Here is a 140,050-nt window from a genome sequence, read left to right on the forward strand (position 1 = left end):
TAAGGCTGATAGGAATTAAAAGCGGCATTCACTAATTTAGCCGGACTCCCGGCCGAAGGATGGGTCTATGCCTCCATGGAGACGGAGAGCCCCAGCCTGACTATGATTCTTATCGATCGGCCCTTAGGACTAGACCAAAAGAGAAGTTGACTTCGGATATAGCTGCTGCCGATGCTGCTGCTTCTGCTCTTGGCCATTGGCTGTTGCCGGTTGCCAATTTCCAATCGCGGCCAGCAATCGCGCCACGCTAACGAGACGACGACAACAACGTGCTGCAGGCACTGCCAGCGAGGGGAGATACAGAAATTTGAACTACCCATCATCGAATAATGCAAATAATATAAAAATATTATATTTTCTATTACTTGACTTGGTATCAGTAATCGCGACTTGACTTATCTATCTATCCGTTCGATTGAAGTTCAAGATTTAATAAACTATCCATCATATTTCCGCCACAGGAAATCGTAAAGAATAACCCATTCAAATGTTTACACACATAACAACCAGCAAACGCATTTAACTATTATTTTTAATACACGGTGCTCGATGAGTGAAGATAAATCTCGGGAACTGCAAGAGTCAGATATAGGACAACTCTTTGCACTTTTGAGATGGCCAAGCACATGGCTGTAATGTAGAGCAAAAGAGATTTCATGGCTACATGTTCCTGTCTTAAAAAAGAAACATTTATTACGACATATATTAAATTTTCTGGCCACCAAATCGAACTAGTAGAAAGTTCGACCGCGTTTCAGAAGCGTACAACCGTATTGGGTCATGAGACCAACTACTGCACAGGCATATAATCCTTTTTAATTGCTCTTAATAAAGATGTGACCATGGGGAGGACTCTTTGACCCACCCACGTCCATGGGGCGAATCAGGAACGCAAACTGAACCTGAGACGCGCCTTGCAGTGGTTGCCGCTGCATAAGCATCTGTAACTTTTCGCGCTTATCTAAGCCATAAATCTCCGATGGCGGTAGGCAAGTCCAAAAAGCTCCTAGTCCACAGCCAAAGCCAAAGCCAAGTCCAAGTCCAAGTCCAAGAGCAAGTCAAGTACGAGTCGAAGTCGTGCGGGCGTTGGCTCTGGCAATCGGCCTCGTCTTTTTGGCCCTGGCCACTTGATGGCAAGTGACTAAGTTCGAGACTGGCGAACTGAAACCGAGACTGACTGGCAATCATGGCGATGCGCGATGCGCGATCCTCGATCCCAGATTCGAAGATTCCCAGCTCCCGATTCCCGATGCTCCATCATCGTCCGCCGTCTCTAATGGGCTAACGTCACACTTCTTATCTAACAATAAGCCTCGGCTCAGTGGAAAGACCGCCAGTAATAAATGCGACCCACATACGCGACCAGTTGCCCTGGCCAAAAATAAACAGAAAAGCAGCAGCACCATTCTTTTGCATTGCCCTGCCCTGGCCTGGCCCCAAATCTTGGCAATCCGACGGAGGCGGTGGTGGAGGTGGGGGGAGGCCAAAGACCAAAGACCAAAGAACGCAGACGGGATTTCCAGTGGCTCAGTGGCAATAAATTTCAATTTGCTGGCTGCTCGCAGCCAGCTGAACTCCAACTCCAGTTCCAACACAGCCCCGCTCAAAACTGCAGGCCAAGAGTTGCCTGGCAACAATGCAATGCGGAGGTAAAATGATAAAAATTCGATTACATTCAGGTGTGAAACTCACATGTACTGCAGCGATTTACTTGTTTTTGTACTCTACAATCTGGTAATTGAGTCCCTGGGCTAGAGGTGCAGAGATAGATTTCGATCTGGCATAATAAATATTTCCGTTGCAAATTCGGTGTGTGGAATCATTTCAAGTAGGTGACTAGGCTCAGGATTATTCAAAGGAAAGTAGTTTCGTTATCTTCTGGTTCCTAGCACTTAAACTACATATACATTTTACGACTTTACACCTCATTACTATTTTAAATAAAAATCTCTCAGCGCGGAAAACCTCGAGCTCACCATTTTCCGAAGTAGCTCATGGCTGGATTGGCTTACATTTCGCTGAATTTCTTCCGTTTTTTCTTGGCCCAAGACTGTGCCAATTGCCAGCTCGGAGCTGAGGCTAAAGTCCCGGGCTAAGCCAGGCTGGGAGCCACAGCTCTTTTGCCATCCTTATTCTACTGCTGGATTCTTAACAACTTTGGTCTAAGGCCCTTGTTGGTCATTAATCATGCACTGTGAACGACAAGCGTATAAGTTACTAGCCGATTGGCCCCAAAAAAGGCCATCGGAATTGGGCTCAGCGAGGGCCTAGAGCCACGAGGACAAGGAATGGCTTGGAAGAAAGCCTTCGCCCGGGCCTTCGTCTAATTGGATGCAGATGGGCATAACGGACCCGACCCCAAAGACCCGAACAAGAGATGCGGACAACGGCAAGTTTGGGTGATTCTGCGCGATTCTCGCTGTGATTGGCTGTAAGGCGATTGTTGATGGTTATGATCAGCTTCAGTAGCCAAGGCGTTGTTGTTCAGTTCTTTGTCCTGATACTGCTGTACACTGCTGGGACCTCTATAAAAGGTGCTGGCAAAAGAAATACTCCACGGCTAGGTGAAGATTTTTTAACCAAATTACAAAACGTAAAACAAAATGTGTCCCTTTTTTATCGGTGTTAGCATTGGACATTACCTTTTATGTTCTGGCTATCCGGTTTTAGCTCAATTTTAAGTAGTAACATAACTTTCCTAAGCTTTGTTGTAAAAGCCAAAAAAGACAGGCCAGATGACACAATTTTCAAGCATTGTGACGGATATTTTAGAAATATTAAATTGTTAGTAGTCGCTTACCTTTCTAAATATATTTTAAAATTCATATATAACCCGCTTAATAAATTTCACTAATAAGTTACAATTCGATTTCGCTTTTTCCAAAAACATTCTGCAATCCCGCATACCTGCGGAAAGTTGGCCACGATTGCGCTTCGGTGGTTTTGGGATATTTAATGCTGATTTTGAGCTGGCTTGGCATGCGATGGATTTGTGTCATAATTGAATTGCTCTGCTTGGAGATTGGCACGCGATCTTCACCGCCGAAGTGGCGGAGTAATTAAAACTGGTTTTCACTTTTCGCCTGAAGGAAATCGCTTGCATCGCAATGCAGAAGAGTGGAAAACTAATTTGGCCGCGGCGCGCTCAGCTTCATTTTCCAGGCAGATGGAAACCCTTTCTGGCATACGTTGGCCGAGGAATGTTCCTTCGGGGCAACACCCACAATGGCCGGCAAAAGCCGTCAACAGCCATTAGCACTTTGGCACATAATTGATACGTGGCTGGACCATAAAGCAAAATGCATAGACATCTACCTCGACAGACACGGGCCCACAGACTCAACTCGCCGCACACAAAATGACGTTGTAGGAAAAGCGAGTAAAAAGGAATTCCTGGCGTCGCGTCGTTTCCCGCCATGTTCTTCAGATTTTCCCGCACAACACCTTCGGGGGCGTTGTGCCATATGACACCATCACCATACCAAAAGAACCCACTCCACACCACAGCACACGGCTCTTCACACAGAATCTGACGAACCAGAAGGGCAGTCTTTGGGCTGGAGTCTGGGACGGGCTCGTTCTTTTCGGTTCCGTTCCGTTCCGGAACGTAACTAACAATTTATTTAATACGCTGTACGTGCGCTTTAATAAAAGGCTCAATCAATCTGGGAACCTAAGAACCAACCCAAAGACGTCTTTCCGCCCGAAATGTGACCGAATTGGGTGTGCACTTATCGACATTGATATTATTTAATATTTTATACTATTCATCTTGATGCTTAAAGAAAAAAAAGACATCATTGACTTTACAAGCTGTTTTTATTAGGAAAAGATAATTTCATTAAGAATTTAGTTATTAAGCTTATTAGATTAAATTTGTTCATAGATTTTAATTGGCCTAATATCAAAAGGATCAGTAAAATAAGATATGATTACCAAAGTTTTTTATCTTTTTCTATATCCGCTATATTATTTTGCAGATTTTGTGTTGGCTTATGATTAAAGAACCGTAAAAATATAAATATTAAACAAACACTGTTTGCTTTAAATATTAAACCCGGCAATGGTTAGCATTCTTCTCCACAAAGCTAAAGTCCACTGCTGGCTTTCAGAACCGAATCGAAGCGACCCGAACTGAACCTCTTTGAAGTGTGCATACAAAGTCTCAAGTGCTCAGGGCCTCCAGAATGAGGCCCGACTGTCCGGAGTGACAGATACATAGACAACGGCTGCGGCAGTCTTGAGAATGACGCCTGACGACTATGTCGATGCCGATCCTTTTGGCGCTGCTGCAGACAGCGTGTCGAATGGTCTTTTCCTTCGGTAAGGGGAAGGTGAAGCGGAAAAGGGTACCGAGAGGGCTCTCGCTAATGAAGCTATAAAGATATGTATTATTCCATAAATTTAACAAAGCCTGCCTTTGACACCCACACACGGAGTACGAGAGTACGAGAGTGGGAGAGCTGGAGGGACCTTAACTCTAGTCTCAGGTCTCCAAGGGCTGACGTCCCGATAATCTGGCCCAAGTTTATGCATTTGACGACGGGAAATGCATTTAATTTTAACCACAATTAGCCACGCAAAAGGGCGAATGTGAATTATAGGAAGGTGCGATCGGAGGGCGTTCCCCGTGGAGATTATGGCCAAGAAGAGTTCTTTTCCTTATTGCTGCCCCCCGGCCATCGCCCGGCACCGGCTGTCTCTCAAACGCCTAACAAGGTGTCAATATCTTAAAAATTTTATCTTTCTGCACATAAAACTCAAGCGGATCATAGTAAATCAGCCTTTGGTCAGGCAGACGACTGCGGTGCCCGCTCTTAGAGTCAAGTTAGCCACCATCTAGAGGCCTTTATGCCTTTCTTGCCCAGTCCCGACCGATCCAAGCCCAAGTTCGCGATCGCGGCTGACCCCTCCGCACCCCACAGCACAATGGACTGCCCAGTTCCCCCTGATTCCTCCTGATTCCTGACCAATGGGGCGAGCTATGTGCCTTTTATACGCCGGATTTACGAGCAAGCTCTCCACGTCGTCATCGCCGTCGGAGCGTCGTGGCCAAAGAAATATTCGATGGCCAGGCAACGATTAAAACGGACGCTTCACGCATGCGCGCTCACACACAACGGCAGCCCGGGCAACACTCTCGTACTAACGCTGATACTTGCACTTACATTTATATGCATTCTGCATAATGGACCTAAACATATAGGGGGAAGCACAGCGGAGGACATCGCCTTAGGATTAGCCATTGAAATTGATTCCTCACCTCACTCAGCAACAACGATCGGCAGGGTCCCATTAGGCGAGCATAGGAAATAGTTCTGCCCGTCCTCTGCCGCACACTTAATGAGTATCAATGAGCTACCCCGTGCTAATAACTCACACAAGTATAAAACAAAATGCCATTATATCGTGTTCCTCTAAAACCCTAAGAAATTGAAACATTTTGTTATTAATATCCTTCCGAATTTGTTGACGTTAGTGTGGGGCTTTAACAATAAGATATTTACATATGAAGTTTCTTAAAATAGTAATATTATTTTACTTCCACATTATGACTTTATGAGATGACTATGAAGTTGGGAAACTATTTAAATAGTTTTCTGCCCATTTCAACTATTTTTACTGTTTTTAAGTCGAACAAGAGAGAACGCTATAGTCGGGTTGCTGTCCCGACTATCTAATACCCGTCACTCAGCTAAAGGGAGTGCGAACGCTGTACTCCGGTTGGTGTCCCGACTAATAATCGTAACTCAGCTAAAGGGAGTGCGAGGGAGATAGATATATAATTTTTGATTGCGTATAACTTTTTAATGAATGGTCCGATTTGAAAAATGTCTTCTACATTTCGATAGGTATACATATACACAACAAAATTGCATTTATACTTCTCGGAAATCTTTAAATATGTGGGCGCAGGACCCATTTTAAAATCGTTAGTGGGCGATTGTGGGCGTTAGAGGGGGCGTGGCGCTCGGCTAAAATAAACTTGCGCTGCGTAGGAAGCCAAAGAATATGTGTGGGAAATCTCAACCTTCTAGCTTTTGTAGTTTCTGAGATCTCAGCGTTCATACAGACGGACAGACGGACATGGCTAGATCGACTCGGCTAGTGCCCCTGATCAAGAATATATATACTTTATGGGGTCGGAAACGCTTCCTTCTAGCTGTTACATACTTTTGCACGAATCTAATATACCCTTTTACTCTACGAGTAACGGGTATAAAAATGTCAGGTACTGACTCCCTGTTCACAAAATATATTCCATATAAATTTGGGTTTAACGCGTCACATTTAGGTTGGTTTGGTTTTTAACCCATAAGAAGAATGAAAATATAACATACTGCAGCACATTACGAATAAGATATTAAGAGGGCCGCATCCGCTGTATCTAAATATGTGCGCAGCACTGTGAGTTGTAAAAGAGCGAACTCCTCTGTTGAGCAATGTTCACTGGCAGCATTTGCAACACCAGCAACAGCCAAAGCCAGAGCGGCATCCCAGCATCGTCAAGAGCATCGGAGGGGTCGGGATCGCTTTTGGGATCGGATGGGATCGGGGGACTTTGGGGGCGCAAGCATGGGGGATTCGGATTGGGGCGCATCATCATGTGCGCATTGCACGCACGTGATTAAAGCGCAGCCCCGTCGCGAAGGAGGGGAACTGGTATGGGGGGATGGGGAGGAGGACGAGGGACTGGCCAAGAGCCCGCTTATAAATCAGAATTCGCTCTTTTGGGGACGACAATGAACTCGGCTCGAATGGTGGCGAAAAAAGGGAGGGAAAGGGTGACGAGCCGCACTACATATTGATAAATAAATAAGATCGCCAAGAGGCTTTGTCTCTGGATATTCGGTATCCGAGTCCTGCTCACTCCGATGGGTGTAGGTTCAATGCACTTGACCAACTGGTTTCAATTTAAATTTCAAAATGCATCCCCGAAGATTTACGTTCAACATTGTTCGTTTGGTCCACAGAAATACTCAAATCGAAATGCCCGAAAATTAATTGGCCCCATAGAATTATGATCGGGAACATTCGCAAATCGTCGGCGGTTTGACACTTGACCCAGACGGCGCCGTCTTGTCTTGTGGCAAATAAATTAAGGCGCTTAAAATAGAGCCGCAAGCAACGGTCCGGCTCGATTATCCGACACATTTCGTTACTCAAGCCAACTGTCGGCACTTCTTTAGGTTCTAATCCGAGTCCAGGGTCCCGGTTCCAGATCCGAGGCCCAGGTCTTAGGCCAGACATTCAAATCACCCGGAATCAATCAACTTCGGCCAGGATTCGGAGTCTTGGCGCCGTCGCTTTATTCGGCCACAGTAATATTAGCCCATCCGACCGATGAGGTCAGAGCCAGTTCGGTTAGTTCTCCTTACGAAAATCGTGAAAATCTTCTAGGCCCAGCGAAAAGGCAAGCAGTCAAATTTGAATAATTTTTACCCATAAAGAAAGTTGATACACAGGTCGAGTAATGAGAGCGCTACAGCCAATAGAAAATATTACTAAGCAATGTCAAGATCTGTAGGATATACAATTTTTAACAATTTCTTTAAGATTGAAATAATTAAATATAATAAATTAAAAAATAATAATATTTTCAACAAACATTGAAATAACAACAAGATTGAAATAATTAAAGATAATAAATTAAAAAATAATACTAATTTTAACAAACATAAAAAAATAATTTTAATGATAATTCTATCAGGTCTATTAAAAAGAATTCAGGAATAGTTTTCTACCATTTCTAAGCTTGGATTAACAAGAATACATGGCTTAGTCACCAGCTACCAAAACTATTGGTCCAACAGTCAAGTTCTCAAGATTAAAACTGGGTTAAGTGAAATGGACCAACTTTTTGCCCAAGGTGTGGCCAATTGACTTTTGGCCTGCGCACGAGCCACAGGGTTGCCTTGATCTTGTGCTCAGTCAGGGGTTATTAACGCAATGTGTCTCGGGTATGTCGTGAAACCCAATCCGGCGGTCGGGAGAAAGGCGAAACGTAATATTAGAATGCCTTTTAATTAGCTAAGATTGCTCTAAGCCCGCAGGATTACATAAAGCACTGTTACCAGGGGGAACTAGCAGCTTGGCAAGGCCAACAGGCAACAGGCAGCTTTAATTAAACCGATAATGGGGATGGACAACGAAGGCATGCCGAATAATCGCCAGCTTAGCTAAAACAGGGATTAGGCACAACGTGAGCAGAATTTAATTTCCCAGCGACAAGTTCTAATTGAAAAGTTCACAAATTGCGCTGCATCATCATCCCTGCTCGATTCGTATTAAGAAATCCGCCTGAAAGTCTCACTCAGATTAAATCTACAAGGCGAACAGGTACAGCGAAGCAGGTACGAATGTACGTAAGTACGTATCGCTCAAGATCATGATCACAGCAGAAGCCGGAGCTTGAGTTATGGTCGGTTATGGCGGATCACAAATTTGACTACGCGCTCATTTATGCGAAATGTTCTTTCCGACTCTGTTTTCGGGGCATGCCGAAAGGTTATTTACCCGCCTCCATGTCAATACAGAGCGGCCGGACCCCGCAGATCGTCACTAACGATACCGTAAGTTGGCCAGTCGGGGGGCGGTGGGAAGTTGGCCTGAAGTTGGTCTGCGATTCAATGGGGGGTTCAAAGGGGGCTCAGTTACCGTCGACACGATCTACATAACATTTGTTGCGGCTAATGGCTGCGCATTGCGAGCCGCGCCAAATATGGAGATGAATGCGGAATGTCCGGTGGCCAATAAGGTTCACTTGGGCCGGAGGACCGCTCACACTCGACTTGAGGTATTACCTCAGGAACATTTCTGAATGTAGCTCGAAATCAATAAATATTTTTAAAATTGCGGCGTTTTTTATTACAGATTTATTGCTGGTAGTGACTAATATTTAATGTGTTTTTGTTTTTGAGAAGAATATAATTTAAAATTCATAAAAATCGATTTTATTTAGGTCATCTAGTCAACTGCAGGGAATCCCTAAAGACAATGTGTGATATAAGGCCACCACAAAGTCGAGTTTATGCAATACAATTTCCAATACGATTCTTTTTTGCCCACTCATTCAGGTGATCTGAATCTGAACAGGGCTTAGTTCTAACTGTGGTTCGCTGAAAGCGCGCGCCGAACACAATAATACTTAAGGAATCGGAGCGCTGCCGTTGCCGAGTTCCTATTGCCGTTTCTAACGCTATTGGCGATGCCTTTCCCACCTCAACACTTTGTATATCGATATATCATTAGCGCTCTTTTGATTTACAATCGCCTTTTGTGCTCGGATTTCGCTATTCCGCCTTTTGTTGACCGTTTTCGAGGAGAGTGGCTCTGTGGGGAGACCGCAAAAGCGGTTGGCTAATAGCTAATAGCTTATAGCACTTTCCTGCCAGCCAAGTCGAGCAGCGGAGTGATATTCCGCATATGCAGAACGAATGAAAGTGTTCTTTGCGATGGGATCGGTTTGAACGTGGATCGTGAGCTAGGTCTGTGGACTGCGTTTGCAGATGGTTGCAACCATTTCTGCATTGAAATGTTTTTTTGGAAAACCTTAGTTAGCCCCGACCAGAAGCTGTTTATGTAGAACTTATACAGTTAATAAGATTATTATATTTTCGTGATTGCCTAATAAAGCATCCTTACAAAAAAAAAACGGATCTTAAAAAACTTCTAACTACTGCATTGGCTAGCCCTTCCTATAACATATTTCGATTATTAGAGAGATCGAGATTGACAAATTTGAAAAACATATATCCTTCTCGTATATTATACTAGAGCTTTTGTACTTCGTAGTTAGCCACACTGCTGTTAGCCGAGTTAGCAAACGCACCTCGCATCGAACTCGAACAAGTGTTAGTTCGACGTGGCCGCCGTCAAACTGGGTCTCAAACGACTAAGCCGGGCCAAAGCCCGACTTGCAGAGCCGCCAGTCAGTTGCAGTTGGTCGATCGGAGCGAGCGGACGTTTTAGCGCGAGAATCGAGATTCGAGAAGAAATAGACCGCAGAATTGTTGATCGAGGGCCAGCGAAGACTGAAGAAGCGAAGAATCTACGAAGCAATCGATCGCGATCGCGTGTGAGGGTTTTGTGCGCGAGTTCGCGAGAGATGTGCCGCATTTGATCGGCGAAAGGTTTAGGGTTTAGGCACCACGAAGGGTCAGGTCACCGCATCCAATGGCCGGCAGACGCCACCTGCTGCTGATCCTGCTGCTGGTCCTGCAGCTGATCGCCACCACGCCGGCGTCGCGCAGCCTCAGCGTGAATGGCAACAACATTTGGCGGCGGGTGCGACTGGTGACCAGCCAGGAGACCGATCGCAATGCCTACCAGGTGCTCAAGCCGAGCAGCCGGAATGCCACCAGTACCACTACCAGTACAAGCACCACCACCTCCACCACCACAACCACCACTCCGGCAGCTCCTCAGTCCCAGCGGTCTGCCAAGCAATTGGATCTCAACTTTCCGGGCGGAAATGTCTCGAGTGCCGCCCGCCTGGAAATGTCCACGGAATTCTTTGTGGTGCCCACGCTATCAGCCAGTAGTTCCAGCAGCACCACGTCCACCACCACAACAGCCACGCCGCGGCGGAGTTTGGGGGCCAAGGCGCGAGCAGCGGGCACCACCACCACCGGCCGGGTGGCTCCGGGGGGAGGCTCCAACAGCACCCCGCCCAGCATAGTGTCCACCCACCTGCCCTTCGCGGGACTGCGCAAGGAGCCGTGGGTGGTGCCGGTGCTGGTCCTGGCCACCCTCACCATGCTCATGATGGCCGCCTTCGAGATCTTCGTGCTCTTCAAAGCCTGGCGCACGTCGCCCTCGCGCAGGCACCTCTTCCTGGGCCAGATGCTGCTCCTGGGCCTGTTCGCCTGCGCCAGCTTGGGGGCCATCATCACGGCCCAGCCCACGCTGCTCAGCTGTGGGGCAATCCGCTTCGGGGTGGGCGTGTCCTACGCCCTCGTCTTCGCCGCCCTGCTGGTCAAGTGCGTCTTCCTGATCAGCCTGAACGGAGGCGTCTACCTGCCGGCCCCCTACCAGGGACTGCTGCTCCTCTTCGCGCTGCTCATCCAGGTGGCCATCGGGGGCCAGTGGCTGCTCACCCAGCCGCCGGAGGTCTACACCACCAGTGTGCCCGTGATGGGCAGCGGCTTCCTCAGCACCACCGTGGCCTCGCAGACCAACTACTCGGCGCTCTTCTACCCCACGTCCTACACCACGCTGGACGGGACTCCGGAGATCTACACCCGGATAGCGGCGGTCAGCACCGTGCTGATCCCGCTCTGCAAGACGCAGTTCTCGGAGCTGCTCTTCTCGCTGATCTACATCGTCTTCCTGATCGTCTTCATCGCCGTGCTGGCCATCAAGTCGCGCGGCATCCGGGACAACTACAGGGAGGCCACCTACATCGGCCTGGCCATCGGAGGAGCCATCCCCATCTGGCTGGGCTGGATGCTGTGCGGACTGGCCGTGGCCGAGAGGCACAAGGATGCCTGCGTGGCCTTCGGCCTGGTGGCCACCTCCGCCACCGTCTTCCTGGTGATGTTCATGCCCAAGGGCAGGCAGCTGGCGGCCATGGGCAAGGAGGGGCTCTACGTGGAGGACCGCGAGGAGCAGTTCAGCTCCCTGAGCCGCGCCGGATCCGGCTACTCGCCCTCGTTCTTCCACTTCAAGCCCATCAAGTACGGCGTGATGAGTGGCTGCGGCCTGCCCAACTCGGCCTCCAATACGGGCCAGGGACTCAGCTCCAAGCACTGCTCCAGTGCCAACAACGGAGGTGGTAAGTCCCGCTCCAACAACCCATTCCACAGCCACAGAATTCGTCACAATTTCTGCAGAGCAATCAGACCCAACTCTAGCCACATACAGTTCCATTTCGACCTCATACCTTCTGCCCTTGTCAGCTGTCAGCCTCTGTTAATTTTGTAATAACTTTCTTTTCTTGCCTCATGTGCGCACGGGGGGCGGGGCTGGCAACCTCTTGAACTTTTGTTTATCCATTTGCTCGCTCTTTCTAAAAGCAAAAACAAAGTCGGGGGGAAGAAAAAGCAAAAGTCTTAACTTTCAAAGACTGTGAGCTCCAGCAGACGGTAGCCAAAGCACAGTGGTTTCAATGGAAGCTAAATTGTATCTATCTTGAAGCCTTTAGCAAATACTTATTAGCAAGAGTTTTGTTTAAAACAAGAGAGAATGCTACAGTCGAGTATTTCAACTATCAGATACCCGTTACTCAGATAAAGGATGTGCGAGGGAGATGGAGGTGTGCAATTGTAAAAAAAAATGGCTCCATCTAGCGGCCATTTCTGATTTTGCTCATAACTTTTTAATGAATTGTCCGATTTTAAAATTTTCTTCTAATTCTAATTCTTCTAATTCTATTTTCTTATTTTGATTTATAAACCAAATTTCCAATTATTCCAATCCATGCAATCCGATTCTAATTACTCTGCTACTGTACTTTTGTATGCAGTTTCATTGCCAATGTCAAATAAATAATTATACAGTTTCCCAAACCGCGCCCTGTCATTATTTTCTTTCCATTTCTTATGCATTTCTTTTGCAATTAGTATGTATGCCAATTTTCCTTTTGCTCCGCTTCATTTGCTTGTATGCAAATTTGTGCGCTTTCATTTCTCGTCCAATCGCAATTGTAGGCAATTTTTCGCGGCGAATTCGCGAGGCTCCCGACCACTGTGCGACGGCATTAACTGGGCTTAAAATTGTTTTGCCGGGCCGTGTAATTGTTTGGCATATTAATTTTCCCAACGCCGCAGTCGTCGTGTAAGCCAAGTGTAAAAAGAGCACACACTCGGCGATCCGTCCATCTGTCTTCCAGCTTTCGTTTTCATTTTCATTTTCGCGGTGAGAACGTCCAGGTTCGTGGGTTAGGTTTTTGATTAAGTTTTCGCTGCTGCGGCTTAAATCATTTCGGAAATAGCGATTCCAATAAAGCCAAGTTGACACCGCTAGGAACGTATTATTTGAAATTTCACATCTGCCCATTAGTCGGTGCTAAATGTCATTGTCAGGCGGTGTCGAAGTGGTCACGACCTGTCCTCAAACGGAATTCGCCTGGCTCATTGTCAGAGGGCAAGTGAAACGAGTCAAAGCCAAATCTCAGAAAGCCCACAATAAGAGCTGACTGTGCAATTTTCGGCAATTTATGAGCCGCCTGACAAGAAACAATATTTATGGAATTTGTATTTCTTGGGGTTATTAGTTTTTGTGTTTCTTCTTTCTAAACAATAACAAGCCATAAAAGGCTTTAAACTATTTCAGCTTTCTAATGAAAGCATAAGCGGAGTTTATGTGGTTTATGTGTGTGGCAAACTGGAAAGAAATGGGGAAACTCGGGGAGGAAGGGCACCCAGTGGGGGTACTCCAAAATGTGCGTGCCCAGGCCATGTAACACTTTACGTAATTTAATTAAAGTAAATACATCACAAATGTATGATTACAGTCAGCGAAAACATTTCAAATGGAAATGGGAGAGGAAAACTCGAGGTAATTCAAGTGGAAAACGCAGCAGAAATGCTCTGCGAAAAAGGTTAGGCAATTGGGGAAATTAATTACGGCAATTGGAAGCGAAGGAAAATCATCCAGTATATGAATTATTTTTCAGATCTTATAAGACACATATTTTCCTAATCTCTATTGCCAGTCAAACCAAATCCAGTTACCTGATAATTCGGATAGTGCACAAGAGGGGCAATAGCTTGCCAAATTATAACAATGCGCTGGTAGGGCAAAGTAGGAAGCGTTTTACATGGCAGCTACTTGACGACGACTCCAAATCCACAGCCACATCCAAGTCCAAGAAGGCAAACTCAGGCAGGACAAAAGCCGAGGTGCAGCTGGAACTTTGGGTGAAGTGGAGTTGGAGCCGAATCTGGAGTTGAAGCCGCGGCCCACAAGCCAAAGTGCCTGTGGGCAGCCTGGGCTCAGACTGAGCCGCAGATTCCGATTTCAATTCCAATTCCACTTCCAATTCCAATTCCGACTCGGGCTGAAGAAAGCCAGCAAGTAAGGCAGCCAGCGACAGTCGAAATATAGGTAGGTTCGTACATAGATAGATAAATGAGAGATATAGTGCTGTGGCCCCGGCTACACATATATACGTCAAACTGTCTGCAATTGAAAGTGCATTTGAGGGGTAACAGAAATCAACGACGAAAGAAAAACTAGGCAGCAGGCAGAAACCTTAAGAGCAAAAGACAAATGTCTGGAGACACACGGAGCACAGCGAAATCAAAGTAGGCACAGAGCTTAACAAGCAGAAGGAGCCAGCATCAGCCGAGAGCTGCAATCGCTGCCATTATCGTACCCAGACCCAGACCCATACTCAGGCCCAAGCCATGCCGTACTTCAGCCCATAACCAAACCCGATCCAATCGGATCCGATCCAGAAACATGTGTGTGGGTTGTGTAGTTGTCTCGCTAACTCCCCGACTTCGACTGCGACTCCGATCCGACTTCGATTTAAACTTGAGCCAGGCTGAGTGAAGTGAGCCAAAGGCAGCGACAGCAAGGGTTCCGGCTTGATTAAGGGCACAGAAAGAAAAAAACTGGAGCTGCATGTGCATGTGGGCAGCAGCTGAAAATTTACATAAGGCGATGAGGCAAGAAAAAATCAAAAGTTTTTCCCTTTTTCGTGCCATTGCTCTGGCGGATTGAAGAGCAAATGATTTGGGCAACGAACTTGATTTGGCTGGGGAGTTGACAGCTTAAGGAGAGGCAAATTATTGGATGTCTTGCCTCTGAAGGAAGATGCAATCTATTGCTAGGGTTCTTGAGCATGTGTAAGTCACTTCCCGATTGAGAAACCAATGACTCGCATAAAGCCATTACGTTAAATGCATTTCAAACTGTAAAAGAAAGAAGCAAAGATACTAAAATCATTTACTACTCAAACAAAAAAAAATTCAAAGATTTTAAGGACTTAAATGAATTGTTAATTAACTTGCGAGGTTTATTTGTTCAACAATGAGTAGTAAGTAGGTAGCTAGAAACGATATTGGATCCAACTCAGATTTCACCTCTAATGTATAAATGCATAAAAGTCTCAATGAAATTGATTGACAATAAATCATAAATTTATGTGCTCCAAATTAGGAGTCTCACAATCGGTAAGCTGAAACTGCAGGGAGGAACGAAAGATATTTCCAATAAATTCATAATATCAAATTTCCTGCCAAGCCTTCGAATATACATACTCACGGGCACTTGTGTGTGTGGTCGTTGGCAGTAAGCAGTTCGGCACATAATTCACTGAACAATTTGCAACAATAAACTAAACGACAGCTAACGGCGTTGACGCAAAGGAATGAACCGGGCCAAAAGATTCCAGGGCAAGATCAGGGGCAGGGACAGGCGAGGGGGCAGAGGCGGATCAGTGGACCGGGGGAAAGGGCGCAGTCAGAGGCCAGCAGCTCTCGATGATTGCCGCCATGAAGTCAAAGTCGAAGGCGAGGAATGAACGCAGATTGACAGCTCCAGCTTGGGTCTTTCTTGCACACAAAGAAATTTAGATCCTTTTTAAATGAAAATTCACAACCAGTTAGCTTTGGTCAAAGAAAGCCTACTTATATTATGAGAAGTGGATACTTATAGAAATGTAGTCATTTAGTTGCTCAAAAGTATTTGAAAATAAACGTTCGTTCCCTCAGTTTTTTGTTTAATCTAAAAGTAATTGGAAAATTTGAAGTGGTGTATTTATAATAAGGAAACCAATTAGACATATATTTATTAAACCATAAAAAAAAATAAAGCCACACCCCTGAAAGTAGAACGCACTAAAAAGTTCGTTGCCTCAGTCTTTGGTTTTCTATACGAAAATATTTTATATTCCAAGAAGTACATAATTGTACTTTAAAATGTAATGTAATAAGTTCGAAGAAAGTGGATTAGTCTTAGACCCATCTTTCTTATGAATGTGGTATATTATGCAATGCTGATATGTGAAATATTTAGTTTGCAATCTAATTAATTTACAAGCTAAAATTTTTTGAGTTGGTACAACTTAAATTGATTATTATTTAATAGGAGTTTTTTCCTGTGTGTGTGCCTGGTTTGGCTTGATGTGGTTAAAAGGATGTCGTGGGGCCCCGCCGATTTGAGCAACCCGTTGCCGCTGATTGAACGAGAGTTCAAGGTTGCCCGGGCTGCTTTAATTGAAGTCGCATTGTTGTAAGCGCTTCGGGCAGCTGTCGACAACGAGCGGCGCGATGACAGGCGGAGTCACAAAAATAGATACTCGTACATACTTCCGTTGCCGCTGCGTGATGTTATCATTATACCCTAACCCCTGGGGCCCCACCGCTTGGTGGGGAAACTGCAACTGGAATCTGTGCGCAGAAACCTCCCGAGACGATCCAGTGACCTTATCAGTGAGCAGGGTGTCCCATCTTCGACTTGGCCATGCCGGCACTTGGCCAGTTGGTCAGTAAGACGGGCCCATCAATCTGGGCATCTGCCAGCGGTCTTTGTTCTCCGGCGACGTCGCATTTTTTTGTAATTTTATTGAGTGACTTTATGCCAGGCAGCCACATACATAAAATCAATCATTCATGCCCGTGGAGCCGGGCAGATCCGAGCCGATCCGACGATGCGACGATCCGAGCAGACCTTGGAAGGTTAAAGCTTGTCGCTACACTCCCGAGACCCGTGCGGAAGTTTTTGTCTATTTGTCTTGCATGTTTATCGATCGATGGGGATTTGTCAATAAAGAGCCCTGGGAGGCCGCATAGTCATTTAACTGTGAACAGTCCAGAGATTGGTTTTGTATCTGCTATTTTTTCCATTTTCTGCACACTTGAGGACCTGAAGCTTAGCTCGAGCCGAGGTTTCGCGTGTTATTGATGGATACTTCCAAAAGGTTGCTTCATTGTCATAAACCAGTTGGCCAAATGGTGCTTAGCTTAAAGAAAGCTCATTTATGTTATGAGAAGTGAATAAATTATGGCCATGATTATTATAGATTCCTTTTTAGGAATTATTTCTTGCACACAAAAGTAATTGGAAAGTATTAGGTTTCTGCCTGGGAAAACAAATCAAAGTTCGTTGCCTGAGTCTTTTGTTTGACGTAGAAACCCATTTTTAAAATTAGTTTTGCTAATATATGAAATAGTAGGTACCAATTGATAATTGTTCATAATATTAATATTTAAGCAAACAAGAAAGGTTTAAATACGTTTTTTAAGATTTAAGTTTTCAACTTTCGGCCACAGAGTACAATAAATAAATAATTTAGAACATTATAAAAAAACAATTTAGCATCGCAAATATAATATTTGCAACGCTTTTTCTTACTCCAACTAATGCTATATTATTGATATTGAAAACCATTTTTGATTGTTATCTTGAAGTTATCCAAGGTAGAACAAACATTGGGCTTCAAATTGTTCTGTTTGATTGCTTAAGCTGTCAATTATTAGACCCAAATTTAAAGCAATCTGGAAAGAACATCAAACAACAATTTCAATCAAATGATTTCTGTTAACCTGGCTTTGTTTAGAACCCAGCTTTGCCTTGGGGCACCCATTGAAACGGTTCGACCAGCATCAGCTGTCGAAAATATGACATAAAAAAGATTCGATTAGCCTCAATTGTTCTGAGACCACTACCAGCAGAGGCAACGAACTTGAAATTGAAAAGCCGAGAGCAAAAACAAAAGAACAGAACCAAAGCAAGCCAAGCAGCGCGGAGCAGAAAACTTGACAACGATGATGGGCAAGATGATGATCATGATGATGACGATGGCGTAATGTACAAATCTGTGAAGTACGTGTTGTTGAGTATCGTATCCAACTTCAGTTTGCAGTCCGCGGCAGCGCCTGTGTATGGGACTTAATATATGAGTTGGGTAAATGCTGCCAGCACGTGCTTGAAACGAGCGTCACTGTATATTACCACAAAATTATAGCGGTTTGCAATAAGAGCCGCAGCCTCGGCGATCGGAGAGCCAGGCTGGATGCTGTGGAGCGATGATATTTAGTTTTGCCTAGAAGTGCCAGCAGCCGGCCAGCAACGTAATCGATAACCAGTTCCGAATTGCGGCAATGAAACCGAAAGCGGAAAAGCCAACTCAGGTCTTGGTACCAGCTCTTAGCCCGGCTCAAAGCGGTTCAGGCCAACCGATCGGGGGGAGTGGAGGGCCGAGCAGGCCGAGGGAGCCAATGAGCCGTGTGCCAACTGCACATGCTGAAATTATTACGCTAAATTGGCCAGGAGATCGCCTCGGTCTTACGGTATCTTCGTCTGCTTGCGGTTGCCGCCCAGGGATGCAAACCAAGGGGCAATCGAAAATGTGCGATATGGTTAGGCTCCAAAAGCATGATTGATATAAGGTCTTAGGCCCTCTGAGCCTCGAACTTAATAGTAAATTATTCAGTCTCGGAAGCTTCTTAAATGAGCGTGTTAAATATTTATTGTTTAATTATGAAGGCACAAAAATAAATTATATTTTAAATGCAATTGTTAGATTTGGTTTCTCTAATTCCTATTCATTATTACATCCCAGAAGAAAAGAAAATTAATCCGAGGGTCTGATCAAAGTTTTCCCCATTCATTTCCACGCAACTCCAACTGAAGCACACATTTAAAAGAAATGTAAATTGAATTGTAGCAATTCGAAGGTCATACGCCCTTAGCCAAAATATGCAAATTGCCGACCGTTGCGGCCATGTGAAAAATGTTTTTCTTCCGCCTGTAAATGGGAGGGAAAAACCTCCGCAGCGCAGTTCATGACAATGAACTCTGGCTAGAGGATAGGGGGATGGGGAAGCGGAGGGGATGGCTTAGAACGAACGTGGCCAATTAGTTATAATGCTGCTTCGTGATATCACAACATCTGGCAACTCACTCTCAAAGGCCCAGACAACGGCCAAGGCAAAAGCAACAACCTTTGGCGCTGCAGCCAGAGGCAGAAAGAAAGAGTCAACGCCGAAGCCAATGAGGAAAAGGCTGAAAGGCAAAGAGGCAGCGCTCGGCGAAGAAATTACTCAAGTCTGCAAAGTATGTAGCAACTAACAACAGCAACAGAAATAGCAAAAGCAACAGCAACAGCAACAAAAAGCGAACTCAACTGTGGCAAGAACAACAGCAGCAAAAGGCAACTGAGCCTACAACAAAGGCGAACAATGACAATCTGCACGTAGCAATCAGTCAACGTGCGGCAGTTGGTTTAACTTTAACTTGTTGCCAGCCAGATAGAAGATACTGGGCTGAGGGTAAGGAAGCAGATGCACTTGGGGCGGGGGCAAGCCGACAAACTGCAAACTGCAAAATGCAAAACGTGGCTCGGTCTCCGCTCTAGAGATGGGCAATTTTAATGAATTTTCCCCAGCCGGTGAAAGAGGCAGAAATAATTAAATGCAAGTGAGGAAAAGTAAAAACTGCGGAGTCGAAGTCGAGCACACGGGAAGAGGAATTAAAAGTGAGGAAATAATGGAGATGGAATAAATCGCCGCAGTTTAAAGGGGGAATAATTCATAAAAAGAATTTCTACGGTAGCCGGGAAATCATGCTTTGGGCACATGTTTCTAATGGGGTAGAACCGCATAACTTACGTTAGATAAAGACTAGGAAACAAATATTTTCGTATGTGTAGAGCTCCGCATTTCTTTTAGCTTTTTATGAACGCACATTTAGAATTAAAGTTGAAAATCATTAAAATTTTACATTTTTCTTTATCGTTCCATATTATTTTGTACTTAATATTCTTGGTCTTATATGAAGAGACTACTAAGAGAAGATTTATAAGGGGATCTCCGTAAATACGTTTCTCTTTATTTCCTGTATTACGACAATTAGAATTCGGGGTCACGTACCGCTGTCATCTCTAGGCAAATAGAATTTTTAAGGCCTTTGGCCGCCCTCACACCTGGATACGTAGTGCACAACACGTGCACACGGACGCCAATCCCGAGACTGGCCATACATATTTGCACTTAATTAGCGTTTTTCGTTACATTTCGTCTCGTTTCGTTAAGTTGGCTGTCGGCTGCGAGCTAAAGTAACATATTTAATGCTGGCGCACATAATTCATAATGGCCAAATGAGCTGACAGACGGCGCAAATCGGAGAGAAAGATTTTCTAGCTGGTCTCGGGCAAAACGGAATTAAGCCAAATTTGCCGCTTCAGCTGGCGGCTGCTGTAGGAAAACTAGTTTCTTTTTCAACGCGAAATGCAAAAGCCTGCCCACCGCAGATACAGATACAGATATATCTGGAGATACAGGTAAGGGTACAGATACAGATACAGGTACAGATTCAGATTCTGGCGCACACATGCATTTCATTTTCTGACACATAATTCCACATTCGAGGCAGGGGAAGCAGAACAGAAGTCACAGAAAAACAAGCGGGCTTAATTGCAGTATTTGTTCTAAGTTAATTAGAAACCCAAGAAAGTGCCCGGGAAAAGAGGTTGGCATGTGTGTAACTGCTGCATTTAGCACTGTCAAGAGTTCAGATCCCTGATTTCCCAGCCTCTCTTTTCGGCCCGGTTTTCTGGTCTTTTTTGTCAGTTTTCATGTCATTAACACAGTTTGCCCCACTCGTTTCATTCGGTTGGCCCACAGAGCTGTTGAAAATATAGTAATAATCGTAAGTTATTACCCCCGGCTGCTGCCGGTTGACTTGGCTCACATCTTTTAGGCTTTGCCCGTCTTAACTGAATTTTGACCAGAGATCCAGGGCTCGGAAAGCAAAGCTTTGGCCAGGACAACTGGCTGCTAATTATGACAAGTGTACGAAAGATATAAATAGCCGAACAATTAGGGCTGGTTCTTATCTAAAAGGGAAACTGGATTCCGAGGAATCGGAGGCGAAACAAAAAATATGCATAAACTTGAACTGGTTTGGTTATTATTATTAAGTCGGACAAGAGGGAAAAAATTGCTCGGGCTAAACGTATTGCAACTGCAACCGTGGCGCGTATTTTTTATTGGGTGCGATAAAAAAATTGGATGTGCTTCAGGCCCCTGGGAATTTCTCCACATGGGTTTTACTAACCCCTAAAGTTAATCAAGGCCACAGCCCTGCAAATGGGATAAACGAGAGCAAAAACTGTTTTCTCAGTCCAACACAAACCTATTAAGATTCCGATGAAAATAGCTTGAGGTTTTTGCCCAATACCCGTAAAACAAAAATAAATGCATACCACCGAGACTTTCTCTATGGCTTGAGGGTGTAGAGTTAACCCATTGACATGAAATCGTTTGACATCATTAGGTCCGCCATAAATTGGCCGGCAAAAGTGTGAAATATGGCAAGGTAATTTCCACGAATTGGGAACATCTGTGTCTGGGCTCGGGCTCTGGGTCAGGCCAATTATGGCTGACCATGGGCAGAAGTTGTGACATCTTCTGTGATTTATCTACGAACATATGGCTAAAACTTGGTTGCACTCAAAGCACATGAAAACAATATAAATACCTAAATATTTATTATTATTTTATCTGTTTGTTTACTTTTTATTTGTCTTGTTATGCATACATATCTCATCAAACACCACCGCCAACCAACACGACACTCATCTACAACATCAACAACGAACTCGAAACAAAAATATCATCATCCTCATCGCAACGACAACATTTATCTTCTCCCTATCGAACTTCTCCTCCGTCATCACCCTCACATTTTGTCAAATGTAATCAAAAAATTCTCGACACGCTCACGACTCGCACACTTGCATATGTCATTTCATAATCCATTCGTGTTGTTTCTGTAATTTTTTCATTACTATTATGTTCATCAATCACTTGGAACCTTTTTTCATTATTGGTTGACTCTTTTGGTTTTGTTTCCGGTATCTTTACCTTTTCGAAACTTAATTGAATTTACATTTATTGTCAAAAACCAATAATTACTGTACATATATGTTTATCCTATACGTAATATTACCCATACGCGTGTGTGGGTCACGACTGGTTTTGTTAATGGTTTGGTAACTTTACTCACGGCTCTGGGATCTGGGCACTGGGACTCCCAACCACACACGCACCCACTCCTCCACCACCACCGCACCGCACCACCAATCCCTGCAATCCGCCGACAGATCGGGTTGCTTTGGTCACCGCCGCACCGCCGAGCTATACGCGTATGTATCACTATTTTCCAGCACACCTGAGTCCGCACCCGTTCTGCTATTATCCTCCCGCACCACCTCCACCACTGCCACCGCAACCACCGCCACCACAGCAAGCCGCACCGCCCACGCTCACGCCGTTGACCCTCAAACAGTTGGGCAACTCGCTAACCTCCATGACACAAGCGGCGCAATTGGCCAAAACGTTGCGCTATGCGCCAGGTAATACTCACCGATTGCTAACAGTCCCCTAGGTATATTGGGGTTTGTCTGCAGGGGAGGCATCCAAAGGGTAATACTCACAAAGCTACACATTTGTATCTTTAAAAGCTAGTGTCACTCAATGGGCATTATGTACCTCGCTTAACCCAATATTACTACTCTAATATATTAGTAAAAAACACTCCATGTTTTTTTCGCACGGCTGGATAAAGTTATTTAATCATATTGAGAATTGATAAAGATCGTTAATAATAGCTCAAATATATGTACTCTGACGGCCAAAAGTCCTAGCAACTATAGCCGATTTTTTTCCTGTACCCTAATTTTAAACTTTTGGCTACAGTGTACAATAAATAAGAACAAAATGTACTCTAAAAAAAATCCAGTATTCGTATATACACTGGCGGAAAAAATAATAGAAACGTTTATGTATGGGGAAGCCACTGTATTATACATTTTAATTAATTACAAAAACGTAATATTTAGGGGAGTGGTCTGTAGGTTAGGACACTGCTTATTTTTGATCTACCTTTTGGTAATTAACACTTGTAGAAATCGAAAGCTTTAAAATCAACAAAGAAACTAATTTTTTCCTTAGGGAAAACTAAAAAATATATTATTTTTTAGGTTTAGAAATTGATATTTTGAAAAAGATGTCTAGAAGTTGGGAAACTTTTGAAAGTCAATAAAACTCAGTCCAAAAGTACTGATCTATCTATTTATTTATCTTAATTTTAAACATTTTGGTTTAGTTTTAGATAATTTATATCAAAAACAAATATTACCAAACGAGTAGCAGGGGAAAAAAATAAAACTTTTTTTTAGGAGTTTGATATTCTAACTTCTAAAGTTTTTTCTAAAAGTTTTGTTACGTCACTAAAAAAACCTGAAAATAAAAAAATTGTAGTGGAAAAGTAAACACATTAAACCTAATAATTTAATTTAAAGATTTTTGAATTAGGGTATAAAATAGAAAATTAACTGTAATTGTTAAATTTTATATTTATAACGTTTTTATCAGTGTACAGTTAACTGTGTATGGAACAGTAAGTTATCGCTCATTATTTCTATCTTGAGAAAAGAGCATAGGCTGTTAAGTTTAATATATATAGATACTTTAATGAGAATTAAAAAAAAAATATTTAGCTACATTACTTGTGATTAGCCATCCCTGCATACAAGCAATATTACCGAATCTTCATTAAATATGTTCATAAAAATTTTCATTAACGCGAAAGACACTATAAATACGTTTTTTTGTAGGCATGTTTATACGACCCGACGAAACGAATCTCTACACGACGCTGGAGCCCACGTTGAGCAGCAATCCGAATGTGTACTTCCAGCGCAGCGGGGCCGTTCATCCCGGCATCCTGTACTGAGTATCCGACAGAGTGAGGAGTATCGAGCATCGAGAACACTGGAACTGAGTATTTTTTCTTAGCATTAAGCTACGGCTCCCAAGGAGCAGCAATAAGCGAATTGATATTCTCCGATCATTTCAAATAGTGTAATATTTTTGTCATAACTGCTAAGCTCTTTGCATCTAAGTTTTGCGATACGAAGAATACACATAACGACCTAGTAAATTAAGGATCAGACCCGGCCTGAACGCAGGAATTTTGATATATTCCTTTGGGTCAGTGGAGGAGGGATTCCCATGACGATGCATTGGATCTGCAGTGGGAAGTCCTAGTCTAGCGATATCAACCACTGGTATATCTCACTGGTTACATCTTACACTCTCGCTATAGCAAGGATTTTAGCGCATAAGTCTTCGAAAGCAATTTACTGGCCTGGATTCCTAAATAATGTTACCGTGTTTTTAAACGTTTAAAAAATCTAAGTAAGATTACTTTTGGCTTGTGATTTAAAAGTAAATTGTACTTAAAAATTTTTATAATATTTGAACAGCACTGCTTTTGAAAAACTCAAGAACGCAGGGGTAAATCATGTGGATAAGATGTGGCGGCAAGTAGTGCGCAAAAAGCATTAAATTTAATTGTATAAAATATGCTCGAAAGAAGAGAGGAGATATGAATCCACCTGATGTCCAGCCATGTTTGCCAGCCTTATGTATACAGATGTTTTGCCCCTGCGAACACACATATACCAGTAAGTAATAGGCTTAATAAACATTTGTCTAGCCAAGTAAAACGATCGCTTAAGCAAACACGAAATGTTGTACATATAGCAATGGCCCCGAGCCACACAAACACACACGCGGTGAGCAAGCCAATCTCAATAAAAGAAAAACAAAAACAAAACAGAATAACAACTCTCAATTGCCGCACAGGAACATCAGCAATGACGATTACAATTAAGTATAATTGCAAATTATTGGCATCGCAATGCCTATTAACGCCTGCTTGGCCCACAGACGGGGGTCTCCCGAGAAGGAGCAGGACGGCCGGGCTGGGATCTAAGTGCGGGGAGGATTATTGGATGCCAACGCGGCGCTACATGTTTCAAATAATTTGTTAACGCCTTTCAGATTGCGATTGGATTGGGTGCAGCTCGTCCAGAACGGCTGTTTGGAATAGATAAACGTTCGACCATTATCGCCCGGTTCTAAGTGCTCCACGGAGCCATTCCCACTGCAAGACTCGACGACGCCTCTGACGACTTGACCCCATATATGGCGTGGCATTGGTTCGGTCCGATCCAGTCCGGTCCAGGGACTACTGACCACATCGAGTCATGCCGAGGGCGTGTTCGCCAAGAGGATGCGAGCTGCTCGGGGAACGAAGGGCGGCAGGAGTCTCTTCATCCTCACATTAATTAAGTGCAACAATGCGGTGCGGATAGAGTGGCAAAGGGCGGGATGGAGGATGGCCCGGCAACATTCACATCCACATCTCCAGGCAGTCACATCGTTCGTATTAATGACATTTCTCACGAACATTTTACCAGAGCAGTCAACACAAGGAGCTCTTGTCTAGCCGAGGGCACTGAGATAAATATTATAGCCATTATAGTTCGCTGCAAAGGGATGGTCATCAAATGTTTGAAATCGAATTCTCAAGTAGTAACTAAAAGGATTACTATCCTAAAGAATGCAAAAAGTATTTGTCTAAAAGGGATATAAGAAAATGGAAATTTAATTTGTTTATTAGGTTAAATATTTCAAAGATCCTACATTGGATTTGATTGTGTAAGAGGCTATAAAAAAGAAATTGTTTATATCATGTTTCTACGTTAATCATCGGTAAACACTTTGAAGACAAGACGGAAATTATTAAGGTCTTTTGGCTGAATATGTCCGGTTAATAAAAAATAGGTGTTTGTGTTATCACGGGATACACCACAAAAAATATAAAACTTGTATTTCTTAGCTATTTACCAATTATTTATTTCGTTTGAATTTTTTTTGTTGCTTATTCCCATACATAAATTTTTTGTGTATAGTAAGGTATACATCCTCAGAAATCAAATTGATATGAGATCGGGGTAAATCTTAACTTGTTTCATATCAATTAAAAACCGATATGATTAATGACAGATTTGGAATTCAAACATATCAGTTAAATATTTTATCATGTCAGTTATCCAATAATTTGCTCTTTCAAAAATATTAAATTGACCTGCATAGGTCGGGCAGATCTTTTGACAAGTTTGTTTCTGTTCATATATCAAGATTTAGGTGTGCGTCATTTGGATGGTTCAATAAAATTTTTAATAAATCCATAATGTAGATTTATTTAAAGCCGAATTGGATTTGCAAGACGGTCCTTCCCTATTTTTCCCAGTGCACCCGTAGTCTGAAGTCCAGTGGGTCCAGTCCCAGAATCTGCTTCTCTCTTCTGAGCCGCCTCGCTTCAATTAGGCGCGCCTTCAAATCACAAGTCAATCAAAGTTGTTAGATTCGCCGTCCCCGTCGTCATCGTCATCGTCATAGTCGGGAGACATAGTCATAGTCGTGGACTCGGACATCGTGGTCCCGTCGCCGACACTGGCGGGTTGACATCTCCTGACATGGCACACAATGTTGCAGGAGCCAGAAACCGGGAATCTGGAACCTAGAACCTGGAACCTGGAGCCTAGAGCCTGGAGGCGGCAGCATCAATTACAACATCCATGACAGGCACAGCGTGAAATGTTTGTACATTTCTTGGCGGCGCTTCCGAGGGGACCAATTAGCCCTAAGTAGGCATTTCAAATGGACTCCTGCAATTAGCCAAAATCGAAGGCAACAATTTCATCACTGGCCGGCCATCTCCCATGCCCACTGCTCAGGTCCATCATCATCGACTTCGCCACTACCATTATCATTATTGATCGTTATCGATATGTCCATCGTTGCAATTTATTTGATCAATCCATTGTCGATGCCCGCTACCTACACCTACATTCCTCCAGTCCTGCATTTCCCATTACCATTTCCATCCCTTGCTCCCAGGGGCGTACCTCCTGACGTGCTAATGGCGATTTGGTAACGCTTTATGGCATAATGGGTATTAGCCAGCAAACACGATCGCCATCTAATGCGGCTGCGGGCGAGCGAGCCAAATCTGCTGGAGATGAGCAAGGCAAAGAAAAAGAATTTGTAGTTCCAGGTTATGAAAACTGTATTCAATAAACGTTTTAAAAGGAAATATGAGACTATTCGTCTAGTAATAGCGCGTGTATTTAAAACGTAATCAAGTCAAAAGTAAATAATAAAAATCTATTTCTAATTCTTACTTCTAAATATTTTCTTAGACAAAATTGAAAAAAATTGTTATTTATTTTATATCTACAAAGGTAAAAATTATTATTACCACGAACTCATGCTGCAGCGTCTAAGGGGTAAGCCCCTTTAATGTGCACAGAAAGCGTAACATAGTCAATCAGTATTTATATCTTCGATCCTATTACCTTCCCAAAATCCCAAATTTCCCTTAGATTCCATCGCTTACAAAGTTTCAAAGAAAATTATAGCAATAGAGACCAGCAATTTGTTCGAACCAACTTGGCCGACTGTCTCATCTCCAAGGTCTGGCCGACTGACGATCGCCGATGGCCGCGGTATGAGGGATCTCCGTCTCTATCTGCATCTGCATCTGCGGCTCCATCTGCAACTCCATCTGCGCACCGTCTGCGCAGCCGTCTAGTCGCGAATTTTGGCCATAATAATTCGCGTTGTTCGTTTGTTGGGGGCATGTGGCGAGTGTACGAGTAAATTAAATTACTCGCCCGGCCGCGCCATTAACCGTAACATTATCCTTGAATGAATGGGGCTGGGCGGCGGTTGGTATAACAGCTATTATTGTGGTGCAAATGTTATGACCGCTTTATAGAGAGAGTGCAGACCGAGGGCCCAAGGGCAGCATCACGTTGCTGATTTGATGGGCTTTGTTCATTTCAGAAGACAGAAAGGGGGAGTTGGGAGTTGGAGCTGGACGCTGGTAGCTGGGAGCTAAAGTGCCGGGGCTCAGCGATCGCCAGCCGATAAGCTGGCGGTGGGGAACTGGTAACTGGTAATGCGTGCATTGACCGCTCGGATCTCGGATCTCCGATCTTGGGCCCCCGAGCGCTGGCGTTGACGTAAGTTGAAATTAAATTTGCGCGGCGGCCCAGAGACGAGCGATGCCTTCGCAGTACAGTTAACCTCGTTTAAGTGCGCCACGCACTGCCAAACTCCGACGCCCCTGAAAGGGGGGCCCGCCCAGGTCCAATTAACAGTACCCGGCTCCGAAGGAAGTGGATCCGCAGACCCAGCCACCGAACCCAGAGCCACAGTTTTGTCGCATGCTCCTGCTTAAAGCATAAGTATAACTCTGCCAACTGGTTCTGGGTTCGCTGCCAACACCTTTTTCGAGCCAGTGCTGAGGGATCTTTAAAGCCAAAGTGATACATACATAAATATTTCGAAGCCTAATTAAATACTAGTGCATACAGCTATAACTTTTAAATTAAAAAGTTTCATACTTCAATATGTTTTCCTTTAGGGGAGCTTTTGAAAAATGTGTTTCTCAAACTGAATTTTTTTTCTAAGCTTTCTAAGATGAAAATATTTAATTTCTAAGTCAAAAAATTTGTTGGATATCCACACTTCCTTCGGTTTATATTTACGCAGACCCTAACTTTTTTTTTACGAAACTCAGTCTTAACAAGAGAGAACGCTATAGTCGGGTTCGTGTCCCGACTATCTGATACCCGTCACTTCGCTAAAGGGAGTGCGAGGGAGATGGATATATATTTTTGGATTGCGTATAACTTTTTAATGAATGGTCCGATTTGAAAAATGTCTTCTACATTTCGATAGGTATAAATATACACAACAAAATTGCATTTATACTTCTCGGAAATCTTTAAAGGTGTGGCCGCCAGACACATTTTAAAATCGTTAGTGGGCGATTGTGGGCGTTAGAGGGGGCGTGGCGCTCGTCTGAAATAAACTTGCGCTGCGTAGGAAGCCCAAGAATATGTGTGGAAAATCTCAACCTTCTAGCTTTTGTAGTTTCTGAGATCTCAGCGTTCATACGGACAGACAGACAGACAGACAGACGGACAGACAGACGGACAGACGGACATGGCTAGATCGACTCGGCTAGTGACCCTGATGAAGAATATATATACTTTGTGGGGTCGGAAACGCTTCCTTCTAGCTGTTACATACTTTTGCACGAATACAATATACCCTTTTACTCTTCGAGTAACGGGTATAAAAATTGTTTGAACAGTAACGAACAAACCATTTTAGCTAGTTATAAATTCTAATAATAAAAATCGTTCATCCCAAAATGACTTTTTAACCAACTGATTTTTGTTTCCCCACTACCTTTTTTTCAATATCACGATCTAGCAATAAAAGGGTTAGAACGGCAACACTATTCGGAGATCCCGGCTTAGAGAACCGGCAAGCGGCTGTGGCAGCAACAACCCGGCATACGAGTTTATAGCGGATGCGTAAACGTAAACGCATTTGGCTCAAATGCCGTTAGGGCCTTTGACTAAATTGCATGGCCACATGGGCCCCTTGGGCTGCAGATTCAGCCTCGACTTGGTAGTGGACGTCGACTTTGGCATCTTGCTATTCGCCTTGTGCTATTTGCTATTTGCATGTTGTCTGGTGAGACGCCAGGCCGGCCAACAAGACTCTCCCAGTGACATTTTGTCTCGTTCCTGTGCCCATGGCTCCGGCTCCAACTCTTTCGGATCCCCTGCTCTGGAATCGAGAAATGTTAATGCATTGCATAGTTATCGATCGAAGCCGCCCAGCTCGCAGCCTCATATTCGAGCAGCTGGCATCCCATTTGACGTAATCAAAACAACAGAATGTGGGCAACCCAAAAATGTTTTGGGTCATTGATTCTCTCGTTCGCTATCCGCGGATCTTAACGGTTCTTTCCACTATTTCGTAATGGGCCAAGATCAATGTACCAATCTGGAGGCAGTGATGCTGAGTCTCGAGTTGAGCGCTCGTTGGAGTGTCTTCCCTTTTATGTGGAGTACACGCAACTGAGCCCCCATTGATTAAATAACCATGGTCCAAATAATAAAAACAAGTAGAGAACCCATATAGTTTAAATTTGAGTTATGAGTAGCGAAGAGCGGATACTCTACGCTGGATAAGTTGTATGAATAGTGGTTTTGCTTAAAAATAATACCGAAAAAATAAGTTTGTGCTTAAGTAACATCATACAAAATACAGAACCGTCGATTTTATTTACTTATCAGCAAATTATTTATCAGAAAGAAGTACAAAACTTTCCAGAAATCACCATACCAAGGTTAAAAAAGAGCAATGCAAGAATTTCCCAATCCCACCAAGTACAAACTTCTTAATTATTTTTTATGATCTTCCATGAACCGACTACCGACTCAAGTTCTCTCCAACAAAAACCCATTTCAACGGCCTTTTATGGTTGTTCTTTAAATGCTTCAGAAATGTTTCAATTGAATTGGAATGAATTGGGTCAAAGTGTTCCAGCAGCGTTAGAAGGTAAATTAAAATGTGCCCACGTAGCTCAGCATTACAGGTTCATTGAGATGTTTCATCATCCCAAAAGAGGTGTTTATCATACAAGAAGGGGGAGGGGTAGATGTAAAACGCTGAATATAATTATGATTTATGCTCAAAGAAAGGCCAGCAGCCACTTGGGGCAGTTGGGAGGCTTGTTAGGAGTGATAATAACATTCTTATGAATAATGTATTAAAATTGAAAGTACGGAGAGGGAAACCGAGCAATTTATAATTTAAATGGCTTTCGATATGGGCAGGGAAAATGATTAAAAACGTTTATGATCGAAATTCATCATTCTAAGGCTGCCGAAAGTGTGTGTTCGGTTCTATAAATCTTAACCCATTTATGGGACCGATAAATGTTTCAGCAGTCGCATAAAGCCAATTTCCTAATGACCGCGATTGTTCGCTTCAATCACGATCTCGCCGTGGTATCTTCAAATCATCTCACAGGGATCTCCATGGCGATATCATTGTATGCAAAGTTCTAAAAGGGAAAATAAAGCGCACAAAGTCGTGCGCTAAATATAAAATTTAATATGGAACTTACACATGTTCTGCAGATGCTCCAAATGGCCCGACAGGGTCTATTCCCATTTGATGATTCCCTGGGATCGGTCCTAGCTCGTCTGGAGTTGGCTGAAAGCTCTCACGCGGCTTAGACGTGGGGGGTGGGGGTTCCAGGAGGAGGTCGAGGGATTCGGGGTCATTTGCTGATTTTTTACGACTATTTCTATCTTAAAGATACAAGTTTATTTATGGCCGGGCTGTAAAGTGCGCCGAGCGTATAAAATGCAGGGAATGACATTGCAACACCCAGTAAGCAGGATCCGATCCGCATCCAAATCTTAAACCAAATCAGAATGGAAATGGCCCCTCCGGTGGGAGTGCGATGGGATGGAATGGAATGGAATGGGGTTCCAGGGAGTAGGTCTGGGTATGGGAACCACTGGCAGGGCACTAAACATGCCGCTCGAATGTGGGTAAGTTGACTCGACTTTAATGTGCCTGGCCAGCTAAATGCAAACGCACCGAGGCCCTGAGATCCAGAGCCACTGTGGGGGCCACCAGCCATCACGGCTGAATGCTAAAAGGGTTCGGGCCACATCGTCTCGCTCCCCGCTTCCTACTCCCGTTTTTTTCCACTGATGCGCCTCATTAGGAGTGGCTGAAAACCAGTTCCTGGTCGCGCAGGAGGAGCAGGAGCTGCTGCAGTAGGACCCCAGACAATTGACAATTTAAACGAATTTCTTTCAAACACAACTCTGACATGGCCCGCCACAAATGACGAATAGCAGAGGATGCCCAAGCCAAAGTTTACGCATGAAATATGCACCACCAGGAGGCAGACTCGGCATCCTTACCCTCCTGGCCTCCTGGTCTCCGTCACTAGTCGTTCGTGGCCAGTTGCCAGTTGCCAGTTGCAAGTTGCAGCTCCAGGGATGCATGTATGAAGTGTCATTCATCTGGCCATAAACGCATTATTCAATATGCCAAGTGCACCGACAAAAAAAAAGTGGTTAAAATTTTTCGATTTGTGTAAGCTTGAGTTGACAGATCCCCATCATCATTTTATTGGACCAAAAAAAGTTGAGCATTAAAGGTTTTTTAAAATAGTAAAAACAATTTACAAAGTTTTTAAAGGCAAGAAACAATAACATTAGGGGAGTGTAGGGTAATTTGACGAGTAGGGTAATGTGACGAACTCGTCGAATCTCATATATGACGTTACGACAAAAATTCCAAATAAATGTAGTCGTCTCCCCTTATCGTGTCGACAATGTATTTACAGTAATATTAATAAGAAGTCCCGTAATTTGTTCGTGAGGTAATTTTCGCTAAAAATGTGGTGCGCAAACTAGCAAACCTATTCAATTTACTTGTGTTTCAGCAGTACCAGAGCAAAGATGAGTGGAAAATAAAATCAGGCAAATATATGCACGTATACATGAGATCTTTATCAACAGTTTTTGGTACCTCGCGTTTTTTTCTTTTGCGCCGTTTGAGAGTGACACCGTTTTTGCTCCAAGTCTACCTTGTAGGGTATCGTGACGAACTTAACATTTACTGCTGCAGTTTTATTGTTGTTTTTAATAGTAAAGTCAGTTTAATTTAATTAAACAAAAAAAAAATTTTTTACTTTAAAAAATTGCACTTTGAACATTTTTTTTTTGTAAGTTTCGGTATTATCTTATTACTTCTTTCTTTTCCGTATCGAAAATAACTTTTCCGTAAATTATATATAAAATTTTTTTTTTTTTTGTGAAAAGGATGATTTACACCAAACGCTGTGGGATTTGGCTACGTTGAAATTTCGAATACAAATTTTTCAGAAATATGCTCAGTAAATGTAAGTAACTTTCTGCTTTTACACTTTTAAAAAATATTGATTTTTGGAGAAGTTACATTAAAGAACAAATCGTTCGTCACATTACCCTACAACTTTTGAAAGTGCAAAAAAAGAAGGGTTCACGCCAAACGCTGTGGCACTTGGCTGCATTGGAATTTCGAATCCGAATTTTACAGGGATATGCTCAGTAGATGTAAGCAACTTTCTGCGTTTACACTTTTGAAAAATATTGATTTTTAGAAAAGTCACATTCAAAAAACGAATCGTTCGTCACCTTACCCTACACTCCCCTATATATATAAGTGAAATTAAACAATAACAAACTTCTGTAAATCAATAAATATTAAGAGGTAATCAGCCATGACTCTGTTATTACTTTTAGTTATTTTATGCTTTAGGGCTAGTACTCAACCCAACAAAAAGTCGTCCAAAACAAAAACTTCATATGAAGCAAAATTTTTTGACGTTGTTTTTCATATGAAGTTTTTTGTTTTGAACGACTTTTTGTTGGGTTGAGTACTAAGCCTAACTTTGCAAAAGTCACAATAAGTATTTCTGCTTAGGCAAATCCTTTAAACAAGAAATACCATTTATTAAAGAATATCCTGTTCAACTTAAATTAATTATTCTTTTTTGATTCCAAAACAAAATTTGACAACTATTAAAAACCTATATTTGGATGTGATCTGTGAACCTCTTATTTTGTCCACTTAAAATTGATATTGATAATTTAAATTTTTGGCCGTTATTTCTTTCAGTGTAGCAGTACATAAGCGGGGGGCAGCAGCTAGACAAACGAGTGATCGGCAGACGGACAACAACAGTGGTATCAGCAACAACAAAAGCAGCAGCACCAACAACAACGACGACGTCTGGCTGAACCTCATACTGTGCGGGGTCTGCGGTTCAGGCTCCTTGACTATCTGTCCGCCGGGCCATCCGTCCGCTCGGTTTTCAAGGTTAACAAGTTGCATTTGCAATTTGGCACTAGGACTGGCTTGCGAGATTTGAGACCCTGGCGAAGAAAGAAGAAGGATCGTATCCGCAGACAAACGGACAATCGGACGGAACTCAACATCGTTGCTCTGCCCCTGCGACCGCATCAATCGCTTTGGTGAGAATTAAATGTTTATGCCTTTTGTTTGGCCAGAAGCCCCTCTTCCCGCCAACCCCTTCCCCTTTAATGAGCGACCTGCTCAATACACAGAACCGAAATCAAGGAAAAGTACAACAAAAAGCACTCTCATCGAATCAAATGATACCCTTGGACGGACAAAGCGATGCCCCAACTTTGGGGCTGATGGAGAAGTATTCAAAAGGTAGGGAAATTGTATTTAAATAATGGCGCTCCGAAGGGGAACATTCAATTGGAATAGATGGACCCTTTCAATCGTTACCAGCGCCTTTTTAAAAATACTTTTTCGATTTAAATATAACAATGACTGTGACTAAACAAATTTACAAAAAATAAATTTACTTTGATACCAAGATTCAAAAAGATTTCTAAATTTGACTAACTTGTAAAAACAAATTAATTTGCTTAGTGGTTTCGAAAAAATGTTTAATCCAGGAACACATTGGGTATTTTCAGTCCTAATACAATCCTTTAAAAATGTTTCTGAGAGAACATTAATATTTATAGTTGTTTTTAATTTTCAGTAAATTCTCAATTGACTTATAAAAGCAAGTCTGAGCTAAACATAATTTCCCCTTTCATCGTTCCTTACTATTTCGCCTGAACAAATTTATTTCCGACAATTCAAAAACCGAAGGATCCTTCTTCATGCCACAGGCTGAAGACTCAAAAAGAATCGATTGGACCGAAGAGCATTGCAGTGAGGAGTCGGCAATAATACGACGCTGATCTATTATTCCCTAGATTGTAAAAATGTAAAAATCACGCTTTCGTGTTGTGTATAAATTGAATGCAATTTATAAATGTCCAGAGTAGAATTAAATCCCCAGCCGTCGGCACAGGCCACGATCGGGTGATGGTGATTTTTCAAAATAAACAACCTTGAGCTGAGGGCTCCGCAGCTCCTCAGCTCCATTGCTCCAAAGATCCAGAGCCGAGAACAATTGCCAGAGCCCAGAGCAACAATAGACGGCAGCAGCAACAGCCCAAAAGGATCCGCCAGATCGGATCCCTTGGAGCCACAGATGAAAAATTGCGCCAATTGAATTTGACCAGCGATTGTGGTCGATTGCTCCTCATCGCAGGCTGGCTGCGGGACGTGCCTTCCGAGGATCGGGGAGCCAGGCGTGGGGAGGTGGTAATCCACTGGGCGGTCGCTTAGTTTTCAACGCATTTATCAATACCCAAGTGGTTCGCTCCTCCCCTACGAACCCCTTTGGATCCCATTTCAGGCGTTGACAATGCCAAGGGCGGTGACGGGTGCCTTCGTTTAATATATTTGAGCAGAAGAGCAAAAGACTGCCGCCGTCTCTGATTGAAGATGAAGCCACAAAATCGATTTGCCACAGCTTACATCATTCACGGGGGAGCTCTGCAGGCATTTAGCTGTTTAAAATAAGATTTTCCCAAAGTTTAATATAGGAAATAATTTCATATAGAACTATATACTTGATTCTTCGAGGTGTAAACATTATAATAATTATTTTGTTAATTAAACCTGACTGATAAAGGAATACAAAATCAAAAACCTATCGCTAACAGGTATTTAACCTGAAACGAAATGATACGAATATTTTGAATTTATTTCTATTAATTCATTTACCACAGCAGTAGGACGGAACCCACATTAAGCAAAACCAATAAATAAGCCAGTCTACTTCAGTCAGTCATAGAGAAAAACTGTATCAGCAAGAACCAGTTATGAATGTTTGTTTCGCTTTGATTTTGATAGTAGTGGCTAGTGTATGCATTCCCGTGAACTCGTATTCACACTTAAATGAGGACATGAATAAAGTGTCAGTAAAGAAAACTAAGGGTAAATATTAGTTATATCTGCAACATGTATGTATTAAAATAGTTAATTACCCTCAGACGGATGGCAATGTGGCGGAATAATGTGCCCCAAAAAGTTTACAGCTTATTGTACAGTGACTAAAATTTTGCAGCCAACTGAAAAAGTTCACACCGAACTTCTTATTTTATGCATGGATAAAAACAATAAAGCAAAGTGCGGCATAACGCGAACTCGAAAAGGCGTTATAAGGGAACTTTTAGAAGCGGACGAAGATGGAAATACGCAATATGCATTAGTAGAGAGTATTTCGGTCGAGGATGGGACAAGGATTCCAAGGTGCCCATTTGTACCTCCGATTCGGTCGTAGTGATCACACAATTTCACACAAATATGTATATTTTATTCGACACATGTTAGATAACTTCTAAATATTATGCACTATAAAAATAAATATATATTTTGTGACAACCAATTAAGGTTTATTTATCTTATAGGGAAAATATATTTATAGCTTGGCATGTTATGTTCAGATAGATCTTAGAAAAACAAAATTAATAGACAACAAAAAGGTTTTACATATAAATAAAGGTAACGCATACAAAAAACAAATAATTAATATTTTCATAAATTGAACTAAGAAGGATCTGAGAGGATTTTAGGATCACGTGACTAGGTTAAACACGAATGTGAATTAAATAATTGCACCTTTCAAAAACATACAAAATTAAAGTTAAATAAATTAAGTACTTCAATTAGGTTTGTAAATATTACAATAGGCTAGTCTAAGAGTGCTCTGCCACCGCTCGAAGTTCCTCCATTAGGGAAGGCATGACCTCAGCTCTTCTCTGGTCCCGACCAGCACTGAGCAGCCTGCTTAGCTCCTCCATATCAGTCTGACAGGCGGTAACACCCTCACTCAATCGGCACAAATTCGGTTGGCACTGCTGACTGCGCTCGATCAGCTCTAAAATGAAACTATTGCGTGGGCGACATGTCTCATTGGCGGTTTGTTGGACGAGCTAAGTCGAGGAAAGGCAGTTTAATCAATGAACTTTTAACTAATGTAAGTGGATCAGGGTTACCTTCTTGTAGTCATCAATTAGATTAGCCACCTCATGGGCTGGTTCCAGGGGTGTGGAGCTGGCCGTGGATTTTCCCGAGTCTGAGGCCTCAAAACGCGCTCGCTCAGCTGCCAAAGTTTGCTCTAGATACTAAGGAAAATGGAATTTATTTACTTTGGGTCAATTTATCTATATTTCTCTGGCCAATGATAAATTAATAAAGGTAAACATATGTTTGCCATATATGTTTATATTTTTTTTAAACCCATTTCTTACCTTAATTTTTGACAAAGCTTGCTTATGCCTTCCGCTAATCTCAGCCAGCTTTATTTTGAGCCCAGGCAACTCTTCAGCCTTTCGGTTATTCACTCTCCCGATTCGCAGTTCCTTTCGCAAAAGTTTGGCCAACTGAGGCCAGCTTTTGATGTGTGGCAGCCGCCTACCCGTTTCCATTTCCAGAACTTGACCGAGGGATCGCAAGCACTCCACTGCCTTGCGTTCATCTCGAGCACTTGCTTCCCGTTCCTCGAGCAACGATTTTACCTGGCTTTGTAGCCGCTGTAAGTTTATCGAATCGGCGGAGTGAATCTCCAGATTCTCTTGGAATGTTTCCTTCAGCAACTGTAACTCCAGTCGATTCTCCTCGTCCTTGGCCACGCTCAATTTCTGCAGCTTCTGCAGTTCATCATTTTGTCCTGCAAACAGTTCGTTTAGTTGCTCCAACTCAATAGTCTTATGCTGGAGCTCCGTCCGCATTTCTATCTCTAAGTGTTGAGTGGCTTGCAGGGCCTCTAGAAGTTGTAGCCAGTCAGCTTCCATTTCGTTTGTGCTCTTGATCTTGGCATCTTGTTGCAGGAGTAATTTTTGCAGCAGGGAGACTGTTTGCAATTTCTGGGTCTTGACATCGGCAAGTTGCAGTTCCAGATCCTCGATGCGTTGGACTAGAATCGGGTTATCAAGGTCTGCTTGGGTCGCTTGGCACTGTTTATTGTCTTGACTTGATCGTTCGATCGTTTTCAGCTGCTCTTGCCAAATCTCTGCATTCTTGTTTTGCTCATTCATTCGGCATTCAGCTTTTACCAACGCTTTCCTAAGCTCATCGCACTGAGCTGCATAATCTTGGAGTCTTTCCCTTAGTTCATTTTCCCTAAGGGAACTTTCCTGCTTTAGTTTCCCAATCTCAATTTTCTCCAGTTCCAACTGCAGTTTGGTCTCTTCGCACTTGGAACACATCTCGGCATACTGTTCCTGAAGGGCGTTTACTTTCTGCTCCAACTGTTTTAGAGTATTTTGCGCACCTTTCAAATTTTCTTTTAGGCTTTCCTTTTCCTTTTGCAAAGCAGCCAAAGAAACTGTTAAATTCTCCACCTGCTCCAGCTTGAGAGCATCGCTTTGGCGAAGCTGCTCCTCCTGCAAAAGTTGAGCCTGCAAAGTGAACTGTAACTGCTCCAGCTGTCGCTGCTGATCTTCGCTTTGTTCCTTTAACTGGGACATCATCATCAACTCCGACTGAAGCTCGTTGAGGGAATTCTTCAGGCTGGCGATCTCACTCGTCTTGCTGTTAATCTCTTCGTGAAATTTCAGGCTATACGAGTGCATGATTTCCATGCTGCTTTCCCGAGTCAACTTTTGCTGGTAGTAGTGTTTCAGATCGATGAACTCCTGCTCCTTTATCGCCAGCAGTTGCTCCTGCGTTTGCAGCGTCTCGTTCAGCTCGGCGATGACCTGGCGGAGCTGCTCCCGCTCGGCGGTGACACTGCGCAGCGCAGTGCTTCTGATTTCCAGCTGGTGCTCCATTTGGCTCTTCAGGTCGAGTAGTTGCTTGCACTTTCCCGTCATGTGTTTGCTCTCCAGTTCCATCCCGGCCAAAGATTGCTGCAGCTCCGACAGCTTTTCGTCGTGCTCTAGGCTGAGTCTCTGAATATCGTCCAGGAGCATCTTTTTCTGCTTTCGGAGGACGTCTATCAACTGGCGCTGATCCCGGAGGCGAGCCTCCTGTTGCTTGGCCTCAAAGGATGAGTCGGGGGACTCCGAGTCCGCCTTAAATGGAGATGTGCCGGGCCCTGGAGATCCCTGCTCCTGCTGCCTCTCCAGAGTGGCACACTTTGTGTGCAAACGCAGCGACTCCTGCTGCAGCCTTTGGTTCTCCATCAGATACTTTCGCTCCTGGGCGTACAACCGTTCCAGGGTCTCCAGTCTGCTGTGCTTCTGGGACTTGAGCTCCTGCTTGTACCACTGCTCCGACTTCAAGAGTCTTTCCACCTCGCTGCGCGACCGAAGGAGCTCCTGCCTCACAAGAAACATCGATTGCTCACGTTCCGGCTCGGGCTTCGACCCAGGATCGCCTCCTCCCTCGTCGCTGGTGCAGCTGAAGTGGCCGGAGTCATCAGCCAGAGCTGCAGCACCCTCGCAGTGTGAATCCATTGCAGAGCTGTAAGTAAAATTTATTTTAAGAGATTGAGTTCGTGGCCAAAAACGAGTTTTGTGGGCGTATGCAAATCCGGAAAAACGGCTTCACCTTCCCGTTGAAACTTACCAATCTATGTTGCAGCACTCTAACTGAAGGGTTGTTTTTGTGTTACTTGTAAGTAACTCACAACATTTAACGAGAAAACTACATTTTAAGCGAAATAAACAAATCGTGCAGAAACTTTTCACCCAAACAAAACAGCTGATAACAATAAAAGTAAGACCAAATTAGAGATGATTTAAAATGCTTGTATGCAAGAAAAATACCAATTCAACTTTTTTGTATCAATAGCCTAGTACTCAGTACGACGAAAACTGCTAGCTAAGCATAGGAGTAAGCGAGAGGCAAATAGGTAGCTAAAGCCTTTAGCTGGGACTTTTTTCCACCTCGGTACTCAGTTGAGCTAAGGAAATAGTAAGAAAATACCACTAAAATACCAGATTTAGCGGATGAATTCTGATGAACGCCTTTAGCCGCGGCCCAAAGAATAAAGCCTAGTACTCAGTACGACGAAAACTGCTAGCTAAGCATAGGAGTAAGCGAGAGGCAAATAGGTAGCTAAAGCCCTTAGCCGGGGACTTTTTCCCACCTCGGTACTCAGTTGAGCTAAGGAAATAGTAAGAAAATACCACTAAAATACTAGATTTAGCGGATGAATTCTGATGAACGCCTTTAGCCGCGGCCCAAAGAATAAAAAATTTGATCTTTGGCTGTGTTTGTGCAGAAGCGGTGTGCCAATAACATATTATAAATAGAATGAAAGCCCCAAAAACCAATGGAAAACTGCCTGTAGGAGTTGCAGCAATACATATCCTCATTGCAACAGCAAATTTAAAACTTGCGACCTAGGTCGGCTAATCATTTTATAATATTTCAAAATTGGCGCCAGTTGATTTGTTTGCAGAGAGTAAGACCATGCTACATGCATTGCGGATGAACTCCGAAAACTTCGGTCACACTAAATGATTAATATTTTTCGACTAGTGAAACTCTTAGCCGAACTGAGTACTAGGCTTAAAGCCTAGTACTCAGTGCGACGAAAACTGCTAGCTAAGCATAGGAGTAAGCGAGAGGCAAATAGGTAGCTAAAGCCCTTAGCCGGGGACTTTTTCCCACCTCGGTACTCAGTTGAGCTAAGGAAATAGTAAGAAAATACCACTAAAATACTAGATTTAGCGGATGAATTCTGATGAACGCCTTTAGCCGCGGCCCAAAGAATAAAAAATTTGATCTTTGGCTGTGTTTGTGCAGAAGCGGTGTGCCAATAACATATTATAAATAGAATGAAAACCCCAAAAACCAATGGAAAACTGCCTGTAGGAGTTGCAGCAATACATATCCTCATTCCAACAGCAAATTTAAAGCTTGCGACCTAGGTCGGCTAATCATTTTGTAATATTTCGAAATTGGCGCCAGTTGATTTGTTTGCTGAGAGTAAGACCATGCTACATGCATTGCGGATGAACTCCGAAAACTTCGGTCACACTAAATGATTAATATTTTTCGACTAGTGAAACTCTTAGCCGAACTGAGTACTAGGCTTAAAAAATTTGATCTTTGGCTGTGTTTGTGCAGAAGCGGTGTGCCACTAACATATTATAAATAGAATGAAAACCCCAAAAACCAATGGAAAACTGCCTGTAGGAGTTGTAGCAATACATATCCTCATTCCAACAGCAAATTTAAAGCTTGCGACCTAGGTCGGCTAATCATTTTGTAATATTTCAAAATTGGCGCCAGTTAATTTGCTTGCTGAGAGTAAGACCATTCTACATGCATTGCGGATGAACTCCGAAAACTTCGGTCACCCTAAAATATTAATATTTTTCGACTAGTAAAACTCTTAGCCGAACTGAGTACTAGGCTAATAAACTGAGAGCTAGTAACGAAAGCAGCCTGATAAAGCCTAGTACTCAGTACGGCTAAGAGTTTTACTAGTCGAAAAATATTAATCTTCTGGTGTGGCCGAAGTTTTCGGAGTTCATCCGCAATGCATGTAGCATGGTCTTACTCTCAGCAAACAAATTAGCTGGCGCCAATTTTAAAATATTACAAAACGTTGAGCCGACCTGGGTCGCAAGCTTTAAATTCGCTGTTGGAATGGCGATATGTATTGCAGCAACTCCTACAGGCAGTTTTCCATTGGTTTTTGTGGTTTTCCTTCTATTTAAATTGTTATAGGCACACCGCTTCTGCACAAACACAGCCAAAGATCAAATTTTTTATTCTTTGGTCGGCGGCTAAAGCCTAGTACTCAGTACGACGAAAACTGCTAGCTAAGCATAGGAGTAAGCGAGAGGCAAATAGGTAGCTAAGGCCTTTAGCTGGGACTTTTTTCCACGGCGGTACTCAGTTGAGCTAAGGAAACAATAAGGAAATACCAAAAAAATACTAGATTTAGCGGATGAATTCCGATGAACGCCTTTAGCCGCGGCCCAAAGAATAAAAAATTTGATCTTTGGCTGTGTTTGTGCAAAAGCGGTGTGCCGATAACAATTTATAAATGGAAAGAAAACCACAAAAATCAATGGAAAACTGCCTGTAGGAGTTGCTGCAATACATATCGCCTCTTCAACAGGGAATTTAAAGCTTGCGACCCAGGTAGGCTCAACGTTCTGTAATATTTTAAAATTGGCGCCAGTTGATTTGATTGCTGAGAGTAAGACCATGCTACATGCATTGCGGATGAACTCCGAAAACTTCGGTCACACTAAATGATTAATATTTTTCGACTAGTGAAACTCTTAGCCGAACTGAGTACTAGGCTTAAAGGCGTTCATCGGAATTCATCCGCTAAATCTAGTATTTATTTGGTATTTTCTTACTATTTCCTTAGCTCAACTGAGTACCGAGGGGGAAAAAGTCCCCGGCTAAAGGCGTTAGCTACCTATTTGCCTCTCGCTTACTCCTATGCTTAGCTAGCAGTTTTCGTCGTACTGAGTAGGGGAGAGTGGGGGAATTTCGTCAGCATTTTTTCAAAGCTATTTTTTGTCCATCTTGAGACACGTTATCATATTTCTATTTTTATTGTTGAATGCGGTTAGCACCAAGCTTTAAAATGTGACATTCCCCTATTTTTTTAATTAGCTTAGTGATTTATAAAAAAATAAAATGTAAAACCAATATACTGGGGCAATCTCACCACACAGGGGGGTAAAATCACCACACAACTGGGGAAATTTCGTCACCTAAAAAATGTAGGGAGTTTAACGCCTGAAAATATGCTACACTGATCAAGCGTACCATTTTTTTGACGTCCTATATTTGTTGCTGCTGCTGGTAGTCTGTTCGTTAGCCAGCTCGTCAAATATAAAAATATGTATTTAAAATAGGTGCGAATTTACCCTTAGCGTAGGGTGGCGAAATTTCCCCAGACCGTACTTTTTTAGAAATAATTATTTTTCTTGCGAAATTAGGCGCGAAGTTAAAAATCACTGACGCAGAAATGCACATTATAGCACTGTGTATTATATAAAAAATCGTGTATCTTATTCCTTTTGAATTGTGGCATACAGAAAAAATTTCGTCGAGAACTAAATGTAGCTTTTGAACTGTTAAAACACATTTAATATTATAGCTTAATTATCTTGGCCTTCTGTGCAAAACAAATGCATTGGTTGTGTCTGGCCGTCTTGAAGGACTAAAACAAAAAAATTATATATTTTTACGACTTATGGATTCCGAGATATTGCAGGTGACGAAATTGCCCCTGTGACGAAATTCCCCCACTCTCCCCTACTAGGCTTAAATGTAGAAAATAATTATAAAAAATGATTAATTTCACATGAAGAGCTTATTACGATAGGTGCAAAATCACATCTATCGAGGAAATTTAAAAAAAATTAACTTCGTTACACCGTGTTATTTGTATTTTTTTATATAAAGGTTTTCGTCAACTAACTTTCTTTAAAGAATTTAAACTGTTTAAATTCAATTAAAAACGATTTTACTATAATTCTTAAATGCTTTATCCGGCAAAAAAAAATTAAAAAATAGATCAAAAATATTCTAAGAAATCACCATATTTACATTATAGTATCATAAAATCATGAAAAGCTTAATACTCCTCCGCTTCCCTTCTACACCACCAGTTGAATATCTAAAAATATGTTAGTACAGTAAGGGGCTGTCCATGTATTACGTAATCACATTTTTGGTGATTTTGTAATGAATCATGTAATCAATTTCTTACACAAAAAAAAACTTCCCCCCAAATAAGAATATCACGTAAACTTAAATTAAAAACACATTTTCTTTAGCATTCGTGACGTGACAAAAGCATCGATCGTCGCCAAAAAACATCGATTTCTCAAACAAATGTAAAGCATCGATGCATCGATGTTTTTATCGACGCTGCTCCACCTCTAGTCCAAGAAACCATCACAAAAACATGAATTAGCCAGTAAAAGCCAAGTGAAAACAGACCTATTTCTTCTGTGGCATCCAAAATTGCGTTCCAATCCGCGGCGTAAGATGTTCGATGGTGCCAATAGCGCCTAGCGGAGCCCGGAGAACGCGCAGTATGTAAGAACGGCCTGTTGGCGAATCGTGCAATTGCGTCGTGTTACAAAACAACAATTTGCGCATCATGGCCAGTGCAGCGGATGACTCGGAGTCCGGGGGTCAGGAGGATCGGGAGAGTTTCGCCATCTACCACGAGGGCAGGATGCTGCAGCTTCACTGGCGCGGCTTGCCTCCCCTTCGGCGGGCTCCCGCATCGCGGATTTGCAGCATTGGCGAGGGCCTGCTCCTCCTGACCACCGACCACGCCCTCTACTCCGCCCAGCTGCAGGCCAACCGCAACCACCTGGACATACAACTCCTGCGCACGGACGTGGTGGACATGGACTTCTGCTCCGGCAGCCAGGAACTCTTTGTGGTGCTCAGCAACGGCTCTGTGCAGCGCCAGTCCACGGGACCTGGTCGGGATGTGGGTCACCCGCACGCCTGGCAAACCCTCGGCTTCGATCCCCTGGAACTGCTCGCCGAGGGCGTTCGCATCCGGCGCGTTTGCTGCTCCGCCCAGGGCGTGGTCTTCGTCGGCTCTGCCGGGGAAACCTATGTCATGGGCAGTTGCGGAGAGGTCTTCAAGGCGGAACAACAACCCCGCCACATGCGCCTATACGAAGAGGGAAAGGAACTGCTGGACTTGGCTGCCGGCAACGAGCACTTCGTCATGTTGGTTGCTCCCTACAACCTGGCCGACGATGCGCTCCAGCTTCCGGTGGCCAGTGCGAAGGAAGAGCCCGAGGACGAGCGCGCATCGGTTAAATCCCTCAGCAGCGACAACTCCGAGCGCAGCTTTGCGGCCAACACGAGGCACCTGCTCCATCAAGGCTACGCCCTGCTCCACACCCAATTATTCACCTTCGGAGCCTCCAATAATGGCCTCCTGGGCACCGGGGATCACATCCGGCGGGCCAATGTCATGCGTCTCCAGAAACTGGACAGCATGGGCGTGTGCAGCATTGCAGCCGGGCTGGAGCACACGGTGGCCCGCACGCTCGACGGAAGGCTCTACCACTGGGGCCTAAACAATCACTCCCAGCTGGGCGAGGATGTAAGCTCGCCCATGGAGATCACCATAACGGATAGCTCGGCGACACTGCCCTTGGAGCAGAACTCGGCGCTAGAGGCGACTTGCGGCGACTACCACACGCTGCTGCTGAACGCCTCTGGACAAATACAATCCCTGCAGCCGCCGCCTCCCATGCGACACCTGCAGCAATCTAGCACCTATGCCCAGACGCTCCTCCAGCTTCAATTGGGAGCCGCGTGGCCCCGACAACTGCGCCTGCTCATGTCCTCCGGCGGGTACACGCTGCAAAACCAAAGGCAGTTCCAGCGCCAGTATCACTACTACCTGAGTCACCTGCAATCGCAGTTGCAGCTGCTGCTCAAGCACCGCCAGGCAGTCCAAACACTGGAGATCTGGCAGCGGCAGTCGGCGCTGGAAGCGCTCAGCGTCCTCGGTCCGCTGTTGGTCAACTGGGAGCGAATCCTGTGCCTGCTTGTGGCCACCTTGCATTCGTTGGAGGGCTTCTACCGAGCTGATTTCGTGCAGCCCGCCGATCTGCTGTTCATCTGCCACCACAAGGAATACATCGAACTGTTCGACGGCTACACAAAGGCCTATTGCGATGTGTACTCGGTGAACGGATTTGTTGAGGCGGTGGCCGCCATTGCTGGACTCAGCAGCCCACTGGCCGAGCTCAACGAGGAGAGCTACGTGACTCGGTTGTTTCAGCAACCCTTCAGTATCTACCAGCTTTTTGTGCAGTTCATGGAGCTGCTAGTCAAGACGCAACCGGAGTACGGAGAGCACAGAGTGGCCTGGTCGGAGTTTGCGCGACACAGCTGCATCAGCCAGGAGCTGGCCGTGAACACCAGGGATTTCTGGAGCAGCAACGATCGCAACCCAAGGATAGTTCAGTTCAGAAAGCGCCAGCGAAGGGTGATACTCACGTCAGCCCTGGTGCCTCTGAAACTAGTCACCTCTGGCATCAGCATGTCCAGCAATAGCTTCATCTTGTTTTCGGACTTCCTCTGCCAGGTGGGCGGCAACTCGCTGTACTCCTATCCCTTGACTACCCTGTGGGTGTGGACCGAAGGCGACCTGTACCTGCGCTTGACAACGCCGGAAAAGACACTTTTGGTAGCAACGCGTACGCAGGAGATGCGCAAGGTGTGGCTGGACCAGCTGCAATCGAGCATTGTTGCGTCCTTGGGCAGGCCACTCGGCAGCCCGGTGCCCAGTTCTCGCTCCACGGGCTACGAGTTTAGTCGCGAGCACCCGAAGTTCTCCAGGGTGAAGGCGTGCGGTACCTGGAGAAAGGGTGTCCTTCACGGAAACTGCTATCTTGAGTATCCGGACGGCAGCGTTTACTGCGGAGAGCTGTATTATGGTACCATCGAAGGTAAGAGATAATTATTTAATTTAAAACTAGAGGGAACGCGATTAGACTAGTTTTCAGCCAAAACGCTTCCCAGCAATTGATTCTGTTAGTGCTGGACTCAAAATAATACTAACTTTTTTCGATAGATTTTTTTAAAAAGATTTTTTAAAATTAAAAATGTGAAATTTCTGTCTTTTTTTAACTTCTTCTTACTTCTGGACTCGTATCCACCCAATTAGGATAGTTTTCATTATTTTATTTAAGTTAATAGATCAGAGCTTAACTTTGCGACAGAATATTATTTGCAAAATTCGCGGTTCCATTTTCTAAAGCAATTTATCTATGAAAACAAATTTTAAATGGCATTCTGGGTACAATGTACATAAGTACTTTCCGATATTTAATTTACTCAGTTTTTAGAAACTAATTAAAAACATTTTAATGTACAGGCTATGGCAAAATGGTGATTCCGTCATCGGGCCTGTATGTGGGTCACTTCAAGGGTGGACGCTTCCACGGTCACGGTGTTTACGAGATCCACAACAAGGACACTCCAGAAAGCGAGGTGTACGAGGGAAACTTTTGCGAGGGTCTGTTCCACGGCCATGGAATGATGCGCAACAACCGATACATCTACGTGGGCGAGTACCAGGCCAATGCCCGCAGTGGCTACGGTGTGATCGAGGACCTGGTTAGTGGGGACAAGTACATGGGGATGTTCGCGGACAACAAGCGATCTGGCATCGGCAGCTGCATCACAAACCGCGGTGACTACTTCGAGGGCAGCTTCTCCGGAGATGACCTGATGGGCAGTGGAGTTGCGGTCTTTGAGAATGACTACTACTATGAGGGCGAACTCACGCTGCACGGCCCCAACGGGCGGGGCGAGTATTACATGCCCAGCGGAGATGCCGGGAGTGGATGTTTAGCGACCGGGGAGTCCGACGACACTTGCGAGCTGATCGGTAACAAGATGTTCGGGCAGCTGAGCGGCACCTGGGAGACGGTGCGCATCCAGGCTGGCGAACTGGTACTAAATCGGCGCTTTCCCAAGTACCCCAGGTTAGTTAATGCGACACAAAGTAAATGATTACATTTCTAAACTATCCCCTTTTCAGCTCCCTTGGACGCCAAGTGGTGGACCACAATCGCAAGTGGCGCTCGCTGTTCAACAACTTCGAATCGGACCTGGCTAATTGTACGGCCAGCAGCAGCAGCTCCGGTGGAAATCCATCGGGAGGCACCCTCAGAAAAGCCTCGAAACCCACGCTCAGCACGGCTCAAATGTGGAACTGCATAGCGGTGTACATGAGCAAGCAAAGGGCTCGAGAAGGAGCCAAGCCCGGAAACTACTTCAACAACATTCTACTCAGTCTGCCGCTGCCGCAGAAGACCGACTCCCCGCTGGCGAAAGCACGGACCACCACAAACACACTGAGTAAGCTTCAGACGGAGGCGCTGGACTTTCTGGGCTTTCCGCCACGCCGCATCCACTCCCAAGAGGCACTTAACAGCAAGCCAGGTGAACTGCAGAGGGCGGATAGCTTGCTGTCCATGGGCCACAACACATCTCGGGACTTGGACACCAGCAGTTTGACCAGTTTTCAGTTGGACCAAAGCCTGCTAAACAGCACTTTGAATGGCGACGAGTCCAGCACGCTGAATGAAAGTTTTACAAAACTAAGTCACAACAACAATAACAGCATCTCGAAGCACATGAACAGCAGCGATTGCTCGATTACCTCCACAACATCCGTGAAGAGTGGACTGCTGGAACAGGTACCCAGCTTTGGAATGGCCTCGGTGCTCACGGAGCAGGATGTGGCCTCTATTCGGTTGTATCTCGAGCAGGCTTTCAAGGATCGCCATCATCCGCTGTACGCCTTGAATGAGCGCATCGCAAACTGCTTCCACTACTCATACGGCTACTGGAAGGTTAAACCCACCCCGATCTTGGCCAAGCAGGCCATGAGAGAGTGGGAGTCCATATCACGTCGCATTTACCGCTTTGTGCGCAAGATGTTTCCAGCTTTGCCCGAGGACTATTGCCACATGGAAGGCAGCCGGGAGGTTATATCGCATATTACCCTGCTGTATCCACTTGTGTTGTCAGAGGGTATCTACTCCACCCTTTTCGTGCTGTACGCCAATAAGTACAGTCGAAAGGATGAAATGTATCGGCAGAATCTGAATCTTGCCGAGAAACTTAAGGACCAAGAGCTCGTTGAACTAATGGGTCATGAGAGGTACAATCATTAGGAAAAAACAATTAAGCTAAACTAACCAAAAGGATGTCCTAAAAATACTTGATATTTATTTCTGTATTTTGGTTTCAGTTTCTTACATAACGTTATGCTGGATCCCAAATTTGAGGAGTCCGTCCAGACGTTAAAGGAGCTGCAGGAGAAGTTTAGTCCCCAGGACATGTTGACTGTGATACAGCGCAGCACGCAGCTGCTAACCGAGGCCTACGAGCACGCAATGGCTGGTGAGTTCTCATTCGCATAGAAAAACGTAAAAGCGTTCATTAATATCCATTTTTACAGCAAATGCCGCCCAGCTTAACGCGGACAACATGATTCCGCTCACCATGCTCACGATGCTGCGCGCTGCGGTTCCCCACTTGGGTGCGGAGTTGGCTCTGCTGGATGATCTGACGGGTGGCCCCAATTTTCAGGCCGAGATGAATGGAATGGCGGGCTACTGCTACACCACACTGAAGGCCGCCTATGAGCACGTAACCTCAAGGGCTTTGCAAAAGAACCCTTGAGCGGGTTAAGCTGAAAGATAACAGCTTTAACGTTAATTTGTTTTCCTACTTGTTAAATCGAACCACTGAAATTGTCGCCTCTCGGACTCTCCAGGCTCAAGGGTAAAATAAGCACTGTAAAGCTTAGGTGAATTTGAAACGCAATTGTTGATTTCCCGCATATACTCTGTACATACCTTCAACGACAAAATTCCCTAATACAATTACGGGCATCGATTCTGTACAGAAGCTAAGATCAGTGTAGGCAATGTGTATCTATGTATTTATGTATGTATCTGTTTTGTATATTCTAGGCCAACGCATTAACATTCCGATTACTCACCAAACCAAATAAATAATATACACACATATACGGGATCTAAATGGTCTCAATATCCTTGAGGGTCTGCCGTTTCTGGTCCTGGTCCGCGGTGAACAAAACGTCCGCCATTTGGGGGGCAAAGTTTGTCTGGTCCACTTTGTAAACGATATACTTTTCGGGGAACGCCGTGCCCTCCTCGTTGTTGTACACCAGGATCACCGGATCGTTCTGCTTGGCAATCTTCCGCTTGACCAAGTAGGCCATCCCATAGATGGCCTTCCGAAAGACGTTCCTCCGGTGCGTAATGAAGGATTTGGTGCGAAAGGGAAGCATGGTGACGTTGTGGTAGATCGAAACGTAGTCCTCGGCGGAGCGCATGTGGCTGACGAATAGGATGGGTGCCTGCGGTCGGAAGTGGGCTATCTTCTGCACCATCCGCGTGGTGACCCCGATGACGACGATGGACACCGCGCGAACCTCCATGGAGGCGGCTACCACGGCCCGCGCCAGGCTATCCGCTCCAGTGTGGGAACGATCGCAGTACGGAGCGCTGGCCAGCGCCACTGGGCAGATCTGCTGGAAGATGGCGTCTTGCAAGAAGCGGAAGTAGATGGTGTCTTTCGGCTGGGGACAGGTCACCACGTACTTGTCCGGATAGTAGAACGTGTAGTAGTAGTGCGCCGGGTCCACCCTGAGCTTCTGCTCGTCCAGAAGCCGCGGGTCAAAGACAATGGGTTTTTTCGAGGCGTAAGCCAGCTGCATGAAGCACTCTGCGTCGGGACACAGGTGCATGATGTCCGGAATAATTGCCGGCTTGGCCAGTTCCACCAGGAAGCCATCGTAGCGCTTGATGGCCCAGTTCAGCTCCCCCTTGCAGCCCTGGATCTCGTTTAGAACCACTCTGGCGTACAGCCGCATGCCATCGCAGTGCATAACGGCCATCGCGTGCTCCAAATCGTCCAGGTATTGCGGGGTGCCCACGATGTGCGACACCACCACATTCAGGCCAACCTCTCGGGCGAAGGTCAGGTCCTCCAGCTCCTCGTACGAGACCCGGAAACGACGGCACCTGGCCGGAAACAGGACGGGCATGTGGGCGTACAGCACTCCGCCCCTGGCCACACAGCACTTGAGGTGGTTCGCATGGACGCTCCGCACCATCAGCTGGATGTCCTCGCCAATCAGGATGAAGTCCAGTTCCTGAACATCAACAATCAGAAATCTTGCATTCACATATATAACTTCCGAGCTGCACCGGTCGGAGTACTCTCGATCTACAGTCAGTATTATCTTTTGGCCCTGCACCAATTCAACGGACGTCTTGCCATCCTGGCAGAACTGAGTGCTGAAACCGCCGGTAAACTGGTGCCGTGGAGAAATTTTCACCATGACCGAGGACACCACCGGAAAGCCCAACTCCTTGGAAACACTGATCTCCGCCTCCCGCAGCTTCACGATCATACTCTGGTTGTCGTGCTGGGTGCCCACGGATAGGTTGATCAGGAAGCAGCGCACTCCGTTTACTGAAAGGAATTGGGAATGCATGAGAATCGGAAATGAGTGTTATGATCATTTTTAGTTAGCAGCGGACTTGGTTGAACTAAAACACTAAATCTCTTGGTCAGTCAAAAAAAAAGAATGTTTCGTTAGACAATTGTCGGTTGAAAATTAGTATTCGAAATTCGACAGCAATGTTAATATACCTTGATGTTACAATAAATTATGTATTATCAATATGGCTTCCAAACTTACGCAGATAACTTTTCAGCTCATGATCACAGTTCTTCATTGCCGACAGTTCGATACACTTGCGGTTTTCGTTGGGATCAGGGGCAAGTGGGGTTGTCAGGATCTGGAATCCCTTGAAATAGCCGTGCCATCGGTCCTCCTCGAACGGGATGTTGCACAGGTCCTCGCTTAACTCCTCGAAGTCGAGCTCCTCCTCCGAGCCCGTGTCAGATTTTTGGTTAAAGCCCGAGACCAGGGAATACTTGGAGCGGAGGACCATCATCTCGCTTCCGCCCCGGTTAATGCTGACGTCGTCATCCTGACCCAAAAGGCGAACGAAAGTATTCCTTCGCTGCATGTTCCCCAGCTTCTCTTTGGCCTTTTGCAACTTCTCCACGTCCACGGCGATGAGCCGCAGCCGGATGAACATGTTGTCCATTAGAGACTCGATGGTCGTGACCTTCTCCTCGTTACTCTCCTCCTTTTCACTCATGGCTCAAGTTGATAGGAAATTTAGAGAACAAATAACAGTGGAATCGTGAAATTTGTGTGACTTTGTAAAATTCGTATAACAATAATGTTTATCATTCAAAGTTTGAAAGTAGAATCTTCCGGATTTGTTTCTTCTTAATTAAAGTCTATAAGATTCGTTATTAAATCAAATAACTTAATGGATTACCATCGGTTTATTACTCTATGAGTAACGAGTATAACAAGAAAAGTATCTAAAATTCACTTCCACAAAAAAATCCACCAAGCTAAAAAGCTTTAAACTTGAATAAAACATATTTTCACATAATTTTGACCAGATATTAGTTTTTAGTTAGTTTGATCATCAGCTAAACTAAAAAATGTGAGTAAAGTGGTAAGAATGAAAAGTCAAACCCATTATTAAAATTAAAATCGATTTTTTCAATTTTTTTTTCGATTTTAAAGGTGTGCAAATGTTCCAAGCGATATAAAGGCTTTTAGGAAGGTTTCATCCCGGTAGCTTTAAAACTAAGAGACTAGATCCCGTAGAACCGGAGGAACAGACTCGGATGACAAGATCAACTCGTCTAGTGATGGTCAAAAATGTATATACTGTAAGGCAGTGCGGATCTAGAATTTGGTGGTGATATGGGAACAATATTTTGCTTTCTTTTCATTTCTTTCATTAGGGGAATCATTAGGGGGGATCTATCACCCATGTCACCCCCTTGGATCCACTCACTCTTTGTGGGGTCGGAATTGAAGAAATTTCATAGCAAAGATTTTAAAGGAATCCAAGCTTTCATTTGAAAAAGTTGTATTTTTTGCATTAAAAGTGCATCTTTATACTAATTACTTTACAAAGCAATCAAGCGGAAATACTGATCGATGTGGCCGCAGCGATTCGGTTCATGATGTTGATAAGAAATATACATTTTGATTAAAACTGTATTGTGTTACATACATTTTTAAGCATTTTAAATATACTGATGAATACATATGAAGAGTTTTCCAATAATTTACTTATTTAAGCAATTTATGCCGGAAGCCGTAAACTCAGCAAATGATTCAACAATTACTTATATGTTTCTGTAATAGCAGGCATTCATACGTGCAGGCTGTACAATTACATAATGGTGTCTTGGATGCAGCTAATTATCCGCATGAAGATCCCAACCAAATCGACCTCCTCCGAACCCAGGCGAATGTTTATATCTAGTTTTCCTGCCCTTTTGCCACCCATGCATTTCCCATTTCTACTCAACATATTTATTTTTTCTTTTTAAAAATTCTCCAGCGATAAAAGAAACCGCAATTCGAAGCGCAGGTAACTTTAGTTTTTTGTTGCCGCTGCTGTTGCTCATTTTTGTTTATTTCCGTAATTTATTTGCCTGTTTTGCCCGAAGGCGAAAATGTTAAATTTAGCATCAAGCGTCAAGTGAAATGTTTACAATGTGAGAGAAAGTTAAATGGAAAAGCAGGGGGCGGTTTTTCAATTCGGAAAACAGGGAGCCCTAACTAAGCGTTTTAGAATCTTTTCGGAATCTTGTTTCAACCGAGGCCCAGCACTTGAGCACCGAGCACCGAGCACCCAGCACCAGGAGTTCCGCCCGAAGAAAACATAAACATGCAGGAATGTTTAGAGAATAAAAATGTTCATATTCGCTGCTCTCCTTTTTTTGTGTATTTTCCCCTTTGTTGTTTATTTTCACCCCGCCAACTGATGGATACACCGGCTGACTAAGACCAAAACTAAGACCCGTACACGGACACGGACACGGACATGGAGTGGGGATACGGGCTGGAAGACTGGGTGTGGCCGCAGCCATGTTTAGACCAAACAGCCGATCATCGAATTGTGGAAAGTGTGGAATTCTTTCCGCGCGACTGCGAAAACCGCTTGAACTTTGACGCCGAACTGCACTCATCGATTCGGTTCCCCCTTGCTTTTTGTCCGATTTTAGACACGGATTTTTCTATGCCATGGGGCGTGGGTGATGGGTGGTGGGATGTGTGGCTGCCCATCTGCTGCCATTGAGCAGCAGCATAAATTGCCTGGCTCCTTGGCTCGCGATCGGATCGTTCGGATCTGCACTTGAGAGCAGCCATTCATCGCCACGCTCGCGCCCTCTCTTTTCAATTTTCTAACGCCCTCTCTTTCTAGCCGAACATCGCCATCTCGCTTCCGCCCCCATTCATTTCGTGAATAGAATTTTCTAAATGTCTTTGAGTTTTCAAAATTTTGGAGCGTAGGTGCAGTGCGTCGCGAAGCGTCAGCGTGTACGGTTCGCTTTTAAGATTTCTAGACAATCCTCGAGCGATCGGAAAACCCCACAGTAATAATAGGAAAGTCCTCCCACCTAAGCACCCCAAGAATTAATAATACGTTACACCGTTTAAAATATTTTACAAACTATGTATTCCAACCGATTTAAATTGTGCTGAGTGCCGGCAATTGGGATTCCGAGAACAGGATCTCCTTTAAAGATTCCGCACGGAAGTGGGCGTTTTTGGCCCCTGTTGCCAAGTCCCGAGATCAACCACACCCACACAGGGACAGACACACACACACAGTGACGATAATTTTTCATCTTTCCAATATCCCACTCGACTGGCAAAATATTCGGTTTTGCCGTTTGGCTAAAAATATTTAAAAATCCAAAAGTCCACTCGTGTCGCTGGCGAACGCTTCAACCTACTACGGCCGCCTGTTTTTCATAATTTTCAGTTTTCAGTTTTCAGTTTTATTTATTTATCCTATACATACTCGCACGTCCGCATGTATTCCTCTCTGGCTGTCTGTCTTTTTGTTTTCCGACTGTCGAAGGTTTTGCGCTTTTTGCGCTGCCGTTTCAGTGGGCATGTCGTCGTTTTTGTTTATCCCAGCCCCCGATTTCCCGGCTTTCCCAGCCGCCACCCTTGGCCGTGCATTTTCTAGCTGAATTTTCTCACATTTTCATTTTTTCGCGGCCTTTGTCTCCGCGCGGAGACGGATTTTGGAGTAGGTGGATGCCGCTCTTAATTGCCAGTCCCGCGAAACAAATCACAACTTAATGGGCAGCCTCCTCCCGAGTGGTTTACAACTTCCTTGCCCAGATATCTTTATAAATATATACGTATGTACATGTAGTTGGCATCGGAAGACAGCTGTGTGCATTGGCAGATGCCATCAGCATCATCATCATCGTCGTCGTCGTCCATCCCGTCCATTGCGTATGTGGGGGAAGTCCATAAAAAAAAGAAACCAAACCAGCACACAGTTATAAAAATAAAACTATTTTCGTACCGCCCGTGCATATAGACTCTCGATCATTAGACAGCAGCGCTGATCAGCAGCCCAGCCGCCTCTTGGCACAGTTTTCCAGAGCACAGATTGGTCCATAAATCAATCGAAGCGAATTAAATTAATTCAATTTCTAAACAAGCAGAAACACAAGAACCAATCTCATCGCGATGCCATGTGCTCAGATCGGTATTTGTCTAAAAGTGTACACATAAATTCTAGTCGATTTGTCTTTTTCCGCTTACTGGCGTTTTATATTAACAACGACAGGAAAGGGAAAAAGGCGTATTTACTATGAGTTTGGCCAACAATTTCCAGGTGATCAGGCTATATAAGCCCCGTGTGTAAATGCTGGTAAGTATGTTCCCCCATCTTGCTTGTTAGTGGATATATTTTGTCTGACTAATCAAAGTCAACCGTTTCAACGAAGCATGAAACTCATTTTTCGGCTCATTTACAATCTTTATCATCAAAATCATTAGCACCTATAAAAACTCTAATTAAATTTTAAGATAGATCCTTTTATCTTTTCTTCAGAACATTTTATAGTCCATTACTGTAAATGGGAGCAGGGATTTTGGTATAGTAAAACAAGAGGGCAACACCCAATGACTAGTTCCCTAAAATTACAAAAGTATGCAAAGATCGAGACAAAAAAATAATAAGGAAATCGAAATAATTTCCAGTGTACATATATTCAGCCCGTTTTCCGATTTACATTTTCCAATTGCTCAACATTCAAACGGAATTTTTGAATTTCGATTAATAAGGAATTATATCACAGCGCAAACAAAGAAACAATACTTGCCAGATTCCCCCGGTACGCGAAACTTAACAAATTGCTTCACCCGCCGAAAGCAGATCCAATTCAGATCCAAATCGGGGCATTCTTCGACTTTGCTGTAGCATTTCAAATGAAACGAAAATTAAATGTAAAATTTATTGTTGCATAAACAAAACGCCAAGAAACCGACCGCATCCAAATCGAACGATGCGTATGTGGCACCTTTAAGTATTCTGCCCCTGCCCGCGATGGTTCCACCCATCCCCATCCGCCGCCCATCCTCATCCCCATCCGCATCTCCATCCGCATCCCATTGGCCCCCAACATCTTCATCTGACCGGCTGCTATGTAGAACGCGTATAATATGGTCGGCTGGAGAGGATGGAGAATTTAGTGCTGCCTTATGCCTTATGCCCAGTGGCCAAAAATAACATCAATGAGGGCGAGCGCGGCGACGGACGCCGTGTGTTTGCTTTGTTTATAGTTTTCGTGTAAACAATTGCGAACGGAAAACCGATTCCCCGGCATGTTCACTTTCGAGAAAAATCGAATCTGGAAAATGCCCAAAAAATAGAAAACCGAAGAGGTTGCATCTGAAATCGAACTGAATAGCGTAATGTAAGTGGCGAGGGCAATCGCATCAATCTCTTTAGTATTCATTATTTTCCAAAACTTGAAAGAAAGAAAATGGGCACTTAAACCGTAGAGAGCCTTATACATAGTTTAAGGAATCATTTCAGGAATCATTTCTCTATTATGTTTTCCTTAATTTGGTTGATCTGGCAAGAGTAGATTTGAATTATTTTCTAAAGCTTATTATAGAATGATTATTAAATGAATAACACAGGCCGACAAAATGTGACATGGGTCGGTGTCCAGGCCTGCCACCATTTTATTTCGATAAATGAGGCTTTTCTAAGCATAAGTTGCCACTACGCCTATAGTCCATCAGCTCTGGTATTTGCGGTATCTTTAATTTAAGAAAATCACAAATTTTTCTTCGTCTTTTGGGATATATCTTCAAGAGTGGTCAACCAATTTTGGTAATCTTTTCGGAATTAAATAGTTACATGTCTCTTTTATACGGTCGTTTTGGAAAATTCAATGTAACTCAACCACAAGAGGAGGTGGGCGCATTCAAAATTTTAAAGTCACAGCAAAGTTTAAAAATCTTCATTTGTGAACAGCGTTTAAAAATTAAATAAAAATATTTTCTTCTACAATGCATTTTTGATCCAAAGACACATTATGTCCCTAATTTTTAGGACACTCATCAGGTTTTTGTGTATTGTTTTGGAATTTTTAAAATTGTTTTTCTTACTTCCTTCACAGTGACGATTCACAAACAGTGCCCAAACCTGTCACAACTTTAAATATCATAATTCTAAACGATCTAAGTAGTTTTGCTTTGAGTATAAGCACATGAGCGTAGCCTACTAATCTTTGGGGGCTGAAATGCTTGAAGTGTAATCCCCCTCCAGCTTTTAGCTTACGCCCATGTATAAATATTTTTAAAGCAAGGGTCACTTGTGCTCAAAAATAGTTATGAGTTACGTAAAATTGTGACAGGTTTGGGCACTGTTTGTGAATCGTCACTGTGAAGGAAGTAAGAAAAACAATTTTAAAAATTCCAAAACAATTCACAAAAACCTGATGAGTGTCCTAAACAGTAAGTACACAAGGTGTCTTTGGATCAAAAATGCATTGTTGAAGAAAATATTTTTATTTAATTTTTAAACGCTGTTCACAAATGAAGATTTTTAAACTTTGCTGTGACTTTAAAATTTTGAATGCGCCCACCTCCTCTTGTGGTTGAGTTAGATTGAATTTTCCAAAACGACCGTATAAAACAGACATGTAACTATTTAATTCCGAAAAGATTTCCAAAATTGGTTGACCACTCTTGAAGATATATCCCAAAAGACGAAGAAAATTTGTGATTTTCTTAAATTAAAGATACCGCAAATACCAGAGCTGATGGACTATAGGCGTAGTGGCAACTTATGCTTAGAAAAGCCTCATTTATCGAAATAAAATGGTGGCAGGCCTGGACACCGACCCATGTCACATTTTGTCGGCCTGTGTAATTAATTTATAATATAAATTTAGCCCAAAAAAAATCTTTACTCAGTTTTCGAATTCTCTCGAATCCAAAGAATGTTAAGATGCCGCAGATGAGCAAATAAGACCCTGATCCCAGGTCGAACATAAATTAAGAACCCCAAATTGCAGGCCGAAATTCGAAATTGCAGTGGGAGATGGAAGATGGGCCAGGGTAAGAAGCTTGCTCTTTAATTAATTCTTAGAACGGGTTTCAAGTAAATACCCGCGGATTCATATTGTACATATTGTGTGTATGTAAGTAGGTGTCTGGATATTGGCCGATAACCGGTAAGCAAGGCGACCAGCAATTCCAATTCCATTTCATTTTGGCAATATAAAGGCTGTCTTCGCTGACTCTGAGTCAAATCAAAGTCAGCCTCCCATCCAGACAGCAGCATGATCAAGATTGTGAGTATTGCAGCACAGGGAGGTGACCACTCCAAGGATTACCCCATTCCCAATCTTCTTCTCAGGGCATCATCTCTTTGGCTTTTTGCCTGGCGGTTGTTCTGAGTGCTCCGCTGGATCATGACAGCACCACCGCCCAGCCACCGGTGGCCATTCTCGAGTCATCCCACGAGAAGCACGAGGATGGGTCCTACAATTTCTCCTACCTCAGCGAGGATGGCACCCACCGCAGAGAGGAGGCGGTGGTACGGAACCAGGGCACCGAAAACGAGTATCTCGAGATCAGCGGCTCCTACTCCTACTTCGATGCCACTGGAAAGGAAGTAACCGTCACCTACAAGGCCGATGACCACGGGTTTGTGCCCGAGGGTGGGGCTATCCTGCCCCAGATTTCACTGGCCGCCAAACAGGTCAGCGAGCAGGTGTCGGAGCCGGATCTTGATTATGATAAGCCCCCTAAGGTCTAATAAACAAATGGCGGAAATTCAACTCAATTTGATGGGTTTTGCGAATTTGGGAAAGAGAAGTAATATTGCTGAAAAATGTAGTGCAATTTCAGCAAAGTCTTTTCTACTCTGCACACGTTGTGATGGTTTTTATTCATTTTCAAAGGCGCAATTTGAATCTCCTTTCCAAAGGCATGCCACATATGAAAACATGTGGGTGAAGATTTAGCAGTGCATTAGAGTCCACACATTTCTTTACTTGATCGAAATAAAATCATTGCTGGGTAAAATTTTACTTTCTTCATTTAATGCAGAAACAATTTCAACTACAAAATAATAGCTAGAGGACCGCCTGCTCGGCCATCCTGGGGTTCGTAAAGGTTAACAGTGCGCTGAACAAATTGAAAATACAAAAATACAACTAGGGATGGGGCGGGGGACGTCGGGATCGGACCGTGGAATTATTATAATACATAAAAGCTCAAAGATTAAATTAAAAACAATGCAATAAATAAGAATTCGATTCTGTCGAGGAAGAGGGGAGGCAGCTCCTTCATTTCTTGACGGGAGTGGCCGGGGGCGACCGGTAGGAGTTGACCAAGCCACCGCCCGAATTGGGCTTGCGGGTCTTCAAACGGTTCTGGAGCGTCTGCAGCAGTCCGGCGAGCACGTCGTGGTTGGGGATCTTCTTGGCGAAGAGCAGGCGCTTCACGGAATCATCGTAGGTGAGCAGGGCCACCATGTTCTGGAGCAGGAAGCACTGGCAGTACTCCAGCAGGCGATTGGCGTTGTAGACCTGGAAGATCGAGAACAGTTCAGCATCTCTATTGAGAACCAGAAGGGTTAGTGTGCAATCCCACCTTGGCGTGAATGTACATGGCCACCACATTGTCGACGTCCACCATTTCCGAGCATCGTGCCTCCGTGTAGCGCAGCAGTCCCTCCAGCTGGAAGAAACTGGCCGCTGCCATCAGCTCCAGGACATCTCCGTGGGCCACGTCCAGGGAGCTGCAGCCGCCGCAGTAGAGGAACTGCATCACCAGCTGGAAGATGTGGTACCGGATGTCGTTGATCTGCACCGTGGGCGTGGAGCTGGCCTCGCTAAGTTTTGAGCTCAGCATGCTCTGGAAGCGCGGCGATGCGGTGACGAGGACGATCTTGTGTCCGTAGAAGATCTTGCCCTCCACTCTGCAAGCGGAAATGTAATGCGCATTGATCATTATGATAAACCTCGGTCCGAGAAACTTTACTTTGCCTCTTATTAAATTTTAAAATAAGTAACATAGTTTGTGATATTTGTGCACCCACCTGAAGGTCACATCGCTGAGTTCCGGATTGTTTACGAACTTGGGATCGATGCGGGATCCCTGGACGGGTTGCATCGGCGGCTGTTCCTTCAACGGGGGCAGTGTCTCCCAGCCGAAGCAGGTGGCGAAGATGTCCGCGAGCAGGAGGGTGGTGCCCTCGTTCTTGTTCCGGAAAATGTTGAACAGCAGGGGCAGGCACTCGCTCACAAACTGGGCACTGTAGTCGTCCGGACACACCTGCAGGAAGTCTTGGAGCAACTGATCTATAACCGCGTCCAGTCGCAGGTCGTGGGCCGCCGAAAGGGCGTGCATCCAGCAGTGCAGGGTCCATGGAACACCTAATTTCCGCAGCTCAATGGTTATATCTGTAGGACAAAAACAAGTAAAGGGGTATAAAATGGATGCAAATTAAAAAAAAATTGGTTTGTTTTTGCTTAGCAATAAATCACAACTCAATTTTCGAACAGGGAGACAGCTTGTAAACAAAACTCTAGCAACGGTTCACGAGTATATCTCGTTTGGAATTGTATTTTTGACTAATTTAAAGACAATCTTAATCCGATCAAATGAATTAGAAAATCATTAAAGACTTGAATGACTTCAGCGGTCATTGCTGTCTGCTTAATTTGAATTGCAAATAGGTCTGCTAATATTTTTAGCAACAAATTTATATACATGAAAATAATTTGGAACAATACATCTTTGGTTTTTAATTAATTTTAAAATTACATTGAATATCTAAATACAAAAAGAAAAACGAGAGAGAACGCTTTAGTCGAGTACCCCGACTATAACATAACCGTTACTCAGTAAAAGCGACTGCTTGCACTGCTTGAATTCCATTATTTGCTCATAACTTTTAAATGAATGGTCCGATCTAAGAAATTCCTTTTACATTTCGATAGGTATTAATTATAACAACAAAATTGCATTTATATTTTTCCGAAATCTTTAAAGATGTGGGCGCTAGACACACGAAAAAGGACGCTTAAGGCGATTGTTGGCTTTGCGCTGCGTTGGAACCCCAAAAATCTGCATGGTGAATCCCAATATTCTAGCTTTTATAATTTCCGAGATCTCAGCGTTCATACATAAAATAAATCTTCCCCGGCCCATTTAGTTTACCTTTTTTAACCCCTTCAAACTGGACTTACCCAAATGATTGTTTTCGGCACTGTGGTACATGGCCTCCTGGAGCCGCTTGATCTGCGTCTTGTTGAGCAGCGGGAGCAAATCCTCGGCGCTTCCACTGCCACTGCTGGGTCCTCCAGCTCCTGCCCCTCCTCCTCTCACGCCACCCACATCGCCCTCGGCCAGCATCTCCTCCAGCGAGAGTACATCCCGCGTGCCGGGCGAAACGGGGTGGGTGAGCAGTTTGCGGAGACATGATCGATGGCCGTGGGCAGCTGCCACGGAAATGGCGCAAAAGCAACCCTTCTGCGCAGATCCCGCAAAGCACAGCGAATCCTTCTGCTGTGTGGACAGGAAGGCGTTGGCCCCGTGCGCCAGCAGCAAGGCCACGATCTCCAGGTTGCCCGTGCCGGCGGCCAACTGGAGAGGGGTCAGGGTGCACTTCTCCTCGCTGCTCCTGGCCCCGCCCTCCACCTTGCCGCCCCTTTCCAAAAGAATCCTCAGGGCCACGTAGTTGGCCCTGCTGGCGGCGAAACTCAGGGCCGTCCAGTGCTGCGTGTCCGGCTGAATGGCCGGGTGACCAGCGCTCCCGGCAGGCGGCACCTCCACGTTCGGATCGCATCCCGCGTCCAGGAGGGCGTGCAGAGCCACCTCGTCATTCCGGATGCTGGCTATCATCAGGGCGGTCAGTCCGGCGCTGTTCTGGGTGTCGTACCGCGTGGTCGGCGGCAGAAGCTGGGCGGCCTGGGCCAAAAGTTCTGCCCGACCTGTCAGAAGAAGCTGTGGCGAAATTCAAATGAACATTTGGACCATAAGCGATAGTTGTATACTTATATATAAAAGCGGTAAAGCATATCAATTGGTTAAGTATCACAGATATAAAAGCGCTCCGTTTACCATTAAGAAGATTGAACTTCTGCGAAAGCGTTACGAAACTACACCGCTAAGAATTCAATATCTTTACAAATTTATTCAGAGTCTTCAAAAGTCTTTAATGAGTAATACATGAATTCTCAAGTTCTGTCCAATAGATACCTTTCCTTTTTAGTCTACATATACTAGAGTAACAAATTCGTACTCGAATTACTTTTAATCAGTCCAGTCTTTTCGATTGAATTCAAAAACTCCGTTTTCAGAGACATTTATCTTTATATTATTAACTTTATAGAGATTTCAGCAGATTGGTAAACTCTTAATGCAAAGAAAGAAACAAAAAAATAGAGTTGGAAACGATTAAGAATGATTAACGTGATCTATGCTATCTTTTTGGTCACCTTTTCAAGTAAGCAGTTCTTCATTTAATTGTGCTGGCTTTCAGAGAAAGTATTATATTTTCCCTTCACATCTTTCCGTTATAAAAATCACTCACCTTGAAGGCAACTCCGATGGTGGCTCGCCTGCCCAGTTCGGAGGTGTCCTCCCCGATTCCCATCCCGATTGCGCTGACCACCGGCGAACTGCAGCTGCTGCTGCCCGTTCCCGTGCCCGTGGAGCTGGCAGTGGGTGGATTGTTGAAGTGCGTCTTCTTCGTGGGCAGCTCCTCGTCGTGGGCCACCGGCCTGATGGGGCAGTCCACTCCGGGCAGGAGCAACCTGGCCGCCTGCATCACGTCGTCCTTGTCGATCATCAGGGCGTTCCGGTGCTCGGCGTGGGCGGCTGCCACTCGCAACCACTCGGCCAGCGGAGGCAGCACCACATAGGCTCGCTCGTAGCACAATTCCTGGACGTGGTGGCCCGCGGAGGAGGCTCCAGCCCCCGGAGGAGCTGTGTGGGCCTGGCCAGAATTGCAGCCAGCCGCGGCGAGAAGTTCCGTGTGCTCCAGCTGGGAGCAGCGCATAAAGTAGAAGAGGGCCGCCAGAGCGGATCCGGAGAGGGCGGCGGCCAGTTGGAACTCCTGCTGGGTACGCAAGGCCTTCTCCTTCAGCTCCCTCACACTTCCCACACAGGTGGCCAGACTGGCCACACTGGCCCATCTGGGCAGGGCCAGGGCTCCACTGGCCACTCTCCCGGCGTTCAGGTGGGCAAACGGTTGCAGAAGACCCCAAACATCGCCGGAACTAGATCGATGCAATAATACGTTTATTCACAATTAATGTAAGTACCATTTATAAAAAAAATAATACCGATTCTTTCCCTATACCGTAATAGTGTGTTTAGATCACTATAATCCTTTTCGAATATTCTAAAAACATCCCCAAAACATTCGAATTAATAATTATATTATAATAAATAATAAGGGGAAAATATTTGCCTACCCAAAACTCATACTGGCTTACGTGCCGTATGAGTAATCTTTTGGAAACTTTGAGACCATTGGATAAGCCCTTAGACTTAATTTAAGATTTTTTGGATTTCGGTTTAAGTTATTTTGCACAAATATCTTGTGTTTAAAAGGGTGAGTGAAAAATTTCTTATAAAAAACCGCTCTAAAACGAACACGTACGAACTGAATATATAAATTTTATTAAATTTTTTTTATTTAAATATAGACTATTTTCGATAATTAAAGAAAAAAGACTACACTGAGAAAACTTGAGATTTCAGTATATTTTCTTCTGACTATTTGAGATCAAGTGTTCTTGAAATCAAGCGTAAAAGTGCTCTTGATTTGGTTTTTTGAAACAACATTATTCTCGATTTTGTATATTGAGCATAAACATTCTTAAAATCGTCCCCAACTTCGTCTCGGAGATATAAAATAAAAGAGATTAAAAACGAGAGATAAAGTCTTTCTGGAACTTTCTACTAACTTAAAAGTTTTCCAAATTTTGCACCTGGCTTCATTTTTATATTTTGGGTCTCCACGGCCAATGACACTTTGAAAAATGGGATTATGGGAAGTTCCTAAACTTCGAGTAAATCACAAAATGGTAACAAAACAAAATAAGTTCTGTAAGGTACATGTTTCTATTTATAATTATCGGAATTGTACCCCACGTTTTTTTCTCGCGGTATTTATAAAATTTATACATTTCCAACACGAACACGTCGTGTTGGTCGTGCGTGTTTCGTGTCACGAAAAATAACACGACTCGCGCCCAACTCTAACTGGGATTCACTCAACCAAAACCCGCTTAAAACTCGGGAAAATCCCCAGTTTCTTTAAAGAAAAAAGAATACTAAAAATAAATACCTGGCAATACTTTGATCTAAGGCGGCCGCCGTGCTCCCATTGCACTGCAGGGCAATCTCCTCCAGAAGATTCTCGATCCCCGCGCACAGATACACGGCAGCATATTCGTGGATGAATTTTCCCAGCCTGGCGTCCGTCATCCAGCGGTAGAAGCGACCCACGGACAACTGGAGGCCGGCCCGGGCGGACTTGCTCTGCTTGAGGGCACTTTCCCCGGGAACCGCGAACATGGCGGCCGATCTGAGGCACGCCTTCGTGCAGGAGTCCGCCAGCGAGGCGCTGAGCACCACCCGCAGGGCTCCGGCCACCTCCTGCTTGGAGCACAGACCCACTCCCGCCGAGAAACGCTGGATCTCGCGGGCAATCCTCACCAGCGCCCGCTGCAGCAGGTAGCCCAAGCGGGAGACCGCCTCCACGGCCAAGTGCTCCGCCTGCTGTTGACAGCGTCCGTTCCGCAGGACCCGCAAGATGCACGGCTGACTCCAGGGCGGATGCTGCAGCTCCACCAGCCGGTTGTGCGAGTCCACCCACACGAACTCGTCGGCACTGGTGCTGGTCACGACCGTCTCCAGGGAGGAGTACCTGCCCAGGCGGCGGGCCGGCTCCGAGCTCTCTGAGCCGGCGCTCAAACTGCTGTAGGTGCTGCTGCTCGTCTGGGATCGCAGTGTCAGCATGGCCAGCTTGATGTCCTCCAGTCCTGTTCCGCTCCAAGGAGCCTTTCCTGCCGGCATGATGCCACGATGCCGCCGGGACCGCGTGCTTCTGTTGGTCACTCCCGCCGCCAGGCGATCCTCGGGCAGCGGACCCAAGGTCATGCCGCCCGCGGGCGAGGAACTGTGGCCCCCGGTATCCGACATGCTGGCATGTCCGGAGCTGCGGTTCTCGTCCGAGGAGCTGTGGCACTCCTGCACCCGCTGCAGCGCCCGGAACTGATCGTGCTGGTGGGTCCTGGCCGGCGTGGGAATCCCCAGAGTGGTTCGGCTGGGCGAGACCTGGCTCTGGCTAAGGCTCCCACTCAGTTGCGGTGGCTGCGATTTCACGGGCGTGCTCTGCACCGTCAGACGAGCAGGTCCCGCCACCGCCCGCTGTGGAATCAGAGCCTTCGAGGCGGACACGGGTGACGGCATCTTGCAGGACGAGCTCACCTGCCCGGCACCGGAGGAGGTCACCAGCTTGTGCGGGATGCCCTTGTTCGGCTGCTGGGCCAGCTCCTTGAAGACTCGCGGCGCCGGAGTGGCCATGGCCACCGCCAGTCCCTTTTGCGGCGACAGGGGCGTCTGCGAGAGGGGTGGCTGGTGCTGCTGCTGGGGGGGCGACTGCAACTGCGGCGGGGGCACGGGTGGCAAGCCGGTCATCTGGCTGGGAGCCGGGTGCTGGCCAAAGTTGGGCGGCAAGTTGCCGGTTGGTCTGGAAAAAAGGTATTTAATTAGTGGTGTGCTGGTTATGTATTATTTCAATGAATTTAAATAAATACAATTCCATCTAAGATCTAATCATTGCTCCTTTAATATGTCTTGGCATAAATTTGAGTCTCAGATTTACCTGAAGTCTAAGCGAACACTTGACCTCAAGACATTTATACCTGTTACTCGTGGAGTAAAAGGGTATATTGTATTCGTGAAAAAGTATGTAACAGTCTGTTTTTCTGTCCGTCTGTCTGTATGAACTACAAAAGCTAGAAAGTTGGGATTACCCACAAATATTCTTGGGCTTTTTATGCAGCGCAAGTTTATTTCAGCCGAGCGCCACGCCCCCTCTAACGCCACGCCCCCTCAATGAAGTATAAATGAAATTTTGTTGTGTTTATTTATACCTTTCGAAATGTAGAATAAATTTTTCCAATCGGACCATTCGTTAAAAAGTTATGCTCGATCAAGGTTTAATAACTCCATATCCCTCGAACTCCCTCTAGCTGAGTAACTGGTATCTGATAGTCCAACAAGTTCTCTCTTGTTTTAAATCGGACCCCTCATTAAAAAGTTATAAGCAAATAATGGAATTCAAGCAGTGCAAGCAGTCGCTTTGCTGCGTGCATATCCCCATCTCCCTCGCACTTCCCTTAGCTGAGTAACGGGTATCTGATAGTCGAGGTACTCGACTACAGCGTTCTCTCTTGCTTAAACCTTACATCTTTCATACTATTGAGGGGTATAGAATATATGAAGATTTAAGCAAAATGTTTGACAATTTTTCATTATTTATAAATATTTTTAATTCCGGTAATAATTAATAATTGACAATTACAAAATGTTCATGGAACTTAAAATATAAGTTTCTAATTAAAATTGACCCATTTTCAGACCCGTAAATGATGCAACCCATTAAGATCCCTAAGCAACAATAGAACGCCAGTCAAAATAAACAAAAGCTTCGACTAACGGGTAGCTAAAGAAGATGTCACACTGCCGCTAATCTTTGTTCACACAAACTTGACTATCTTTTAGTTAGTCACGAGCCGAACTTGAAAGCAGTGACACCTAATTAAAAGTAGTCGCACTCGGAGACAGCGATATAAATATGCAAAGACCGTACTCAGTCAAGTGCTTTGTTTTTAGAAACCTTTGTAAGCGTTGAAAACACCTCAAGGTATATTGTTAAATAAATAAAATTAATTGAAATTCCACTCTCTGGGAATTAAATAACATTTTGAAATATAAGTATACTTATACACAATCCGAAGTTCGTCTCAACGATTCATTCTCACATTTCTTTGCGCCTTCGCGATTATCGTCTTCTAACTGGATTGGCCAACATCTTATACAAAGCGATATTAAAAGCCAGTTACGATGTTTCATTTGCATGCGAAAAAGTTAGATGTCTCTGGCTTCTTTTGAATCTTTGTTCTTTTCGGACATTGTTATCATTCAGATTTTGCCCATCCCATTGAGAGTCTATGCTGTAACTTGAGCTCTGATTGACCCAAATTTTAAATGCTGAGATAGCTTGACGTTTTTTTATTGTCTTTCCTGACAATATATCTTTAATATCTTTAATACAGATCTTTAAAGCCTGAACCGCGTTCTGTGCTAAATACGATTTATGAGTGGAGTTTTGAATTTCTCTTGAGTAGGTACTGTTATTATGATCTAATTCTAAACTGGAAGCTTGACCATCGAGCAATGACCCTTAGTTTTTTGATTGTTTAAAATATTGTTTATGCATTTTATTATTTAAACTTTAGGGCACTAAACTTGGAAACAATAAAGCTTTTTTCAATCATTTTATAATCCAACTCTTTAATTATCCAACTTTGAAACTCTCAAGAAATGCTAATAGTCCAATAGAACTGATCCACATTAAAGAAGCTCGTTTACTGGCTTGTATGTAAATTTAAGACAAGCCCTAACGATCTTTGTCTAAACATTATGAGTTATAAAATCAAACATATTCTCTAATGGACGTCATTAAATTAGACAACAAAAAGTGGATTTTACTTCTTGAGAAGATTTCTAGTTCACAGTTTCCAATCTTCTTTTAAGCCTCCTATTTTTCTTTGATTTTTGTAATTTCACCACCTTCCTATGCGTATCTTACAAGTCTTTTAATAAAACACATATTTTGGAAAACAATTATCTCTATTTTAGAGCTACCCCATCTTATTCCCTCCTTTATTCCATAGAATCCGATAGATGTACTTTATTTAATTTGCAACTTTTCCGATTTGACGTCTTCCCGACCTGAATTCCAGTATCTAGTCGTTACTTGGACTCCCCTTTAATCCCAAATCACGCTCCTTTCCCTTTTGCCAATCAAATGGCCACCTAATTCTACGCCCAGAAGAAATCCCTTTTCCCCCAACTTTCACAAAAGAATTGCAGCGCTACAATATAAATAGAAATGGAAAATGGAAAATGCGAATGGGGAATGGGGAAATAAATAATGGCGTATGATCTGAAGAGTTCGCAGTACCGTTTGGCGGCCCTCCGCCACTCCTGAACGTAGCTCCAGTCGCACGAATCCGTCTCCGCCTCATCTTGGCCAGGGTCGTCGCTATCATCATCCTCATCAGCATCGTCATTATCACCGGCGGCTGCATCGGGTTTCGTTGGACCCACGACGGCCAGAGTGGGTTTTGCCACCGTTTCCACCAGCGCACTGGCTCGCCGGTAATTGCCTTCAATTCTGATATTAATTACGCCATTCTGCACGCTCTCAATGTAGGGCGGCAGTTCGTCATCCGCTGGCGGGGCTGTTGCTGGTGTCTCCGGTTCCCCCGCGCTCTTCTCCCCCGCCTCCTCCTCCGTGACGCTGGTCCTCAGTTTCTGGGACATCTCTTGCACCAGCTGCGAGTGGAGCTCCTTGGGCGATGGCAGGGGCGATTGCTGGCCGCGGTGGATCGAGTCGCCAAAGTAGATGACCACCTTGTGGTTGGGCTTTTTCGCCCGCGAAGAGTCGTCGGTCGCCCAGTCGGGCAGCTCCTCGATGGGCGTGGGCGAGGGCGTTTGCGGGGGGCGTGGCACCGGCGTCTGTTGGGCCAACATCTCGCTGTTCCTCAGCGATTGCGGCTGGAAGTTCTTGAGCGAGATGCCCCGGCGTCGCAGGATGAAATTGTCGTTCAACATCCTGCTGAGCAAAGTGGGGGCGGGAGGAGCCGCCTTCTTGCCACTGGGCTTGTAGCCCCGCAACTCGCGACACAGGCTGCAGGTGCAATCTTTGGTGCAATACATGTTGCTGCTCTTTTAGTTTGGCTTTGGTTTCATTACATATATATTAATGGAAAATTGGCCTTTTTGGTATTTTTTATTTTACTGCATTTTTTTAATAATAATTATCTACAGAAAACTGTTTTTTTTATTTTACTTTCATTTGGCGGAGTTTTTAGGTAGCTAACAAATAGCTTCACAATATTACATTTATCTATTTTATAATATTTTACAATTAGCTCCGATTTCAAATGAACTTGTACAACAGAAAGTTTTGATACTTTTGCTTTTATTTGGATACTTCTGCTTGATTTTTGGACACTTTTAAAATTTTCTTTCAACACAGTCAGCTGCTTCGTTTCTGAGTTTCATGTTTTCCATTTCACTGTCGCACTGGTAATAATAGCAATTATGCAAATTATAAATTATCGTGGCTCCGGTGTTCATCCAGCCGCGTCCGAGACTCCGAAAGTCGAGCATCCGAAAACTGGACCCGCCGAATATCCAAAACTCGCGATACCGTTCGCTCTCGGCTGGAACTGAAGCTCGACTGAAGTGGGAGCTCGGCTTTGGCCTGAGCCCCAGCTGCTGCCGCTGCTGCGTCGCCGTCGACTGCGCTGCCCAGTCATTGTCGGCGGCGATATCTGTTTTTCCTCATTTTCACAGCGCGTTTTGGGTCTCTGCCTCTGGGCGCGGGGCCCTGGCCACCAGGCCACCTTGCACGGAGGGTCTTCGGGTCTTCGGCTCTATCGGCTTGGGTAATTTTTCCATTTGCTTCTCAGCTGTGTGACCAAAACAATGGGCCTACAACAACCGCCAGCAGCGCTGCAGCAACAACAACAACAGCAGGCAGCTTTTGAGGGCTCACTTGGAACGCCGTGCGAGGTACTAGAGCAATATCAGTGAGTTTTCTTTTTCATTTTTCTCGCTTGCCTGTTGTTGCTGCGGAGATTTTCAAAAAGTCACTGCTATCGGTGGCAGAGATGCTCAGCGGTGGAAGTAATGGAAGGGGAAATGGAAAATTGTCAAGCGCAGCTTCGAAAGCCAACTAAAAAATTGTATCAATTCATGTTAGAAATCCAGCCTTAAGATATGGACAGCCGATTAAATTATTTAATCAAATTAAATTATTAATTGTAATTAATTTTAAACGCCAACGTAGATAATTTTGATAAAAACTAAGTTGTTTAAGGAGTTCTATATTGAAATGCTTACTACTGTTAAATTAAGAATATTTTAGGCAGAATTAAGGAATTAATTAAACCAAAGTGATTGCAACATTTTAATTGGAGGTAGAATAGTTTATAAGTTCCAATTCAAATTTGTATTCCCAAAACAAATACATTTTTTGAAATGATTTCAAAAAAATATGTATTTAATATGGATCATTTATAATTTCAGGAAAAGTTATATTTATATTATTAGCAGCATACTAGCAGCATACTAGGCATACTAGCCTTCGAGTTTTTAATTTAAAACGCCACAATGTTATTTCTCATATAATGTCGAAAAACCTAAACCAATTATAAGTTCTTATGGCTCTTTTGGTAATCATATGTGTATTACAGACTGAAACCCCCAAGCCAGCCCTGATAAAGTGACTGGCCAAAGTGGCTACCATCTCTGGTGGCGGGCCTTGCACTGAATTTAATTATGTATAACTGTTTGGCGGGCCAAGGGAGCATGGCACCACAGCACCACCCAGCACACGAAGGTTATACAATCTCGGCACTTATCAGATCGTTTTGCCAGCTTCCTTCCAGCCCGGTATTGCACGGTCCCCATCCCGTCCCGAGTCCCATTCCCATACTATCCCAAGATAGTAAAACAACCGGGTTCTGAGCATGGGCAGACGTGCGTAGGCTTTAAGATACATCTACAAGATACATCTCATGTGGGGAGCAAATAAATTGCCGAGCGTAACCTGCTTCTAATGATTTATACAAGCTCATGCGCTGACATAACGGTTTCTTGGGGTTAGCCTTTTGTTTTTCCCGATATAAAACCACGCACTCGACCACCGCCAGAAGCTTCTCTTTTGTGGATGAGGAATGAAATGGTAGATGGTAAATGGGCAAATGGGAGCGGTCCGAAACCACAGACCCAAATATAATCCCATTCACAACCACTGACATACGCACAAAGCAAATGCAATTAGAAAGCCACGGGCGCTTGATCCATATACCCAGGTCCCCGAAATGAAAATCGAGCATTGAAACGCCCACGTAATACGGAAAACTGTTTGCTGCCCCATCCGTCTTCCTTCGGACCGATTATACAATAACTTTCTTCACTAGCCGCCGCTGTTTGGGTTTCTAAGCCAGGTGGATTATTAAAAAAATTACACTCCAAGCAATTTTCGCATTAAAAAGTTTAATTTACGGAAAAGTAATGACAGGCCATAAATATGCTTACACCCATTAGGCCGAGCTTCATACGCCGCACTCAAAAGACCTCCCAAAAATAAAAAAACGAAACAGAAACACAAAAACTACACCAAAAAGTTTAATGTAATATTCGCGTGTTTATAAAACAACTCGGCCACGAGGGAAAAAAGATCGAAAATGGCTGGAAAACTGGACAAAGGCAGTAAGTGCAGCTCAGCAGAAAGTAGAGAGAAGAAACAAGGCCCAACCCTTTAGTATCGGAGATATATATCCACCTTATGGGTATATGTGTGTCACCCGACTAATGAGGCTTGGGGAACTTTCGTTTTTCATGCCTGACAGTATTAGACAGGAAATGGTTTTCGGTTTTCGGTTTTCAGCTTTAGATTGTAGATCATTAGAACCAGGTCTTCCAGCGAGATCATTAATAATCTTTGGCGGGCAAAAGTATCCGCAAGTTATGGCATGGAAATGGAAGTCGCAGCAAGGTTAGTCTAATATTTTAAACCCAAGGCAAGCTAAACGTGAGTACTTAAGCCAAATAGTTGGTGACTTTGACGAATATTTATTTCACTTATTTTCCCCGAACCCCATGGATGGTTTATCGGAATGTGATTTGATTGACATGGATTGCTCAAGATTCTTTTTGGCTGAGTCATGTCTTTGTTGGGCCTGGGAACAGTGGAAAAGTAGTATTACGAAATCTGGATGTGTAGGAAACTTTTGGAAAATATTCGGTACATCACCTCGAGCTGCCAGTTAGCAAAGAGAACCACACTAACTTGTATGTTTAACCAGCAACTCAATACTGGGCATGAAGCCAGGGATAATAATGCCATATTCCCCATGGAACTATGCATTCTATCCCCATCAGGCCAATGGCAATCTCGGTTAGTTTACACTCCCCACCTGTGTGCCTTCCAAATGATATACTCGCGACGCGCTGCCGTATCCCGACACCATCAGTGACACGGCAATTGGCTGTAACTGTTATGAAACCCCAACATCTGACAAATTGCTACCTACTCCGAGTGCTTTTGGCCCTATCATATCATCACATCTAGCTGATTAGAGTTTAATATGCTGCGACTACTGCGAGGCGTCCGCGCAGATTTCCGCATTCAACCACATCCCCATCGCCAATTGGAGAAGCTGCGAACTGGCAGATGATGATGAGGCAGCAGTTGAAGTGAAGTTGAAGTTAAAGCCGAAGATGAAGATGCAGATGCGGAGGGCGACTGACTTTGCTTCCGTTTGAAGACGGCATCTTCCTCGACGGCAGCTTCCACGACTTAATTAGTCGCCTGTCTATCCAGATCTATCAACAGGCTGCTCCACAGCTGACGCCCCCTGAAAATCTCCCACACTTTCGCGCCCCGAATTTTCTCTGATCTTTCGGTTTCGCGGTTTTCGGCTTTCGGGTTTCGGCCAGGGCGATTCTGTTTTGATGGCGACTAGTTGGTTAGCTAAGTATATTTTGACAGACACCGCCGAGTATCTCACAGATACGTGTATCGCCTATCTGGGCATCTGTACCTGTGGCCGTAAAGAAAGTCGCGGTAAGGTAAAAAGGTAACAACATTTTCACTTGCCCCACGTCGCCGCATTATTTCTTGTGCCAGCTTTAATGCTGCGTTCGAAATACCTCCAAACTAAAGATGCCACGGCGATAGGGTACGATTGGGGCACTCAGGGAAAGGGGAAGGGCATGGCATTAGGTATAAGTACCAGTACGAGTAAGTGTATCAAGTTTGTTGCCCTCGCAGATGGCTCTGCCCTCCTCCTGGCCATTGTCATTGACTTTGCCGCTGCTGTTGCTGGCTACAAATTGTTGCTGCTGCCGCTGGCAATTGTGGCGAATTTTTCGTAAATTTTTCCTATTTCAGTTCGTTAGCTATTATTATTTTATTCCCCGTATTGTTGGGCCCTGCTAATTATTCACATTTCGCGATTTTCACTTTCGTTTGTTGTGTGAATTATTTCCAACTGTCATTTGTTTGTTGTTACTCGCATTTCGGACTTTTAATTGCCAGAAAGAGAGAAGCGCGCCACAATAAAGTTTCGTAAATGCCAGTCATATTTCAGTTTCCTGGAGGGCGGCCAGATTTCAATCGGCAATTGTCTGGCTCTGCAGCCGATTTCTCAATCGAGCTTGAACTTTACGAGAAAAGAGCAAAAAGCCTTCAGCCGCAGCCTCGCTCTGTATCTGTATCTGTGCCTCTATATCTCAATCTGTGTGGCCTAAAATGTATCTCAGGTCTAGTCTCGTTTTAATTGAATTAGTCGTGTCTGACTGGGCCGGGCCCGCATTTGATAATTACTCATCTCTACCTGGGCCGGGGTCGTAAAGCAAGCCCCATCTTCTTTTTGTGGCTCACATCCGGAGCATTCTTCTTCTGCCGGGCTTCCTTCCACTTCCCCCGGACCCCCTCGCTTCCACCGCCCGGAGAGCTGGCACTAATATTCTCCAAATTAACCTTAACCGGCTTCACAATGCGAAAACGAATCGCAGACGGATCGTTCCCGTTTGGTCTAGCGACCAAGAAGCCACGATCATTCGAAACAAACAAACAATCCATTATTATTTCCGAAAATCGTCTAGCGTCCGCTATTCCACCTCATCCACACACATACTTCCCAGCCAACTTCTTCTCGACGTCGCTGTTTTTGTATCACTTCCGAAAAGAAGTTGGTCGCTTCGGCCCAGAATAAGAGTTTATTGTCCGTCCAACCTGGCCCCTCCGAAAGCCGCCTCACTTCACGCTTTTGTGCACAATTATGCATGCAGGTGTCCGAGTCCAAAAATAGTTGCCATTGTGGAAGATCCGCAGACTCGACTGGCGCTATGAAACCCGGTTTGAAACCAGAGCGGGGAAGCATTTAAGGCACTCCAGCGAAGCAAAGAATTCGTTCTTGTCACAGATTTCTAAAAATAATCATCTTACTTGGTATTTTCCCTAATATAATGTTTAGGGTTTAGGGGTAACTCATTTCTAGCACAGTTAGCACAATTTCGGGATCACCCCCAGTTTACCCATTTAAGCAGAGGGAAATTTTTGAGAATTTAAATTTCCCGCTAAACTAGCTAATTTTTTAAAAAGTCGTTGAATAGGGTCTTCCCACAGAGCTCCATCCACCATCTACCATCCGTTGAACGGATGGTCCGTAAGGTTTTGCCGTTCCGAAAATTTCCCAGTTAGTCCGCCATCCAATTTTAACGGACTTTGACGGGCTCTTTTATGCGATAGTTAGGCGATGTTTTCTCGGTGCAACTCTGAATTCTTCCTCTTGACTGTGAAAATTGGAACGATGACTGCGAGAACAAATCAAATCGATGGCGGGAAAAAATTAAATAATGCTTCAGCTCATTGTTTTTTGGGTTTTTTTAAATTTTTTGTAGTTTGTTATAAATTACCAAAACAGCACAAATTTGGTTTTTTTTACAAATGTGCCAGATTAATATTGGCTAGACAGAGGCGTAGTTAGACCGGAGTGTGGGGTACGAGAGGTTAGGCTCCCCCCTGTCAGCAATATGTATGCATACTCATTGTAGGATATGTTATAAACGTTCAGATATGTTAATAAACTATATTTTTAATCTATTTATTGTATTATTCTCCAATAAAATTAGGAGAACGCAATTTTACGACAGTTTTTCCGAGTTAAAATCCCCCTTCGTTAATGTTGCGCTGAGCAACTGCTCTTCACTCAGCTGTTATTGGATGGTAGATGGTGGATGGAGTTCTGTGGGAACACGAGTTTCACATTCGTCGAAAATCCCAACCGTTTCAAACGGATGGACTCTATGGGAAGAGGCTAGAAGAAACGTTTCCTACATTGGTATAGGATTCTAGAATCGCGACAAATGCATCGGATTTCAACAAATGTGTTATCATTTGACCAGCCCGCTCTGTAACTGTACTTTTACATTAACCCAATACAATAAATTTCCATTTTTCCGGTTTAAAATGCCGGCATTTATCGATTCCGGCTTATTTTCCGGTCATTTCCGATTTCCGGCTTCTGGGGGTGAAAAAAAGGGCGACTCGTGCTGCTAAGCAATTTTAAAAGACAGGGTGATTTGGGCAGCTAAAAATTGAAAACACAGGGTGATGCAATTTTACATACTTTTCTACATGTCTACATGCTTTTTACATTGTTAATTTACAATGGCGCCACCTAGCGGATTACTGTCGACACTGTTCCATTTCTCGCTGGCGCCATCTAAAATATATTGCTCAAATCTGGCCATAGATGTCGTCTTACTGTGTAGAATATGTGTTCTACGTATCGCCGCAAGGTGTCGCACACTTTGTCAACAAACCAAATACAGTGAAAATTCGTTACAGTGTTGTCAAATCAGCTTTTTTCCCGTCATTATACCCTTGCAGAGGGTATTATGACTTCAGTCAGAAGTTTGCAACGCAGTGAAGGAGACGTTTCCGACCCCATAAAGTATATATATTCTTGATCAGCATCACTAGACGAGTCGATTTAGCCATGTCCGTCTGTCCGTCCGTCTGTCCGTCTGTTTCTACGCAAACTAGTCTCTCAGTTTTCAAGCTATCGGGATAAAACTTTCCCAAAAGTCTTCTTTCTATTGCAGGTAGTATATAAGTCGGACGAGCCGGATCGGACAACTATATCATATAGCTCTCATAGGTACAATCGGGAAAAAAAATGTAAAAAAATTATATCTTGGGTGTTTTTGAACCTATAACATCCTACTTTTGGAAATGTCATTATACCCGTTACTCGTAGAGTAAAAGGGTATATTAGATTCGTGCAAAAGTATGTAACAGCTGGAAGGAAGCGTTTTCGACCCCATAAAGTATATATATTCTTGATCAGCATCACTAGACGAGTCGATCTAGCCATGTCCGTCTGTCCGTCTGTCCGTCTGTCCGTCCGTCTGTCTGTCTGTATGAACGCTGAGATCTCGGAAACTATAAAAGCTAGAAGATTGACATTTTGCATGCAGATTCTAAAAGTTCCTACGCAGCGCAAGTTTGTTTCAAAAGGGTGCCACGCCCCCTCTAACGCCCACAATCGCTAATATACGATTTTAAAAATTTCAATATTTTGGAAAAGTAAAAATGCAGTTTTATGGTGTTTATCAATACCTATCGAAATGTAGAAGAAATTTTTTAAATCGGACCATTCGTTAAAAAGTTACGGCGGATCAAAGTTGTTATCTCTATCTCCTTCGCACTTCCTTTAGCTGAGTAACGGGTATCTGAAAGTCGGGGCACCCGACTATAGCGTTCTCTCTTGTTTTTTTTTTACGAGTGATCAAGTGAAACAAGTGATCCAAGTTAACTCACTTGAACTCACTCGCTCCATTTTCAAAAAATTGACTTGTTTGTCAATTCAAGTGTACTCATGCAGGACTCTAGTAGATATTTGAAACGTGTTTGTGTTTGGGCGATAACAAATTTATTTAAAAACGGGTAACGGGTATCTGATAGTCGAAGTACTCGACTTTAGCGTTGTCTCTTGTTTAACTTGAGCTTCTCCATCGAAAAAGCTGATTGTCAGGAACTTATCATTATGTGCGAGTTCATCCGCCGCCACCCGAGTTACTGAGAGGTTCCTGTCCTGCGTGGACTAGAACTCAAACATGGACAAAGGTTAAATCACCTTGTCCAGCACAAAACTGGGCAACGAATGGACCAAACTGTTTTTCCTGCAGAACGATGAGCTCCACTTGGATAAGGTAAGCCTTATTAGGGTGGATCAGCTCGTTCATTGGCCGACGACAATATTACTGTATTTGTTTTATTTTTAAATCGAAAAAACTATGTTTGATGTGGGCCGATTTTGACCCATTTTTATGATCTTCAAACAAGAACAGAAAAACCATAGTTTTAAATTTGGCAATTTGTAAAGCAAGTCAAGAAATGCTTAAAAATACATGAAAAGCTTTAAGAAAACTTGTGATAGACTCATTCCACGTGAAACGTGGCAGAAAATTTTTGGTAAAATCTCAGAATAAATCCAAACATTTTTATTTCGATAGAGGAATGAAATATAACGACCCGTTATTTTTTTGTTTATCCCTTACCATTGTTTTTTATTTCTAGTTTTAGAATGAAGCTCCGCTTCGGAAATCCATGCAGCACTTGGGAATCGTTTTGACCTTTTAACAAGAAAAATAGTGGTTTCAATTCTAGAAATATATCTGAGCTGCCTTCTATTTTTCCTTAAAAAATATATATATTCGTGTGGGGTAAGACGTCACTTAGACCATAAATTTGTTCGCCAATGTTGCTTAGAATTCTTTGAAGATTACTTGTCCTCTATACGAATTTTCGTCTCCCAAATCGACCAGCTCTTAATGTACATAGAGACTTCGCTTTCTGTTTGGATAAAATAAAAATGGAAAAATCTAGTTTCATATTGCATTTTGACTTTTACAAAATCTTTAAAGATGTGACCACCAGACACATGAAGTGCATACTTTAATAGTTTTTCAATTTAGTTTAAAACAAGAAAGGAAGCCTTGCCGATAATTCCTATTAATTTACAAATCGCAAAAATGTTAATTTTCCTATTATTTCTCATTAATTTTGCGTTCGTTTCAATGGCAGCTATATGATATAGTAGTTCGATTTTGATAAAATTAAAATGGAAATTCGAAAATATTTAAAAAGAGTTATATCCTAGAGTAGAAGAGAATACAATAAAAACCAACGAAGCAATAATTTATTTCCTATTATATTCCCATTAATTTTCCGATCGTTCCTATGGCAGCTATATGATATAGTCGTCCGATTTTGAAAAAATTTTATTCGAAATTCAGAATTAGATAAAAAACAAGAGAAAACGCTATAGTCGGGTTGGTGTCCCGACTAATAATCGTAGCTCAGCTAAAGGGAGTGCGAGGGAGATAGATATATAAATTTTGATTGCGTATAACTTTTTAATGAATGGTCCGATTTGAAAAATGTCTTCTACATTTCGATAGGTATAAATATACACAACAAAATTGCATTTATACTTCTCGGAAAATTTAAAGATGTGGGCGCAGGACCCATTTTAAAATCGGTAGTGGGCGATTGTGGGCGTTAGTGGGGGCGTGGCGCTCGGCTAAAATAAACTTGCGCTGCGTAGGAAGCCAAAGAATATGTGTGGGAAATCTCAACCTTCTAGTTTTTGTAGTTTCTGAGATCTCAGCGTTCATACAGACGGACAGACGGACATGGCTAGATCGACTCGGCTAGTGCCCCTGATCAAGAATATATATACTTTATGGGGTCGGAAACGCTTCCTTCCAGCTGTTACATACTTTTGCACGAATCTAATATACCCTTTTACTCTACGAGTAAAGGGTATAATGACATTTCCAAAAGTAGGATGTTATAGGTTCAAAAACACCCAAGATATAATTTTTTTTACATTTTTTTTCCCGATTGTACCTATAAGAGCTATATGATATAGTTGTCCGATCCGGCTCGTCCGACTTATATACTACCTGCAATAGAAAGAAGACTTTTGGGAAATTTTTATCCCGATAGCTTGAAAACTGAGAGACTAGTTTGCGTAGAAACAGACGGACAGACGGACGGACAGACGGACATGGCTAAATCGACTCGTCTAGTGATGCTGATCAAGAATATATATACTTTATGGGGTCGGAAACGTCTCCTTCACTGCGTTGCAAACTTCTGACTGAAGTCATAATATCCTCTGCAAGGGTATAATGAGACAGGACATCTTACATTCCGCAGATCTCAAAGCCTTAAAAATTGTTTTTAAATTCCTAAGGCTACTATAAGGAACTGTTAATGTAAAACTACAAATTTATTTTAATTAAATCAATCAACTTAAAGGCGTGTTTAAAATAATTAATTTACACTTACTGATTAATAGCTACACGAAAATCACAGAAATAATAATACAAATTGTATTCATTTTGGACCCTAGGGCCCAAATACAGCTGAATGATTCAGAATAACAAATTATCAATATCAGGCCAGTAAATCAGATAACGCCAAGTCATAATTTCCATGCATGCATAAACTATATTCCGTGTGGATTTGGAGAATCTAAAGACTTAGGCAGCGAACTCACCTTCGCGGCTTCGGCCGCAATATCTCGTGGTTGGCATCGGTTATGCAAAGTGGGCTGAGGGCCCCGGCTAGATGTGCCACGCCCACACGCTCCGTATCCCAATTGTGGCGAGTGGGCATGCTGTCTACAGGCTTGTGTCAGTCTGAGCGTGTGGCTACTTCTCGGTCTTCCCAACCAGTCAAAGTTCACAGTTCCAGCTGCTGCATTTTCCGGCTCTGCAAATTGTAAAACAAACAAACAAACGAATCGATTAAATGAGAAATGAGGCGCGACACAGGCGTAGACAGTTTAATGGTTAACGTCAAAAGAAAAGTTTTAATAATATTGTCGACTGCGAGTTTCTTTAACTTTGGTATCTTATTTTTGCGCAACATTAAATACAACCCTAGTCAAAAATATTTTCACAAATTTGAATGTTAACTGTACTCATATTCTGAACTTATAATATAAACATTTTGGCACCTATGGAAAGAGCACTTCAATCGACAATTTTTTTTAAAAGTCAAATTTTCAACTTTTTCCCTGGGGCCTAAAACAAAAATGTTTTGATGCACAGTTGTTCATGGTTCATAATGAATTCCCTTGTTCTCAAGAATTTGCGGTTTATTTCGCTAAACGAGACAAAAATAAGTAACCCGCTGCCAATGTGTACGCTTACAGTATTGAATAACAAAATCGGTTGAGTACATAAACTCTAGTATTAAATATACAGATTAAAAATATCTAATTTATAGATACTATTAGGACACCCATTACCGTTTTACCAGATAAATATTTTGAAGGAGAAATATTTATATCTCACTTTGTGTGCAAGCAATGAAAATTAAAATCGAAAATAATATTTTTATTAAGTTTATTCTATAATATTTAAAATAATTGAAAAGGAATGATGTTTTTTTCGACCTCACGTGCCTGATGAAGTGATTCTAGCTACATCCATGGCGGCTAGATGGGAAGCAGGGGCATCCCAGTGGACAAAGACGTCGTCTAGCCCCTCCAAATTAAAGAGCCCCAGTGCAATTAGTCGCTGTCGACGTCGTCGGCACTTCCTCTGCCCATAATAATTAACGCTGCCCCTCGCTGCAGAGAAAGCTGAAAGGAGGAGACGCCATTGCGTGTTTTGCGTCATTGGCATGGCGAGTTGATCGTCTGTTGATCGTCTTGCTACTTGCCAGTTGCTCTATAAATGGTCACCGGGCTGGTCTGGTCTGAATCTGGATCTGGATCTGAATCTCAGTCGTCGCCGGACTGGAGCCCCGTCTGATGGAACGTCGTCGTCTGGCGCAGGTGTCGATCAAGAACTTTGGAGCCACATTGGCATGCAATCAATGCCGTTCGATTTCATTTCGCTGGAAATGGTTTTTGCCGGCATAATGTCAGACATTTCAGTTTGCCGTAAAAAAAGGAAAACATTTTCCCTCTACAGCGCTGGTTCTCTTATCGTCCCGTTCCCGCTGAAAAACAGTTTCCCCCGAACTTCGTTTCTGTGTTATTTAGCTTTTCTATTCAATGCTGAAAGCGATCTTATCGGAAGTGTCCAAGAGTCGTAATGGGAAGGGAAATGGGAGAGTGAGATGCCGATGATGATGATGGTGAGGATGCCATATAATAGTATAGGTATCCCAGCAGGTTCCCAGTAATTTGGAGCTATGATTCATATAAGGCCCCAACAACAAACTAGATGTCTTTATTGGCTTACTTGATTTGCCAAGGGAAATATTCGATGATTCTTGCCACAGAAACTAATGGCTCTCGCAAGTCAGCCCATAAAATACCATTGCCATTAAGTGAAAACAAGTTATTGGCACTGAAAGAGCTCTCGTATGAATCACGTTAAGCATCCCACATATTATATAAACCTCCCCCATAACTCTGAACGTGATAAATGAGGTTGAGCTTGAGCTTAGGCACTCCAGTCGATCGATTTGACCTTGTTAAATTGGGCAAACAATTTAAGTAATTTTCGCGTGATTATCGAATTACTTTTCGGTCTCTGCGGGATGCTATTCAAGCTTTCCTTGGCCAAAATTATTCGGATACGCCTGTCTTTGCTGAGACTATTTGCTATGCGACCTCTTATCAGAATCTAGCTGAATGGGGTCATCTCGAAGCGGGCGCCTGCCCTGATCTGAGATTTCTTTTTAACCGTTCTCGGCTTTGTTAATTTTATTTTACGTCTTCGTTTTAGGCGGCGCATTAATTATCGGAGCCCTGGCTTGACACCCAATAATCGAGCATCGGGAAGGAACGTCTATTGATACCCATATAAATGGCAGCTAAACTGCCGCATTTTAAATGGCATTAGACGATTCCATTCTTCTGTTCTCGGACCATCGGCTGATGGCCGGTAGATTTATGGCGCTGATTCTGTCTCCGGCGAGAAAGCGCTGTGATCTCGGAGAAGACGTTGCAAATTGATATCACATAACCGAGTTTATGGCTCTCTAACCAACTGTCAAAGTATCCGATCAAGATCGGTTACTCATGGGATTGAAACCAGCATTTCCGATATCACAGTGAGTTTTATATGAGTTCCAGGAAACAGGACTGAGAATAAAGGCTATTTTGAGATGTTCGTCCATAATTGCTTACATTTTGATTGCGTATTTATGTTTTCCGTGATTTCCTGAAGGAATTATAACCAACTCCCGGTTATGCAAGTTCTTTAATTACTATTACTATTTGTGGATTTTCTCATAATTTCCGTTAGGCCAAACTATATTTTTGACAACATTACTTGACCGTACCAAGCCAAATCGGATCCCAAAATGTGGACAAACATTCTTAGCTACACCAACTATAACGAATTTCTTCGCCAATCGAGTCTTTACCTTTTCGGCATATTTTCTGGTGTCTTATGGGTAATTTTAGCTCTTTCTCCGCCAGCTACCGCATTCCAAAGTGAAAGGCCAATCCGAAAGATACAGACACTCACACGCACGGCTGCATACGAAGAGACATAAGAAATTTCATAATTAATATGCCGCACATACGACTAACTGTTTGAAGTTTGCCCCGGGACATTAATATGCAGCAATCTGTGGGACACGTTGCAACTTGGAATCTAAATCCCAGTGTGAAGTATGATTCTAATTCTGATTCCCGACCGCAGTCCGGTCAGGTGGCGTTGTTTCGATTGTGACCACTACTCTATGACACTAATAGATGCGGCCTTCTACGCCCTTAACAGGTAATTTGCATAATAAAGCCAGAGCCATGGGTCGGGGATGCGGATGGGGATCCTACCGCGTTGTCGTGCCCATCGTTTCGGTTCGCTCCATTCATTAATCATACAAAAGATCTACGCTGAAATTTCCAATACTCGTAGTTCTTCCCCATCGATGGCCGATGGTGCCTCGGAGTATTAGTTATTCGTATTTGGCTTCGGGCCGCCGTTCGATTTGGTTTGCTTCGGTTTCCACTTATTACAAAGATTAATTGCACAGCTTATGCTAATCCATTGTCATTAGCCATTTGTAGATAGTTGCGGTGGCAACTTGGCAACAAAAACACCGATGGGACAAAACCAGAATTCCAGGGGAAACTAATGTGTGGCTGAGTTTGTTATCTAAACAATTTCATCGGTGAATTTATCACCAATTTCGTTGGCATTCTTTGCTGGCCTATGTGGCAATAAAAGGTATCTGATTTCTGAGGCACTATCTCCATTTGTTACTCTCCACGTCGGATAGCCGCGTTTTGGGGCATCCCCCTCCCTTTCCTTCTTAGCCGGGGGCAAAAGCGCGTGTTAAAATGGCCCAAAACAAACAAATACTCAATGATAACCGATCCCCAAATGATTCGATTCCATTCTCTACCTCTACGAGTGAAGCCCGTGAGGCAGCAAAAATTGAAACGTTTTGTAACTGATACTTGGCCTGCCAGTCGGAATTTCTTCTGTTTCCATCTATCGAGTAGAAGGCAAACACCGAACACATTTCAAGTGGCCCGATGGCCTTTGGCTTCAATCTTCCTGGGAATGTGTGAACTGGGAATGGGAATTCCGATGTTTTTATGGAAATTTCTGAGTTATCTACAAGGAAAATGTTGGAAATATGAAGCCATATCTATTTCAATCAATGGGCTTAGTTTCACAGGTTCCTAATATCATCTTTAGTCTTCAACAAAGCAATTTCCATGTATTCACATTAAGGAAATATTAATAAACAAAAAGGAAAACAGACCACTTAAAACCTGTATTTAAATATATATATCAAATTAATATTTACATTAACAATCCTCGTAGGCGAGTACCAATTAATTAAACAATTTTCGCTGTAGACAACCCATTAAAAGTTCATCCCAAATTACCTGACTCGACCAGATGCATTCGTTGCCCGAGGGCGGGATTCAGAACCTGTTGATCTTAATTTGATTTTCGAATTTCTTTTGGCAAGTACCCAAGGCCAATCCGGAGATCTTGTTGTGGCATCTGAAGAACTGTCGAGTGCCGTAATTATCTCCACTGCTGCTGCTCTGCGTTCTGAACTAGATTGCATGTGGAAAATTTTGATTTGTGTCAAAAGCAAGACACGAACGGCATTTTCGGCTACCATCCCCGGCTTATTTACCTTAATAAATTCAAAATTAAATTTTCTCTTAATTGCGAACGAGACGAGGTCGAAGTTGGGGCCCCGGCCAGAACTTGATGGCCGGAGAGAAAGTGATTTCTGGCGTGGCTGCTGCAGTGCCTGCCCGGAATTGGGTCACCTGGTTGATATTGGGTATTTGGTATTGGTCTTGTGGCTTGGGTCTCGAGTCTCTGGTCTCTGGTCTCGACTTCTCGTGAAGGAACGGGCCAGGGAGCTGGTTATTCGGTTGACTCGCCCGGCCTCTCGCCCATTGACATTTAAATTATTTGTTCGAAACGAAAAAATGCCACTGAACCAGCATTCGCCGACGTAGTTGTTGTTGTCACGTGATGTCAGCAGGGGCAAAATACCAATGAGCGGGGGAGAATAATAAAAACAATTTTTCATCTTAACTGACAGTGAAATAAAATACTCTCAGCTGGGCTTATGCAACCAGAGAGCCCGGAGCTCCGGGGCTTAATGGACAATTGGCTTAACGGGCTGACCCCCATCCCGGCTCCCCTCCCATTCCCTTCACCGGGTGACAGTGACAGCCTCAAGTGGGCCAAAAAGCACTCACACTCACATCCACCGACTGGTAATTAAAACAAGGCTTACCTTTGATCAGAGGTCGCTCTCTCTCTATCTTACTATCTAACGAATGCGGCTCTGTGTATCTGTTTCCTCAACTATACCCTCCCCTGCAAAACCCTTTTCTTTTATGGCGGCACTATAAAACGGCCCCATAATGTATCAATAATGTCAGGCCACAGAATGTGGTCAGTCGATTGCTTTTGACTCGCTTGTCAGGTGTGTCGGCACGAGCGGCTTTTGTAGGCCCCCTGAACCTGCGCCCTAGCCGTCAACCTCACTCCCCTGGTATCCAACATTCTCGCGAGCAGCTGTGTCTCTAAGCCTATTTTTTAAGTTGATTCGCTGATTTAAGCCATAAAAAATCTATGCTCACCCTACGCATGATGAGGGTATGGCCGAACTATTAAAAAGTAAATAACAAATGTTAACTAGGCTTTATGACCTTTTGGGGATATGTATTAATAGATCTCTTACAAAAATTCAGTACGGTTGGACCTAAATAAATCAATCAAGGAAAAACACTACTCACAGCTCATTTACAAAGAGTACAAATATTTTTTATTCTTTTTATATCAAATATTCTATTTAAACAAATGTGTTGTCAATACTCGTTTGTTGCATTCCTTCCTTTTATTATTTTTATTCCCGCTACTGGTAGAGCAAAAGGGTATATTGTATTCGTTCAAAAGTATGTAAAAGGGAATAGATAGCTTAAGAATATATATTCTTGATCAGGATCACTAGCCGTGTCGATCCAACCATGTCCGTCTGTCAGTCTGTCTTAATGAACGTTGAGATCTCGGAAACTACAAAAGCTAGAAAGTTGGGATTACCCATACATATTCTTTGGCGCAAATTTATTTCAGCCGAGCGCCACGGCACTATCGCCTTAAACGACTTTATAATGTGTGTGGCACCCACATACTTAAAGATTTCGGAAAACTCTTAATTGCGATTTTGGTATCCTTATTAATACCTATCGAAATGTAGAAGAAATTTTTCAAATCGGACCATTCATTTAAAAGTTATGACCAAAAAATGAAATTTCAACAGTCGCTTTGCTGCATGCATATCTCCACCTCCCTTACACTTCCTTCAGCTGAGTACCGGGTACCTGATAGTCGAGGTACTCGTTCTTTCTTGGTCGTTTAGAAATATAAACAAGAGAGAACGTTATAGTCGGGTCCCCGACTATCAGATACCCGTTACTCAGGTAAAGGGAGTGCGAGGGAGATGGAGATAGAGATAGAAAACGTTGATCACGCATAACTTTTTAACGAATGGTCCGATTTGAAAAGTTTCTTCTACATTTCGATAAGCACAATAAAACTGCATTTTTACTTTTCCAAAATATTAAAATTTTTAAAATCGTATATAAGCGATTGTGGGCGTTATAGGGGGCGTGACACCATTTTGAAACAAACTTGCGCTGTGTAGGAACTCCTAAAATCTGCATGCAAAATTTCTGAGATCTCAGCGTTCATACAGACAGACAGACGGACAGACGGACAGACAGACGGACAGACAGACGGACAGACCTACATGGCTAGATCGACTCGGCTAGTGATCCTGATCAAGAATATATATACTTTATGGGGTCGGAAACGCTTCCTTCTCCCTGTTACATACTTTTGCACGAATACAATATACCCTTTTACTCTACGAGTAACGGGTATAAAAATCTTATTAAGAAATACATTTACATTTAGTATGCCCCTTGTTGTTTAGAGTTGGTTAAACATATTATATACTGCTTAACATAGAGCTTAATTTACCTTCCCAATGATTTTTTCTTTATTTTTTTGTGATTCCATTCAGATCGTAAACAAAGCCGCAAAGGTGTCAAACGCCAAAGCTAAAGTCAATAAAAATAGTTTACCCATGGGTGAATATACATAAACCCATTCGAACTTCTACAAACATATAAATATGCATTTGTGTGCTTGTTTGTGTTTGTGTGCTTGACTATTTACGAGCTTGTTTGTTGTCCACTTTAAACCAGAACAAGGAAAAACTAGCAAAATGTATCTGTAAGATACACATATTTTCAGCTTATTGCCAAATGTTTTGTCAGAGCTCTCGACAAAGAAAAACCAATTCGAAAACCCCAATCCGAATTAAAATGGGGTTGCGACACAGAAATACAAGCCAAAAGTGATCTTCCCATGCGGGTCTTTAACATAATTTCCTCTGAAACCTCTGTAAGGCGGTCGCATTTGCATAGATTTAATCCACCCGATATGTATAGGTAGCCCTTTATCAGCGAATTTATTCAATAATTTTATGAACAGTTTAGCGCAAGAATGAACTCATTAGGTTTCCGTTTTGAGGTGTGGTAAGCTACTTGACTTCATCTTTGCAGAATTAATCGAAATATCAAACCTGTGAGATTCCCAGTGATTTGAAATCATAAATCGGGTAGTTTAAAATATAAGAATGTCCCTTAAATATTTCAGATACTAAAATATCTTTTACAGGTGAAAAATCCATCTAGTTCATAGGTATTAATAAGTTTCCTGCTCATCATCAATGCACAGCTCACCGTTTCAATATTCCAAATAATATTAAAATTTTTAAAATCGTATATAAGCGATTGTGGGCGTTATAGGGGGCGTGACACCATTTTGAAACAAACTTGCGCTGTGTAGGAACTCCTAAAATCTGCATGCAAAATTTCTGAGATCTCAGCGTTCATACAGACAGACAGACGGACAGACGGACAGACAGACGGACAGACAGACGGACAGACCTACATGGCTAGATCGACTCGGCTAGTGATCCTGATCAAGAATATATATACTTTATGGGGTCGGAAACGCTTCCTTCTCCCTGTTACATACTTTTGCACGAATACAATATACCCTTTTACTCTACGAGTAACGGGTATAAAAATCTTATTAAGAAATACATTTACATTTAGTATGCCCCTTGTTGTTTAGAGTTGGTTAAACATATTATATACTGCTTAACATAGAGCTTAATTTACCTTCCCAATGATTTTTTCTTTATTTTTTTGTGATTCCATTCAGATCGTAAACAAAGCCGCAAAGGTGTCAAACGCCAAAGCTAAAGTCAATAAAAATAGTTTACCCATGGGTGAATATACATAAACCCATTCGAACTTCTACAAACATATAAATATGCATTTGTGTGCTTGTTTGTGTTTGTGTGCTTGACTATTTACGAGCTTGTTTGTTGTCCACTTTAAACCAGAACAAGGAAAAACTAGCGAAATGTATCTGTAAGATACACATATTTTCAGCTTATTGCCAAATGTTTTGTCAGAGCTCTCGACAAAGAAAAACCAATTCGAAAACCCCAATCCGAATTAAAATGGGGTTGCGACACAGAAATACAAGCCAAAAGTGATCTTCCCATGCGGGTCTTTAACATAATTTCCTCTGAAACCTCTGTAAGGCGGTCGCATTTGCATAGATTTAATCCACCCGATATGTATAGGTAGCCCTTTATCAGCGAATTTATTCAATAATTTTATGAACAGCTTAGCGCAAGAATGAACTCATTAGGTTTCCGTTTTGAGGTGTGGTAAGCTACTTGACTTCATCTTTGCAGAATTAATCGAAATATCAAACCTGTGAGATTCCCAGTGATTTGAAATCATAAATCGGGTAGTTTAAAATATAAGAATGTCCCTTAAATATTTCAGATACTAAAATATCTTTTACAGGTGAAAAATCCATCTAGTTCATAGGTATTAATAAGTTTCCTGCTCATCATCAATGCACAGCTCACCGTTTCAATATTCCAAATAATTATAGCTGTCCCTTCCAACGACGGCAGTGAATAATCCAAAGTCGAATAGTTTTAAGTAGGCACACAAAGCTTGACTTAACCAGCGATTATTCAGTTAATTTGGCTTGCCAACTCAAACTTGGCACAGTGATCGCTTGACTCTGCCTATCTTGGCTCACTTTGGGAAATTGCTTGCGTGCAATTAATTAAACAAATTGCTTTACTTTCACCTACTGCCGAGTGGCGAGCAGCAATGGCCACAGAATCAACATTTGCATGGCATTTTTGCTCATTCGCACAGCACTGGCACAACAACACGCACACACTCTCACACACGGCTGCAGTTATTTATATTTTCCTCGAATTCTTTTCCTTTTTATTTTTTATTTTGGCAGGTTTTCGGCTAACAGGAAAATTGACTCTGCGGATGTATGCGAATGCTGCCTATATACCGAAAACAACTTTTCGCGCATATTACACGGCCACGCTCAATCGGAGAATCAGAGAATCGGAGTGAGAGAGCTGAGGAGACGGAGTCCCACACCGAGACAGAATAGCAACGAATCGAAACGAACCAACCGATCGCTGGAGAATCGTTCTGCACGGCGAAAAGTCAAAAACACAACTGAAACTTCTTCGGGGGAAAAGTATTTTTACAGAGCGATCCAGCGATCCACCGAAGGCACGCGCAATAGACGAGGTCTTGGACTCGAACTCGGACTCGGACTCAACAGGTCTGCGAGATCGGCTCTCTTCGCAAATGTACATCTCTCGGTCGGCGGGAGAGCCAAGAGCCACTTTGAGTGAGTATCTCAAACCAGTTGATCTTGTTTTGGTTTTTTTGGGCCTGGTTACATGACGACTGCCGACTCCTTCGGCCAGTTCGTGTCCTAAGTCTTTTGTTTTGCGCGCATGGACTGCAAATGCCCGGCCATTATTATCTATGAGTTATTTACGCTCGGCGATTTTGTACTTTTTGTGGGCTGTGAGCTGTGAGCTGTGGGCCCTGCTCTTGTTATGGCCGAAACGAAGCTCGTGGGCTTGGCACACGCTAACCCGAATCGCAACCGTGGAGCTCGGCCGTCGGAATTTCCATGGCGTCGACAGGTTTGGCTTTGGTCCTCCTCTCCCGCCTCCCCCTGCCATTTACACTGCTCGAAGTTGGCTACTGTGCTTCCCCAAATGGCCAAGGAGCGTAGAGCGTAGGAGTCGCTAATGGTTCAATGACCAGCAAGGAGCTGAGACAGAAGCCCAACAGCACTAATCACCGCAACTGCCAGTGAAACGACCTTGTGTGAGTGTATCTCTGAGGGCTGCCTGCCGCACAAACGTCACAGTTTACTTCGGAATTTATGGCCAAACTGGGCCCTAAGTTCGGTTTAGTGTGCCATTGTTCTGGTCGGGCCGCCTCACATCTCCCATGACAATCGGCAGAACAAGAACGCCGCCAAATGGCAAACCAGTCGGGAAGCTGAAGCTGTCCTGCCAATGCCCCAACGCACCAGCCACTTGACCAGGCGAAAAACGAGCGACCAACTGGTTGCAACTGGCAACTTTGCTGCCAAGCATGCGCCAAAGAATTTCGCCAGCGATTTTCGGAATGTCTACAATGCTCAGAGTGTGCAAGGGAAAACATCAACAAAAAATCGCCAAAGAATGAAAACAAAAACACGGGAAGACTGGTCCGCCAAAGGCGCGATGAGTGGGGCGTGGCCGAATTCAGACATGTTCTTGATCGGCTGCGTTAGCAGGGTACATTAATAGTTATAACTACGATTTTTTGGTTATTCGCAGTAAATTTGTAAATAATAAAAGAGAAGGCACTTTTATTTAATTTTACAGTTTGGTCACAAACACTAGCCTTCTCCTCAATCAAATATTGTCTTTCAACTTCCGCAGATAAGAAATTCCAAATATTATCTTAATTACACAGAGATTCCCATCGATCCCAAACAAAAGGAATTCTAACTGTTTGCTTTACCATACCCATTTGAACGGTATTCGGGTAGATAATGCGGTCCTAACAGAGACTGCGTAAGAGCAAGAACCTTTTCAGGTGCTATCTGGAACTGATCAGCGGGCCACACTTGAGGGATTATAATCGGTCAGAGGCAAGGACGTGTCTCTGGATGGGATGCGACTGGTGTTGTGACAGGCGGACCGTCCCTCGCTGGGCTCTTTATTGTTAGGGCATAAATCAACAGGAGACTCGCAACTCGAAACGCACCAGAACCGCAGTCTCAGTCCCAGGTAGCCGAAGACGACACAAAGTTCCAAACGTCCACCACTGAGCTCAATTAGTGCAGTCGCCTCGGTGCTTTGTGTGCGCTGCATTCTTTGCATGCCAAGGTGGCATTTGATTGATAATTTCGTTACGCCTCGAACATGCCCCACAAAAAATGACAGAAAAAGACAACAGAACATGGAAAACCAAAAGTAAAAAATATTCAATTTGATAAGTGTGGGTTCTCGAAAGCAGAGATTTATGGCGTGTTCATGCTGCCTCTTCGATTCGCTGGGACACCGAACAACACGGCCTGATGCTAAGTGCCCGCATCTGATTTCGAGATTAGGAACGACAATGAGACAATTTTCTTGCTACATTTCGGAAATGTAAAACAAATTTGGGTTTTCCAAAGCTATAAACTTAACGGGGAAAAATGACTTCGTTGATTTCCAAAGTCACCATGAAATTCGTGTGCGAAACCACATTTCTGTTTACATGCTAAGGAAAAACAGCTTGTTATCCATTAAGATTAAAACATATTTGTATATTTTTGATATTTCAAAATGGTAAAATTTGTAATATTATGATTAGTCATAAGAGGGCAATTGGCGTATATCATTTATTGGCAACTACGTTGGAGATGTTTGAGTACCTAAATACGGCACCTACTTATTTAGGCAAAACGTTGTCTCTTAAGACTGGATTAATTAAAATTGAGTTTGAAATTCTCATCTAAGCATAAGTAATGCATCATATAATAACACTTCAATTGGTTAACTACGAGCTACATACAATTTGGGCAAGAGCAAATACTAGTGTAAAATTTGTAGATCATTCCTATATTTGATTTTGGTTAAGAGTAAAATTTGTATGTATCTCATGAATATCACTGAACAGCGACCCAACTCGAATGCTTTCGGAGCGGCAATGTGGAAGATCCCTCAATCCTCTAGAGTCCAGACCCTAGACTTCAAGTTTCAGTTTGCCGTATTTCTGAAACTTGCTGAGAAACTCGTCTCATTTCTTCACTCCGACGTACGTGGTACTCTTTCCAGTCTTGCGCAGCTGTTCCATTAGCTCGTCGGACGACAGGTTTGACGTAACGCTCACCGTCCGGTCCTCCAAGTTAATGTTGACTTTTTCGACCTTATCTGCGGGATGGCAAAACACATACTTTAGTTGGTAACCGCCGAAAGAAAGGCACCGCAACTGATAAGCAATGGTGGGAATTACAATGCAAATGATGGTTAAGCTTCTTATCACTTTGAAATTTATTATATTCGGAGGCTACATTCAGATTTACACTTCATAAAAAGATATAGATATAACTATTTTCCGAAATTTCTTTATATAATTATTTACAATCAGGTGAAAGTGATTTTGACCCTGTAAAATCCATTTTTATTTTGAGCTGTGTCTTAATAAAATCAATCTAATGATTCTGTTTGATTGCCCACAAACTTAAATGAACCTTTTTAAAGAAGTTAAAGTTTCGTTTTAAGGTTGAGGTACTTTTACTTTAATTTATATTTAAACGGAATTTGTTTTATTTTTTTTTATATTTTGTATATCTGAATAAATGACTTTTCTTTGAACAGAAATAAAATTAATGTTGTTGTAAAGACGGTGATCAAATTAAAATAAAATTTCGAAATGTCTTCGAAAAAGTTCACCCACTATGCAAGTACAATATATGTTTGTATGTAACGACCGATAAGAAGGCATTAATTAACTTAATACCTTTCACTACTGATACGTACCGCCCAATTTGCCCAAGACACGTTCCACGGCGCTGGCACATCCACCGCAGGTCATTTCCACCTTGAATTCGTGCACCTGCGAAAAGCGGGAAAGAGGAGAAGGTGGAAATGAAAGGTTTGCCATGTCCCAATCGATTTTAAGGTATTTTCAAGGAGCTGGGACCCACTGGCATCCTGCTGCTGCTGCTGCTGTGACTTCTGGAGTCAGTTGTATGCTTGTACACTTGCGGTAGGTTGAACAGCTTGGCGGCTTTGTTAATTACTTCCGGACGTGGCACAAAACCTTTATTTGTTTTATTTGTCAGTAAATTTGTCAGTGAATTGTTGAGATATTTTTAGAGGTGGACAAATTTGCGTGAGATACTATTAGAGGTGAACAGATACCCATGGAAACATCGCGCAACGTCAAAACGTAAATGTCAATACGTAAGTGTCATTTATAGCCTATTCACATTAGTCAACATCTTGTATTTTTTAGTATATTTTGTGCCCATCACCTTAAAAAAAATCAATTTTTTTTATTTTTTTTTCTTGTAGATTAAGATTTTAAGATTCTACAAAAAAAGTTTTTAGTCAATCGGACAAAAACTTAATAAGTTATGCTAAAATTAGTACCCTAACCTCTAAAATTTTCAATGAAAAGCAAACGAAATTTATTTGACCTCCCAAAAAGTTTAATCTGTTAATATCGATATCGATATATATTTCGTCCCAGCTAAAGGCTTTAGCTACCTATTTGCCAGAATATGTTGAAAAAAAGTTTAAAATCATAGATTTCGTAATGGTCTCCTCAGCAATTTCACAGTTGGTAAAATGTGCGCAATGTTTTGGATCTGTTCATTGAAAGTGGCAAAAATGACAGTCTTGGCTTTCAAATCAAGCTAAAATGTGCCAATTGTGATCCGCGCTTCGTAAGTGCTGAAAAATTTCTCCTAAGTGCAGAAAAACAGAAATCTATTGAAAATTCAGAGTCGAATACTTTGACTGTTTCTGGTGACGGAACTTGGCAAAAACAAGGATTCAGCTCCTTGTTTGGAGTTACATCATTGATTGGGTATTGGTCTGGAAAAGTTATAGATATTTTCGTAAGTAGTTCGCATTGCGCAGCAATCGAAATGTTTCGCCGATCTGAAGAAAAATATGGACTGGATGGAAAACATAAGCAGTGCTTAGCACAGCTGCTGGTACGGGACAAAAGCTGCCTGCGCTAAGATACCGCTGGTGCTGGTGCTGAAAGGCTGCCAGCTCTAGGGATCGCCGAACTCAAATGTTTAATTGTAACCTTTTGTTATTTTCTTTTTTTTCTGTGGTCACTATCACATTGTGTTCATGCATAATCTAAATTATTTGAAATGAGGCGCGCATCTTGTCTCGTATTTCTTTTTCACAAGCTGCAAACTATTCTGCTCTCGCTTAACACTACGACCATCGTATGTGATCTTCTGCCTTTCACCCGTCGATTGCGATTTTTGTCAATTTTTGCCAATTTTTCCGATCTTTAAGCGATCTGTTTTAACGTAAACTGTCTCGAATACTTTTTTACTTGAAGCAAATTAACGTTAGCTCATTTCTCTTTGCGGTCGCGAGTTGTGCTGAAACAGTGGAAAGTCGTGAAGCTGAAATGCGATATGACGATTTAGATAATGAAATACGACAAAATATAAACAATGCAATATGACGAGTTGGAAGCTGAAATAGAAGTCACGAAGCTGAAACAGTGCAATATGACAAAAAGGAAGTAAATATAAGAATTTGAATTTTTAACTCAAATTTTAAAAAAACTTTCATTTTGGAAAAATACCAAAAACACTTCCTTGCGAAATGTGAGAAATTTGCAGAACAATTGGCTTTCTCTATCTCTTTTACATTTTAAAAATAAGGAGTTCGAAGAGGTTAAATCAGAAAATAAACTAAAAAATCGGTTACAATACAATGAATAGGCTTTGAAGGCCCTCAATTTAAAAAACTTAAAAATTTAGCAAGCAAACTAGACAGGAACTCCGTATTGACATTTGACGAAGCATATTTAAGAAGTCAAATTTCGTATCAGTCTGGGGCCGACTGAGCTTTGGGATTTATAGACTGATGGAATGTTAGGCCAAGATCTGTATTGCTCCCCAGCTATTGGATACTTCAGTATCGGCTAACATCGCGAGTTATGGTCCTTCATGATTTTTTTTTTGTATTTTGGTTTTATTTCTTCCAAACGCTACAAGTTCAAAAAATGCTTATAAATTAGTGGTCACAACCTGGTCACAATTTGTTAAGTCCATGAACATCTTGTACACCTCTTTAAAAATGTACGAAGCAATTTGAAGCTTCATTTCCAAATTTTTCAAATTGGAGTAGACATTGTGTCCTGGAATATCGTTGAAAAGTTTTTTAAGGACGATGAGACCCGTACAATTCGGCTGGCCTCGAAACTGCGCACAGACGACCTTTACTCTGTGACAGAGTTCTCTAAAGCGGTTAGTAGTGGCATAGAAAATACTGCTTGTAATTTTGAAAATTTATCGATGGCCCAAAACACAGCACCAAAAAAAGGGAATTAGGGGAATATTTAAAGCCACTCAAAATGACACGAAGCCCTTCGGAGGCAGTTTGTCTAAATAGTCTCATTAAGGCCTGTGAAAGCATTAATATAATGTGTGATAGACTAATTAAAAGCAGAGTGTCACAATCGGTAGCCACGTTTCGGTTTAACAAAACCCTATTAAAAATGATTTCCTTTTCCAGAAGAGCGGGTAATAAGATCATAGAGTAATATACTGTATAGAGACGCCATTTGCTCTGCCGAACCTCTGCCCAAGCTCTGCTGAGAGCCATTTCAAGGCCAAGTTCGAAGCGAACATTGATTTCTCACCGCATCCAACGTGTGCGAAGCAACAGCAATAGTGGTAAGAGTCCACATACAAAAAGGTGTCATCATTGGCGAATTCGCCGAAGAGAGCGGCAGAGCATTATTACTCTATGATTATGTATAGAGACGCCATTTGCTCTGCCGCTCTCTTCGGCGAATTCGCCAATGATGCCACCTAGGCGAAAAACAAAAATTCCCTAATTTTTCATATGTTCGAATCAAACATGCATTTTGGTGAGTTTTATGGTATTTTATATATCTGCACCGCTCTCACTCATTATTTTGTTTCTGTGTGTGGATTCTCACCACTATTGCTGTTGCTTCACACAAAAGTTCGCTTCGAACTTCTCCCAGTTTGGGTTCGGGCAGAGGATCGGACAGAGCATTCTATGGAATCTAAAAATAAAAAAGTGGGTTTAGAATACTACCTAACATAACTGCGTTTAAATTTTGGTAGTTTGTTAGCTACGAGTTTGAATTTAAGTTTACCTCTGCACGAAATAAGCTGTGAGCCACTGTAGTTTCTTACTATATGGAAATAGTCACTTACGGTTTAGCAGCCATGGCGAGCATTGACCAAATATTAATGTTTGTGGAGGAGGCAACTGCCCTTGTCCCTAAAGGGAAAAGAAGCCTAACAAATGTAAAGCTTCTGGACATTATGTCCAAATCTGACCGGGATGTTGTGGGCGAGACGTTAATTTTTGATATTATAATTTTTACAAAAATGATAAAATGTATTGATATTATAATAATTAAATATAATAATGAAATAAAAGCAAATTTTTTAAAAATAATAGATTTAACCATTAAAATAATAGAAGAAATTAATAAAAATAATATAAATGAAGATAATAATATTGAAATAATAAATAATGATAATAATAATGAATATAATAATATTGAAATAATAAATATGGAAGAAGATAATAATAATAATGAAGCTAATTATATTGAAATAATAAACCATGATGAAATAAATGATAATGATAATAAATCAATAAATTCTAATTTGTCTAATATTTCAACAACTTATAAATTCTGCTATAAATGTAAGCGCGATTTCGATGATGCCAAACAATTTCATAATCATTTAGGTATTGCCCAATAAAATGCCCCAAAAACTTTGCTTGCCAATTATGCAAGTATATATCACTTTCCGAAAAAGGACTTGCAAATCATATGCGTAGACATAAAATAAAGCGATGTAAATCGTGTTTGAAGAAGAATCCTGACGAAAAACATATCCTTTTTTGCGGAAAGCTCGAAAAAACAGCGGGACCAAAAATGAGTGCTATTTCTTTTTTAAATTCTATGAAAAATAAGAAGTAGTACTCATTTTTGGCCTTTTTTATCATTATTATTTCCCTTTTATAATTTGAATTTTATTTTGTTTTGTTACCTTTTTATACTTTGAATTTTATTTTGTTTTGTTACCTTTATTTTTAACTACGACAACTGAAATGCTCGATCCAACTTTTATATTTAGCTTATACTTTTCATTTATGCTTTATTTTAATTTCGTGTTTTTAAAAATTTAATGCCGTTTACGTGTTTTGCTCGTACCATCACTAAAACATCAAGTGATATCGATATTATTATCGACACATCAATATAACAACAAGCTTTCGTGCGACATATCGTGCCAGTGCGCTCCAACGGTTTTTTATTTTCAAACCTTGTGAAAATGTAAACTTATTTAGCGTATTTTACGAAAACTATTAGTTTTACAGAAAAAATGTATATAACATAAATTATTCATTTTTTTAATATCTTTCATTTCTCTTTAGCCAGCCACGGGTGAACTTCCGTTTAGCTCCTGCCCCCAATTTTGCTCAAACTTTCCATATCGTCGTGTTTTTGGGTCCTGATTACGGGAAAATTAGTCAAAATTTGCGCAAATAACGGGATCATGGAAAATAACGGTAAAAACTGTTTTCGTAAATATCTTCGAATATATTAACTAAATCAACAAATTAGCTAAAGAGAAATGAAAGATATTAAAAAAATGAGTATTTTATGTTTTATACATTTTTTCTGTAAAACTAATAGTTTTCGTTAAAAACGCTAAATAAGAATATTTTTTCACAATGTTTGAAAATAAAAAACCGTTGGAGCACACTTGCGTCATTTTGCCCGATATATCGCACGAAAGCTTCATGTTGTATCGGTGTGTCAAAATTTATATCGATGTCTCTCGATGTATTAGCGATGATACTACCTAAGCACGAGAATGGCATTACATTTTTTAGGAAGAGCATTTCAGTTCTCGTAGTTAAATATAACATTTAGAAAACAAAATAAAATATAAATTATACAACGGAAATAAAATGTATTAACAAGGATATCGCTTCCTGCATCTTGCAACGTGTAAGTTGTTGGACTCTTCCTCATCATAAAATTATGTAGAGCGCAACAGGTACTGCTCCACCAATCCAAATAGCGTATTGAAACTGCTCTCCGGCATGTGAAAGTTTTCAAAAAACATTGTGCGAGTGTGGAGCAAGTTCTGAAACTTTAAAATAGTAGAAAATAGTGTTCTGTCGCCATCCCCAAATAATCGAATAATCGGGAAAACCAGGGATGTCAGTTGGGTTTCGTGTCCAGAGTTGGGCAACGTCAAAATTGGAGTCGGTTGGGGCGAATTAAAATTCAAACGGGACGAATGTCGGTCAAAGGGACATTGACCCAGAATGTAGGGAGAAGGAGCCCGTAATCGGCATGGGGTTGACGGAAGACAAATGGCCGACACGAGATCAGTCCAGATTCAGTGTAGGCGGCGCGCAGTCGCACGGGTCATCCATCAAAAAAATCTCCTTAAGCAGTCGCGATACGGGAGTGGCCATCAGTGCCTACAGTTTCATAATTTCAAATAAAGAACGCAGTGCTAAATAAAAAAAAAGGAGTGATCCCCGATTTTAAATATTTTTTTCCGACGGTCGCCGACGCGCAAAAGGACGGTCTCCGAAGCCGGACTGGCCAAGACCCTGCGGTGAGTCCGTTCTATAGCAGTGGGGGAAGAAGATAGGCAATTAGGAATCCCGTTTCAGGCCAGCCAAGACGAGACGTGGTGGCCAGGTTCCGCTACTGGGAGCCTGGCCAATAAATTTTTATGGGCATCCCGGATTTGCTGAGGTTTATGTAATCACCGGATCCCGTGCCGCCAGAGCTTACACAACCGGAGGATCCCAACCTGCAATACGAGCCACGAGGAATATCCGCGAAAGGGGAACCGACTCCAAGAGGGGGGGAAATCCTGTCCAGCATTCAGCGGAGTAGCGTGTGGCGAAGTTACATCACCAGCCTGAGCGCGGCTTAACACCAAAAGATTGTTATTTTTTATTTTGTGTCGTGTCGTCCCTTAGTTTAATAATTTTTTTCATTATTTATTTATTTATCATAAAATTTGGGAGGGAATTTTCATCAATAACATAACTTATTTTTGCACATACTTATTATTTCTTATACATATTATTGCACATACTTATTATTTCTTATACATATTATTGCACATACTTATTATTGCTTACACATATTGTTGCACATATTTTATCACCATATTTATATATTTATTTATTTACTTAGTTATTTATCTATTATTATCAAAATTAGTTAAATTATCCCAGTTATTGCTCACTTCTAGTTTTTTTTTTGTTACACTGATATCTTTGCTTATATCGTTTTCACTTATTGCTCCTTCTGAGCGAGTCTTGGGGTTTTTAATTACCCCATTTCACAAAACAAAGAAAACCAAAATACAGCTGCAATTGTACCGCGGATCCTTGTCAATCCCACGGGGAAGCCAATTCGAAACAACTTAAGAGAATATCTAAATAGAGTTGCTGGATACTCTCAAGTACCTTGGCAAGACGAGTCTGCTGGAGTATAAATAAATACAAAACCAATAAATGGAATATTCAGGTTATTTTTTTTTTATATAATTAATTATAATTAAGTGCTTCTTTTTCAGCCCACAGCAGCTGTGTCATTTTCTTTTCCACCTTCGAAGCATCTTCTGGACGCATGCTGTTGAGCTCCAACTCCCAATAAGCCAGCATGGGCCTTGAAGGAGTGGGTGCCTGTTCTGGAGCTGATGCTGGAGGAAGGTGCCCAGCATGTCAACCATGGCAACAGATGATGCGCTATCGTCCACCTTTCGCTTTTTAGCGGGATGCCTTCTACCTCCTCCCTATAAAAGAATTCATATAATTAAATAATTGTTCAAATATTATATTTTAATATGGCAACATACGTAGGAATACGATTCCGTGTCTTCCGTCAAGACAGCTTCCATTTCTGCCTCCATGGATAGCGCTTCGGAAATAGCATTTTTGGTAGTTCTGCAAAAAAGTACTTATATTAGTAAACAAAATCGATTGGCCAGAACCTACTTGCTTTGGGAAGACACGTCCGGCAGAAAATCCATGAAGGGAGCGAACTCTCGGCTTATCGAGTGGATCTCCTCCACTTCCACTATTTGCACCTTCGCCTTGGTGTGGTACTTGCGGCTGTCACGGAGGGACTTCCACGCTAGCTTGCAACTTTCCACTAAAAATAGTTATATAGTTATATATAGTTATATGTATTTAATAAAACACAATTCCTCTTCCCAAAACACAGGCCGACACTCCACAGCTTGAACACTCAAAAAAAAAAAGGCGGGCTAAATTCAAATTTTTTATTCTTGATTTTAATTTATTCCGAGATTAAAAATTTCAATCCCGTTTCGGATAAAAAAAGGCTTTATTTAATATTTTTGGGATTACACTAAGCCCGAGAAATTTATGTTATCCTAAGAAGATTGTATTAAAACTTTTTTATCCGAATCAGGATTGAAATTTTTTACTTTAAGTCTGAAAAGGTAAATGTCATCCTGAAAAGATTAAATTATGGCTTCTTTATCCGAAACGGGATTAAGTTCCGGGATGTTCGATCGGGCTAGTTGTTTGAAAAAGATTTTTTTAAGACCCCAGCAGGATTTCAATCGTGTTTATTTTTATAAACAAATTTTTTATAATAAAGGAAATGCTCTGAAAATTTTTTTAGACTAAAGGAGTAACGATGTTTTTTTTCCAACAGATGGCACTGCATCGTACAGTAATAAAAACTAACTAATAAGGTAGCGCCATCTAAATGTGAAAATGTGTAAATTGGAAAACCTTAGCCAAAACTTTAATTTTCCGATAATTAAATACCCCCAACTCATACCAACACTAATCGAACCAAACTGGTCATACCTCGTATAGACTGCTCTGCCTTTTCCGTCAATAATTCTAAGCGTTTAATAAATTAGTGACTTTTGAATTCAGTGTGTTGAGAGTTAGTTCACTGTAACAAAAGTGCTCCGGAAAATCATTTTGAAATGAGTGAAGACGAGCTAAGTTTTGATGATCTGGAAGACGAGGACGATCAAAAAATAATAGCTTTGTTAGAACAGCTGGATCTTCAAGAAGCATTGGAGTATTTAAGAGGTAAGTACACCCTCCATGTAAAAATATAAAGGACAGGTCTAGATTCTTAAATCCAAAATAACGCCTGTGTGGTTTTGATGATCTGGAAGACGAGGACGATCAAAAAATAATAGCTTTGTTAGAACAGCTGGATCTTCAAGAAGCATTGGAGTATTTAAGAGGTAAGTACACCCTCCATGTAAAAATATAAAGGACAGGTCTAGATTCTTAAATCCAAAATAACGCCTGTGTGGTTGCAGCTGCAAAAGTCAAGTATGAAAGCTTACGCTATATTACGTCTGAAGAAATTATGGAGGCCATTCCCCCTTTGGGGCTTAGAATCATGTTTCGCGAGAAACTCTTTTCCTGGAGAAGCGAAAAAGTTATTAAAAAAAAGTGACAAGCAAGGGTAGAAATACTAAATAATTAATCTTTATTCAGTTTGGTGGCCAGAAGACGATGCCATTTCAACTTTTCCTGGTAGAAGTGTTTTAAGTTCGGTATACGTGTAATTATACCCGTTACTCGTAGAGTAAAAGGGTATACTAGATTCGTGCAAAAGTATGTAACAGCTAGAAGAAAGCGTTTCCGACCCCATAAAGTATATATATTCTTGATCAGGGTCACTAGCCGAGTCGATCTAGCCATGTCCGTCTGTCCGTCTGTCCGTCTGTCTGTCTGTCTGTCTGTCCGTCTGTCCGTCTGTCCGTCTGTATGAACGCTGAGATCTCAGAAACTACAAAAGCTAGAAGGTTGAGATTTCCCACACATATTCTTTGGCTTCCTACGCAGCGCAAGTTTATTTTAGCCGAGCGCCACGCCCCCTCTAACGCCCACAATCGCCCACTAACGATTTTAAAATGGGTCCTGCGCCCACATCTTTAAAGATTTCCGAGAAGTATAAATGCAATTTTGTTGTGTATATTTATACCTATCGAAATGTAGAATTTTTCAAATCGGACCATTCATTAAAAAGTTATACGCAATCAAAAATTATATATCTATCTCCCTCGCACTCCCTTTAGCTGAGTTACGATTATTAGTCGGGACACCAACCCGACACAGCGTTCGCACTCCCTTTAGCTGAGTGACGGGTATTAGATAGTCGGGACAACAACCCGACTATAGCGTTCTCTCTTGTTTTAATTACTTTTAAATGGAAATTTACAATATTTTTATTTCTAAGAGCTTGTTGTCGATCTTCAAAAACTGTCCAAAAGGGAGGTATTTATTACAGTTTAAAGAAACTAATAAGGCATTCACTTCACAGGAAAGGGATGACATTATAAATATAATCGTTGAGGATGTCATATTTAATGAAACAACCCTTAAACAATCCGATTTTCTTATGCTTTTAAAGGAGATAACGCATTTATTTCCAAAATAAGCTGATGTTGAGGTAATTGACACATTACAGTCGAATTGAAGATTAAAAGAGTATTTTGAAACTTATCGGAGCCTTTTTTTATTATTCTTAATTTGTTTATTGTATATTTTGTTTTGTCTCAGGACTATTATTATATTCAAAGACAGAAGAACGGCTCGCCTGGAGGGAAGCTATTTTGCAAATACAAGAATACTAGAGCTAAGCGCCGAAAGCAGGAAAAGCTTGACAGACCCCCTGACAACGTTAGAAATTTGGTTCCTCCCACTCCTGTTGTTGGCTTGACTGAACCCGACGATTCTAATTTATTGGCTCTAAAAACTGGACTCAATAGAAGCGGAGCAGAATGGCCCGAAATTTGCGATAATTGGAAAAAAACATGCGCTCTTCGACGTCGGGAGCTCGATCAAAACAATATTGACGACTTTTTTCAGGGGTGGTCAAAATTTTCTCATGCCAAAGCTATAGACCTGGTACGTAGTACAACAATCTTAAATTTCACAAGAAATTGTAAAAATTTCTTTTCTTAACAAGGAATTAAAAAAAAGTTGGCACCCGTCCGAAAAATATGTTTATATTGAGTTTTTATATTTTTTCCCCTTTCCCTTTTTAGTTTGAAATTGATTTCGAGTTCCTGTATCCAGGCAAAGCAGCATCGTTATTGTCGAAGTGGGATACATTTAAGCCGAAAATTATAAAATTTTACGATTCAAGCCTAACGAACGGATTTAGCCAGAACCAGCTTGCAAGGGCTAAGCTGAACACGTGCAAATGTTTTTTTTTTATAAATTTAAAACTATTTATTTTGAAAAATTAATTGTATATTACTAACTAGATTCTCAAGATTTCCTTTTGGCAATACTGCTAAATTCTGCATTACCATCGTCAGCGCGATTTAAATCGAGTGAAAACGGCAAAAGGACCAAAAAAGTGACCCTTGCTGACGCACAAGAAAGTTTGGTACTTCAACTGACAACTATATCAAACTATAAAAGCGCATAAACGAGATAATTTCAAAGTACTATACCTCCAGGTCGACCATTCAACCTTTCGTGATAGTCGAGGGTTATGAATATAGTTTTAAAAATTTCTACGTGTACTATGACCAAAACTTAGTTAAACTTAATTTTTTTATTGAAAGTTTGGACACATGTTTCAAAATTTTTCAAGTTTTAGCATTAGAATATCCGAAGGCTTGTGAGCCATCTTGTATATCTGTTTTCGCTGTAGGAAATCATTTGCTAGTCCACATTTATTGATTTTACACATGAAATCTACACACTTACTTTCGAAAAAAAACTTAAAAACTACTTGTGTCCAATCAAAATGTAATCAAATATTTACAAATTATGTAAACTTCAAGCAACACTTAGAAAAAGTACATAAAATTCATTATGCCAGCGAGCCATTTCACGAATCAACCCATAAATTATGTAGTAGCGATGATCCATGTTCTTCAGAGTCAATGGACGAGTCAAGCCTTTTTAATGAAAATCAAGAAGAAGATATTTTCAATATCAGAGACTTAAACAAGAGAGAACGCTATAGTCGAGTGCCTCGACTATTAGATAACAACTTAATAGAAATATGCCTTCTTATATGTTTTTCGCCGCTCGATTTTTACCCAGGGATCTCTTTCTAGAAGAGGCTTTCTAGAACTTTCAATTCTGCCTAGAACATCTTCCGTCTCTCTCTAGCGCAGGTAAATGCACTTGAGAAAAACGTATACGAGCAAAAAGAGACAAAATGCGCGCCCCATTTCAAATAATTTAAAATTTGCATTAACATAATGTGAATTAGAGTGACCACAGAAAAAAACGCAGATTTTTTCCAATGCCATTTCCTAGATGGCGCTAGTGTATATTGTATTGCGCCATCTACCGCCAGATATTGGTACTACTGGTCATGAGAGGCGGAAATGTAGGCGCTGGCCAGGTTTAAGCGTTTATTGGGTTTATGGGTGTTAGAGTGGGCGTGGCAATTTTTTACTTGGCCAATCGATAGGTATTGACGAAGCGAATACATATCAGTTACTATAGACAGACAGACAGTTACTAGACAGACAGACAGACAGACAGACAGACAGACAGACAGACAGACAGACAGACAGACAGACAGACAGACAGACAGACAGACAGACAGACAGACAGACAGACAGACAGACAGACAGACAGACAGACAGACAGACAGACAGACAGACAGACAGACAGACAGACAGACAGACAGACAGACAGACAGACAGACAGACAGACAGACAGACAGACAGACAGACAGACAGACAGACAGACAGACAGACAGACAGACAGACAGACAGACAGACAGACAGACAGACAGACAGACAGACAGACAGACAGACAGACAGACAGACAGACAGACAGACAGACAGACAGACAGACAGACAGACAGACAGACAGACAGACAGACAGACAGACAGACAGACAGACAGACAGACAGACAGACAGACAGACAGACAGACAGACAGACAGACAGACAGACAGACAGACAGACAGACAGACAGACAGACAGACAGACAGACAGACAGACAGACAGACAGACAGACAGACAGACAGACAGACAGACAGACAGACAGACAGACAGACAGACAGACAGACAGACAGACAGACAGACAGACAGACAGACAGACAGACAGACAGACAGACAGACAGACAGACAGACAGACAGACAGACAGACAGACAGACAGACAGACAGACAGACAGACAGACAGACAGACAGACAGACAGACAGACAGACAGACAGACAGACAGACAGACAGACAGACAGACAGACAGACAGACAGACAGACAGACAGACAGACAGACAGACAGACAGACAGACAGACAGACAGACAGACAGACAGACAGACAGACAGACAGACAGACAGACAGACAGACAGACAGACAGACAGACAGACAGACAGACAGACAGACAGACAGACAGACAGACAGACAGACAGACAGACAGACAGACAGACAGACAGACAGACAGACAGACAGACAGACAGACAGACAGACAGACAGACAGACAGACAGACAGACAGACAGACAGACAGACAGACAGACAGACAGACAGACAGACCGATAGACAGACAGGACAGACAGACAGACAGACAGACAGACAGACAGACAGACAGACAGACAGACAGACAGACAGACAGACAGACAGACAGACAGACAGACAGACAGACAGACAGACAGACAGACAGACAGACAGACAGACAGACAGACAGACAGACAGACAGACAGACAGACAGACAGACAGACAGACAGACAGACAGACAGACAGACAGACAGACAGACAGACAGACAGACAGACAGACAGACAGACAGACAGACAGACAGACAGACAGACAGACAGACAGACAGACAGACAGACAGACAGACAGACAGACAGACAGACAGACAGACAGACAGACAGACAGACAGACAGACAGACAGACAGACAGACAGACAGACAGACAGACAGACAGACAGACAGACAGACAGACAGACAGACAGACAGACAGACAGACAGACAGACAGACAGACAGACAGACAGACAGACAGACAGACAGACAGACAGACAGACAGACAGACAGACAGACAGACAGACAGACAGACAGACAGACAGACAGACAGACAGACAGACAGACAGACAGACAGACAGACAGACAGACAGACAGACAGACAGACAGACAGACAGACAGACAGACAGACAGACAGACAGACAGACAGACAGACAGACAGACAGACAGACAGACAGACAGACAGACAGACAGACAGACAGACAGACAGACAGACAGACAGACAGACAGACAGACAGACAGACAGACAGACAGACAGACAGACAGACAGACAGACAGACAGACAGACAGACAGACAGACAGACAGACAGACAGACAGACAGACAGACAGACAGACAGACAGACAGACAGACAGACAGACAGACAGACAGACAGACAGACAGACAGACAGACAGACAGACAGACAGACAGACAGTCAGACAGACAGACAGACAGACAGACAGACAGACAGACAGACAGACAGACAGACAGACAGACAGACAGACATGGCTAGATCGACTCGGCTAGTGATCCTGATCAAGAATATATATGGAGATTTAGAGTTTGGCAACATTTCTGTTTCATTGGATTTAGTACGACTAAAATCTTTCAATTTAAAAATGACTGCCAGTGAAACTATTTCTTTTGTATATTTTTTGCCATTATTGATTGGTGATTTCATCCCATTGGACAATAAATACTGGCAACTTTTTACTTTTTACTAGTTAAAAGTCATCATACAGTGTATATAGAACTATTCGGCGCATTGGAACCAAAACACCATTTCCTCGTTCACTATGCTAGTGCGATTTGGGTTGGATTTTTTCTTGGACGTGAATAAATAATATTAAAGCCTGGGTATGGGAATTTAAATAATCTCGGCCGGACTCAATTCAAGTACGTTTAGGATAAACATGATCTCCCGGACGGGATTAAATGTAGTGCGCTTGGGATAAAAATTATCCCGTTTTTCGGGATTGAAACTATCCCGTTCGGGATTAAACTTAGTACGTTTGGGATAAAATCGAGCTCGATTTTCGGGGTTGAATTAATACCGGCCTACTCAATAACGATAAATGCAATCTATTTTGGCTTGCAAAACTACGGGATTACTTCAATCTTTTTTGGATCAATTTTAGCATATTCGGGCTTACCCTGTTTTCAATCCCGTTTCGCATTGATTCCATCCCGTTTGACTTGAATTTTTTTTCAGTGAATAAGTTTTATTTTTTCATCTGCGGAAAACTCCTGCAGGCGCTTCCTCCTTGTTTTTTGCACTTTTCCTTCCATTTTAATTTTGGACTTTTCTCACACACACACTGTCAAAGATCAAATTTTTTATTCTTTGGTCGGCGGCTAAAGGCGTTCATCGGAATTCATCCGCTAAATCTGGTATTTTTTTGGTATTTCCTTACTATTTCCTTAGCTCAACTGAGTACCGCGGTAAAAAAAAGTCCCCGGCTATGGTGAAACTATACAAGGTGGTCTCGTCAGCTCTGCTGAGGACGTTAACTATGTTTACCTCTCTGGCTCTCTTGAGCGATAGAATGAGAAAGCTAGATAGAGACTGGCAAAAATAACGTCCTCAAAAGAGGGCAGCTCTCGCGACGAGATCACCTTGTATAGTTCCACCATGTCCCCGGCTAAAGGCTTTAGCTACCTATTTGCCTCTCGCTTACTCCTATGCTTAGCTAGCAGTTTTCGTCGTACTGAGTACTAGGCTTTAATTGTAAAATCTGAAATGCCGAGGCTATCAAAAGTTTCCAGAAGCGGGCGAACACATTTAAAACAGCGTTTAAACAGATCAAGAAAAACAAATAAGTCTGCATGCAAAAAACTACAGGATAAATCTAATACGAAGTGTGCATCCTCCCAAAAAATCAGCTTGAATACCAGCTCTAATGTGCCAGAAGATGTTAAAAAACAGTTTAAAATCATAGATTTCGTATTGGTCCTCTCAGCAATTTCACAGTTGGTAAAATGTGCGCAATGTTTTGGATCTATTCATTGAAAGTGGCAAAAATGACAGTCTTGGCTTTCAAATCAAGCTAAAATGTGCCAATTGTGATCCGCGCTTCGTAAGTGCTGAAAAATTTCTCCTAAGTGCAGCTAACGAAGAAAAACAGAAATCTATTGAAAATTCAGAGTCAAATACTTTGACTGTTTCTGGTGACGGAACTTGGAAAAAACAAGGATTCAGCTCCTTGTTTGGAGTTACATCATTGATTGGGTATTGGTCTGGAAAAGTTATAGATATTTTCGTAAGTAGTTCGCATTGCGCAGCAATCGATATGGACTGGATGGAAAACATAAGCAGTGCTTAGCACAGCTGCTGGTACGGGACAAAAGCTGCCTGCGCTAAGATACCGCTGGTGCTGGTGCTGAAAGGCTGCCAGCTCTAGGGATCGCCGAACTCAAATGTTTAATTGTAACCTTTTGTTATTTTCTTTTTTTTCTGTGGTCACTATCACATTGTGTTCATGCATAATCTAAATTATTTGAAATGAGGCGCGCATCTTGTCTCGTATTCCTTTTTCACAAGCTGCAAACTATTCTGCTCTCGCTTAAGACTACGATTTGTCAATTGTCGATTGTCAATTTTTGCCATTTTTCCGATCTTTAAGCGATCTATTTTAACGTAAACTATCTCGAATACTTTTTTACTTGAAGCAAATTAACGTTAGCTCATTTCTCTTTGCGGTCGCGAGTTGTGCTGAAACAGTGGAAAGTCGTGAAGCTGAAATGCGATATGACGATTTAGACGATGAAATACGACAAAATATTGTTCACGAAGCTGAAACAGTGCAATATGACAAAAATGTTCGTCAGCAAGCTGAAACATTGCAATATGACGATTTGGAAGCTGAAATGAGGCAAAATAGTAGTCACGAAGCTGAAACAGTGCAATATGACAAAAAGGAAGTAAATATAAGAATTTGAAATTTTAATTCAAATTTTAAAAAAACTTTCATTTTGGAAAAATACCAAAAACACTTCCTTGCGAAATGTGAGAAATTGCAGAACAATTGTTTTTCTCTATCTCTTAAATTTTAAAAATAAGGAGTTCGAAGAGGTTAAATCAGAAAATAAACTAAAAAAATCGGTTACAATACAATGAATAGGCTTTGAAGGCCCTCAATTTAAAAAACTTAAAAATTTAGCAAGCAAACTAGACAGGAACTCCGTATTGACATTTGACGAAGCATATTTAAGAAGTCAAATTTCGTATCAGTCTGGGGCCGACTGAGCTTTGGGATTTATAGACTGATGGAATGTTAGGCCAAGATCTGTATTGCTCCCCAGCTATTGGATACTTCAGTATCGGCTAACATCGCGAGTTATGGTCCTTCATGATTTTTTTTTTGTATTTTGGTTTTATTTCTTCCAAACGCTACAAGTTCAAAAAATGCTTATAAATTAGTGGTCACAACCTGGTCACAATTTGTTAAGTCCATGAACATCTTGTACACCTCTTTAAAAATGTACGAAGCAATTTGAAGCTTCATTTCCAAATTTTTCAAATTGGAGTAGACATTGTGTCCTGGAATATCGTTGAAAAGTTTTTTAAGGACGATGAGACCCGTACAATTCGGCTGGCCTCGAAACTGCGCACAGACGACCTTTACTCTGTGACAGAGTTCTCTAAAGCGGTTAGTAGTGGCATAGAAAATACTGCTTGTAATTTTGAAAATTTATCGATGGCCCAAAACACAGCACCAAAAAAAGGGAATTAGGGGAATATTTAAAGCCACTCAAAATGACACGAAGCCCTTCGGAGGCAGTTTGTCTAAATAGTCTCATTAAGGCCTGTGAAAGCATTAATATAATGTGTGATAGACTAATTAAAAGCAGAGTGTCACAATCGGTAGCCACGTTTCGGTTTAACAAAACCCTATTAAAAATGATTTCCTTTTCCAGAAGAGCGGGTAATAAGATCATAGAGTAATATACTGTATAGAGACGCCATTTGCTCTGCCGAACCTCTGCCCAAGCTCTGCTGAGAGCCATTTCAAGGCCAAGTTCGAAGCGAACATTGATTTCTCACCGCATCCAACGTGTGCGAAGCAACAGCAATAGTGGTAAGAGTCCACATACAAAAAGGTGTCATCATTGGCGAATTCGCCGAAGAGAGCGGCAGAGCATTATTACTCTATGATTATGTATAGAGACGCCATTTGCTCTGCCGCTCTCTTCGGCGAATTCGCCAATGATGCCACCTAGGCGAAAAACAAAAATTCCCTAATTTTTCATATGTTCGAATCAAACATGCATTTTGGTGAGTTTTATGGTATTTTATATATCTGCACCGCTCTCACTCATTATTTTGTTTCTGTGTGTGGATTCTCACCACTATTGCTGTTGCTTCACACAAAAGTTCGCTTCGAACTTCTCCCAGTTTGGGTTCGGGCAGAGGATCGGACAGAGCATTCTATGGAATCTAAAAATAAAAAAGTGGGTTTAGAATACTACCTAACATAACTGCGTTTAAATTTTGGTAGTTTGTTAGCTACGAGTTTGAATTTAAGTTTACCTCTGCACGAAATAAGCTGTGAGCCACTGTAGTTTCTTACTATATGGAAATAGTCACTTACGGTTTAGCAGCCATGGCGAGCATTGACCAAATATTAATGTTTGTGGAGGAGGCAACTGCCCTTGTACCTAAAGGGAAAAGAAGCCTAACAAATGTAAAGCTTCTGGACATTATGTCCAAATCTGACCGGGATGTTGTGGGCGAGACGTTAATTTTTGATATTATAATTTTTTTTTACTTTTTACTAGTTAAAAGTCATCATACAGTGTATATAGAACTATTCGGCGCATTGGAACCAAAACACCATTTCCTCGTTCACTATGCTAGTGCGATTTGGGTTGGATTTTTTCTTGGACGTGAATAAATAATATTAAAGCCTGGGTATGGGAATTTAAATAATCTCGGCCGGACTCAATTCAAGTACGTTTAGGATAAACATGATCTCCCGGACGGGATTAAATGTAGTGCGCTTGGGATAAAAATTATCCCGTTTTTCGGGATTGAAACTATCCCGTTCGGGATTAAACTTAGTACGTTTGGGATAAAATCGAGCTCGATTTTCGGGGTTGAATTAATACCGGCCTACTCAATAACGATAAATGCAATCTATTTTGGCTTGCAAAACTACGGGATTACTTCAATCTTTTTTGGATCAATTTTAGCATATTCGGGCTTACCCTGTTTTCAATCCCGTTTCGCATTGATTCCATCCCGTTTGACTTGAATTTTTTTTCAGTGAATAAGTTTTATTTTTTCATCTGCGGAAAACTCCTGCAGGCGCTTCCTCCTTGTTTTTTGCACTTTTCCTTCCATTTTAATTTTGGACTTTTCTCACACACACACTGTCAAAGATCAAATTTTTTATTCTTTGGTCGGCGGCTAAAGGCGTTCATCGGAATTCATCCGCTAAATCTGGTATTTTTTTGGTATTTCCTTACTATTTCCTTAGCTCAACTGAGTACCGCGGTAAAAAAAAGTCCCCGGCTATGGTGAAACTATACAAGGTGGTCTCGTCAGCTCTGCTGAGGACGTTAACTATGTTTACCTCTCTGGCTCTCTTGAGCGATAGAATGAGAAAGCTAGATAGAGACTGGCAAAAATAACGTCCTCAAAAGAGGGCAGCTCTCGCGACGAGATCACCTTGTATAGTTCCACCATGTCCCCGGCTAAAGGCTTTAGCTACCTATTTGCCTCTCGCTTACTCCTATGCTTAGCTAGCAGTTTTCGTCGTACTGAGTACTAGGCTTTAATTGTAAAATCTGAAATGCCGAGGCTATCAAAAGTTTCCAGAAGCGGGCGAACACATTTAAAACAGCGTTTAAACAGATCAAGAAAAACAAATAAGTCTGCATGCAAAAAACTACAGGATAAATCTAATACGAAGTGTGCATCCTCCCAAAAAATCAGCTTGAATACCAGCTCTAATGTGCCAGAAGATGTTAAAAAACAGTTTAAAATCATAGATTTCGTATTGGTCCTCTCAGCAATTTCACAGTTGGTAAAATGTGCGCAATGTTTTGGATCTATTCATTGAAAGTGGCAAAAATGACAGTCTTGGCTTTCAAATCAAGCTAAAATGTGCCAATTGTGATCCGCGCTTCGTAAGTGCTGAAAAATTTCTCCTAAGTGCAGCTAACGAAGAAAAACAGAAATCTATTGAAAATTCAGAGTCAAATACTTTGACTGTTTCTGGTGACGGAACTTGGAAAAAACAAGGATTCAGCTCCTTGTTTGGAGTTACATCATTGATTGGGTATTGGTCTGGAAAAGTTATAGATATTTTCGTAAGTAGTTCGCATTGCGCAGCAATCGATATGGACTGGATGGAAAACATAAGCAGTGCTTAGCACAGCTGCTGGTACGGGACAAAAGCTGCCTGCGCTAAGATACCGCTGGTGCTGGTGCTGAAAGGCTGCCAGCTCTAGGGATCGCCGAACTCAAATGTTTAATTGTAACCTTTTGTTATTTTCTTTTTTTTCTGTGGTCACTATCACATTGTGTTCATGCATAATCTAAATTATTTGAAATGAGGCGCGCATCTTGTCTCGTATTCCTTTTTCACAAGCTGCAAACTATTCTGCTCTCGCTTAAGACTACGATTTGTCAATTGTCGATTGTCAATTTTTGCCATTTTTCCGATCTTTAAGCGATCTATTTTAACGTAAACTATCTCGAATACTTTTTTACTTGAAGCAAATTAACGTTAGCTCATTTCTCTTTGCGGTCGCGAGTTGTGCTGAAACAGTGGAAAGTCGTGAAGCTGAAATGCGATATGACGATTTAGACGATGAAATACGACAAAATATTGTTCACGAAGCTGAAACAGTGCAATATGACAAAAATGTTCGTCAGCAAGCTGAAACATTGCAATATGACGATTTGGAAGCTGAAATGAGGCAAAATAGTAGTCACGAAGCTGAAACAGTGCAATATGACAAAAAGGAAGTAAATATAAGAATTTGAAATTTTAATTCAAATTTTAAAAAAACTTTCATTTTGGAAAAATACCAAAAACACTTCCTTGCGAAATGTGAGAAATTGCAGAACAATTGTTTTTCTCTATCTCTTAAATTTTAAAAATAAGGAGTTCGAAGAGGTTAAATCAGAAAATAAACTAAAAAAATCGGTTACAATACAATGAATAGGCTTTGAAGGCCCTCAATTTAAAAAACTTAAAAATTTAGCAAGCAAACTAGACAGGAACTCCGTATTGACATTTGACGAAGCATATTTAAGAAGTCAAATTTCGTATCAGTCTGGGGCCGACTGAGCTTTGGGATTTATAGACTGATGGAATGTTAGGCCAAGATCTGTATTGCTCCCCAGCTATTGGATACTTCAGTATCGGCTAACATCGCGAGTTATGGTCCTTCATGATTTTTTTTTTGTATTTTGGTTTTATTTCTTCCAAACGCTACAAGTTCAAAAAATGCTTATAAATTAGTGGTCACAACCTGGTCACAATTTGTTAAGTCCATGAACATCTTGTACACCTCTTTAAAAATGTACGAAGCAATTTGAAGCTTCATTTCCAAATTTTTCAAATTGGAGTAGACATTGTGTCCTGGAATATCGTTGAAAAGTTTTTTAAGGACGATGAGACCCGTACAATTCGGCTGGCCTCGAAACTGCGCACAGACGACCTTTACTCTGTGACAGAGTTCTCTAAAGCGGTTAGTAGTGGCATAGAAAATACTGCTTGTAATTTTGAAAATTTATCGATGGCCCAAAACACAGCACCAAAAAAAGGGAATTAGGGGAATATTTAAAGCCACTCAAAATGACACGAAGCCCTTCGGAGGCAGTTTGTCTAAATAGTCTCATTAAGGCCTGTGAAAGCATTAATATAATGTGTGATAGACTAATTAAAAGCAGAGTGTCACAATCGGTAGCCACGTTTCGGTTTAACAAAACCCTATTAAAAATGATTTCCTTTTCCAGAAGAGCGGGTAATAAGATCATAGAGTAATATACTGTATAGAGACGCCATTTGCTCTGCCGAACCTCTGCCCAAGCTCTGCTGAGAGCCATTTCAAGGCCAAGTTCGAAGCGAACATTGATTTCTCACCGCATCCAACGTGTGCGAAGCAACAGCAATAGTGGTAAGAGTCCACATACAAAAAGGTGTCATCATTGGCGAATTCGCCGAAGAGAGCGGCAGAGCATTATTACTCTATGATTATGTATAGAGACGCCATTTGCTCTGCCGCTCTCTTCGGCGAATTCGCCAATGATGCCACCTAGGCGAAAAACAAAAATTCCCTAATTTTTCATATGTTCGAATCAAACATGCATTTTGGTGAGTTTTATGGTATTTTATATATCTGCACCGCTCTCACTCATTATTTTGTTTCTGTGTGTGGATTCTCACCACTATTGCTGTTGCTTCACACAAAAGTTCGCTTCGAACTTCTCCCAGTTTGGGTTCGGGCAGAGGATCGGACAGAGCATTCTATGGAATCTAAAAATAAAAAAGTGGGTTTAGAATACTACCTAACATAACTGCGTTTAAATTTTGGTAGTTTGTTAGCTACGAGTTTGAATTTAAGTTTACCTCTGCACGAAATAAGCTGTGAGCCACTGTAGTTTCTTACTATATGGAAATAGTCACTTACGGTTTAGCAGCCATGGCGAGCATTGACCAAATATTAATGTTTGTGGAGGAGGCAACTGCCCTTGTCCCTAAAGGGAAAAGAAGCCTAACAAATGTAAAGCTTCTGGACATTATGTCCAAATCTGACCGGGATGTTGTGGGCGAGACGTTAATTTTTGATATTATAATTTTTACAAAAATGATAAAATGTATTGATATTATAATAATTAAATATAATAATGAAATAAAAGCAAATTTTTTAAAAATAATAGATTTAACCATTAAAATAATAGAAGAAATTAATAAAAATAATATAAATGAAGATAATAATATTGAAATAATAAATAATGATAATAATAATGAATATAATAATATTGAAATAATAAATATGGAAGAAGATAATAATAATAATGAAGCTAATTATATTGAAATAATAAACCATGATGAAATAAATGATAATGATAATAAATCAATAAATTCTAATTTGTCTAATATTTCAACAACTTATAAATTCTGCTATAAATGTAAGCGCGATTTCGATGATGCCAAACAATTTCATAATCATTTAGGTATTGCCCAATAAAATGCCCCAAAAACTTTGCTTGCCAATTATGCAAGTATATATCACTTTCCGAAAAAGGACTTGCAAATCATATGCGTAGACATAAAATAAAGCGATGTAAATCGTGTTTGAAGAAGAATCCTGACGAAAAACATATCCTTTTTTGCGGAAAGCTCGAAAAAACAGCGGGACCAAAAACGAGTGCTATTTCTTTTTTAAATTCTATGAAAAATAAGAAGTAGTACTCATTTTTGGCCTTGAAAGATATTAAAAAAATGAATAATTTATGTTATATACATTTTTTCTGTAAAACTAATAGTTTTCGTAAAATACGCTAAATAAGTTTACATTTTCACAAGGTTTGAATATAAAAAACCGTTGGAGCGCACTGGCACGATATGTCGCACGAAAGCTTGTTGTTATATTGATGTGTCGATAATAATATCGATATCACTCGATGTTTTAGTGATGGTACGAGCAAAACACGTAAAAGGCATTAAATTTTTAAAAACACGAAATTAAAATAAAGCATAAATTAAAAGTATAAGCTAAATATAAAAGTTGGATCGAGCATTTCAGTTGTCGTATTTAAAAATAAAGGTAACAAAACAAAATAAAATTCAAAGTATAAAAAGGTAACAAAACAAAATAAAATTCAAATTATAAATAATAATGATAAAAAAGGCGTTTCTAATGTCGCAAGTAAAAATTTTTTTTTACAAAAATCGCAGCGGTAACAAAACAAAATAAAATTCAAATTATAAATAATAATGATAAAAAAGGCGTTTCTAATGTCGCAAGTAAAAATTTTTTTTTACAAAAATCGCAGCGATTTTTGTTAAAAAAAATTTTTCCTGCGGTGCTTTACTTTTTCGGCTTTTTGTAAATTTTTCTTTTTTTTAATGGATTTTTTGTTAATTTTGTTTTTTTTTTTACTTTTTGTAAATTTTGTTTTTTTTTTTTCTTTTCGTAAATTTTGTTTATTATTCCCGAATAGTTTGGGCAAACGTATACAAATTTGAAAAGCAATATGTGATTATGATGCATGATGCTGGCGATACATGACACCTTTCTAGCCAAGTGTTCTCCGCAACACTTTTGGAATGATCATGCTTTCCCTTTTTTATGCATCTAAACTCCCCACATATTGATTTATGCTCTAGCAAAATCATGCTCTGCTTATGCCTATCGCAATAGCGGTCTTTGGGTATTAACCCGACATCCCGCTGCCATTGCAAAGCACTCTTCCGGGTGCTCAGAATGGGGACCAATCTGAAAAAATGTAGATTTTCCATTTTGAGGTCTTTTCAGTTCAAGCTCTGAATTCATTGTGATTGTATATTTCACTAAATGGGAAAAAGAAACATGAACACGATACATCGTATAAAAAGTCAAAATAGGTCCATCGCTAGATTAGAAGGTAAAATGCTGTTATCGGCTAATCGAAAACTATCTGACGCCATTTTTATGGTATTTTAGTATGTTCACACCCAACTTAAAATACGTTTTTTAGTTTTTCCTCGAAAACCTTTATGTTTACGAAGAAAATGATTAATACAGAAAAGATCCGTTTTATAAATATCTTCTGTTTTTGTCTAAAACATTTTTGATTTTTCTTATATTTTCCGAAAAAACTGCAAAAAAACGGAAAATTTTACGATTTTTACCGTTCTTTTTCAAGATCCCGTTATTTACGCCAACTTTGGCTATTTTTCCCGTAATCAGGACCCAAAAACACGTCAATATGGAAAGTTTGAATAAAATTGGGGGTAGGAGCTAAACGGAAGTTTATCCCCTGGCATCACTGCCTCCAATAGTTACTTACTCTATGCCCGTGGGCCCTGCGCGCTGCTCCATATAGAGGCTATACATACATACTCTATGACCAAAGACATTAGAATATGAAGATGGATAACGCCATACGATTTTTTTGCACACGATTTTTTGGTGCTGGCTTTTCAACTGGCTTTTCGCTCTCTTGCCCAAAAGCCAGCGAGAGAGCGCCCTAGAGCCAGCCGCTCTCTTGTACGCATACAGCGAAAACCGACGACTGTATGTGTGCACATGTATTCACAAGCATTTCTTCGCTGCAGCGCGCTGGCTTAATATACTCTTTATTTTGAAATTCTAACATTATTAAAAACACTTATTTGTAATGCCTTTTATGATAATTATTCGAATTTAGTATATTTTTTAGTAATGACCAAATATATGTACGTATATAATGAACCATAATTTATTTCATATATGACTACACATTGGAATAATTGTCATTAGGGTATTCAGCGTGCGACGTGTAAACGATTTTTAGGAGGTTCAGAAATATTGCGATTGAACAGGTTGAATATTTGTATATTTATTATGTTTTAAATATTTTTTTTATATTATACGTATTATAATAACATTATATAAAATTATATTATTATTAACTATTTTAATTATTTAGCAATCCGAAAAACACTAAGGGGAAACAAAAAAGGTTTGCGCGCTGATCAAATCAAATTTAAATGGCACAAAATTTAATGATTTAATTTTATTTTCATACAAAATACTAAAAAGGATACTAAATGGACATTTTATGTATGTCCTTGTATAATATTTATATATACTCCTAAGGTAGCTAAAGTTTGAAAATTAAACATACCCTGTAAAAATTAATAATAAGTATTTATAAGTACATGTATTTGTATATTAACTATATTATTTTTTAAATATACTAAATAATTAAAATAGTTGATAAGTTAAATATTCGATTAAATTGATTAAATAATTTAAATAGTCAATAAATTGTATATTAGTTTTATATGCATTCAATTCGAGTTGTTATGAATAGTATAACTTTTTATAAAATAATAATATTAACTTAAAATATTTATTAGATATAAAAAACAAAACGGTGGAAAAATTAAACTTATTATCTGCAAATTAAATGTTTCGTTTTATATATTTAAAGTAAAGCTAAAAACATAAATTTTAATACTGCGTGATTAAATATGAAAATATTTAAATGCAGGTTGATAATATTAGATATGATGTTATTCGTATTTAATTTAAATAGTATAGGTCAAAGTTTAATACATTTAATTTAAATTTAAAATTTAATTAAATATTTTCATTTTCAAGGTAATAAAAAATCCATGGATAAAAAATAAAGCGAAATATATTTAATTGAAGAATTCTTTAAATATATTCAATTTAAATATCCTTCGCTTTGTTTTTGTTTAACAATCATAATATATTCAAATATATTAAACTTGATTAAAATATTTTAAATTTTATCAAGCAGTTTTATATGTTTTGTATTAAAAGTTATGTTTTTAGCTTTAATTTAAATATGTAAAACGAGAATATAAATTAAATATACAGATATTCGCTTTAAAGGTGCATAAATGCAATTTAAATAAACATCCTGTTCAATCATAGAAGTTCTTTTCGACGCACAATTAGTTTCTTAGCCTAGAAATGATTTCTGGCCGAAAATTTAAGTACGCACACATACGCACTTGTTTACGAGTTGTGTTTACTCACACAAGCATGCCCAGCGGCGAAAATTGCCATTACAAAATGGATTACGAATGCATTACTTCTCCTCTCGTAATAGAGAAACAATGGATTACAACATGGATTACTTTGCCATAGGCATGGCCGCCTTGTAATGTGGTCGGGAGAAAATTTGCATTACTAGTAATGGGAAAAGTATGCTAGGGCCGAATCACCTTCGGGTCTCCATTACGAATTCAATATACTTTTCCGAAATTGTAATGCAAAATGTAGACGGACTAGAGAAAATTCAACATACAATTTGGAAAACGTATGATGAGTTGTAATGCATGTTCATTTATGAAAACAAAAAATATTCTTTCCTCATGTAGGAATTGAACATGGGTATTATTGTATAATGGATGGAAAGGCTAACCGCTCGGCCATTGTCTGTGCTTTTTTTAGTTCGTCAAACTATATTTAGAATGCATGCTGTTATTATTAAAGTTCCGAAGCTCAAACGTGAGGGAGGGGAAACGAAAAACGAACACATAGACAATAATTTTTATGTGTGTTTGTGATTTTTGACGAAGGGAAATCGTTAGCGAACGAAAAAACGAAGTCATAGGAGCCCTGATTACAACTTCTCTAACGAAAAGCAGCGATAGTAATCGGTTACATTTTCTTTACATGTAATGCATTTTTTCTCCAGACCCCATTCGCCTGTTCGCCGCTGGGTGTGCACACTCTGTTTTGATTTTTACGCTCTCAACTTTGTGCGAGCGGAGAGAGCGAGATTTTCGTCGCCACCAAAAAATGAGCTGCATATTGCAAAACGTATGTATGGCCGTTACTCATCTTAGAGATTATATTGGTCTTTGCTATGACTGAGTTGCAACAAGCGTTGCCGAACTATGTATTAAATTAAAAAGATTATTAAATAACATATATTATAATTATTTAAGTTACTTACTACTAAGACTGGCTGAAGTCCCGCACTGTTATTGGTGATAGCTGGTGATCTGTATCAGGAACATAAGGCGCCACTCGTCGGCATGTCCCAGCGTGCCAGCTCTGATTTAATGTCCTGGACGCGAATGGACATTTCTTACAGTTATGGACAAGTATCTGGCGCAAGCAATTGTGCTTAACAGCTTTCTTGTGCTCATTGCACCTGGCCCAGCACATCCAGCACTGGAATGGGACCGTAGTCCACAGGGTCCCATTCCAATCCCTGTGACTGACTGGCACGGCAGTAGGAACGCTACCGTACCAGCCGGCCATTTCGGGGGTGGACCCTGCTGCTGGACCAGGTGCGCAGAGCCACTATATCCTGGCTCCTGTTGCTGTTGTCCTGGCAGTTGTGGGAGCTGCTGTGGAATCTGTTGTCCTGGCAGCTGCTAAACGATCTGCTGCATTTGCAGTGGGATCTGCTGCATTTGCAGTGTTGGCTGCATTTGCAGTATGGGCTGCATTTGCATTTGCAGAATTTCCTGCATTTGCTGCATTTTCGAAAGTATTGGAACTTGCTGTCCGGCCATTTTTGCGAATGACGATGTACACTGCAATGAAAACTGCAGCCTGTTTCCTTTTCGTATGGGAAACATTTTATGTTTCATTAAATACCCAAAACCAATTAGATAAGAAAAAGTTGTTAAGTTTGATTCGATTTAATATAAGACTTTCATTAATTTCTTTATATTTTATACAATAATAAAAACAAGAAAGGAAGCTACCTTCGGCCAGCTGAAGCTTATATACCCTTGCAGATAAAGTAAATACCTATACTTTAATGCTCACTCGGTGCAGTTCCAGGGATTCCAGATTCAGCGTGTTTATTTAAATTTTGTTTAATCGGACCATTCATTAAAAAGTTATAAGCAATCAAAATTGTTTATATATCTATCTCCCTCGCACTCCCTTTAGCTGAGTTACGATTATTAGTCGGTACACCAAACCGAGTACAGCGTTCGCACTCCCTTTAGCTGAGTGACGGATATTAGACAGTCGGGACACTAAACCGACTAGCGTCCTCTTTTGTTTTTATAGTAAAATGTCACAAAACACCTAAAAATCCTAGAAAATGCTACGTTGTTTTTATAGCAAAACACGCAACTTTGAAATGCAATTACAAGAGAACCATGCATTTCCGCCGATAATTATCGCCGTTTTTGGGGTACAGGCCCCTCTTCTAGACTATTACCAAATTTATTGATGTAGAATAGAGCCCTGCGTGAATCATTCAATTTTTGTTTTTTCATAGTATGAAAAAATAATGTCAAAATAATACGAAATTTAAAATTTTTTCGATTTGTAAGTTAATAGGAATGATCTGCAAGGGTATATAAGCTTTGGCTGGCCGAAGCTAGCTTCCTTTCTTGTTATGAGTGTAGGCCACACCAGACCCAGACTCACCCATGAAAATAGACTTAGCCAACCAACAAACAGTCCATGTAAATTCTGTAACCATAATTCAATGTCAATAGAGCACATTCTAAATGAATGCACTGCATTCGACAACTACAGGGCCAGCATCCCAAATAAATACCTTATCCCACTTCTTTCCAATCCCACGACCACCAACCTCCTTCAACATCTTGACTTTCTTAAGAAATCAATCATTTCTAGCTTTTATAATTAAGATATTCTTATAAGACACCTGCAATGTAGTTGAACTAGACACTTAGTAATAACGAATCGCATTAAAAATGTATTTATTTACTTTAAGTTAGCCTACATGGATTATACTTTTAGTAATTAAGAACATAATGTTGAACTGAAATTAATTAAAGCCTAAGAAGGTATGGCTGCCCATCCCTGTTGCTTTAGTTTTTAAATTTATGCAAACAGTATGTAAATAAATAAAACCACTGATGATTATGAATAGGTAAAAGATTTACATTTTGAAAGGATATCTATAAATTTGAAATGGCTTAATGTAGGGAGTGTGCTGGTCTTCTCTTCCCGCTCATTCTTCAGGTGCTTCCACTAAACGCGCTTTGGACAGGCGCCAAAACGATAGACCACCTGGTGGTCGTAAAGCTGGCCGGGGTTGAGCACGATCGGCGGAAAGTCGCAGTGGTTCATGGCGTCCGGATACTTCTGAGTCTGCAGGCTAAAGGCCCCTTGGCGGACGTAGTGGGCCCCGTCCTTGCCTACGTTGGGGATGTCCCCGCAGTCCTCGTCCGGCAGATTGTTGGCCGTGCTGAACTGCAGACCCGGCTGATTGGTGTGCACCTCCATGAACCGGCCGCTGCACGGATGCACCACCCGGGCCACCAACTGGACCCGGTTGGGCGGGACATCCACGCAGAAGTTGTTGTCGAAGCCGCCCAGCGGGCAGGAGGCCACCTGGTTGAGCCGCTTGCCCAGACTGACCAGGCTGGAGAAGTCGTACGGAGTTGTGCGCACTCGCATCAGCTTTCCGGTGGGCAGGAGCTCCTGGTCCACGTCCACGATCTTCTGGGCCTTGATCATCAGCATGTGCTGGTAGAGCGCATCCCGGCCTGCCCCCTGGCCGGCGAGGTTGAAGTAGCTGTGGTTCGAGATGTTCACCGCCGTGGTGGCTTTCGTACGCGCCTCGATGCGCATCCCAAAGCAGCCCGTCTCGTTCAGCGAAAAGTTAATGTTGGTGGTCAGCTCGCCGGGATAACCCTCGTGTCCGTCGGGCGAGCAATGCTGCAAGGTGACCCCATCCTTGTGCACCCCCACCACATCCCAGATGACGCTGTCGAAGCCCACGAACCCGCCGTTCTGGTGGTTCCGGTCCCGCACATTCCGGCTCACACACACCTCCTTGCCGCAGAGCTTGAAGCGCCCTTGGGCTATCCGGTTGGCCACTCGGCCGATTGTGGCCCCGAAGTAGCTTGGCTGGTTCCGGTAGTATCCTGCCACGTCATCGTAGCCCAGGCACACATCCTCCAGCTTGCCGTTGAAGTCTGGCACCTTCAGCGACTGTATAATGGCGCCCAACGTCAGGATCGACACCGACATGCCGCGCTCCGTGCTCAGCGTGAAGCGCCGCACCCGGTCCGTCTTCTGGGTCATCGGGTTGACGGCGATGCCGAACATGTCCTCGATCACTCGCACCATCCTGTCGTGCCTGCGGGGCTGCCGGAACTGGTGAGATTTTGCCAAATGCCTAGAGGGAGATAACTAAAATTTAGACCGCGTTGCTGGGGCGACTTTTGTATTTGAGAATTCCAAATAGCACACACGCTCTACTGTCAGATCTAAGCCCACTGAGATCGTAGAGGGGTACTTTAATGTTAAATGTACAAAATTGATTTATCCTTTTTTTGCTTTGCAGTGCATACTGGGCCAGCCAATCCGATTTTTGGGGTCCTTTTTATAATACATTAAACTAATTTATGCCAAAGTTTCGAAGAATTCGGGCCAGTAGTTTTCGTTTAAAGTAGAAAATTCAAATTAAAAAATTATTAATTTTTAAATTTACGAATTCCCAAGTTAAACTGCATTTTCCAAAAAGTTTCCCGAAGCAAAGGTTCTTAGCAGAAGGACATCAAAGTTCGAAAAATTCTGAATTTGGCTAACTTTTTGGGGGTATCACAGGCAAAAAAAACACAGGCATAAAATAAAATATAGCCATAAAACGTAAAAACATACATCTGCGGTCAAAATAGCAGTAGTGCTCCCGCCCTTCACTTTTTAAAAGTTTGTTCTTGTAATTATACCCGTTACTCGTAGAGTAAAAGGGTATATTAGATTCGTGCAAAAGTATGTAACAGGTAGAAGGAAGCGTTTCCGACCCTATAAACTATATATATTCTTGATCAGGATCACTAGCTGAGTCGATCTAGCCATGTCCGTCTGTCCGTCTGTCCGTCTGTCTGTCCGTCTGTCTGTCTGTATGAACGCTGAGATCTCGGAAACTATAAAAGCTAGAAGATTGACATTTTGCATGCAGATTCTAGGAGTTCCTACGCAGCGCAAGTTTGTTTCAAAAGGGTGCCACGCCCCCTCTAACACAATCGCTTGTATACGACTTTAGGAATTTCAATATTTCGGAAAACTAAAAATGCAGTTTTATTGTGTTTATGAATACCTATCGAAATGTAGAAGAAATTTTTCAAATCGGACCATTCGTTAAAAAGTTACGGGGGATCAAAGTCTCTTTAGCTGAGTAACGGGTATCTGATAGTCGGGGCACCCGACTATAGCGTTCTCTCTTGTTTTTCTTATCCAATTAGTTTAATTGTACAATAACAATCAATAAAGATTTTACAGGGTTTTAAACGTTTCCGTCTACTTTTTACTCTATGAGTAACAAGGAAAACAAGAAAGGAAGCTAGCTTCGGCCAGCCGAAGCTTATATACCCTTGCAGATCATTCCTATTAATTAACAAATCGCAAAAATGTTCAATTTTCTAATATTTCTCATTAATTTTTCGATCGTTCCTATGGCAGCTATATGATATAGTCGTCCGATTTTGATCAAATTAAAATTGAAATTCGAAAATATTTAAAAAGAGTCATATCCTAGAGTAGAAGATAATACAATAAAAACCAAAGAAGCTAGAATTTATTTCCTATTACTTTTCCATTAATTTTCCGATCGTTCCTATGGCAGCTATATGATATAGTCGTCCGATTTTGATTAAATTAAAATTGAAATTCGGAAATATTTAAAAAGAGTCATATCCTAGAGTAGAAGATAATACAATAAAAACCAAAGAAGCTAGAATTTTTTTCCTATTACTTTACCATTAATTTTCCGATCGTTCCTATGGCAGCTATATGATATAGTAGTCCGATTTTTTAAATAATTAATTCGAAATTCAGAAATATTTAAAAAATAACATCCCCAAAAGTAGAAGGTAATAATTCAAAAAACACCGAAGCTAGAATTTTTTAAAGTTTTTTTTTCCGATTGTTCCTATGGGAGGTATAAGATATAGTTGTCCGATCCGGTCGGCTCCGACATATATACTACCTGCAATAGAAAGAAGACTTTTGCGAAAGTTTTGTCCCGATAGCTCAAAAACTGAGAGACTAGTTTGCGTAGAAACAGACAGACGGACAGACGGACAGACGGACAGAAGGACAGACGGACAGACGGACATGGCTAGATCGACTCGTCTTGTGATGCTGATCAAGAATATATATACTTTATGGGGTCGGAAACGTCTCCTTCACTGCGTTGCAAACTTCTGACTGAAATCATAATACCCTCTGCAAGGGTATAAAAATTATATTTTAATAACTTTACCAGTTTGCTCAAAAAAAATGATATCAAATAAACGGAATCTATTTATTTTTAGGTCGGTTTTACGTGGGAGAACATTTGAACATTGAGATTTAAAGTGAACGAGGCTTTTAAGCATCCATCGAGGTAAATAAAATGTTTAATTTTGTAACACGGTGGAATTCTTATTTCTGATTTTCATTCATAACACTCTCAAATAAAACTCTATTAGCTTGTCTCTTCTGCTTGCATCCAATCGAAATTGAACCTTGTATATAAAATTCAAGCAGATTGGACCACTAAATCAAAAGCTTTCGTAATGATCTATAAGAATTTCAATAAATTGATTTTGTACGGGAAATATTAACGGAAGAAAGCAATTGCACTTGAGAAACTTCCAAAAAATATGCTCTTTAAAATAGATGACAAATAAACAGAATGTACAAGTGGTTAATCTTTAAGGACCTTTATATCAGAATAAGATATTTCTTCCAGCCATATAGGTAAATAAATAAAGGCCTAATTGTATGTTAATTTAACTTCGAGGAAAATTAAAAACTGTTTAAATTAAAAATGGGAAGTTCTTTTAGAAACCCCACACCTTTTTTGGGTCACATTTTCGATTTTTCTGAAACAGTTTTTACATATACTATTCGCATTCTTATACCTTATTGTTTTAATATCATTTGATATTGATGGAAAGTTTAGTTAAGCTAACTTCCTGCCTTCTCTTATCTTTTTTGACCCCGCAGCCGATTCTTTAAAATAGAAAATCAATAATAGCCTTTGGGGTTGGAAACCAGTCTAATAATCTGGCTTTATTTACGAGAGATCACAGCAACGCTCACGGGTCGTTGTTGCAGCAGCACTTCCAGGACTCCTCGACCTTAAACCAGTACAGGACCTCGTGCTGGTACTTATCATTGGGTTCGAGGCTGATCGACGGGAACTCCGGGTGGTTCATGGCATCGGGGAACTTCTCCGTCTCGACGCAGAATGAGCCGTGTTTGACATACTGGGTGCAATTCTTGCCTACTACAGAGGTTAAATTATTCGCGGTGTAGAACTGCATGCCGGGCTGGTTGGTCCAGACCTCCAGGACCCTGCATGATTGCGGATGCACGATCTTGGCCACCTTGGCGACGGTCTTCTGCAGCTGGCCTCCGTTGATCACAAAGCAGTTGTCGTAGCCCTTGATCAAACGGTCCTCAAACTGCATGAGGCGATCTCGCATCAGCACGGGCAGCCTAAGATCGAAGACGGTGTCCTTGACGTCGACCAACTTGCCCGTGGGGATCTGAAGTTCGTCCGTGTCCACAATGTGATCGGCAGCAATCTCCACCGTGTGCTCCGCCAGACCCTTTGCCCCAGATCCGTGACCCGCCAGGTTGAAGTAGGCGTGGCTAGCGAGATTGACCATAGTTGGGCGATCTGTGGTAGCCTCGTACCTGACCCACAGCCGGTTCTCATTGTCCAACTGGTATGTGATCAGGCACGTTAGCTTGCCCGGATAGCCCTCGTGACCGTGTGGCGAAACGTGCCGAAAGACCACCCCCTCGGACGACTTCTGCACCACCTCCCAGATGACACTGTCGAATCCCACGAATCCACCGTGCAGCTGGAATTTGTCCTGAATGTTGGAAGTTTCTACATTAGTTCTACTTAATTTGTTACAACCATTCCCGAACCAAAGGTATTGGAATTACCGGCTAAAGGTCTGCACGGTTTTAGCTGACCTAGGTTCGGGTCTAAAGAAAATCATTACCTGGATGTTTTTGGTCACCGAGACTTTCGTGTCGTTCACCGTGTACTCGCCGTTCGCCACCCGGTTGGCCACTCGTCCGAGGGTTCCTCCAATGTAGGCCCCCTTGTTGGCCACGTAACTGGCGATGTCGTCAAATCCGAGGCATACGTCATCGACCTTCTTGTAGGCGTCCGGCATACAGACGCTCTGGATGATGGCCCCCAGTTGGATCACCGAAACGCTCATGCCCTTGGCGTTCTTCAGCGTGAACTTGCGCACCATTTCCGGGGATTTGGTAAACGGATTCACGGCCAGGCCGAAGATCTCCTCCTCTAGGGTAATAGACATTTCGGTGCGTCTCGGTCTCGTTCCTTCCCCTTAAAACGGTTGACAGCAACTGCCTGGGTGTCAGTAAGGCACCGATCCGGCACACCTCTGTTTACTACAAATTTACTACTGATTATGGCTAGCCAAAGTCGTTCGGGTCGCGAGCTTCTCCCTCAAAGTCAAACCGGGCAATCAGCTTGTCAGAAGTCAATTGCCACCCCCCGTTTTGTTTGCGCCCACAACAGTCAGCGTTATCGAAAGAGGGAGATAAAACAGCAGTCTAATCGCCACTTAAGTAGAATATTTATACACTTCCTGAGGGGCGCGACTGTCAGCGAAGCACTTATATAAATATGGAGAGTAAGCTTGCTTACACTAAAAGCTACCCATACCATCTGAAATTATAGAATTCTCCGGTTCAACTTATAGCTATATAAAAAGTTTTGCCAATACTTAAAATTGAAGAGTGCTAATTTGTCTTTGGTATTTAATGCATTTGATTTAGTGTTCAGGAGTGTTCAAATTTTCATAATAGATCAAACTACAAGTGAAGTGCTTTATAATCAATAAAAAATAAAAAGAGGGGATCTCCGCTCTTTTACTATTGCCCTTTTATTCGTTATTCTGTAACATATATAATACATTATATATTTGTTTCTATATAATAATATAAAGCCCGAATTGCATGTTTCATAATTGCGTATACATTTTACATATAGCTCGATAGTTTTTTTGGTCTTACAATAATAATATTGATAAAAAGATATCAGGAAATCAAAGAAAGTCGGTTAATTTAAATTGGTCTAATGCTCATTTTACAATACCTAAGCGATTCTAGCGCACCCCACCAAAATCCTTCTGGTTTAAGATTCGTTTTCTTTAGCCCGTAATTGCCATTCAAATTACTGAAAAGTAACAATTCTAGGTTAATATATGTATTTTATTTATTTTATAATAATCTAACTTACCACTTAAAACAGGAAGCAGTCCACCACGAGAATGATTTATATACACCATTACAATTATTATAGAATTCAAAGTTCTGGTTTTCATGGTCTCGCAATGCATCGCCGGCGTCTCCAGAGTAATTTCCGAGGGACTTGAGTCTGTACTTTTCGTCCAAACTGCCAACTAAAAAGTTGTCGTACCGAGCATATTTTTTCCCTTCAGCTGTATCCTCAAAAGCGATGTAAAGTTCATGTCTTTGGGCTTTCGTAATCTTATGTAGTGCCTCTGAGCCGATCCAGTACTCATCAGATGAGTCACCAAATCCTTTATTGTATAAGTAGCTCTCCGTAATAAAATCAAGGTGCCCGGTTTTTCTACACTGAATGACGGTCCAACCCAGATTATCAGGGGTTTCATCGATAATAATACTCCTCACGGCAATGGGCTTGGGAATTTCTGAATTAACTTTGAATTTCAGTTCGGCAGTCTTCTCTTTTAGTTGCTTATCTTTTTGCAAAGCGTCATTCTTCAATTTAGCAATTTCTTCCGTTAAGCTGTTTATCTTTTTTTGGGCCTGTTCGAGAAAGTTTTTCGTGGATTGATGGGACTTAGTTTCTGAAATGTCTATCTTGAATTCATCCTTATTAAACACAATGTTAAGATTGTATGATTCGTTTATTTTCATAGTCAAATCATTTCTATTTAAAAAGGTCTCAACAGCTTTTCCTAAATTTTTTATCAACTGGACTTTGTTAAAAACGCATTCTCTATTCTCCATTTCGTTAACGCGACAAATGACAAAGAAAAAAATATAAGCTGTTATCAGTTTAAGGCGACTTGTTCACAAAAAGATAAAGATGTTTTTTCAGGTAACAAAACAAAAATGGAAAAGTTTTCTCGGTGTGGCCAAAATACCTTAAATTAAATAGCTCAATATCAATAAGCTTCCATTTCGATTTACGCCTAATAGCCCAATCACACAAAGCACGTCACGGCGGATCGGTTGTAATTTTCACAATAATTTTCTTTCAAAATCTACCAACCAATCATTGTAGACGGCAGTACACGAAATGACAAAGCGCACAAGGAGAGTGTGCAAAGGCGATTACTTATTACTTATAGTATAGTATACATTAGACTGGGTCGATTGGTATGGGCCTAAAAAAGTGATAAATCGTAGGGGGTGGAACGCAATCTAGGAGGAATTCTAAGCAACATTGCGAAATAAAATATATCTTAAAAACCACGTTTGACCCTCCGCATTTGCAAAAGAAAAACATAGTATTTAATGAAAAATATCACAGTCCTAAATTTTATACACTGGAATGGACCTGAAAAAAATAATAAATCGTTTGTGCGGAAAACAATCTCTGGGTATTTCTAAGCCATATTGCCCCATAAACTATATGCATAAAACTACGTTTAAACCTCCAAATCGACCCACCCTAGACTATATGCCTAAAAACAAGTTTGACCTCCGCATTTGCAAGAGAAAAATATTGGTATTTCGTTTTACTTTTCAGAAAAAGATCATAGTAGCCGTTAAATATTTATCAATTTAAAATTCTTCCCTTTTTATACCCTTGCAGAGGGTATTATGATTTCAGTCAGAAGTTTGCAACGCAGTGAAGGAGACGTTTCCGACCCCATAAAGTATATATATTCTTGATCAGCATCACAAGACGAGTCGATCTAGCCATGTCCGTCTGTCCGTCCGTCTGTCCGTCCGTCTGTCCGTCCGTCTGTCCGTCTGTCTGTTTCTACGCAAACTAGTCTCTCAGTTTTTGAGCTATCGGGACAAAACTTTCGCAAAAGTCTTCTTTCTATTGCAGGTAGTATATATGTCGGAGCCGACCGGATCGGACAACTATATCTTATAGCTCCCATAGGAAGGATCGGAAGAAAAAAACTTTAAAAAATTCTAGCTTTGGTGTTTTTTGAAATATTACCTTCTACTTTTAGGGATGTTATTTTTTAAATTTTTCTGATTTTCGAATTAATTATTTTAAGAATCGGACTACTATATCATATAGCTGCCATAGGAACGATCGGAAAATTAATGGAAAAGTAATAGGAAATAAATTCTAGCTTCTTTGGTTTTTATTGTATTATCTTCTACTCTAGGATATGACTCTTTTTAAATATTTCCGAATTTCAATTTTAATTTAATCAAAACCGGACGACTATATCATATAGCTGCCATAGGAACGATCGGAAAATTAATGGAAAAGTAATAGGAAATAAATTCTAGCTTCTTTGGTTTTTATTGTATTATCTTCTACTCTAGGATATGACTCTTTTTAATATTTCCGAATTTCAATTTTAATTTGATCAAAATCGGACGACTATATCATATAGCTGCCATAGGAACGATCGGAAAATTAATGAGAAATATTAGAAAATTGTAAATTTTTGCGATTTGTTAATTAATAGGAATGATCTGCAAGGGTATATAAGCTTCGGCTGGCCGAAGCTAGCTTCCTTTCTTGTTTAAAAATGTTTTGTTTCTCTTTAAGGGTTAGAACTCAATCCTACAAAAAGTCGTCCAAAACCAAATATTGCATATGAAAAATAAAACAAGAGAGAACGCTATAGTCGGGTGCCCCGACTATCAGATACCCGTTACTCAGCTAAAGGGAGTGCGATGGAGATGGTAAAACTTTGATCCGCCGTAACTTTTTAACGAATGGTCCGATTTAAAAAATTTATTCTACATTTCGATAGGTATTGATTAACACCATAAAACTGAATTTTAACTTTTCCGAAATATTGAAATTTTTAAAATCGTATATTAGCGATTGTGGGCGTTAGAGGGGGCGTGGCACCCTTTTGAAACAAACTTGCGCTGCGTAGGAACTCTTAGAATCTGCATGCAAGATGTCAATCTTCTAGCTTTTATAGTTTCCGAGATCGCAGCGTTCATACGGACAGACGGACATGGCTATATCGACTCGGCTAGTGGCCCTGATCAAGAATATATATACTTTATAGGATCGGAAATGCTTCCTTCTAGCTGTTACATACTTTTGCACGAATACAATATACCCTTTTACTCTAAGAGTAACGGGTATAAAAATTCTTGACGTTGTTTTCATAACAAGTTTTTTGTTTTGGACTACTTTTTGTTGGGTTGAGTACTAGCCCTAAATCATTTTTTTCAATACTGTTGCTTTGTATATTAGTAACGGCTACTATGACTTTTTTCTAAAAAATAAAGTAAAAATACTAGTATTTTTCTTGGCCAATATGTCATAGAAAGGTCCATTGATTATGTTCCGTCCAAACGATTTATATCTTTTTTCGCGTCCATACAAGTGTTCCAAATTTAAGACAACTAAAAATAAATTTATTTGTTGATTTTTACTGTTTTTTTTTAGGAAATGAGTACTTTTCTTTTCGAGTGCCTTTGAGTGTCATCCCCAAATTAAGCCATTCCTTCAAAAAAAATTGGTTGATCAATGTGGTTGGTTGATCGATGTGGTTTTGCCTTAGTTTTCGGTAATCGCTTTTTTTAAATAAGTACTTCCTTTTCAATGAATTTCCAAAATTATATTTTTCATGTTGAAGTACGCAATATTTATACCCGTTTCTCGTAGAGTAAAAGCGTATATTGTATTCGTGCAAAAGTATGTATGATTTTAGATGCGACTAAATAAGTACGCTACCTAAAATTTACTCGTTAAAAAGGAATATTTTTTTGGAATATTTACATGATGTACATTTTTTAAAACAAAATAAATCCAATGGCTTTCAAACTTGATCTGCGTACACATGTTTTAGGACAACTGTGAAAGTTTCAAGGCGCTAGCTTTTAAACTGAGCTTGCAAACGGTATTGAAACAGACGGACGGACGGACAGACGGACAGACGGACATGGCTATATCGACTCCCCTATTGATCCTGATCAAGAATATATATACTTTATGGGGTCGGAAACGTCTCCTTCACTGCGTTACAAACTTCTGACTAAAATTATAATACCCTCTGCAAGGGTATAAAAAATTCTTGACGTTGTTTTCATAAGAAGTTTTGGTAATACTCTAGTTTACGGTCCTCACCCCCAAAATTCGCGAAAAAATTATCCTCGACGGACCGCGAATTCTTAAGAATACGTTTATTACACTTACAAAAAAATTGAACCAAAAAAATTGTTTTGGGTGCCCATTTTTTAATTAGGGAGATGTACTTTACCGGAAAACCAAGGTTGCCTTCGAGTAGATACAGACGTGATGTGTATAATATTTTTTATTATTAAGTTTTTTTTTTTAATATTTACATGATTTACAATTTGACTAGTGATGTGCCGTCAAAAGAATTATATACATTTTTTTAAAACAAAATAAATCCAATGGCACATATCCTAGTACTTGTTAATGTTAAATAATCGCACGCCGTGAAACTGCGGCAACTTGGGAAGCGAGACGACCACCAGCGATATAAAGTTTGCTATAAAGTGTTCTGTATTGTTCCGGGTGTACAGGCAAGTAAGTAGGAATCTATGAAAGGAAAAGAATCGTACAGATGTATTTATAAACAGTAAAGAGATTAGTTTTTATACTTTTGTGTGGGCTCTATAAATAAATTTACAGCAACATTCTTATGGAGTACTATGTTAAAAAAATTCTAATGCCCGATTGATCACATCTCTCTTAAGCCAAAAAAGCACCCATCTTACCATTTATTATGGTTTTTAATAATGGGGACTTAAAATCCATTTTATTATTTAGCTGTGACTTTTATACAGTTTTTAAACTGATAAATTAGTGATTTTAATCAAAACTAAATGACTCTTCAGATAAATGTAGCATGCGAACAAGAAAACGGGCCTTAAACTTAGATGCACTTACAGCACAATGGGAACGGCGGTGAGAAACTTGCGTGTTGCGGTCATCTGCACTCCGTCGTCGATCTGTTCCCAGTGCGTCCACCGCCGGCTGGGGTCGTTCTCCGTGCTCAGCCACGGGGCGCCCTTGATGACGTGCAGAAAGTACAGGTGGGCCTGGGCACAGAGGGTTAGGATAGACTGATTGCCGGCCCTCGGGCACCATGATCACTCACCGCATTGTGGAGCAGATTGGTGGCCGTCCAGGCCAACGGAATGCTTACGAAGGGCACTGATAAGAAGAGCAGGTGAATCGACAACAGACCCAACAGGTAGGCCAACCAGAATCCGCGGGCGCTAAGCCAGGAGCTGTTAGGATTCGCCTCGCCGTGTCCTCCTGCTATGGACGTCATGGGGCAGAATTATTCACCTTTGGTTACAGAAGTATAGCAAGTATAGTAACAAAAACAAAGTAATTCATTTGTTCTCAGTGTGACCGTGGAAACCTAAACATCTTACGCAGAAAAAATACTAAATACCACTTTATGCAATAAAAAAAAAAAAAATCATTACGGATTTGTAAACTAGAACAGCTGATATTTGAAAAAATGTTACGATCCTTCTATGTGCATGATTTTGTTTGTAAGAAGAAAGATTTAATTTATTTATTTATTATTTATTTTTTAAGTTTTCAACACTAGTATATTTAGTATATTTAGTATTATTTAGTGTTGTAAAAAATGAGTTGGCAGCTCCGCATTTTGAATTTGAAATGATAACGTATTTTGAATGTGCATTTAATTTATAACGTACTTTTTAAAAATGTATAAATAAATACAATAGTTTTAAAATATTAGAGAAATGGTATATGGGCCTTTCCAGGTGACGGACGCGACATTTTTAAAAATAAGAGTCGCTCGGGACATTGGAAAAATATGGATTTTATGTTTTATAATGGCCTTTTCTTTTCACTCTTCCCCACCTCTATTTTGTGTAAAAATCTTGATTTTGTACCACTTTTAGATATCGTTAAAAACTGCCGTAGGGCCAAAAAATATTCTGCCCCTTTTACTATTTGTGTCGTCCATCAGGCACTCTGTCTGTGAATAAGCCTAGTACTCAGTACAGCCTTAAGCCTAGTACTCAGTACGACGAAAACTGCTAGCTAAGCATAGGAGTAAGCGAGAGCCAAATAGGTAGCTAAAGCCTTTAGCCGAGGACTTTTTTCCACCGCGGTACTCAGTTGAGCTAAGGAAATGGTAAGGAAATACCAAAAAATACTAGGTTTAGCGGATGAATTACGATGAACTCCTTTAAGCCTAGTACTCAGTTCGGCTAAGAGTTTTACTAGTCGAAAAATATTAATCTTTTAGTGTGACCGAAGTTTTCGGAGTTCATCCGCAATGCATGTAGAATGGTCTTACTCTCAGCAAGCAAATTAACTGGCGCCAATTTTGAAATATTACAAAATGATTAGCCGACCTAGGTCGCAAGCTTTAAATTTGCTGTTGGAATGAGGATATGTATTGCTGCAACTCCTACAGGCAGTTTTCCATTGGTTTTTGGGGTTTTCATTCTATTTATAATATGTTATTGGCACACCGCTTCTGCACAAACACAGCCAAAGATCAAATTTTTTATTCTTTGGGCCGCGGCTAAAGGCGTTCATCAGAATTCATCCGCTAAATCTAGTATTTTAGTGGTATTTTCTTACTATTTCCTTAGCTCAACTGAGTACCGAGGTGGGAAAAAGTCCCCGGCTAAGGGCTTTAGCTACCTATTTGCCTCTCGCTTACTCCTATGCTTAGCTAGCAGTTTTCGTCGTACTGAGTACTAGGCTTTAGCCGCGGGCCAAAGAATAAAAAATTTGATCTTTGGCTGTGTTTGTGCAGAAGCGGTGTGCCAATAACAATTATAAAGGAAAACCACAAAAACTAATGGAAAATGGATTGTAGTTATTAATTTTATTTTATCCGTTTTGGAGCACTTCATCTTCTGGTTCTTTCTCAATATCGTCAACCTCGATCGCGTTAAGAAATGTACTGAGGATTGAGCTGCTACTCTTATTGTGATTGGTATTTTCGTCCAAAGCATTATGGTTCGAAGTAAGATTTTTCTAAAATAGGAAAAACATATTTACCCCGTAAGTCAGGCCATAAATTTTACGAATTATTCGTTTCAAATGATTCCTAGCTACCTTAAAATTGCCAGGATCTACATTTAACAGTCGGCGAAGTCTAGGATCCAAATATAACGAAGCCAAATTTAGATCGTTTTGAATTAAATTCCTTTCACGAGCTTGCAGGCAGTTCGATAGCAAGGAGCTTACCGAACTGATCATAGTTTGAATTTGCAGTTTCATTTCCATCCAGGATTTATACAAATCTGAGAAATACAGTTGTTCTTCTTGTAATTTCTTGGTTGTTATATATACCGGTTCAAGAACGGCCACAAGTGCGTTAACTTCTCTCCATTCCGGCAATGACAAGTTTTTATTATTTGGGTGAACATCCAGGAAGTCTTGAAAAAGTTTTAATTTATACAACATATTATATGAAGAACTCCATCTAGTTGGTGTATCAACTTCTGGCTGAGGTAAATTCATGCCTGAAAGCAAATACCTACCCACAGTAAATATTAGATACAATTATTTAGATAAAAAATAATAGAGAAGTTTTTAGCAAACTCAAACTCAAACAAGAAGTCCAAGACGTCGGCATTATGCCAAACTAGAGCTGCAAAAAAATCGATGGAACCATCGATGGGATTCCCTAAACTGTTGAATTGCTGAATTGTTGAATTTTGGTCAGCTGTTAATCAGCTGTTCCATACAAAGTCAACTTTCAGAAATTTCAGCAATTCAACACCCTCGAGGCTGCTGAAAATTTTGTTGAATTGCTGAAAAGCCAGAGTTGTCACCTTTTTTTAAAAGTCGTGGCAACTCTGTAACATTTTAGTATCATTAGTACGCATTATTTATTTTAAAATCAACTTAGAAAGCATATTTGTGGTTCTTTTTACCTTGGTAACACTTTTAGACAGTAACTAGCAATAATAAATTAAATTTTACATGCTTTAAGTTCCGTAAAACTTTTCAACAAATAACAGCTGTTTGAAAATTCAACAGGAACCATTTTGGGTCGTTCCCTAAGTTGCTGAAATTTTTTGTTGAATTTTCAACAATTCAGCAATTCAACAGTTTAGGGAATCCCCCTATCAATTCGGTGGAATTCTTTATAATTGTTCAGCCATTTTTAATTTTTACAACATTTTTTTTCAGATTGCGCGCGCATTGTTTTTTACTTTTACGTCATTGAAATTTATCACAAGCGTTCAGCAGACAAAATTGATCACTGATTACTGATCCATATGTATGGATATGTATTAAAAAGATCTTACTTTAATTTAATCTAATTGCGTTTTGAATTTTCAACAATTAAAATTTTTAATTTTTTTAAGGATTCCCAATGTTTTCCCAATGTCGAGGTTAATTCCGCAAACTATTAAAACTATCGATGGGGCCTACCATCGATGTTTTTGCAGCTCTATGCCAAACACACAAAAAGGGGCGAAGAGGCTTCACTGTACATGCAAGTTTTATGTAGTAGTCATTTACAATCATCAGCAGTGAAATCGCTGTCTTTGTCAACGATCGAAGTGGGTTACTATGCAAGCCGCGCTATAACTGGTTGGGAATTATAGCGTCGCCAGATCGGCAAACTTCGAACAGCTGATCAAGCCCTTAGTGTGTGTTGGACTTTGTACTGTCTTTAACCTCTATCAGAGTTCCGTGGCAGATTGTGAAGAATATGCATTACTGCATTACTGAAAAAAGGTCGTATCAAAAAGCTAACCTTTGGATAAAAAAATAATATTTACCTGTTAATTGGACATCTCAATGTTTCGGCCAAGTCTCGAGATTTTGTTAATACAATTTGAAAGTCTGATAATTTAAGAAAATTCTTGACAGCCAGTTGTAGAGTATGAGCTGCACATTTAATAAAAGTAATGTCATGAAGCTGTATCTCGTCAGTAACGTCTTCCAGATCTTCTGCGTTACTAAGCGTTTCATCTTGGTTTTATAGCTCAACCGTTTTCACCATACTTCTGCCATTATCTGTGGTAACACAATAAATCTGTTTTTTATCTATATTGTAGCCCTGCAGAACATTTCCAATAGTTTGGCTGAGGTTTATTCCGGTATGCCTTTTGGTTAGCTCTATCATTCCGAGGGTTAGTACTTTAAGTTTTTTTTCTGAATAAAACTGTGCTGAATCAATCGTTAAATTAATGATTTTGTCCTTCGTCCGTTATAAAATGCATTATATTGGTTGACGTTACTGAAAGCATATTTAGACCCCTGAAGATCTGTCCGGTTAATATTTTAAAAGATTCCGAGACAAAAAGTGAGAATGGAACTTTTTCTACTGTTACCAAGTTCTTGTTCGTCCATATGCAACACAATTTTCTGCTTTTTTGGTTCTGAAAGTGCAATGTCGCCGTTCGAAATATTTTTCTTCCAAATTTCATTATGCTTGGTCTTCATATGACGTTCTAAACTGGTTATAAAATTTCCTTTAAGGGAAGTGTTGCAGATTCTGCAAAGCATTTGATTTTGTGCACGAAATACTCCCGGACTAAACGGTTTTCTTTCCGACCCATCTTAAATTCTTAATATTATTTATTTTGTATATCTTTTGTTTTGGATAAGTTAATTCCTTGTTAGTCAATGCTCACACTTATATATACAAATATCAAAGCATGTTAAGTTTTTGACAATAGAACTCCTATTTATACCCGTCACTCGTAGAGTAAAAGGGTATATTGTATTCGGGCAAGAGTATGTAACAGCTAGAAGAAAGCATTTCCGATCAGGGTCACTAGCCGAGTCGATCTAGCCTTGTCCGTCTGTCTGTCCGTATGAACGCTGAGATATCAGAAACTAAAAAAGCTAAAAGATTGGAAATAGGCATGCAGATTCCAGGGGTCCCTACGCAGCGCAACTCTGTTTACGAATGCGTCAAAAATTGTAAAAATATAATTGGGTAACGTTTACGTTTTCTTATTATTCTTCCAGTTCACACATTCCGCGTTCAGCCGCCAGACGAGAAGGTTGTACGGTACTACTGTCATTGGAAGCCATTTTTGCCGCCAAAACCCCGATCGTGTAAAATTTCTCAGAACTTCTGGGATTCCTGGAAACAGCAGTTTTCGTGGAAGGACCAGAAATGAGTTCAAACGGAAAGGGAAAGCTGCCACCGAGTGGTACGGTCCCGAAACCAAAAACTTACGCAGCATCAACTATCTCGACAAGAAGCAAAGGAATAAAAGAACAGAAAATAAAGGAGGAGAAGAAGAAGGAAACACCCAAACAACCAACCAAGTGAAACCGAATCAAAAGACTGTGAGTGAAAAGAATTTCAATAATAATACGCAAAATAAATATGATTGTGAAGATAAGGGACCTTTCATTGTCTGCATAGACAAAATAAGCGATTCAGCCGAAAGAAAGGCAATAAATCAATTCCAGCTATCTGCATGCCTGAGCAAGCTGAATTTTGGCGGGATTGAGGAAGTCGCCAAGGTTGGCTATGGACGCTGCAAAGTCACGTGCAGCTCGGCTGATAGGGCAAATGAGTTGGCCAATAACGCCAATTTAGCTGAGGAAGGATATATCGCTTTAATTTTTAAGCACTTCATTAGTAAAGCCGGCATCATATTTAACATTCCTATCCACCTTTCGATAGAAGAAATAACACATAACATAAAATCAGACATTCCCATTGTGGATATAAACAGAGTAATGAGAAAAGATAAAAATAACAAGAAGGAACTTGTTCCAACAGGAAGAGTAATAATTAATTTTAAAGGACAACTACTCCCAAAAGAGATTAAGTTTTTATATGCTAGGGTGGAAGTTCAGCCGTACATTTACTTTACACTGTTACCGATGTTTTAGGTTTGGTCACACTGCCAAGCACTGTAAAGGTAAAAACAAGTGCTTTAAATGCGGGCTAGAACACGGAGTAGAAGTTATATGTTCCAAAATAGAATGCGCCAATTGCAAACAGGGACACGTAGCTACCTCCCACACATGTCCAGCCAGAAAAAAAGCGTATGCTATTCAAAAAACAAAGGTCTTGGAAAACTTAACCATCCAGGAGGTGCGCAAAAAGTATCCATCTCTATTCTCTAGGGAGGCTCCGGTGTTAGAGGACCATCGGTCCTTTCCCTCACCGTGTTGGGAAAGCCAACAAGCAAATAGTACACTTAACAGCTCAGCGGAATCAGCAAAATCGATTCATTCCATTAATTCATATGCCAACATAGCGAAGGGAAACAAAAGGCAGGGTAATAGCTCATATAATATCTCACAAACGCACCAGAATCTAGCCATAGACAAATTAAATACACTGGGGAAAAAAATCTCAGAATTCATTACCATCAGCAACAATAATTCCACAACAAACGAGTCAATATTACACTTTCTAGGGGAGATTAGGGACTTTATAAACCAAAGTAACGCAGATATAGATGCACAACAGATTTCGAACACCATTTAATCTCTCTCTCAGCCGATACCATCACAATGAAAATTCTACAACTAAACATACAAAGCTTGAATAACTTAAACAACAAACATCTCTTAAGCATGCATCTCATAAACAACAATATCGACATAGCGGTTCTTTCTGAAATCTGGGTTAAGGATAACAGCGACTGCAGCATTCCAGAGTACCATTTTTTTGGAAAACCCAGGGAGGATGGCTATGGTGGAGTTGGTGTTTATATACGATGCAACATAAAGTTTAGAATTCTAAAATCTGTAGATAATATAGAACATTTAGGAATACAGACACTAAACCTTAAGAAAAATATTAACATCTTTGGTTTATATATTCCCCCCTCAACCACAGTTCAAAATCTGAAACAGGGCATTAGAAATCTATTTAACTACGCTGCATCTCTAAATAACCCGACCATAATCGGTGGAGACTTTAACTCGAAGTCAATAACATGGGGTAGCACAAGTAGCGATCAAAAGGGCCACACAGTCGAACGAGCTGCTCTAGACGCAGGCTTTGTATGCCTTAACGACGGCTCCCCAACTTTCTCAGTCAGCCCTGCACAATTCTCAGTCCTCGACCTCACGTTCTCTAACACGAGAGATCTTGACATTTCATGGAGTTCCTCCAGATGCAAAACTACCAACAGCAACCATTTTCCGATAGAAATTATTATTAACAACATAAGTACAAACTCATACAAAATACTAGACAATAAAGTGGCTATTGCCTTTGAAGGAGTTAACTTTACCAGCCTAGAAACTATTAACAATTCATTAGAAGCCATTACCAAGGCAAATACAATCAAAATACAAAAAGAAACAAATACGAACCGAAAAAATGGTGGAGTCAAGAAGGGGAAAAGTTATATCGGCTTAGAAATGCTGCTAGGCAGAAGTTTTACCTTACGAAAAAATTCGAAGACGCCCGTAAAACACTAATTGCAGAAAAGACTCTCCAAGACTATATCCGAAACAAGAGAAGGTCTAACTTCCAAGCCTTTGTAGAGGAAATTTCAGAAAGTCCATCCATCTGGAAAAGTATCAAAAATTTGAAAAAATACAAGCAGTTAAAACGAACGGGCAACTCATGGTCAGAAGAAGAAGATGAGCAATTCCTGCAAATTATCCAAGATACCCCGTCCACCAGAGAAGTTACAAGCGGTCCTATCAGGGATCCGGATACTTTGCAGCTCTATACTCGAAATTCCTTTGAAATCGCCGACTTTTCAGAATTTTTGGCCTCCAGAAAACCAGACTCTGCAAAAGGACTGGATAAAATTTCATATCGAATGATACAAGCACTATCTCAGGCAAAGAAAACGGAATTGTTCAATCTCTTAAATTCTATATGGCTTTCCGGCCAAATCCCAGAATGCGGGAGAGAAATAAAAGTAGTGCCAATCCCAAAGAGAAACTCAGACGCAACCAAATTAGCCAATTACAGACCTATATGTTTATTAAGCGTCCTATTCAAGGTATTAGAGGGGCTCATAAAACTTCAATTTGACCAACACATTTCGGCAAACAGGCTGCTACCTGATAGATCTTATGCTTTTCGAAAATACAGGTCCACAACACTATGCATAAATGACATTATAAACAAAATACAATCTCTAAAGGCTGAGGGCTTTCAGGTGGTAGCCGCGTGCCTTGACCTCCAAAAGGCTTTTGACTGCGTGGTCTCGGCTTCAACCTCCATC

General features: G+C 41.6%; 12 protein-coding genes and 1 long non-coding RNA gene across 22 annotated transcripts; 6 read left to right on the plus strand and 7 right to left on the minus strand.

Moving 5' to 3' along the window:
* The first annotated feature begins 9,951 nt into the window (after positions 1-9,951).
* On the plus strand, positions 9,952-24,543 carry LOC108054917 (uncharacterized). Of its 3 annotated transcripts, none has more exons than XM_044393856.2 (3): positions 9,952-11,776; positions 22,058-22,309; positions 23,573-24,543. In XM_044393856.2, the coding sequence occupies exons 1-3, from the start codon at positions 10,177-10,179 to the stop codon at positions 23,689-23,691; spliced, it is 1,971 nt and encodes a 656-aa protein (XP_044249791.1). In that variant the 5' UTR covers positions 9,952-10,176; the 3' UTR covers positions 23,692-24,543. The 3 variants fall into 3 exon arrangements, with proteins under 3 accessions (XP_044249791.1, XP_044249792.1, XP_044249793.1); XM_044393857.2 differs by having other exon boundaries at positions 22,121-22,309; XM_044393858.2 differs by lacking the exon at positions 22,058-22,309.
* Positions 24,544-35,377: 10,834 nt separating this feature from the next.
* On the plus strand, positions 35,378-36,009 carry Sfp78E (Seminal fluid protein 78E). Its single transcript, XM_017137453.3, has 2 exons — positions 35,378-35,558; positions 35,615-36,009. The coding sequence occupies exons 1-2, from the start codon at positions 35,444-35,446 to the stop codon at positions 35,902-35,904; spliced, it is 405 nt and encodes a 134-aa protein (XP_016992942.2). The 5' UTR covers positions 35,378-35,443; the 3' UTR covers positions 35,905-36,009.
* Positions 36,010-36,015: 6 nt separating this feature from the next.
* LOC108054466 (myosin-10) lies at positions 36,016-39,278 on the minus strand. Its single transcript, XM_017137442.3, has 4 exons — positions 39,135-39,278; positions 36,875-39,029; positions 36,620-36,748; positions 36,016-36,556 (listed from the first exon to the last, which is right to left on the minus strand). Exons 2-4 carry the CDS (start codon positions 39,020-39,022, stop codon positions 36,320-36,322), a joined length of 2,514 nt encoding a protein of 837 aa, XP_016992931.2. The 5' UTR covers positions 39,023-39,029; positions 39,135-39,278; the 3' UTR covers positions 36,016-36,319.
* Positions 39,279-43,408: 4,130 nt separating this feature from the next.
* Als2 (Amyotrophic lateral sclerosis 2) lies at positions 43,409-49,091 on the plus strand. The gene is made up of 5 exons (XM_017137418.3): positions 43,409-45,985; positions 46,414-47,026; positions 47,083-48,210; positions 48,301-48,452; positions 48,511-49,091. The coding sequence occupies exons 1-5, from the start codon at positions 43,657-43,659 to the stop codon at positions 48,732-48,734; spliced, it is 4,446 nt and encodes a 1,481-aa protein (XP_016992907.2). The 5' UTR covers positions 43,409-43,656; the 3' UTR covers positions 48,735-49,091.
* Position 49,092: 1 nt separating this feature from the next.
* LOC108054455 (pyruvate kinase) lies at positions 49,093-51,362 on the minus strand. The gene is made up of 2 exons (XM_044393800.2): positions 50,788-51,362; positions 49,093-50,558 (listed from the first exon to the last, which is right to left on the minus strand). The coding sequence occupies exons 1-2, from the start codon at positions 51,254-51,256 to the stop codon at positions 49,093-49,095; spliced, it is 1,935 nt and encodes a 644-aa protein (XP_044249735.1). The 5' UTR covers positions 51,257-51,362.
* Positions 51,363-55,412: 4,050 nt separating this feature from the next.
* Cpr78E (Cuticular protein 78E) lies at positions 55,413-58,313 on the plus strand. 4 transcript variants are annotated; one of them, XM_017137382.3, is made up of 4 exons: positions 55,413-55,919; positions 57,411-57,576; positions 57,665-57,812; positions 57,878-58,313. In XM_017137382.3, the coding sequence occupies exons 3-4, from the start codon at positions 57,801-57,803 to the stop codon at positions 58,277-58,279; spliced, it is 414 nt and encodes a 137-aa protein (XP_016992871.2). In that variant the 5' UTR covers positions 55,413-55,919; positions 57,411-57,576; positions 57,665-57,800; the 3' UTR covers positions 58,280-58,313. The 4 variants fall into 4 exon arrangements, with proteins under 4 accessions (XP_016992871.2, XP_016992863.2, XP_070071027.1 ...); XM_017137374.3 differs by having other exon boundaries at positions 57,668-57,812; XM_070214926.1 differs by having other exon boundaries at positions 57,433-57,576; positions 57,668-57,812.
* Positions 58,314-58,543: 230 nt separating this feature from the next.
* LOC108054485 (ankyrin repeat and BTB/POZ domain-containing protein 2) lies at positions 58,544-88,440 on the minus strand. 5 transcript variants are annotated; one of them, XM_070215358.1, is made up of 8 exons: positions 87,851-88,440; positions 78,933-79,147; positions 63,830-65,236; positions 62,066-62,753; positions 60,720-61,476; positions 59,567-59,930; positions 59,119-59,446; positions 58,544-59,054 (listed from the first exon to the last, which is right to left on the minus strand). In XM_070215358.1, the coding sequence occupies exons 2-8, from the start codon at positions 79,049-79,051 to the stop codon at positions 58,812-58,814; spliced, it is 3,906 nt and encodes a 1,301-aa protein (XP_070071459.1). In that variant the 5' UTR covers positions 79,052-79,147; positions 87,851-88,440; the 3' UTR covers positions 58,544-58,811. The 5 variants fall into 5 exon arrangements, with proteins under 5 accessions (XP_070071459.1, XP_070071460.1, XP_070071462.1 ...); XM_070215359.1 differs by lacking the exon at positions 87,851-88,440 and adding an exon at positions 86,640-86,660; XM_070215361.1 differs by lacking the exon at positions 87,851-88,440 and adding an exon at positions 79,359-79,382.
* Positions 88,441-90,600: 2,160 nt separating this feature from the next.
* On the minus strand, positions 90,601-92,195 carry Atox1 (Antioxidant 1 copper chaperone). Its single transcript, XM_017143557.3, has 3 exons — positions 92,005-92,195; positions 91,838-91,913; positions 90,601-91,228 (listed from the first exon to the last, which is right to left on the minus strand). The coding sequence occupies exons 1-3, from the start codon at positions 92,008-92,010 to the stop codon at positions 91,095-91,097; spliced, it is 216 nt and encodes a 71-aa protein (XP_016999046.1). The 5' UTR covers positions 92,011-92,195; the 3' UTR covers positions 90,601-91,094.
* Positions 92,196-100,011: 7,816 nt separating this feature from the next.
* On the plus strand, positions 100,012-100,668 carry LOC138913215 (uncharacterized). The gene is made up of 4 exons (XM_070215998.1): positions 100,012-100,168; positions 100,258-100,329; positions 100,408-100,529; positions 100,589-100,668. Exons 1-4 carry the CDS (start codon positions 100,060-100,062, stop codon positions 100,640-100,642), a joined length of 357 nt encoding a protein of 118 aa, XP_070072099.1. The 5' UTR covers positions 100,012-100,059; the 3' UTR covers positions 100,643-100,668.
* A 301-nt stretch (positions 100,669-100,969) lies between these two features.
* Positions 100,970-102,293, plus strand: LOC138913109 (uncharacterized). Its single transcript, XR_011418700.1, has 3 exons — positions 100,970-101,546; positions 101,657-102,004; positions 102,145-102,293. It is a non-coding gene; the product is annotated as an uncharacterized lncRNA (long non-coding RNA).
* Positions 102,294-120,613: 18,320 nt separating this feature from the next.
* Positions 120,614-121,963, minus strand: LOC108060610 (galactose mutarotase). Its single transcript, XM_017146382.3, has one exon. The coding sequence runs from the start codon at positions 121,826-121,828 to the stop codon at positions 120,725-120,727; it is 1,104 nt and encodes a 367-aa protein (XP_017001871.1). The 5' UTR covers positions 121,829-121,963; the 3' UTR covers positions 120,614-120,724.
* Positions 121,964-124,726: 2,763 nt separating this feature from the next.
* On the minus strand, positions 124,727-126,123 carry LOC108060634 (galactose mutarotase). Its single transcript, XM_017146416.3, has 2 exons — positions 125,707-126,123; positions 124,727-125,571 (listed from the first exon to the last, which is right to left on the minus strand). Exons 1-2 carry the CDS (start codon positions 126,031-126,033, stop codon positions 124,786-124,788), a joined length of 1,113 nt encoding a protein of 370 aa, XP_017001905.2. The 5' UTR covers positions 126,034-126,123; the 3' UTR covers positions 124,727-124,785.
* Positions 126,124-131,187: 5,064 nt separating this feature from the next.
* Positions 131,188-132,285, minus strand: ORMDL (Orosomucoid 1-like). Its single transcript, XM_017146383.3, has 3 exons — positions 132,019-132,285; positions 131,808-131,959; positions 131,188-131,456 (listed from the first exon to the last, which is right to left on the minus strand). The coding sequence occupies exons 1-3, from the start codon at positions 132,193-132,195 to the stop codon at positions 131,321-131,323; spliced, it is 465 nt and encodes a 154-aa protein (XP_017001872.2). The 5' UTR covers positions 132,196-132,285; the 3' UTR covers positions 131,188-131,320.
* Between the last annotated feature and the right edge of the window lie 7,765 nt (positions 132,286-140,050).

Source organism: Drosophila takahashii, chromosome 3L, assembly GCF_030179915.1.
Source record: "Drosophila takahashii strain IR98-3 E-12201 chromosome 3L, DtakHiC1v2, whole genome shotgun sequence".
In the NCBI taxonomy this organism is placed as follows: Eukaryota; Metazoa; Arthropoda; class Insecta; order Diptera; family Drosophilidae; genus Drosophila; species Drosophila takahashii.

Excerpts from the sequence above, each read along its gene's own strand:
- LOC108054917 (XM_044393856.2), top strand. The coding sequence starts at position 10,177 with ATGGCCGGCAGACGCCACCTGCTGCTGATCCTGCTGCTGGTCCTGCAG. Across the intron at positions 11,777-22,057 it reads CAGTGCCAACAACGGAGGTG|ATCGGGTTGCTTTGGTCACC; the intron begins GTAAGTCCCGCT and ends ATCCGCCGACAG. Across the intron at positions 22,310-23,572 it reads AACGTTGCGCTATGCGCCAG|GCATGTTTATACGACCCGAC; the intron begins GTAATACTCACC and ends GTTTTTTTGTAG.
- Sfp78E (XM_017137453.3), top strand. The coding sequence starts at position 35,444 with ATGAATGTTTGTTTCGCTTTGATTTTGATAGTAGTGGCTAGTGTATGC. Across the intron at positions 35,559-35,614 it reads GTCAGTAAAGAAAACTAAGG|ACGGATGGCAATGTGGCGGA; the intron begins GTAAATATTAGT and ends AATTACCCTCAG.
- LOC108054466 (XM_017137442.3), bottom strand. The coding sequence starts at position 39,022 with ATGGATTCACACTGCGAGGGTGCTGCAGCTCTGGCTGATGACTCCGGC. Across the intron at positions 36,749-36,874 it reads AAGCTTTGTCAAAAATTAAG|TATCTAGAGCAAACTTTGGC; the intron begins GTAAGAAATGGG and ends CATTTTCCTTAG. Across the intron at positions 36,557-36,619 it reads TAATTGATGACTACAAGAAG|CTCGTCCAACAAACCGCCAA; the intron begins GTAACCCTGATC and ends TCCTCGACTTAG.
- Als2 (XM_017137418.3), top strand. The coding sequence starts at position 43,657 with ATGGCCAGTGCAGCGGATGACTCGGAGTCCGGGGGTCAGGAGGATCGG. Across the intron at positions 45,986-46,413 it reads GTATTATGGTACCATCGAAG|GCTATGGCAAAATGGTGATT; the intron begins GTAAGAGATAAT and ends TTTAATGTACAG. Across the intron at positions 47,027-47,082 it reads CGCTTTCCCAAGTACCCCAG|CTCCCTTGGACGCCAAGTGG; the intron begins GTTAGTTAATGC and ends TCCCCTTTTCAG.
- LOC108054455 (XM_044393800.2), bottom strand. The coding sequence starts at position 51,256 with ATGAGTGAAAAGGAGGAGAGTAACGAGGAGAAGGTCACGACCATCGAG. Across the intron at positions 50,559-50,787 it reads TGAGCTGAAAAGTTATCTGC|TAAACGGAGTGCGCTGCTTC; the intron begins GTAAGTTTGGAA and ends AATTCCTTTCAG.
- LOC108054485 (XM_017137465.3), bottom strand. The coding sequence starts at position 68,496 with ATGTATTGCACCAAAGATTGCACCTGCAGCCTGTGTCGCGAGTTGCGG. Across the intron at positions 65,237-67,738 it reads TGGCGGAGGGCCGCCAAACG|ACCAACCGGCAACTTGCCGC; the intron begins GTACTGCGAACT and ends CCTTTTTTCCAG. Across the intron at positions 59,055-59,118 it reads CCATGTACATTCACGCCAAG|GTCTACAACGCCAATCGCCT; the intron begins GTGGGATTGCAC and ends TCGATCTTCCAG.
- Atox1 (XM_017143557.3), bottom strand. Across the intron at positions 91,229-91,837 it reads TGTCTTGGGCAAATTGGGCG|ATAAGGTCGAAAAAGTCAAC; the intron begins GTACGTATCAGT and ends GCCATCCCGCAG.
- LOC138913215 (XM_070215998.1), top strand. The coding sequence starts at position 100,060 with ATGAGTGAAGACGAGCTAAGTTTTGATGATCTGGAAGACGAGGACGAT. Across the intron at positions 100,330-100,407 it reads AGCATTGGAGTATTTAAGAG|CTGCAAAAGTCAAGTATGAA; the intron begins GTAAGTACACCC and ends GTGTGGTTGCAG. Across the intron at positions 100,530-100,588 it reads TTTCCTGGAGAAGCGAAAAA|TTTGGTGGCCAGAAGACGAT; the intron begins GTTATTAAAAAA and ends ATCTTTATTCAG.
- LOC108060610 (XM_017146382.3), bottom strand. The coding sequence starts at position 121,828 with ATGGTGCGAGTGATCGAGGACATGTTCGGCATCGCCGTCAACCCGATG.
- LOC108060634 (XM_017146416.3), bottom strand. The coding sequence starts at position 126,033 with ATGTCTATTACCCTAGAGGAGGAGATCTTCGGCCTGGCCGTGAATCCG. Across the intron at positions 125,572-125,706 it reads CGGTGACCAAAAACATCCAG|GACAAATTCCAGCTGCACGG; the intron begins GTAATGATTTTC and ends TCCAACATTCAG.
- ORMDL (XM_017146383.3), bottom strand. The coding sequence starts at position 132,195 with ATGACGTCCATAGCAGGAGGACACGGCGAGGCGAATCCTAACAGCTCC. Across the intron at positions 131,960-132,018 it reads CCAATCTGCTCCACAATGCG|GCCCACCTGTACTTTCTGCA; the intron begins GTGAGTGATCAT and ends CTCTGTGCCCAG. Across the intron at positions 131,457-131,807 it reads ACCGCCGTTCCCATTGTGCT|ATTCCTACTTACTTGCCTGT; the intron begins GTAAGTGCATCT and ends TTCCTTTCATAG.